The following is a 116,332-nucleotide window of genomic DNA, read 5'->3' on the forward strand; positions in this document are numbered from 1 at the left end:
CTCTCAGAATGCAGTGACCTCCTCTCCAGTGCTGGCAAGTGAAGAGCTCAGGTTTTTCTTGGAGAAATATAATTGAAGAGCACTTAATATTGTAGAATGATGAAGCACAGAGCAGGCAATTTGGCCCACATTTACCTTCTGGCACTCAATATGATCGATCCAACTCATCCCACTCCCCAGCACTTTCCCCATTGCCCTGTAAATCTCTCCGTTACAAGATTAATCTGGTTCTTGTTTGAAATTTACTAGTGAATCTGTTTCCACCATCTTTTTAGGCAGTGCACCCCAGATCATAGCAATTCACTGTGTCAAAAAAAATCAATCTAACTTTGTCTCTAGAATTTTTAATCTGCAACCACTGCCTACTGACCTTGCTACCAATGAAATAACTTTCACCTCCATACGCCATCAAATCTCTCATTCTGAATACAGATATTAAGTTTGCCCTTGGCCATCTTTGCTCCAGGAGCAACCATACCATTTTCTCTGGTCTCTCCATGGAACTGAAGTCATACAATCCTGACATCATTCTGGACTGTCCCCAAATTTTTATCCTGCTGGATTGTTGTGCCCATAATTGGACACTTCTAGGCAAAACATGGTTATATTCAGACACAACTTCTGAGGGAACAGAGATTATGGGACTTCCAAGACTAGCAAATAGAGAAGATCCCATTGCATCAGTACAGACTGCATTTCAGTTCACTTCCAGAGCAAATGAACTACATTACCTCCAGGGTTATCTTAAAACGTTACTTTTGTCTACTGACTGGTAGTTATTTTTTTGAATTTTTCCTAGACAACTAATGAATGACCCAAAGACACAAAGCTAAAATTGGCCAACATTAATGACAGATAATTGGAAAACCCTAAAGAAATTCAGGATCTCTGAACCTCCTTTATACAGAATGTTTCATGTGAATTACATTATACACTTCCAGCAAGTACCAAAGATTTAATTCACACATCATTTGCATTCTGTATAAATTATACTGCTTTCTAAAACATTGCCAGCGTTCTTCAGGGTGTGTGACAGGAAATAGCCAGGGTTTTTCCTGATAATGTTGAGAGGCTTTCTTCTCCCAGGCTCTGGACAGCTCATGTTATTGAGGTGCTTACTCTTTGTCTTCATGGAGCAAGCTGAATTAATCTATTTCCAGAGATAATAGGAACTGCAGATGCTGGCAAATCCGAGATAACAAGGTGTGGAGCTGGATGAACGCAGCAGGCCAAGCAGCATCTTAGGAGCAGGAAGGCTGACGTTTCGGGCCTAGACCCTAGAAACGTCAGCTTTCCTGCTCCTAAGATGCTGCTTGGCCCACTGTGTTCATCCAGCTCCACACCTCGTTATCTCTTAACCTATTTCCACCCTTGTTTCTATGCAAATCCATTGATGATGACAGTCTTCCTATGCTAACACTTTGTACAAACATTTACAACAGCATTTAAAGCATAGTGTCTGTTCACTTTGTTAAGAAACAGGAAAATTTGTCTTCTATTTTTCTGCCTCCATAGAATGTTTCAGTTGCCAGTAGTCTGAGAAATGTAGAAATGACTTGAGAACAAAAAAGTCCATCCGACACACTGATACAGCAATAGAGTTGCTGGATAATTAAAGCAACTAATTGTCACAGTCAGTTGTTCTGTGCTTGATTATGAGTGTCTGCTGACTGATCCACTGTGTTTGATTAGCAAAGGCTGGATGTAGATTCAGAGAATAGTAAATAAATGGTAAAAAGAACTAGCAGCCAGAGCTGATACATGGAACACACACTTTATTAATGGGTCTAAAACAGACCCAAACATAAGGCAAGAATAATCCCAAATGAGAAAGAACTTTATGAACTAAAGTACCTCAATTCTCTTAAGAATGCAACATTTATCATCTCAGATTACTCACATAGCGAATCTCAAAGTAACATCTTCTTGGAGTTCGTGTCATTTCATTGAAATATTTCTAATCACAATTCATTACTTTTGCACATCCCCTTAAGCAGCAAATAGCTTCAGGTCAGTTATAAAATAAATTGCATGAATGGACTTCCTTTAACGGTGATTTAAATGGGGAAACAATGATAGACTTGGTCCAACGGCCTCCATGTCCAAACTTGCAACATTCTCCCATCCCACCATGTTTAGCACCAAACTCACAAAGGACCCCATCCACTTTTCCAACCCCACACAACGCTCCCTATCCCCAGCTTGTACAGTCATTCCCTCTTCATCAAAAGGTTATTTTCGCTTTCTATTTCTCACACCAGCCATCTCCTGAGCATGAATGAATGATTTATTATCATATTTATTTTGAAAATGCAGTGAAAAGTGTTTTGTCGCCATAATCCAGTGCCATTTTGAGCTATGATAAAGTTAAAGATAAATTACTTAAATAAGAGTTCATCTTCTGTTCAAGTTGAGGTTTCAAGCACAGCTTCAGGGCTTCTGCAAGGTCTCTGAAAGGTGAGCCTCAAGGAGTCCCACTCCAGGAACAGCAACGACACTGATGTCCCAGGAGATCTTGGCTCTGCTGCCACCATATTTGCCAAGAGTCCAGGCTCCGGGCCTACCGTAACCAGGGGTCTTGACTCCGGGCCTACCATCACCAGGGATCTAGGCTCCAGGCCGACTGCTGCCATGAGTCCCTGAACTGGGCACCACTGCCACCAAGAGTCCAGGCTCTGGCCTTACCGCTGACAGAAGTCCCAATCCATGCCACCAACGCTGCAGCTAATGTCGCCCTGCTCGAGCCTCAAAGATGAAAAAGGAAGGAAGAAGAAAAAGAAGTACATGGAGAAAACAATGCTACCGGCCTGGAGCAGATGGGATCCAATAACTCCAAACAGCACCTACCGTGCCAGCGCCATATTGGCTGAGATGACGATTAACATCAGCACAAACTGATGCTTCGCATTTTCTGGGAGGCAATGGTGCAACTAGGGAAAGACCACCAGCTTCCCCATCACATCAGGCTACAGTACCCAGTGTTAAGAGGTTTTGCCCTAGAATCAGAACAAACACTTTGAGGCATTAAGCATAGAACACAGAACTGTACAGCACAGTACAGGCCCTTCACCTCTTACCCCTCAGAAATGAAAACGGTCAACATCAGCGAAAAACAAAGAAAGGATGTGAGAGTCTTTAAGACAGGGCTGAAGTTCTGAAGAAGGGTCACCGGACTCGAAACGTTAAATCTGCTATCTTTCCACAGACCTGCTGAGTTTCTCTAACAATTTCTGTTTGTTTCAGAGCTCAGAAATCAGCATCTCTTCGTTTGTGTTCAGTCCTAAATTGACCATATCCCATAAGATTGGCCATCTCTGAATCCTGGTGGTGTTCAGTGTTGGAAATGGTCCCAACCTGCAATTGTTGGCTGTGACAAGTGGATTTTGCCCTCTGTTTTCAATAAAGTGAATTCCCAATGTGGGAAGGACTGGGCAATGGTGGAAGAGGTGGGGGTGGGGTGTGGAGCAGGTCAAAGTGGGAGATCATGTGACAAACTTTCCAGCATTTGACCTTGAGCTGACAACATTCTAGCAATTACAACTGTTTCAATCGGTGACAAAATTGTAAGTTTATTAAGACAGTTATTCACTTAAACACGACAAAAAAAAATGATTGTAAACAATTAACTGCAGATTCATCAAATAAAATTTATTAAGTAAGTGACCTGAAATTTAGGAACTGTCTAAAACTTCAGTAGTACTTTCTTTATTGGTTCTGCATTGAAATGCAGCACAGGCAAAATCTACCCAAATTATTCTGGCTGAGCTCACCAGCAATTGCTATGTTAAAGATAGGGCCTGATTTAAACTCCTGTTAGTCCTAACTGTTACAGGGAAGATGGGGAGTGAAATGGTCTTGGATAATAGTGAGTTGCCTGTTGGTCATATATCTCAACCAGTTGGTGTAAGACCCTAAACTCTCAGAAAGTACCTGGATCTGCACCTTAAGGGGCGTAAAGCTGCAGGGCTATGTGAAGATGGAAGTAGAAAGGGAAGCTGTGTTTCTTTGGGTCAGCATGGAGAAATGGGCCAAATCGCTCCTGTCTGTGTTGTATCCCTTTCTATGGTTCGATCTCCTTTCCCACTGAAAGCAATCCTCATTGTGGCCCAGGGTTCAAGCTCTTCTGTCACTTGTACAGTGGAAAGTGGATAATGTCACCTTATTCCGGGATCATCTTGGATTACAAAATAACTTACTGAATAAAGTGTATTAATTGTAAAATACTGAATAAACTAATGCTAAATTATTATTTAGTAAAACTGAAACAGCTTCAAAAGTCCACCTTTCTCTCTCTGCAGCCTTCCCCCTTTCTGCTCCCACAGTCACCACCATCCGATACCGTCCCCAGAGTCCTGGCAATGTGCTCCTTTCGTGCCACCACCGGCCCATCATTTCCAAATCCACCACCTCTAATTGGGAGACAGTCGCACTGCACGGGTCCCACAGCTTCCTCCAACACTGCGTGTTGACCAAGGGGGTCCTGGCTTGTCTACCACTGCCAGCCGAGATGGAACGGGGATGGAGATACAGGGGGGACCCCGGCCTCCCATAGGAGGAGGCTCCAGGGCAGCCAAAACAAGGAAAAAGACGTGACAACAAAGTTGCGTAGATGCGGCAGAACACACCACTAGAGCCATGAGCAGCTGAGGCACTGCAGTCAGGAGCCAAACACTGCTGACCCTGCTGCCACCATCTTGGACATCAACCAGGGTTCCCTGAATGGCCCTTAGTACATAGGATACAGAGAGAAGAACTGGCCAGGATAATGGCTCCTGAAAGTTCAACAGGAACCAGCTCCAGGAAAATTGAGGGAATACATACTGGGAAGGTGGGGGGGAGCCTGCTGAGAGCTTACATCACCCATCCCCCTGTACAGCTCACTCATTGCCCTCCCACCACCACTCCCAAGCCTGGGATCCTGTTCAATCTGAGGCTCTAGTTGGGTGCAGTACCGGCAGTGGCCACTGCCTCCCTAGAGGGGCTACTGAGGGCCGAAGGCCACTGATTGGCTGATCTTGGCAGCCACAGCTTCTGCCCATGGGCACAAAAGCTGACGTTAAGATGCTGCTTGGCCTGCTGTGTTCATCAGCCCCACACTTTGTTATCTTCGATTCTCCAGCATCTACAGTTCCCATTATTTCTGCCCATGGGCTCCTTGATACCAGCTGCCAGCTTTGATTGAGGAACACAATTGTTCCATCGAACTGCTGGACATACTAAGAACAGCCACTTGGCTAAGAGTCCTGGCAGCCAATCAGCTTCCAGTGGATGAAGCAAAGAGAGAAATAAAACAATAGGATTGTATTTATAAAGCCCCTTAACACAGTGAAACATCCCAGAGAGATGCATTTCAAACAAATGATAACACTGAGCCTCATTAAGGTCAAAACTAATGCTCAGTTAAAAGTGTATTTTTGGTGAGTGCCTTGACTGAGGAGAGAGGAGGGAAGATGGAGAGATTTAGGTAGAGAATTTCAGAGTTTAGGACCTAGATAGCTCAATGTATAGCTATCAGTAGTGGGTTGAAAGGACTCATGAATGCATAAGAGGTCTGAGTTAGAGGAATAAAGAGTTCTCAGGCTGAGACGGGGTTGCCAAATCCTGCAGAGCAACATAGTGAGGCCCTGGGAGTTAAATAATAAGTGATCGCTTGGGAAGATGGTAAGGTTGGTTTTATGCTGAAGTGAATTCAACCTCGAACTGTGGTACCTTCTTTCCAAACGAAAAATGAGCAAATCTTACACAGTTAATGATGAAACCCACTGTTCGGGGTTTCTCCAATGCACTAAATTCAACTTCTTAAATGAGAAACAAATCAACCAATTATTTTTTTCTGAGGGTTACATTTTGAGAGTTCAGCCCTTCTATTCCCGTTGTATCTCATCTCACTAAGAGGTGCTTTTACTTCAATCTCACCACAACTTCCCAGGCCTCAGAAAGACTCAGCAGAAATAGGCAGCCAAGTCGAAGCCTGTTGCTTTGACCTTGTGGTTGATAAAGTGATTGGAAGTGGGAAGAGAGAAAAATTGGGTAATAGGTGAAAGGAGACAGTTTCGTACTAAACACCGTTGTGTTTGCAACATGAGGTAAACTGTAGATTGGACAAATGGCTTTTGATCCAAAGTACAGCTCCAAGAGACACGCTGTTATATTCTACGGCTTTTACTGATTTTTGCAATTCACTTTTAAATTGCTTCACTAATCGTACCAACTCAAGTACTGCATTTGAAAGATCAATGCTAATTTGCCTGGCAACAGGTGTACAGAGGCTGGGAGTTTCTTCGAAATCGCATGTCAATCAATGTCGGTGGGGGGGTGCGTGTTACGGTGCACTTGAGGCGATGTTACTGCAAGGAGCAGTTGCAAGGAAATTCCCAGTCATGTTAACAGTGTCGAACAAGATCACTCAGTCTGCAGCCTATGCCTCCTCTGAGAGCATCTTTTTACACATTTCTGAGTTGGCTCGATGCAACGGTAACTCCATGCCCTGAACTCGTAACGTTCTCGTCTTCCTGATGAGAAATGGATCCCCCTTTCGCAAGGACTGGTAGATCGTAACTGTCTCTCTGAAATCAGGAAGCAAGAGAGAATTTAGGGGTCAACTTTCTTTATATTTTGTGATGAAGAATAACTTTCAAAGCGCTTTTATTTATTCATTTATAGGATGTGGGTTTATTGCCCATTCCTAGTTGCCCTTGAGAAGTTGGGGGTGAGCTGCCATCTTTAACAGCTGCAGTCTCTTGCTGTGGGTTGACCCACGATGCCATTGGGGAGGGAATTCCAGGATTTTGACCCAGTGACAGTGAAGGAACAGCGATATATTTCCAAGTCAGGATAGTGAATGGTTTGGAGGGGATCTTGCAGGGGGTGGTGTTCCCATGTATCTGCTGCCCTTGTCCTTCTAGATGGAAGTGGTTGTGGGTTTGGAAGGTGCTGTCTGAAGATCTTAAGGTAGTTGAAGCAGATAGGTGCTAATCTCTTAAGAGGGTGAACAGGATCAACATCAATCTGTAGGTTGCTAGGCAGCAGTTAGTCAGGTGAGGGTGCATGAACCTCGGCTTCAGAAGCTTGTGCGTTCAGATTCTATTCAAAGACACTTGAGCCCATTATCCAGGCTGACAGTTCCGCGCAGTACTGTTGGAGTGCTGCACTGTCAACAGTGCTATCTTTGGAATGCAGTGTTCTGTCTGCCTGCTCAGCTGAACATACATATTTGAAAGTGGTCAGACCAGTTGTTCAGGTCAAACATTATCCCTGATTATGAGCCAAAAGGTGCGGGTCCCAATCCGAATGTCCTGGAGATATGTTGTAACATGTCTCGAAAGGTTAATTAAAAATGACCACAGTTTGCTGTGAGTCATGGCTTTGAAGCACTGGCTGTTTCTTTAGACAAGAAAAAGAACAGGTTAAAAATAAATGCAAGACGTTCTGGGAGTTTTTACTCAAAATGAAGAATCTGACAAAAAAAATCAACAGAAGCAAAACCTACAGGATCCATTGTTTCATAAATAGAGGTACTAAGTACAAAAGCAAAGAAGGTAAGCTGAATGTTTTAAAAGAAAACTGGTTAGGCCACAATTACCATCTTTGTTTATTCATTCATGGGATGTGGGCATTACTGGGTTGTCCAGCATTTAATTAGATCACAACAAGTCCACACTGACCCTCAAAGCATCCCACCCAGACCCATTCCCCTATAATACAACTAATCTACACACACCTGAACACGATGGGGCAATTTAGGATGGTTAATCCACCTAGCCTGCACATCTTTGTACTGTGGGAGGAAACCAGAGCACCCGGAGGAAACCCATGCAGACACAGGGACAACATGCAAACTCCACACAGACGGTCACCTGAGGGTGGAACTGAACCCAGGTCCCTGGCACTGTGAGGCAGCAGTGCGAAGCACTCAGCCACTGTGCCACCTCTCTATCTCTGTTGTCCTTGAGGTGGCGGTGCTGACCTGCCTTCTTGAACTGCTGCACTCCATTTCTTCTTGTTGACCCACAATGCCTTTATGGAGGGAATTTCAGGATTTTGACTCAGCAACAGTGAAGGAATGGCAACATACTTCCAAGTCAGGATGGTGAGTGGCTTAGAGGGGAAGTGGTGGTGTTCCTATGTATCTGTCTATGTATCCTGGTCCTTCCCCTGGTATCAAGGAGCCCATGGGCAGAAATAATGGGAACTGTAGATGCTGGAGAATCGAAGATAACAAAGTGTGGGGCTGATGAACACAGCAGGCCAAGCAGCATCTTAACGTCAGCTTTTGTGCCCATGGGCAGAAGCTGTGGCTGCCAAGATCAGCCGATCAGTGGCCTTCGGCCCTCAGTAGCTCCTCTAGGGAGGCAGTGGCCACTGCTGGTACTGCACCCAACTAGGGCCTCAGATTGAGCAGGATCCCAGGCTTGGGAGTGGTGGTGGGAGGGCAATGAGTGAGCTGTACAGGGGGATGGGTGATGTAAGCTCTCAGCAGGCTCCCCCTGCTTCCCAGTATGTATTCCCTCAGGCAGGCACTAAGTGTCTGTTGAATACAAGACCCTGCAGGCAAATATGCCAGGATTAGCTTGTCACATGCCCAGTTTAGGAGCCCCATGTCCAAAGCTGGGTTGATAATAATGGCAGAGGAATGTGGTCCCTGAAGGCCATTAATTACTTTAACTGAAGGCTACAGTTGGTGGTGAGGTGTCAAGGCCCATCTTAATCCAGGCAGGGGAATGAGGAAGTCAGGTTCCCTATGATGCACTCTCCCACCCAATGAAATGCCACCTCCCAACACACAGCATCAAACCTGCCATGGGAGGGGCCACTAAATTTAACTCCATGACTCCCACAAATTCAGCAAGGATAGCAGGTTATCACTGCATGTGCAATAACAAACATTGATGGTGTTTTACCTGTATGGGAACGGTTTCTTCAGCAACTGTAGACAGATCAGAATTGGGGATTCCAAAAATTTAACGGAACTCACAAAATCCAGAGAAGCTGCAGTTTCCAAACTGCAGTTCACTCCCACCTGCAGAAGGGGCGTATCCACCTTGGTTACTGAATTGATCACTAATGATCCCCTGCAGAACAATGGAAAAAGTATTTGTTACTTTTGTGACGTGGAGGTGCCGGTGTTGGACTGGGGTAGACAAAGTCAGGAATCAGGTCACCTGATGAAGGAGCAGCATTCGAAAGCTTGTGATTTCAAGCAAACCTGTTGGACTATAACCCAGTTGTATGTCTTCTGGCTTTGTTACATTTGGGCCGCGTAGCAGTACTGTCACTAGATGAGTAAGCCCAACGTCCCAGCTAATGTTCCATGGTCACAGGTTCAAATCTCACCACAGCAGATTTAAATTAAATCCAGCATTAAATGCTCGTCTTAAAATGGTGACTATGAAACTACCATTGATTGTTGTAAAAACTCATCTGGTTCACTGTTGTCCATTTTGGGAAGGAAATCAACTATCCCGGACTGGCCTGACTCCAGACCCACAGCAGAACCTTAACCATCCTCTGGGATATGCAAGTGAGCCTTTCAGTTCAAGGGCAATTCGTGATTAGGAACAAATCTTAGAATTACAGAATCCCTACACTGTGGAAACAGGCCATTCAGCCCATCAGGCTCTCTCCATCCCTCCAAAGAGTATCCCATCCAGACCCACCACACTACGCTATAATGCTGTATTTGCTGTGGCTAATCAACCTGACCTACACATCCCGCGACGCTACAGACAAAAACAAACACAGCATAATATAACCATATAAAAGGTAAAGTTGCCAAATTCCTGACAGACCGTACTACTGCTGCCTCATTACAAACAGTGAGAGAGAGAGAGAGAGACAACTCATGGTGGTTTAACCTGAGTGTAACCACATCTCAGGCAAAGGGAGAGTTTGAGTAAGCGAGTCCTTCAGAGTAACCTTCAGCTGGTGTATGAAATGAACCATGTTGTTGGCATCACTCTGCATCGCAAACCAGCCATCCAGCCAATAAATGCTGGCCTTGCCAATGATATCCACATCCCGAGGAAAAACAAAGAAAACAAATTCAACTCAAGAATCAGGAAAAAGCTAACCAGCCTCTTCAGCCTGGGTTCAGACTGTGACCTCTGACCCTCATTCCTGCCAACCCCTGATAACCTTTCACCCCTTTCTTAACAAGAGTTTGTTTCCACCAACATTTTCAGGAAGAAAGTTCCAGAGATTCTTGACTCTCTGACTGAAAAACAAAAGCCTCATCTGGGTCAAACAGGTGACCTGCGAATTTTAAACCGTGACCCCATGTTCTGGATTCTCTTACAACAGGACACATCCCATCCACATCCACTCTATCAACGTCTCACAGGATCTTCTATGTTTCAATCAGGTCTCTTCTGATTAGTCTAAACTCTAGCGGATACAAGTTTAACCTGTCAAACTCTTAATGGTAGAGCCTGGGAATGTTGTCGAACTAGGTGTGCAGGTTCCGTGAATATGGTGGCAGAGGTAGACATGGTGGTGAAGAAGGCATTTTGTATGCTTGGCTTTACAGGTCAGAGCACTGAGTATAACAGCTGGGGCATTATGTTAAGGCTGTACAGAGTTGGTGAGGCCACTTTTGCAGTTCCAGTTCTGCTATAGGAAGGATATTATTAAATTGGAAAGGATGCAGAGAAGATTTATTCGGATATTGCCGGGATCGGAGGGTTTGAGTTACAGGGCGAGGGTGGATAGGCTGGGACATTTTATGCTAGGCCGTTGGAGGTCAAGGTATAGAGGTTTATAAAATCACGTGGGTTATAGCTAAGGTGAAGAGCCAAGGTCTTTTTCCCTAAGGTAGGGAAGTTCAAAACTAGAGGGCGTAACTTTAAAGTGAGAAGAGAAAGATTTAAACGGAACCCAAGGGACAGCCTTTCACACACAAGTTGGTTTGTATGTGGCATGAGCTGCCAGAGGAAGTGGTAGAAGCAGGTACAGTTACAACACTTCGAAGACATTTGGACAGGTACATGAATAGGAAAGGTTTAGAAGGATATGGGTCAAATGCAGGCAAATGGAACGAGTTTAGTTTGGAAACCTGATCAGCATGGACAAGTTGGACCAAAGAGTTTGCTTCCTTGCTGTATGCCTCTGATGCTATGACTTTTCCTCATAAATCAACTCTCCCATTCCGCGTATTAGTCCAGCAAACCGTCTCTGAACGGCTTCCAATGCATTACACCTTTTCTTACATAAAGCGACCAATACTATGCACCATACTCCAGATGCTCTCCCAGCTGTGCCCTGTACAAGTGAAGCATAACTTTCCTACTTGTGTTTTCTATTCGTCTCGCACTAAATGATAACATTCTATGAGCTTTGCTAATTGTTTGCTACAGCTGCACACTAACCTTTTACAATTAATGCATTAGGGCATCCAGATCACACTGCCTCTCAGAGCTCTGCAATCTCTCACTGCTTAGAGAATACACTTCTTGGTTATTCTTCCTGCCAAATAAACCATTAATTTCCATTTGCGATGTCTTTGCACACTGATTTAACACAGCTGTTTTTTTTTGTAACTTCCTTGTGTCCTGTCTACAATTTATATTCCTACCTATCTTTGCATCATCAGCAACTTTGGCAACCACACCTTCTGTCCCACTTGTGTACATTGTAAGCCATTGAGGTGCCAGCACTGAACCCTTGCGCATCGCTGCACCTTGCTAACATGAAAAAGACCCATTTGTGTCTATTCTCAGCTGCCTGCTAACAAGCCAATCTTCCAGCCATGCCGATATGCTACCTCCTAAACTACACAGTCACTATTCCCCTTCATGGCAGCCCAACAAGGGAAGAGCAAGTGTGGAGGGAGGTCCCCTGGTATTTGCAGCAAGGACAGACAACTCAGGTCTCCCTGAGAGCAAGCTAAGCTGAGGACTCATCAAAGACGGTTGAACTTTGTTTTTCTACATTTTATAAATAAGGACTTTGATGTTAACTATTACCTTATTTTTCTGCTTATTCTATGAATGTAATGCCTAATTTTTTTAACTTTGTTTCTTTTGCTACTTTGTACCGAAGTTTTTTTGTACCTAGGAACCCTTTGTACCTGAGATGGCGCCGTGTGTAGTGACATTATACACTTTTCACTGTACTCTTGTACTTGACTACACGCGACAATAAAATCTAAATCTAAATTAAAATAAATACCTTCTGGAAATCTGTCCAGGATTTTGACCCAGCAACACTGAAGGAATGGCAATATATGTCTGGTGGGTGGCTTGGAGGGGAGCCTGCAGACGGTGGTGTTCCCATGTATCTGCTGCTCTTGTCCTTCTAGGTGGAAGTGGTCGTGGGTTTGGAAGGTGCTGTCTGAGGAACCTGGTGAATTTCTGCATTAGATAGTACATACTGCTGCTCCTGGTGGAGACAGTGGTTGCTTGTTGTCGTGGTGCCAGTCAGGTGTGCTACTTTGTCCTGAATAACGTCAAGCTTCTTGAGTGTTGTTGGAGGTGCAACCTACTATCACTGAATCCTCCACTGTCAACATCCTGAGGGTCCACATTGATCCGAAACTGAACTTTATTAACTGTATAAATACAGCTGCTACAAGATCGGATCAGATGCTAGAAATCCTGCAGCGGGTAACTCAGGTCCTGACTCCCAAGTACCTATTTACAAGGCAGAATTGAGGAGTGCAATAATGCCTTTGAATGTGAAGGGGCAATGGTTAGATGCTCTCTTACTGAAGATGGTCATTGCTTGGGTTATAAAGTAGAGGTTGACTCCCCTATGATAACTAAAACCGAAACACCTAGGGAGGCTTGCCCAACTCTATAATCTGTTCAAAGCATGAAACATGGTATAACCTGCCTCTCACCCTCAAACTGTTATAAAGAGGAAGTTAAATGAAATGAACTCCCGGCAGTGACTCTATCATCAACAGGTAAAAGTTTTCTTTTTATCAAACTCTGATAGTGAGCAAATTAACAGAACTACTAACAAACCAAACAATTTCTCTTCAACTACTAACTATTCCTAAATAAAACAAAATTCTAATGGTGAGCTGTTCTATGTCCCACTTATATAAACCAAAACAATTTTTTAAAAAATTAAAACTTAGTCTCTCGAAATTACAGCCAGGAAACATCTTCTGAAATGTTCTGGTCCTTCTCTACTGTTCTTCAGTCAGGGTCACCATCCTCTGTCAAATTCTTGTGTCAGGAATATTAGCTAAGAGTTCCGCTATACTTTTACTTAGATGATGGTTACTCTGAGAGCTTACAGAATTCTGTGAGATCAGTGATTTTCTCTTTAGAGATGATGGGTTATTAACTCTATTAGTTGGCAGTTGCTCTCACAGCAATTTTCAAATACCCTCTTCTTTCATAACTTTGATGACCTATCAATTTCTTACAGTAGGATTGGTCCTAGGTTGTCAAAACTATCAGATTTAAATTTAGAGATAATGGGAACTGCAGATGCTGGAGATTCCAAGATAATAAAATGTGAGGCTGGATGAACACAGCAGGCCAAGCAGCATCTCAGGAGCACAAAAGCTGACGTTTCGGGCCTAGACCCTTCATCAGAGAGGGGGATGGGGGGAGGGAACTGGAATAAATAGGGAGAGAGGGGGAGGCGGACCGAAGATGGAGAGTAAAGAAGATAGGTGGAGAGGGTGTAGGTGGGGAGGTAGGGAGGGGATAGGTCAGTCCAGGGAAGACGGACAGGTCAAGGAGGTGGGATGAGGTTAGTAGGTAGCTGGGGGTGCGGCTTGGGGTGGGAGGAAGGGATGGGTGAGAGGAAGAACCGGTTAGGGAGGCAGAGACAGGTTGGACTGGTTTTGGGATGCAGTGGGTGGGGGGGAAGAGCTGGGCTGGTTGTGTGGTGCAGTGGGGGGAGGGGATGAACTGGGCTGGTTGAGGGATGCAGTGGGGGAAGGGGAGATTTTGAAACTGGTGAAGTCCACATTGATACCATATGGCTGCAGGGTTCCCAGGCGGAATATGAGTTGCTGTTCCTGCAACCTTCGGGTGTAAATTTAATTGGTTTTAGGCGCTGAGTGCCTGGTTTAAATTAATTGGCTGATTCAAACTGGTTGCCTTACTAACAAAACAAGATTACTGCCTGGCTTGCTAACCATACAGCCTTTCAACACAAATTTTTCAATTTCAGGAACTCTCCGTGTATCTGCAGGCGTTTTTTTAAAATCTACAAGTCTAGAAAACGCATGTCATCTTTTAAAGGGACCATGCACCACCTCCCCTCCATCATTTTACAAACAAATTTTAATGTCCTGCCTTCCAATCCACAAGTATTCTACCCAACTTCGCAAACTTGGTACATGTGTGTTGCCAATGTTATTTGCAACTTGTCAGCCTAAGCATTTGCTTGACTGATTTGAAAAGTAAACTCTGGGTAGCAGAGACATCGACTATGTGATCTGTCCACTGTACATCTCTGATTGTTTTTGCTGTGCCGAAGGCCATTTGGCTGTTTTGTCTCAAAGTTCTGCAATTGCTTCCCTAAAATCTCTCCAACTTTATGTCTTTCTCTTACTTTAAATCTTATCTCTTTGACAATGTTTTTGGTCACCTATCCTAATAGCTGTTTATGTAGCTCTATAGTGAATTTTGTTTGATAGTAATTGTGAGCTGTGCTGCTCAGTTAAAGAGTCTGTATGAATGCAAGTGAGTGTTATTGTTGCTGTATGCAGTCCACTCCCTTGATGGAGTTTTGACAGTGGAGCATCATATGGCATTTGCAGTTAGTGAAAATGTATATTGGCACACTTCAGTTCAAAAGTATAGAAATAAATTATACAACTCGACCAACATCAACTGATTATCCACTCATTATTCAGTGCCTGTTTATGGGATCTTGCTGCGTGCGTGTGGACAGCTTGTTTAAGAATTTGAGGACTTTCAGACCATTTGGCTCGATGAGCCTGCTCCTCTATTCAACACTGATCTGCCTTGACTCCGCAAAATGGCAACACGGGTACAAAATGGTGACTGAGGACCATGGTGAGTCATTGTCTGGACAATTGCGTGCAGTTTTGCTCTTCCTAACCAAGGAAGGAAGTACCACAAAGACTCACTAGGCTGTTACTTAGAATGGCAGGACTGTTCCATGTGGTTGGTTCGGCAGGTCTGAATTCAGTAGTGTTCGGATGGATGAGCAGCAATTTGATTGAAACATTTAGAAGTCTACCAGGGCTGGGTGGACTTGATTTGGGAGGGTGTTTCTGCTGGATGTGGGGGCCATCTACAACAAAGGACATGTTCTCAAGATACGGGGTAGACCATTTTTAGCAAAGGTGAGGAAAAATCTCTTCACTCCAAAGGTAGGGTTTGCATTGCAGAATGACACCAACAGTGCGGGTTCAATTCCCATCACTGGCTAAGATTACAATGAAGGATTCTCCTTCTCAAACCCATCAGCTCGCCTCAGGTGTGGTGACCCTCAGGTTAAAATAAAGCACCACCAGTCATCTCTGTCTAATAAGAGGATAGCCTTACCATCTGGTCAAATATGAACCCATGGAATTCTCTACCACAGAAGGCAGTGGAGACCAAGTCTCTAAATATATTCAAGAAAGAGCTGATAAATGTTTAGATTTTGAGGGCATCAAGGAGTATGAGGAGAAAGTATGAATAAGGCATTGAGGCAGAGTGTCGACCATGCTTACTCTGAATTGTGGAGCAGGCTTGAAGGACTGAATGGCCTACACCTGCTAAAATGAAGGCCACTTCATAATCCACCTCCACAGCAGCACCTAGTGGTCAGAGTCCGAAGCTCCACTGTGACAGGTGACATTGAAGATTTGTAGTCAGTCCTCAGATGGGAGCGTAGATTGCCAGTGGCTCATTGGCTGTTCGGTAAACTTAGAAGACTCATGGGTGAGGCAACTAAACCAATGGAATGGAAATGGTGAATTCTGGGAAGGGCGGCTAATTGACTGTTAGATTATCAGGTGATAAAGACGAAAATCTATTTCTCAACAAGTAGGTGCAGGAATGAAAATATCTGGTTGCCTAAAGCACAAGCATTGGAGGAACCTGGCAAACAACTAATTCTCTCTCTAATACAGCAAACTGTGCCAAGGTGTGTTTCACCAAACAAAATGCGACATTGAGTCACAGAAAGAAAAGATTTTTCAAACCTTTTATTCTTTGGTGGGAATTGCGTGTTATTGATCACTTCTAACTGCCTCTGAAATGAATGGGATCCTGGGCCTTTTCCAACGGTCAACACATTGTGTGATACGTAGGCCACACCTGGTGAGAATGGCAGATTGCCTGCCCAAAAGGATGTGTTTTGATACCAACTGATGCTAGTCATCATGGTTACCATCACTGAGCCTGGCTTTCAATTCCATACTTTAGTCACATTTAAATTTCACCAGCTGCTATGGTGGGATTTGAACCCATGTCCTGGAGCATTAGCCGCCAATTCCACTGTTTCCCCCAGTGCGACGACCTGACCAACAGTGTGAGAGAATATGGGAACTGCAGATGCTGGAGAATCTGACACAACAACGTGTAGAGCTGGATGAACACAGCAGGGCAAGCAGCATCTCACGAGCACAACAGTGTGAATGTGAAGCACTGAATCTAATCAAAGACACACTAAACTGGTGCACTTGAGCAGCTTAGCTAAGGCTAAGTTTAATAATTGTCCACTGAATTATGTCAATGTTACTTCAAAGAAAATGACAATGAGATTTGGACTCCTCCACTGTCTTTAATATTTTAATTTACATACCGATTTCTGATGTTAGTTGTAGATTGTTGACTCCACAAGCTGAGTGCGATGGTGCCTGAAACATCAATCCCAAGCCCTCCTTGGAATTCAGTGCTTGCTTGAATCCCTGACTGCAGTTGGATTGCCTAAAGGGAGAGAGGAAATTGAATGTATTAGATCTCTGCAGCAATAATAAGTGTTTTCAATCTGTGTGGCGTGCACTGGGGAAATGCATGACCTCTATTACATTCAGTGCAGTTTAAAACTCCCCAGGCTTCCTGAATGAAAAGACACTAATCTGCAATGGCACAAAGAGAAAATTGACTTCTGCAATCTGCTCAATTTCAAACCACTTTTAAATTTTCACCTTTGACCCTTGCTTCCCATCTCTTTTTTATTTTCTCACACCTTGCATTTTCTCAGCAATTTATAGGCCCTTTGCTGTTCATTGTTATTTTAACATTATTTTATTCATGGTTCCTCTCTGTTTCATAGAGAACGTCACTGATTTTGATTTTTTCATGAGCATAGCAGTTCACCTCTTTCACTTTTGAATGTGGGGCTGCATCCCAAACATAAATCTGTCTGTTCTGTCCCAATATGCAGACTAACTGAGGTAGTCTTGCAACTCAATAGGTAGTGCGCTCAGATCTGGGTTCCAATCCCTTGTCAAGATTCAATGACTGTGGAAATCTGCCATAAAGCAGGTAAACCAGGAGGATTGTATAATTGTAATTCTTCCCTCTGCATCCACAGAGTTATACACACAGAAACAGACCCTTCTGTCCAACTCGTCCATGCCGACCAGATATCCTAAACTGATCTAGTCCCATTTGCCAGCATTTGGCCCATATCCCCCTAAATCCTTCATGTACCCATGCAGCTGCCTTCCAAAGCAGGTGGTAAGAGTGGGAGAGTTTCCAGGACAGTCAGAATAGTGTGGGAGCTACAAAAGAACAGCCACACTGCTTTAAATGACAGTTTAAAAGCAAGCTTCTGCCATGGGTGAGAGCACCTTCACTTTGAGGGACCAGCACGCAGACAGAATAACCTAATGTGTCTCTAAGCTCGTTTTGTTTTATCAATCCAGCCATTTGAATTCCCTGATAATATGATGCAAGTAGATAACAATTTCACATAGTTGAGTATGCACAATATTAAACAAACTTCTTAGCAAAAGATTGTAAATAGACTCATGTTCTCAGATTGGCCTGACTGTGTAATGAAAGAATATTATCAGATTTGCCAAAACTCAGGCATGATATAAATCTGCCTCCTCAGGCATATGTAGAAGATTCTCTAGGATGCTGGAAAAGGAGTAAAGAATTCTTTCACTGACTTGGCCAACATTCTTCCCTAAATTAATGCCTCTGAAACTATTCGTCCAGTTGCTATTGTTGTGTACAAATTGGCTCCCATATTTATCTTCAGATCTGTATTTCAATATAATTGAGGAATGAAGAGATTGTGGATGTTCTGTGAACTGAGGTGCATTATAGATAATTGTTTTTTCACCATCTTAAATCGGTGCTTTTCAGAGAAATTAAATGGTGATGCTTATTTAAAACAAGGAACTAAAGTTAAACCAGGATGAGGAATCTTTCAGAAAGTTATGTCACAACTTCAAACTTAAACTATATCAGTAATCTCATACTGAATGTCAATTATTTTGCCCATCTTTGCCATGTACAAAAACTATATTTTGATTTCATCTCATTTGATTTATTATTGTCATATCTACCCAAGAAGAGTGAAAAGCTTTGTTTTGCTTGCAGTAAAACACGCCTTTAAATGCAATTTTTTGTTCTGAGTGTTTATTATTTTGGCTTCTGTTGGTATTTTGTAACACACTGTTCCTATGTTATAATTTACATTACATTATTCATGCAAGATTGCACTGACTGGATAAGTAATAACTTTGATTTCAGCAATCTTGTTTGTTTGTCACTCTTGACATCTACAGATCAACGGAAATTTTTTTATGAGCTGTGTTCAAAAGTGTGCATTTTTTTTATCTACAACAACGAGATGTCCCCAAGCAATTTACGGCACTGAGAGATTTTTCTGAAATGTATCATTTGTTATGTTAAGCAGCACCAATCTTCACAAAGAAAGCTCCATGAACAGTAATGATCAAATAATTTATTTTTTGTGATGTTGACTGAAACATAACTATTAGCTACAATAATCAGGATATCACCCCTACTTTTATTCGAAAGCGGAACCTTTTGACTCAAAGCTAACAGTTCTACTATCTGAGCCACAGCTCACTGTGGTTTATAGCACTCTAGTTTGTAATAAGATGGTTGCATTGGGCTTTGTTACCTGTAGATGGTCAATAACTAAGATGGATCCTTTAATTATGCTTGTGGGTTCTTCAGTGAGGGACCAGAGCTTTTCCATTAAGTCGCTATATCCTTGGAAAAACACAACAGGAGGGAGCTGGACATCAAAGAGGATCACTGACATACTGGCCGTGGCTTCACCATCACCATCATCCTCAACTTCCTTCGAACTTTCCCTGAAAAATGAGTCGAGACCTTGGGCTACGATTGATACCTGTTCCAAATGTGAAGAGACGTAAGCAGTAAAAGAGACATAAACGGAGTGGCTGCATCTTCTCAAATTTAGGATGGAAGCAGATTAAATGGGAACAAAAAATGCTGGTGATCACAGTGGGTTAGGCAGCATCCACGGAGAGAGCACAATCTAACGTTTCAAGTCTACACGACTCAATATTCATTATTTCTTTGTTTTCAGTCAGATTCTAGCATCTGTAGCAATTTGCTCCTATTATGTAGCCAGATCAAGTCCCTGGAAAGCCAGACATGGCAAATATTTTTTAAAAATACATGCTAAACGCAATATGAAGCTGTTGCCTGTGAGCACTAAGTAAAATTGTTACTATTCGAGGCTCCTCTAAGCTTGTACAGACACAGTATGGCATAAACAGTGTACCACCACGTTAAGTTTATATTGTGGATAGTGGGTCTAAATGTTGGTGACATCATTGTGACAGCAGTGGTGAGTGTAATCTTTCAGCAGGGTCATTGCCAAGATGGGGTAGGTAATGGAGCATTAATCCCCGTGACATTCTCCCAATCAGCTGCTGCTGCTGCATCTTCCAAAATCCCACAAAGGCACCGCAGGTGGGATTTCTGTGAAAATATCTGACAAACACACCGGGGTTGTTGGGTTAACAACGGCAAACAGTTATAGTCACACACTGGATGGCCACAATTCTAACTGAGAGTCATCCTCATCAAATAAATGTTCTGTTGCAGAAAAGCCAAAACAGAAACTTATGAAAGTGGTCATAAATTACATATAATGTAAAAGAAATAATCTGACAGGTTTACTGGCTCAGAATAACCTCATAATGTTTGAGTAACTTAAACTGTCAAAACTTGCTCAGCAGGTGAACCAAGTATACCACAGCTATACCTGTGTAAAACACCAGGATTTACCCATGAAGTCATTACAACTCGAGCAGTGAGAAACAAAGAGAACACAGCGCTATCAACATCAATCAAGCATTCAGTATGCTTGCCTTATTTTGGTCAGTACATTGAGTATAGGAGTTTGGGAGATCAAGTTATGGCTGTACAGGACATTGGTTAGGTCACTTTTAGAATACTGCATGCAATTCCAGTCTCCCTGCTATAGAAAGGATGTTGCGAAACTTAAAAGAGTTCAGAAAAGGTTTGCAAGGATGTTGCCAGGGCTGGAGGATTTGAGTTATAGGGAGAGGCTGAATTGGCTGGGGCTATTTTCTCTGCAGTGTCACAGGCTGAGGGGTGACCTTATAGACGTTTATAAAGGGGCATGGATTGGGTAAATAGCGAAGGTCTTCTCCCCAGGTTCAAGGAGTCCAGAACTAGACGGCATAGGTTTAACATAAGAGGGGAAAGATTTAAAAGGGTCCAAAGGGGCAACTTTTTCACACAGAGGGTGGTGCACATATGCAATGAGCTGCCAAAGGAAGTGGTGGAGGCTGGTACAATTAAATCATTTAAAAGGCATCTGGATGGGTAAATGAATTGGAAAGGTGTGGAGAGATACAGGCTAAATGCTGGGAAATGGCACTACATTAATTTAGGATTTTAATTTAGGACAAGTTGGAATGAAGGGTCTGTTTCAGTGAGTTACATCTCTATGACTCTATAACATGTTCTCTTTTGTACTTCTCATCACACCTACTGACAGGCACTTTACTGACTCAAATTTCAACACAATTTTTCTTTGAACTGATGGATGCGCAAATAAGGCTAACGCCAATAAATTGAGTTACAATCTGCAGGCGCCTGGTACAAGAGGTGGAGGATTAGTGCCAAATAAACATGCGTTTGTATGTATGCGATATGATTCAGAGGCTGGAGGTTACCCTCAATGAGCTCACTAGTGTCAGAAATTGTATCAAACACTCACATGCTCCAAAGCCAAAAAAAACACCCACTGTCCTTTTTCACTCACGTTGACATTTTGGCTTTGTGTTTTCTAACACAATATTTGAATAATTAGACCATAACCTTAAATTGGCACTGTCAGAAGTCACACAATGCCTGGTTATAGTCCAACTGGTTTATTTGAAATCACAAGCTTTTGAAGCACTGATTTTCTATTCATTTTGTGGGATATGAGTGTCGCTGGCTGGGCCCAGCATTTCTTGCCCATCCCTAGTTGCCTTTGAGAAGGTGGTGGTGAGCTGCCTTCTGGAACCGCTGCAGTCCTCCTGCTGTGGGTTGACGCAAAATATTATTGGGGAGGGAATCCCAGCATTTTGACCCAGTGACAGTTAAGGAACAGCGACATATTTCCAAATCAGGATGGTGAGTGACTTAGAGGGGAACTTGGAGGTGGTGGTGTTTCCGTTTGTCTGCTGCCCTTGTCCTTCCAGGTGGAAGTGGTTGTGGGTTTGGAAGGTGCTGTCTGAGGATTTTTGGTGAATTTGTAGACAGTACTGCTACTGAGTGTTGGTGGTGGAGGGAGTGAGTGTTTGTGAATGTTGTGCCAATCAAATGGGCTGCTTTGTTCTGAATGATGTCAAGCTTCTTGAGTGTTGCGAGGGCTGCATTCATCCAGGCAAGTAGGGAGTAATTCATCACGCTCCTGTCTTGAGCCTTGTAGATGGTGGACACACTTTGAGGAGTCAGAAGATGAGTTATTTGCTGCATTTCCAGCTTCTGGCCTGCTCTTGCAGCCACTCTGTTAATGTGGTGAGTCCGGTTGAGTTTCTGGTCGATGGTAACCCCCAGGATGTTGATAGTGGGGGATTCAGTGATGGTAACACCATTGAATGTCAAGGGGTGGTGGTTAGATTGTCTCTTATTGGTGATAGCTTAGCATTTGTGTGGCGCGAATGTCACTTGCCACTTGTGAGGCCAAGCCTGGATATTGTCCAGATTTTGTTGCATGTGAACATGGACTGCTTCAGTATCTGAGGAGTCATGAATGGAGCTGAACTTTGTGCAATCATCGGCGACTATCCCCACTTCTGACCTTATGATGGAGGGAAGGTCATTGATGAAGCAGCTGAAGATGGTTGGGCCTAGTACACTACCCTGAGGCACCCCTGCAGTGATGTCCTGGGGCTGAGATGACTGACCTCTAACAACCACGACCATCTTCCAATGCGTCAGGTATGACTCTAAACACTGGAGAGTTTGCCCCCGATACCCATTGATACCAGTTTTGCTAGGGCTTCGAGATGTCACACTCGGTCAAATGAGCCTTGATATTAAGGGCTGTGACTCACACCTCATCTGTGGAATTCGGCTCTTTTACTCATGTTTGAACCAAGGCTGTAATGAGGTCAGGAGCGGAGTGGCTCTGGCAGAACCCAAACTGGGCATCACTGAGCAGGTTATTGCTGAGCAGGTGCTGCTTGATAGCTCTGTCACTGACACCTTCCATCACTTTACTAATGGTCGAGAGGAGACTGATGGGGTGGTAATTGGCCGGGTTGGATTTGTCCTGCTTTTTACATACAGGACATACTCTGGCAATTTTCCACATTGTTGGGTAGGTACCCGTGCTGTAATTGTACTGGAACAGCTGGGCTAAGGGAGCGGCAAGCTCTGGAGCACAAATCCTCAGTACTATTGCTGGAATGTTGTCAGGGCCCATCATCCACTCAGCACTTCCGGCTGAAGGTTGCTGCGAATGCTTCAGCCTTACGTTTTGCACTGATGTGCTGGGCTCTTCCATCATTGAGGATGGGGATATTTGTGGAGGCTCCTCCTCCTCCAGTGAGTTGTTTAATTGTCCACCACCATTCACCATGAATGTGGCAGGACTGCAGAGTTCAGATCTGATCCGTTGGTTGTGGGATCGCTTAGCTCTGTCTATCACTTGCTGCTTTTGCTGTTTGGCGTGCAAGTAGTCCTGTTTGGTGGCTTCACCAGGTTGATACCTGGTGCTGCTCCTGGCATGCCCACCTGCACTCTCCATTGAACCCAGGGTTGATCCCCTGGCTTGATGGTAATGGTTGAGTGGGGGATATGTCAGCCACGAGGTTACAGATTGTGCTGGAGTACAGTTCTGCTGCTGTTGATGAGCCACAGCACCTCGTGGATGCCCAGCCTTGAATTGCTAGATCTGTGCGAAGTCTGTCCCATATAGCACGGTGATAGTGCCACACAACATGATGGAGGGTGTTCTCAATGTGAAGGTGGGACTTGGTCTCCACAAGGACTGTGCGATGGTCACTCTTACCGATACTGTCATGGACAGATGCAACTGCAGCTGGCAGATTGGTGAGGATGAGATCAAGTATATTTTTCCCTCTTGTTGGTTCCCTCACCACCTGCCGCAGACCCAGTCTAGCAGCTATGTCCTTTAGGACCCGGCCAGCTCGATCAGTAATACTGCTGCCGAGCCACTCTTGGTGGTGGACATTGAAATCCCCCCCCCAGAGTATACCTTGTGCCCTTCGCATCCTCAGTGTTTCCTCTAAGTGTTGTTCAACATTGAGGAGAGACCGATTCATCAGCTGAGGGAGGACAGTACGTGGTAATCAGCAGGAGGTTTCCTTGCCCATGTTTAACTTGAAGCTATGAGACTTCACGAGGTCCAGAGTCAATATTGAGGACTGCTAGAGCAACTCCCTCCCAATTGTGTACCACTGTGCTGTCTCCTCTGCTGGGTCTGTCCTGCCGGTGGGACAGGGCACATCCAGGGGTGGTGATGGTGGTGTCTGGGACATTGTTCATAAGGTATGATTCTGTAAGTGTGCCAGTTCTGCGGAAAGGTCACCAGACCTGAAATGTTAACTCTGTTTTCTCCTTCATAGATGCTACCAGGCCTGCTGGACTTTTCCAGCAACTTTGTTTTTGTTCCTGATTTACAGCATCCGCAGTTCTTTCTGTTTTTATGTCACGCTGTTGCTTGACTAGTCTGTGAGACAGCTCTCCCAGTTCTGGCACTAGCCCCCAGATGTTAGTGAGGAGGACTCTGCAGGGTCGACTGGGCTGTTTCTGCTGCTGTCTTTTCCGGTGCCCAGGTCAATGCCAAGTGATCCGTCCGGTTTCATTTCTTTGAGTCTTTGTAGCAACTGGTACAAAGGAGTGACTTGCTTGGCCATTTCATGCGGTAAGTTGAAAGTCAACCATGTTGCCGAGGGTCTGGAGTCAGATGTAGGCCAGACCGGGTGAGGGTGGCAGATTTTCCTCCCCCTGAAGGGCATTCGTGAACCAGATGGGTTTTTCCAACATTCGGCAATGATTTCATAGTGATCAGTAGATTCTTAATTCTAGACTTGTTTTATGTATTCCAATTCCACCATCTGCCATGGTGGGATTTGAACCCAGGTCCCCAAAACATCAGCTGGGTTTCTGGATTAATAGTCTAACGATAATACCACTAGGCCATCATCTACCCTGTTCACCTGAAAAAGGAGCAGCGCTATGAAAGCTTGTGTCTTCAAATACACCTGTTGGACTATAACCTGATTTCATGTGACTTCTGACTTTGTCCACTCCAGCCTAACACCAGCACCTCAGCATCATGGGTAACCAGACATCAACTTAAATATAAAGCCAAGCAGATTGAGAAAGCAGGTGAACATACCTGGCTTGCGAGAAGTCTATTTTTCTCGGTAGATACTATGAAATCAGACTGACTCTGCTCCAAGATACCACTGTCTCCAAAGATTAAATCCATGTTGTATGAGGTCACCACGTCTTTAGTAACTTATAAAGAAAGAAATTACATGGAAACAATTATGTTGTATGCGGAAAAAATGGAAACTAATAACTCCACATTATATGTCAGTTGCCATCCTTTTACCTGCTAAATAGCCTGAGGAGGAGGATGAGCTCCCAGTTCTGGACAGTCGGTGGTAGTTATAGATCATTGTGTCTTTCAGGGCTTTGCGAATTAATTTGCTACAGAAAACAAAAGGGTTTTGGTCAAGGTCAAAGTTTCTCACACAATTTCCAGGAATGACTGTCATTATGAATGTAGGGAATGGAATTGCATTCGATTGAAACTATAACATAAAAGAATGGAACTATACAATTCCATCAGTCTATAACACAAATGAGGTGAATTATCTTTCTTTGTGGTCTTAAGTGGCAGTCAATGTACAACTGCTCACGTGTGAAAATCTCCAGGCAGTACACTTGACAGGTTTGAATAGAAGTTACAAGGACAGCTCATGTGGAAAGTGAACAATTCACATTGTTACAAACTTATTTCTTCCAAGTTTGACCTTGTGATTACATGTCAGGCCTTGTAGTGGATATGTTTTAGCTTCTGAAATCTGACAGATAGATCATATACACTGGCCAAAGACTTTTGTAGATACTTCTGGGGATACTAAACCCTGTTTCTTGACCATCTAACTACAGTGCTTCAAATTAATCCCCCTCATATTATGAGGCGAATGCAAAAATGCAGCTGCCCAGGGTCATGACAAGGAAATTATATCTATTTTAACTACAGCACAGGTTTGGATTCCATGAGGAACAGTTATTTTATTGTGTGATTTGCCTCTGCAATAGGGCAAAGATCTTTAGCAAGCACCTTCCAAATCCATCACCATTTCCATCTAGAGGGACAAGGGCAGCAGATACATGGGAACACCACCCCCTGCAAGTTCCCTGCCAAACCATTCACCATCTTGACGTGGAAATATATCGCTGTTTCTTCAGTGTCACTGGGTCAAAATCCTGGAATTCCCTCCCTCAGGGCATTGTAGATCAATCTACAGCACATGGATTGCAGTGGTTCAAGATGGCAGCTCACCACCTTCTCAAGGGCAACTAGGGACAGACAATAAATGCTAACCCATCTAGCTAAGCCCACATCTCATGAGTGAATATAAGAAACACATTGTTGGTTGAATCTTCTGCATCATCTCCGTTTTCCAAGTCAATGATAGAGGAGCATGTAACCACAATGCAGCTGTACACACATCAGGTCATTGCATTCCTGGACTATTAAACCAGCAGTCCCAGTGTCTGCTGTGTGCCTTTTGATTGCATCTAGTCTACAGCATAATTATCAAGAGAAATTAAGGGCTTGAAAATATCAACCAGGAATTAGGGCAACCCAATAATAAAGATCAATTCTTAATGCTTACCAAACGGCCTATGATTTTGACCTTTCAATGGTGCCCTAAAACAATGGGTGGAGCCTCATGGTGGTCAAAATGATGTGGGCTATAGTGGGCTGCCTGAGTGAAAATCTCTTCACGCTGCTTGTAAAAAGCATAAAAGATGGCACAAGTTTCTCCCGGCATAGATGGACCCTCTGCACTTGTCACTCGATTCTGTCATACATCTCACCAGGAGCCCACATTGCTCAAGGTCCTATCAGATTCCACCCATAGGTGCTTTGGTGATGGGACAAAAGGAATATTTCACAAAGGTGATAGGAGCTTTTAGGTTACACACGCCACAAAGACGTTGATCACTCTGGAATAGAGAAGCTGGGTGGGGGAAGGGCTGGTGGGCTGCTAAGATGTTTAAAGAATGCGTTTTTCGAAGGGATTTAAGTGGAGATTTGTTGAAGGAAGTTAGGGTATTCCAAACATCGGGACCCTAAATACAAGGAAAATCACCATTAATCTGTTTGGAAATTTAGGACAAACATCTGTTCTCACAGTGGGGCAAGACTTTGGACCTGGCTACCATGTGATGCGGTTGAGGTGATAAGGATAAGCTCAATAATGATGTAAGGTAGAACAAAATGGATGATTATTCCATGGAGTAAGACAAACTGGGTTAGGGAGCGTTGTGGGAACACAGACACAGTCACAGTTTGGCTGAATGGCCTGATTCTACATCTGGTGGGGAAGATGGTAGCCGAATGGTATTATCAGTGGCCTGTTAATCCAGAGATCCAGATAAGGTTTTGGGGACCTGGGTTCAAAACCACCGTGGCAGATGGTGGAATTTGAATTCAATAAATACCTAGATCTGAGGGTATAATGATGACCATCAATCCATTATTTATTGTTGGAAAAACCCATCTGGTTCAATACTGTCCTTTTGGAAGGGAAATTGTCATTCTCACCTCATCTGGTCTACATGTCAGTCCAGACCCACAGCAACGTGGTTGAGTCCTAACTGCCCTCTGGCCAATTAGGGATGGGCAAAAAATGCTGGCCGAACCAGCCATGCTTTCATCCTGTGAATGAATAAAATAAAATCTCTAGGCCCACATCAATGAGGTGTTCAACTGGGTCCTAAATCCTGGTCAGCTGATGCAATGGCCTATCGCAGATTTTCTGAAGAAGCGTCTACGCTCGAAATATCAGCTTTCCTGCTTCTCTGCTTGGCCTGCTGTGTTCATCCAGCTCTTGGGTAGTGTCCTTGCCTCTGAACCAGAAGCTTGGGATTCAAGCTGCACTCTAACCTTTGATGGACAAGAAAGATGCATTCATACCATGGCCAAGCAGGTTTGGTAGGCGGTAAATCTTTCCAACACATGCCAATGTCAGGGAAAGATTCCCAGTCAGCCACATGATAGGAAGATAACTGAAGCCTTGACCACTGCTATCTGGAGATCCCCAGGCTACATGTAAAAGCATATGTTCCCATTGTAACTCCATCTCTCTGGTTGGCTCAGAGAACTTGACAGCGATGTGGATTAGTTTGAATGGGATGGATCCCTATTCCAAATGGGATATATTTGGGACCTGCCTCCTTCCCCTACCAAATGGCAGTGCCAAGGCTCAAATCTTCCTTCAAACAGAGACTATAAGAGTTAGAAATTGCAGCCTCTGAACTGTTTTGGCACAGCCCTACCCATCAATAAGGTGCCTGCTGCTGGGGAGGGATTTCTAACACTTTAGCTGCCAGTCTGAAACCTTATGGTGTATACATCCACTGAAGAATTGGCTCTTAAAAGCTCTTAGCTTATGACTGTGAGAGAGGAACAGGAATTTCCAAGTGACTGTCTACTCAGCTCTCACCTTGATGGATGATAGTCAGAGCGTAGAATATTCTGTAGTTTTGCAACGATAAACTTAGATAGTTCTGATTCAATTTCTCTGATGGACAGCAAGATATTTTTCAACTCCATGGCTGAGGGATGGTTATTGAGAATCACATCGAACGCAGCAAGTCGCACAGTTCCCCCGTACTGATTCCTGCTCTGGTGAAAAATCATGTTCATCTGTTTCTTCACCTAATTGTAAATATAAGTCAAATCTTTATTCATCAAACAGGTCAGCAGCACCAGGCCACCAACATTTCCAAATGATTGTTTAGTGCTGACACTGAGCTTGCTGGGTCTCTCCCCTGCCCCTGAGTACATGCTCCTCTCCAAGGCACCACCAGTATTTTAATCTCCCAAACACCAGGGCCATCCTTCCTTCCATTTCCTGTTCCTGCTTTATTCTAGGTTTGGTCTGAGGGTGGGCAAGGCCTGTTCATTAGTATTCTTGCCTCAAAAGGTGGATACAGGGCAATCAGATTTGGTTTGTAAATATATAAATATTGTAAAGATGCAAATAGTTGGAGAGTGAATGTAATGTTTAGAGGAATCAGTATGTGAGTGGGCGCTCCAATATTGACACATATTCAGGGTGGCACACCTGTTTCACCCGATTCAGAGTAGGTGGCACTCCATGTGCCTCTCCCACTGGGTCACCCTTCCACTGGTGATCCTCCCCAGGGTTTAAACTGGATTGACAGGGGGATGGGATCCTAAACAGCAGGGAGGCAAATGCTAGGCTGGAAGGAGATACTGTTATTGGAACTAGCAAGTTGAAGAGGCAGGTCAGGCTGGAACAGGACAGGGAGCAAGGAACGGCTGTTCGATTAAATTGCATCTATTTCAATGCAAGACGGCTGACAGGTAAGGCTGATGAACTCAGGGTATGAATGGGCACATGGGACTGGGATATTACAGCCATTACAGAAACATGGCTAAGGGACGGACAGGGCTGGCAGCTTAATGTGCCAGGGTACAGTGCTTTGTGTGGGACCGAGGCAGAAGAAACAGGAGGGGGAGTTGCATTTTTGATTTAGGGGAGTATCACAGCAGTAGTCAGAGATGAAATAACTGAGGGATCATCCAGTAAGGCTTTGTAGGTGGAACTAAGAAATAAAAAGGGGATAGTGATGTTAATGGGACTGTACTATAGACCTTCAAATAGTCACCAGGAATTAGAGACATAAATATGCAGGGAGACTGGGGAGACTTGGAGGAGGAATAGAGTTGTCACAGTGGCGGATTTTAATTTTCTTAACACGGACTGTACTGCCATTGTGTTAAGGGCTTAGATGGGGCATCTTATAGAAGTGTGCAATATCATGAGTGACATGGATAAGGTGAACGCACTCAGTCATTTTCCCAGGGTTGGGGAATCAAAGACCAGATGGCATCTTGTAAGGTAAGAGGGGCAGGAAGATGTGGGAACATAAGGGGCAAACGTTTTTTACACGGAGGGTAGTACGCATATGGAATGAGCTGCCAGTGTAAGTGGTTGAGGTGGGTACATTAACAACATTTACAGGCATTTGGGCAAATACATGGATAGGAAAGGTTTAGAAGGATATGGGTCAAATGCAGGGAAATGGGGTTAAGCGTGGATGGGATATTTAGGTCAGCACGGACCGGTTTGGGCCGACGGGCTGATCGCTGTGCTGTAGGACTCTATGATTCTATGAGGGTAACACTCCCCAAGAATGTCACACTCTGTGGGTGCCTGTCCCCTTGGGCGACATTCCCTGTGAGTGACCCTTTCTGTACAAAATGAGAAATTTTCTTTTCACATGAGGTCCTCAAATTGTTGATTGAATGAACATGAGCTTCCCAACATGTTGCATACATCCTGGGTAAGTATAGTACAACCTCCCATCAGATGCCTAACCCCAGACCATATGGTGGCTACAAACACAGAAACAACAGCTTGCACTTTTGTAGCACCAGTAACACTGTAAAGTTATGCCAAGGCACACAGGAGCTCTATCAGGCAAACTCTGACGCTAAGAAACCCAAACGGATAATACAGAAAGTAGCAGAAAACTGGCCAAGGAAATAGGTTTCAAGATAATAAAATGTGAGGCTGGACGAACACAGCAGGCCAAGCAGCATCTCAGGAGCACAAAAGCTGACGTTTCGGGCCTAGACCCTTCATCAGAGAGGGGGATGGGGGGAGGGAACTGGAATAAATAGGGAGAGAGGGGGAGGCGGACCGAAGATGGAGAGTAAAAGAAATAGGTTTAGTGACTTACTTGAGGGAGGAGAGAGAAGTCATGGGGTGGAAAGGATGAGTAGGCTGGATGTATTCCAAAGTTTAGGTCTCTGGCTGATGGAGACGCAGCTGTCCAACTGGCGAAACCCCAGAATTAGAGAAAAGCAGACTTCCCAGAGGGGTGAAGGGCTTCAAAGATGAATGACAACACGGAAGGATATAAGGACAAGGATATGAATTTTTAATCTGGGACCAGGTGCCATGGCGAAAGGGACTTGGCATTTGATATGTTACAGGGAATAGTTTTGAATAAGGCGAAGCTTACAGGGGGTGAAGGATGGTGCTTGGAATCATAATACTAATTATAATGTCCATTTGCAACACATAAATAGAGAATATTAGATCTAACTGACATTTCATTTATTTGCTGTGAGGCTGGTGATAGCTTTGCTGCAATGGACCTGGGAATTAAATAGAAAATTGTATTATCAATGGCCTTTGATTTTTCGCTGTCTGAAAACCATTCAGCCTTTGCAAGCTTTCTTGGGATCATATAAAACATTTAATACGAAATATTAAAGTTATAAATTTGAGTATTGTGGCAGTAATCAAGAAGCGATTGTGTAGAAAACAGCCGATGAGTATCAAGGAGATGTGGGTGTTACATAGATCACAGAATCCGTACAGTGTGGAAACAGGCCATTCAGCCCAACAAGTCCACACCACCCCTCTGAAGAGCATTCCAGACCCATTCCCCTACCCCTGATTTCCCCAAGTCTAATCCACCTAATTTAAACATCCCTGGACACTACAGGCAATTTAGCATGGCCAATCCACCTAACCTGCACATCTTTGGGCTGTGGGAGGAAACCGGAGCACCCAGAGGAAACTCACGCAGACACGGGGAGAATGTGCAAACTCCACACAGTCGCCCAAGTGTGTAATTGAACCAGGGTCCCTGGGTCTGTGAGGCGGATGTGCTAACCACTGAGCCACTGTGCCACCCCAAGTTAAGAGAGTGGGTCAGGTCAGAGTGGGAGTTAGGAGAGGCAGTCTAAAACTGACAGTGGAGTTGACAGGATGCACAATAAAGCATTCCCTGGTCAAGTTTACCATCTGCCTACCAGATGTTGTATTTATGATTCCAGTGAACGACTAATAGAATAGGCAGCAATGTGTGAATTGAGGTCACAATCAGATTAGCCACGATCGTACTGAATGGCAGAACAAGCTCAAGGGGCTGAAAGGCGTGCTGCTGTTTGGTACAAACATTCATGTGCAACCCTATTTTTAAATGAGATGTTCTTTTCAACAATGCCATAGTAAGACACAATACTGTGAATCATCTGAACCACCTTCTTGGAAGATTTCATTCAATTTATTTTACAGTTTTTGCACATGAAATTTAAATTACACCCGATGGAAAACCAGGAAAATGCTTCAACTTCCCAAAAATGTTGCAACTGGGAGAAGTGCTTTTCTTTCATAGGTCAGTGAGATGCTTAGAAACCAGCCTTGAAGGCTCTTCGCTAATTAGGTAGCAAAAAATTCAATACGTTAGAGAGATTTGTCTGCGGATAAGCAATGCTTCCACGTTTCTTGACTCAGGGTTAATGCATGAAAATGCAATTGAACCATTTTTAAAACTAATTTGTATTTATTTAACAAAAGGGTAAATTGCCACTTTTGAGCCTTTCGGTTCATTCCTGTCAGCTGTTAATGATCTCAAAATGGAATCGAACACCCTGTTGCTATTAATTGTACAACCTGTTCTTATTTTGAAGAGAAGCTACTATCAGATACTCAGAATGTGAGAGTTTCTGACCTGCTCTTATTAAGGAATCCTGGGTCCTCTGAAGTAAATAAGGTGGCCATGTTATGAGAGACCTGGTCGATGCCTGCATAGTGAACACTCCCCATCAGTTCTACTGGTGATGCTGACACGAATAACTGCTGGGGAATACATTAAAAGAGTACAATGTTGGCATTGGGGATGATGGTGCTGCCAAACCTGTCATAGAAACAGAATACACAAGCAGGAGTAGGCCATTCAGCCCCTTGAGCCTGCTCCACCATGCATTATGATCATTGTGCTCAATACCCTAATTCTGTCCTCCCTCATATCCTTTGATTCCTTTAGCCACAAGAGCCAAATCTACATCCTTCTTGAAAAGCTCAGCCACTTTCTGTGGTAGTGAATTCCACTGGCTCAATACTCTCTGGGCGAAGAAACTTCCCCTCATCTCAGTCCTAAAATGTTTACCCCTTATCCTTAAGCTGCTTCTCAACTCCTCTACCATCAGGAACATTCTTCCTGCATCTAACCTGTCTAGTCCTGTTAGCATTTTATAGGTTTCTATGAGATTTCCCCTTCATTTTTCTAAGCTCCAGCGAATACAATCCTAACCAACTCAATCTCTCCTCATGTAACAGTCCTGCCATGCTAGGGACCAAAATGGTCAACCTCTATCAGAGAGAGCTGGCAGCCTGTCCGAGCGGGCATCCGCAAAACCAGAGGATCAAAATTAGGGGCTACGGCCCAGCAGTAGCCAATCCGGATCGTGGAAATCCCACTTCAAATACAGGACAGCCCTTAAAAATTCCGTGCAGAAGTTTTCTTCCAGCTCCATGCAAAGTATGTAGGCCCGTGCTGTCCTTGGGCTTTCGCCTACTGAGACTGTAAATAGCCCCTACCCTCAAAGGTTAGTCTTTGCCTGGAATAAAACAACCCTATGTGAAGCTTCAACAATGACAATTTTGTATTTATGTAGCATCTAGAATGCTGTAAAATATCTAATGACTCTTTTGTTCTTTTTGGTGCGGGGGGTGGGGGCAGCTGGTGAGACCAAACACAATTTGACACCAAGGCAGATGGACTTATTAGGATAGTGTTTTTTTAACTCATTCATAGGTTAAGGGTGTCACTGGCTAGGCCAGAATTTACTGCCCACGTGTAATAGCCCTGAGGGCAATTATGAGTCAACCACATTGGTGTGGGTCTGGAGTCACTAGGCCAGACTAGGTAAGGACAACAGTTTCCTTCCATAAAGGACATCAGCAAACCATGGGTTCTTCCCCAGCAATCGACCATCATCATTAGACTCTTACTTCCAGATTTTTTATTGATTTCAAATTCTACCATCTGCCGTGCTGGGATTTGAACCTGGGTCCCCAGAACATTGCTGGGTCTCTGGGTTAATAGTCTAGTGACTGGGCCATCACCTCCTCCAAAGTGACCAAAAGCTTGACTGAAGAGGTGGAATTTAAGGGGCAACTTATACAGATTGGGTATCTATTAACTGTACGTACAAAAACCAAAAACATGTAAAAAGCAAACGTCTTTTCAGGAGCAAGCCCAAACTCGGGCCTGTCACACAAATGAGTTCAGATGCTTTGAAAAAAACCTTTACTTGGCGTGAACAGATGCAAACCTAAAAGTGATGTCTTTCTCCCAGAATTCAGCGTGTTTTCAGGTCTGTTCAGGGCCCATTGGTTAAAAAAAAGCTTTGTTTTTAGGTCCATGAGGGTTCAGTCTAGATTTTTTCCAAAGGATTTGTACGGTCTACGGTGGGCCCAAAAGCTGAGGATATTATTTATCTGGAAACCAGCTGGTCCCAAGAACTTCAGACAAAAGATTCCCAACCTTCAGTTGGCAAGAGATGTACAGAAGGGAAAGAATTCCACAGCTTAGCCCTAAGCAACAGAATGTACGGACATTAGAGATGAAGTGATTAAAATTAGGTTGAGCCAGAGCTCAAATTGGAGAAAATCTAGGCAGAAATCAGGTAGAGCGATATGCCCAGAGGAAGCTTTGGAGATGGAGGAGCAAAAGCTTCAGGTGGATTTGGAAGCAAGGGTGAGAATTTTAAAATGCAGCAGGGACCAATGTGGGTGACCGAGCATGGGCGAATGGGGCTTGGTGCAGGGCAGCAGCATTTTCTTTTGGATCAACTCCAATCAATGGAGTGCAGCATGTGGAAAGCCAATGAACAGCCAAGTCTGAAACTAAACAAGGCATGGACGAGGTGGGTTCAATCTGGCGATCTGCATTGAGAGGCTGGGTGACAGACAATTAGTTGCCTAAAAGTTAAGGAAGAGCCCATTAGAGACAGTAGGAACCACAGATGTTGGAGTCTGAGACAACAAGGTATAGAGCTGGATGAACACAGCAGGCCAGGCAGCATCAGAGGAGCAGGAAAGTTGATGTTTCGGGTCTGGGCCCTTCTTCAGAAAATGCCATTATGTGTGACCTTACCTCCTGGGTGATATGGATGGTTGGGAATCTCTGTAGTATAGACACAGCAATAGCTGCCACCGAGCTCATCTTCCACTCTGCATATTTTAGCAGCAGTTGGATAGTTTCTGGCAGGAGTGCATTCTTAAGGGCCAGGAGGTACATTTTTATATCTGCCTCTTCCGTAGCTGCATTCAGCCTGTCCAAGATCGTTTTCTTTGCAGTCTCAACTTCCTGAGAACAGACAGCAACATTGAGGGAGTTATGGCGTGGTCTGATATTATAACTGCTTACCTCTAGCTTCATATTCTTTCTGCACCTCCCTCCCATTTCCGCCTGCCAGCTCCCACTCCAAAATAAGCCAGTTCCCTGAGAAGGGCCACCCGGCGGTGTCTTGCCCATGTGATCAGTCTTCCTAGACTGGGAATGTTGGCAGTTTAGTTAAATGGTGCAACATTAAGGCTGAGGTGTGTCTTTGAAGCTTCAAGTCACTACCTTTCTGCAGAAGTTAGTGATAGTGCTCAGGAATGGGATTATCATCATTATGGGGTATAATTTAGCGTTTCTTTTACCCTTTCTCTCTCTTTTCCCACTTTCCCAACTGTGATTAGGAACTCAGTAAGATCAGGATTCGGCTCTGGAGAGATCTAACACTTAGAGAAATCCATACTCTAAGGTATTTTGACAAGTCTGAACGAAGCTCATTGTATTCAGTATTTTGTTGCAAAATTTATTTTCCTTTACAGCGAGCAACCAGCTAATTAGTTACTAATTATACTGAGGTATTCTGAATGACACAAGGTCTAACATTTATATTAACAGTTTCTTGGAAATGCAGAAGTTGAATTTTGCTGAAAAGAGAGACATGTTACCAGGGACTTCTATCTGTTTTATCAATGTAGGACTCTTTAGCACCTCTCTATCTCCAGGACCCAACAACATTCCTCTAAACCCTGGGCGTGCCATCCTGCCCCTCCTACTGCAAGAAGGGCAAACACAAGAACGTCAAATTTCAAACCATCACTTCAAATTATACCTCAGAGAAATGGGCACATTCATTTTGTTTGGCCGAGGCATTGACATGGAGAACACAGCGGGTTATAAGAGGCCCCCCAAGGTCCACAGGATATCTTAGACCTTGAAAAAAACCCTTTGATTCTGGGATCCTCGCAACAATTTAACTGGTCTGTAGTCCTCACACTGGACTTACTAGTTCCATGATGACGTCAATGTTTGCAAACTGCTTTTAGCTCCTTTGATCAACATGAATAATTGAAACCAATTGCAAAGCATTTTCCAAGATGGTATCAGACAAATTGGCTCCTCCAGATAGATCCAATTAAAATCCTGGAAGGGAATATCTTTTCTAACCAGCCGAGCAATGAAATAAAACTTACCCTTTGAAATGTAATTGTCGAGGTCTGTCTGATTTATACCTGCTTCAGGTTTATTTACTAATATCCCAGATCAGGTGCTACCACGTACCTTCCTTTTTGTAACTTTGATCACAATGTAAAAGTTTTATTCTTACAATATATGAATCATGAAATGAGAGATTTTCATAATATTTGGTCAACATTTATGCTGCAAGAAAAAGACTCTAAGACAGATCAGATGGTCAGTTGTCATACTGTTGTTTAAGCAACCTGACTGTATACAAATTACCAATTAAACGTCTCCCTATGTTCGAAAATACTTCACTAGTTTCAAAGTCCTTTGGGATATCCTGTTGCATCATAAACACCGGGCATGCTTTTATTTCACCTTATGTTGCTCTCCAGTTAAACCTGGTCTGACTCTGCTAGCTTGTTTGCTTCTCCAAGGTTTGGGCCGGATTTTCTCAATTGTGGCAGTCACATGTGAAATGCTTTATTCAGATATAAATTAAAAACCTCCACATTCTGACAGGAGATTCCAAACGGGCACTCGTTCAGAAATGCAGAGCCACACTTCCGTTTTGACAGGTTCCCTGTTAGTGCACAACAACTAGGCGAAGGTAATCTGCAGAGATAATGGGAACTGCACTCCCTTTTCGTTCACAGTGGTCAGTCAGTGTATTCTGTAATTTAAAGGTTCAGCACCACAGAGAACCACTTTGACAATGACTGTCACTGTGTAAGTACATAAGGGAAAGGTGAGGTTTGGGTGCCAGTGAGGGTCAGGGGCCAGATATGTAGAGTGCCAGGTGGGTGAGATGCCAGGTAAGTGGGGTGCAGGGCAAGGAGGGCACAAACTGGCAAGGGAAGTGTAGGTGAGGACGAGAGGAGATGTGGTGACCAGCAGGGGAGGGGTAGTGTCAGTTGTCGGGGAGCAGGAGGATGGGGCATCAGGGCCAGAAGCAGGGGGAGGGAGGTGTTGGCTTCCAAAAGGTGGCATGGTCGGGTTCAGACAGTTTGGTTCTAGTAGTGAGATTGGGTCCTGCGAGCTGATGGTGGGGTGTAGATGGGGTTTGGGTCTAGTGGTGGGATTGGGTCCTGGGAAATGCTGTTGCGGGGGTGTGGTGGATGGTGTCCAGTGGTAGGATTCGGTCCTGGGAGGTGATGGTGGGTAGCGTTTGAGTCTAGTACTGGGATTGGATCCTGGGAGGTGACGGTGGCGGGGGTGGCGGGGTTGGCGGGGGGGGGGGGGGGTGCATGGGGGGATGGTCAGAGTGAGGGGGCATGGGGACCAGCAATGATATTGGGTTCTGGGAGGTAGGAGTGTGGGGATAGTGGCTAGTGTGTCGGGGAGGGGTGTTGCGTCAGAGGGAAGGGGGTCTGGTCTGGTCATAGGAGGGCCAGGGTGTCAGGCCCAGAGTTTAGTGGAGTGGTGTTGGGTCCCAGAATGAGAGAAGTGGTAGTGAAACAGGAAGTATTGAGTTCCAGGGTGACAGGAGCATTGTGTCTGGTGGTGGGTTTTGTCAGGTTCTGGGGGGTGGAAGGGGGCATGAAGGGGCTATCATGGCCCAGAGCAGAAGGATGGTATTGGCTCAGGGTGAGGGAGGCGGGTATTGGGTTAGAGTCTTGGGGTCGGGCAAGGTAATGTGTGAGGTAAGTTCTGGGGTCAGTTAAGTAGCTAGATTAAATATTTAAGACAGTTAACTTCCTGAGTAACTATTACTCAAATTCAATGGGATTCTCTGAATTCTCCGATTTAAATGGATACTTTTGGAGAATTCCGAGGGGAATTGATGAGCTGATTTTTCAATTTCATGGACAATTCTTTCGGAGAGTGCTATGATGGGGATTCCGCAGGGTCCCCATGCACAGCTCCCATCTACCCTGGAGTCACAACTTTCTCTGCATCAGGAAGTCTGCCCCAATATTTTTCAATTTGTACATCCAAGCCAATTTATGCTCAGCATCATAATGATTCAGAAGCGTCCTCAACCTGAAACCTCAACTGCACTGGGCAACTAATTTTAGCAATTCTCTCAGTTCGGCCAACATTTGTTCCTCAAAGCTGATCTACTTATTTTTGCATTGTTCTTGTGGGATCTTGCTGTGCAGATGTTAGCTGCTGTGTTTACTACAGCTCTCAGGGTACGTCATAGGCTGCCCTGGATCATAAAAGTTATGATAGAAAGATGGCGCAGTAGTTAGTTAGCACTGCAGCCTCACAGCACCAGGGTCCCAGGTTCAGTTCCAGCCTGGGGCAACTGTCTGTGCGGAGTTTGCACGTTCTCCCCGTGTCTGCATGGGATTCCTCCGGGTGCTCTGGTTCCCTCCCACAGTCCAAAGACATGCAGGTTCGGTGGACTGACCATGCTAAATTGTGTAGGCTCAGTGGGTTAACCATGGTAAAGGGCTTATGTGTCTGGGTGGGATGCTCTTTGTAGGATTAGTGTTATTTGATGGGCTGAATGGCCTCATTCTGCATAGCCAGGATTCTATTAAATGCTAGTCTTTCTTTCGACTAATTTAGTTTTTACATCTATTCAGTGGAACAAAGCTTGATTGTGAACGACAAATCTACCCATCAGCAACTGGTCAACTACCAACCTGGAGTCTGCACTGGTTCTGCTGGCACATCTTGCCAATCACTGCTCCAATCACCAAGACAATTGTCTCTTGGATTTCTCTGCTTGGTATCTTGTTCTGAAGCTTAGCCTGTAAGAGAAGTGCACCGATCAGATTAATGTTCCTTACGCTGATTAAATAACAAGCAGATGCTGTAAAGTAGCTGGAAAAGCTCAGCAGTTCTGGCAGCACCTGTGAAGAAAAAGATCAACAAATTCATGGCGAGTCTTAGACTCGCCCCAGCTCTGGTGTCTATTCAAATTGAAAGCTAATCTTCTGTCCATTACAGAAATTGATGAACTGCATGATTTTCACGACAGAGCTATTAGGTGGAATCTTCTTCTCCAGGAGGTGGCAAGTTTTGGGTGGAAAGGACACTTAATTAGTGTGATGATGTTGTGTCCACACCCCCCGAAAGATTGTATTCTGGATAGGCTAAGTACATGACCAGGAAAGATTTGGACTATTTGGACTAAAGAGGCCTTTTTCATTCTGTACAACTTTACTAAGACCCATTGACGATCCTGCCGATTGGCCGCCTATTGAGGTCTTTGACAAATGAACATAGAACTTAAGAGCAAAAAGGAGACCGTGCGATCCCTCGGACCTGGTCTGCCAATCAATGACATCATAATATCTGTCGATGTTTCAAAATATCCCATCTACCCTCGATTCCTCTGCCTGACAAGTATCTATCCACCCCTGCCTTAAAAATATCCTTCTGAAGAAGACAGTTCCAAAGTCACACAACCCTCTGAGAGAGAAAAGATTCTTCTTATCTCTCTTAAGTGGTTATAACTAATTTTAGAACAGTGCCCTCTAGCTCTGCACTCTCTCACAGGAGGAAACATACTTCCATGTCCTTTCCCCTTGTCAATGCCATTTGGCATCATAGACACTTCAATCGTATCACTCCATCTTCCTTTTATCCCTAGCATGCATAACCTTTCCTCATAAGCCAACCCACTGAGTCCAGATATCATCCCAGTAAACCTCTGAAGTGCTTCCAATACGTTTACATCCTGCCTTAAAGGAGGAGACCAAAACTGCATTGTATTTGAGACGTGACTTCAACAAAGCAGAGAATTCCATTCACCCTCTCCATCATTTTCCACATGAACACCTGGATCCTCCACATCTTCAGAATTCTGCAGTTACTCTACGCTTAAATTATATGCTGCCTTGTTATTCTTCCTGCCAAAGTCAACACTTTTGCATTTTTCTACATTGTGCTTCATCTACTATATTTGTGCCCGCTCACTCAACCTATTTCTATCTATCTGTGGCCAATTAAGGACGGCTTTAGTGCCTCTATCTGTGGCTCAAGGATTAACCCAGCAGCTGATACAAGCCAGTCTGTGGGCTAAAAGCGCTCAGTTTAGCCATCATCCAATCAGGTAGCTTGTCTTGTCATTTTGTTGAAGGAACATGATTTATTGGAAATGCTGTTTTGATTCAACGTTAAGAAGAGTTTCTGATCTTTTATAAAAGCCATTCACACAGAATGAGAAAATGAAAAACCACGAAACCTCTACTTTAGATCTCGTCACCAAATAATAAAATGTCAACATGATTACAACAGTCAGCGCACTTCAGAAATATTTTCATTTGTTGTGAAGCACTCTGATCAGTCCTTATGTTGTGTAAAGTTCTACAGGATAAATGCAAGGATTTCTTTATATATCCATTAAATTCATTGCACATTACTGATCAGGGGTCCATTAGCTTGGGGAGCTGGTTTGCAATGCAGACAGATGCCAACAGTATGGGTTCAATTCCTGCGATGGCTGAGATGACCATGAAGAATTTTCCTTCTCAACCCTTCCCCTCATCTGAGGTGTAATGACCCTCAGGTTAAACCATCACTAGTCATCTCTTTTGAATGAACATTCCTAAGGCCCGCCAGGTCTATGGCAACTTATATTATTGGTCCACTTCTAAAACAAATAGTGGGGCCAATAATATTCCATTGCTGTTTTATAAAACATGGAGCCCAATGGCTTCAAATATATCACAATGAGACCAGCCAATAAGAAATATCACTGTCATCCTACTGGCAAATCATCCATTGGGAATATTTCAATTTATAAATTACCATACAGACAAAGATTCCAGGAAATCTATTTTATCCAAAGATTGTTAGAATGTGGAACTTGCATTTAGGTGTAATGGAGGAAAATAATAAAATGAACCAGTTTAAGAAGGCAGCTTACAACAATCTTCTCAGGGGCAATTAGGGATGTGGAATAATAACACATCCCTTGAATGAATTTTTAAAAAATCCATATAAAGTGCTGTTGGATAAGCATGTGTGGGTGAAAGGGACAGAAGAGTACACTGATTAGGTCGGATGAAGAGAGCTGGGTGGAGTTTGTGTGTTGTACAAGCTCTGGAATGGAACCTTAGGGCTGAATGGCCTGTTATTGAATTGTGAATACTTTACTGTACAGGGACAGCGGCGGGGGCAACTCCACTATAATTAATGAAATCTTCTTCAGACATTGTTTAGGAAAAGCTGTTGGGTCTTTACTAGCAAGAAAGCAGTCACCTGTTGGCTGCTGGCATCCGCAGACAACCTGGTGGGTCCTTGGAGATGAAGGATTATTAAAATACACCAATCTTGTAGCATTAGGCAAAGTCAGCCATCTTGTGCTCAGGCTCACGATCTAAGTACCATCTAGGAAGCGGCATTGTGCCAGCGCTGACTGATCCTTCTTTATTTGTTAACGGGATGAGGGACATCGCTGGCTAGGGCAGCATTTATTGCCCATCCCTAATTGCCAGAGTGCAGTTCAGAGTCAACCGCATTGCTGTGTGACTGGAGTCACATATAGGCCAAACCAGGTAAGGATGGCAGTTTCCTTCCCTAAAGGACATTCGTGAAGTGGATGGGTTTTTCTGACAGTCGGCAATGGGTTCATGGTCATCATTAGGCTTTTAACTCCAGATATTTTTATTGAATTCAAATTCTACCATCTGCCGTGGTGGGATTTGAACCCAGGTCCCCAGATTATTACCTGGCTCTCTGGATTAACAGTCCAGCGACAATCTGGAAACATTTCAAATGTGGCACAGTGGTAATGACCCAATGGTTCACTTCAAGTCCCACCTCAGGATGTGACAGTCACAGAGGTGTGTCATAGTATTTCGAATATCGACATTTTTAAAAAATAAGCATTGTACTGCATAACTCATACATACCAGCAAGATGTGTAAAAGGTGTTTGGAGGGGTGTGAAGAGAAGGCACTGGCATACAAGAATGTCCGCAATTGAGGAATCTGGGCGTCCTTGGTGAAATCCAGGTATTCGGAAAGTGCACTCAGCGATGACTCTGTGTGTGCTGCTGTAGCCGAGTCTATCAAGAAGCAGCTAGAACGAGACACGACCAGTTAGAACCATTCAGTATGATCCCCAGTCTCAACAGGACCATGATTTATTAGTGAGCCTGCAAATTATTCAGGAGCCATTTCCAAAAGAGATGTATTGAGAAAGAAGTGAACCCAGCGTGTTTAGAAAAAGACAAACAAGGACGAAGAGTAGGCCGTTCAGCCCTTTGAGCTTGCACCACCTTTCAGTAAGATCTTGGCTGATCTGACTTAAACCGCAACTCCACATTCCTGCATTTCCCCGATAATCTTTCACCCTCTCGGCCCTCAAGAATCTGTCTACCTCTGCCTTAAAATATTTAAGGATTCTGAAACAAAAACAGAGACTGCAGGAAAAGCTTAGCAGGTCTGGCAGCATCAGTGGAGAGAAATCACAGCTAACATTTCAGGTTGAGTGGCCCTTCCTCTGGATTTAAACATTCTGTATTTGTTGCCTTTCGAGGGAGGGGTCTCTAAAGACACTTAACCCTCAGAGAAAAAAAATTCTCATCTCTGTTTTAAACAGTCACCTCCTTATTTTTAAACAATGACCCCTTGTTCTAGATTCTCCCACAAGAGGAAACATGCTTTCAACATCTACCCAATCAAGTTTCCTCAGGATCTTATGTTTCCACTAGGTCACATCAAACCTTTCTAAACTTCAGAGGATTCAGGCCCAGCCTCTCTAACCTTTCCTCATAAGACAATCTGCCCACTCCAGGTATTGGAAGGGTGAACCCTCACTGAACAACTTCCAATGTATTAACATCCTTTTGTAAGTACAGTGGCCAATACTGTACACAGTACTCAAAATGCACTCTCCATATAACTGAAGCATAATCTCCCTACCCTTGCATTCAATTCCCCTTGCAAGAAACCATAACGTTCTATTAACTTTTCTGATTAGTTGCTGTACCTGCATACAAAGCTTTTGTGGTAGATGCACTAGAACACCCAGATCTCTCTGCATTTCGGAGCTCTGCATCCTCTTACTGTTCAGATATTATGCCCTTTTTTTAATCCTTTCTGCCAAGATAGACAATTTCACACTTTCCCACCTGTATTCCATTTGCCAGATCTCTACCCACTCACTTAATCTATCTATATCCCTTTGTAGGTTCCCAAGGTCTACTTCACAACCCACTTTCCTACCTGCCTTTGCATTATCAAATTTAGCTACCATACCTTCGAACCCCTCATCCAAATCGTTTGTACAATCTGTAAAGAGCTGAGGCCCCAACCTGACCCCTGTGCACACCACTCGGGACATTCTGCCGGGCTGATAAAGACCCACATATAATTATTCTACTTCCTGTTAGTAAAACAATCTTTTAGTCATGTCAATATGTTACACTTACACCATAAGCTTTCATTTTCCACAGCTACCTTTGATATGGCATCTTATCAAATGCCTTGGGAAATCTAAATACAATACACTACTGATTCCCTTTTATTTCTAGCACAAGTTACTTCTTCAAAGAATTCCAATAAATTAGTTAACATGATATCCCTTTGACAAAACCATATCAACTGTGCCTGATTACCTTGAACTGATCCAAATGTCCTATTATGACATCTTTAATAATAGCTGCTAACATTTTCTCTATGATTGATGTTAAAATAATTGGCGTGTACTTTCGTGCTTTCTGCCTCCCTCCCTTTTTAAATAAAGGAGTCACATTAGCTATTTTCCAATCTAAAGGAACCTTCCATGAATCTAATGACTTTGGAAAATTAAAACCAATGCATCAACTATTTCGCTAGCTACTTCTTTTAAGACCCTAGGATGAAATCTATCGGGCCCTGCGGACTCCCATCAATTTATTTAGTATGACTTCCCTTGTGAAATAATTCCATAGAGGTTGGTATCCCGTCACCAAGTTACCTCTAAATTATAAATGAACAGTCCTTGACTACAGTACTGCGTCACTCAGAGTCAGGCACCAGAGGGTCTGTATCTCTGACAATCACGCAATGTCAGTCAGGGCTACTTAACTGGACCAGATTAACCTCCCCAATCAGGGAACTCATATTTTTGATTTGATTTATTAATTTGATTTGATTTAATATTGTCACATGTACCTACATATAGTGAAAAGTTTTGCTTCCCGGCAGTGCAGGCAGACCATACCATACAAAGTGCATTAAAGTAATAGAAGAGAGCGAGGAGTACAATGTTACGGCTGCAGAGAAGGTGCACAAAGAGCGAGATCAACATTAAATTTGAAATTTGACAGGTCCATTCAGAAGTCTAATAACAGCAGGGAATAAGCTGTTCTTGAATCTGTTTGTACCTGTATACAAACTTATATATCTTCTGCCTGACAGAAGAGAGGGGAAGAGAGTATAACCAGGGTTGGAAGGGTTCTTTGTTTATGTTGGTTGTTTTCCCAAGTGAGCAGGAAGTGTAGATGGAGTCAATGGATGGAAGTCTGGTTTGCATGATGGACTGGGCTGTGTTCATGACTCTCTTGTAGTTCCTTGCGATCTTGGGAACAGCAGTTGCCATATTATGCTGAGCTGCATCCTATAAGGTCCAACTGGCTGACCTTGTTACAATCACTACAGCACAGCAATTATTATTTCCTAGAATTCCTCCCATCCTTTTAATTCCTGTTATACAGCTATTTCAGGGATGCTATATTTATTCCCTCTAGAGAACACCAATGTGAAATATCTGTTCAATTTGTTTGCAATTTCTTTATCCTGTGTAACCAACTCCCCAGGCTTATTCTTTTCTTGGACTGACACTTACTTTGTTAACTTTTATTTAAAATATCTGAAGAAACATGTTCCCTGATTTTATAGTTTTGGCTATCTTTCAGTCATAAGAATGTTGTAAATTGTAACATCAACAGTGGAAGTTGTTGAGAAACTGCATTTCCTGTGCAGCCTATAATTCATCATCAATTAGAGGATAGTTAATGATCTGCAGCAGTGGCAGGAGGTCTGACTGGATAAAGGTGTCCAAGGAGACTTTGTTATATCGGTCAACAAACTCCAAAAAACACAGCCACTTTGTCAGATAAAACACAGCCATGAAATCTTTGTGACTAAAGATTACCATGTTGCTGTGAGCACTGACTAGGCCATTTCTCCCCCAAACCTGGTCAAAACCAAAAGACAAGATGTCTAGCTTCCTCACTGTTCATGAGCATCTAAACTTCCTTTTTCAAGCTCCAATCTTCTTTTTTAAACATTCATTCATGGGATGAAGGTGTCGCTGGGTGGACTAGCATTTATTGCCCATCGTGGATGGTATAATCACATTGTAAGAGTCAAATCACATTTAGTCCAGACCACTTAAGGATGGCAGTTTCCTTCCCTAAAAGAGAATCTACAATGGATTCATGGTCATTATTAGACTCTTAATTCCAGATTTTTATTGAATTCAGATTCCACCAACTGCCATAGAAAACACAGTAGGCCAGGCAGCACCAGTGGAGTAAGAAAGTTATCATTTTGGGTTGGGACCCCTCATGGCTTTGACAAGGTTTGAACTCATGTCCCCAACATATTTCCTGGGTCTCTGGATTAATACCCCAGCGATAATAGCACTAGGCCATTGCCTCCCCTTATACTGTATCCATAACCTTCCCCATATCAATGCCATAGGATATGGATATCTTGGAAGATTATTTATTATTTGTTATTAGTTATCTGAACTCTCCTCTCTCCCACCTGAGACTATCTCTTTGCTCTATTCTGATCCCAGGTCCCTTAAAATCTAGAATCTTCCAGTTCCGATGCAAGGTCATCAATCATGAACATTTGTGTTTCTCTCTGTGCAGATTGCTGCTTTGCCTCCTGTGTACCCCTGCATTTAAGGGTTTACAGGCTCTGCAGTGACATGCTTCATTAAAGGGACTGAAAGATTGCCACCCAGCTGCCACTGCTCTTTCTGCAGTGTCTCTACAATTTTATTTTTATTGTCACCTTTTCCTTATTTTATCCTGAGATGTGGGTGACGATGGCCAGCCCAGCATTTACTGTCCATGCCGAACTGCCCCTGAACTGAATGGTTTACTGAGCCATATTTGAGGGCAGTTAAGAGTTATGAGGGGCATGGAGGCTCAGTGGTTAGCACTGCTGCCTCAAAGGGCCAGGGACCCGGGTTCAATTTCAGCCTCGAGTGACTGTGTGGAGGTTGCACATTCTCCCCGTGTCTGCGTGGGTTTCCTCCGGGTGCCCTGGTTTCCTCCCATAGTCCAAAGATGTACAGGATAGGTAGATTGGCCATGCTAAATTGCCTGTAGTGTGCAGGGATGCACAGGCTAGGTGCGTTAGCCATGGGAAAGATAGGGTAGGGGGCTGGGTCTGGGTGGGATACCATTCGGTGGATTGGTATTGACTCAATGGGCTGAATTGCCAGCTTCCATGTTGTGGGAATGCTATGATTTGAAGGGTCACCACATTGCTGTTGGCCTGGAGTCACATGTTAGCCGATTGTGTAAAGACAACTGATTTCCTTCATGCAGGGGATTAATGAGTCAGACATGTTTTTATAACACTCGTGATAGTTTCACGATCACCATTAAGACTATAATCATATTTCAGAAGATTTTTTTTAAATCTGAAAGAATTTAAAAGAATTTAAACTCCTGTACTACAGTGGTGGGATATGAACACATTTTCCCAACATTAGCCTCAGCATTACTCATCCAGTGCTACCGACACTGTACCACCACCTCACTCCTGTCAAACTGCCAAGTGATCTCTAAGTGTGTGTTCATTTATAACGTGAACATTAACTCACATCTCAGTGTCTCCTGCTTTCTTCAGCAAGTTCAGAATTTCAATCTTCTTTGCCTCTCTCATTAGCTGAACAAAAGCCAGGAAAGTCTTTGCTGTGGATACCTTAGAAAGATCTTGCAGGGCAGTCTTTTTACTGAGGCTTTTCAAGTAATCATTTGCCTTAAAGAGAAACAGAGTAAACCTCTCATCACAGGGTTTTGACTGCCATATCTTATCAGTTCAACCTGAAGGAGTTCAGAAGTTTGGTCATCACACTGGCTCAGATACAGCTGTAGCTTTTTACATGGCGAGGTTGTGAACACTCCACCACACTCTTCAAGAATCACAGACTCCCTACAGCGTGGAAGCAGGCCATTCAGCCCATCCAGTCCACAATGATGCTCCAAAGAGCATCCCACCCACACCCATGCCCCTACCCTATCCCTGTAACTCTGCAGTTCCCCTGGCTAATCCGACCAGCCAGCACTTCCCTGGGGCAATTTAGCATGGTCAATCCACCCTAACCTACACATCTTTGGACTGTGGGAGGTACCAAAAAACCCACAAAGACAAGGGGAAAATACGCAAACTCCACACTGACAGTCACCTGAGGCTGGAATCGGGCCCCGGTGCCTGGCGCTGTGAGGCAGAAGTGCTAACCATTCAGCCACCGTGCTGCCCTAGTCCCACGTCTCAGTGATGTATTAGAAGGATTTACAGATTGATAGTTAAACTGTTTGACCATGTTATGGTTAAGATTTAGGAATCGCCCAGTCCTGAGATCAGGCTTGACCTCAAGGCATCTAGCCAGAGCAGGGACACTACCACCACACCTCTTCCAGTTTAGTAATAGCTACCAATGTAAAAGGCAACCATTAATGGCATGTGAAAATATACCAATAAGTAGTGCCCTCTCCAGTTTGGACAAAATAAGGCTCAAAGGATATCATGACACTGAAGAATATTTATCCCTCAATCAATGTCACAAAAAAAAAATCATCTGGACATTGCTGTTGATGCATGAATGAGCTACTTTCTTCGTTACAGTCAAAGACTTCTGAGGTGCTTCACTAGCTCTCGAGCGCTGTGGTGTGATCTTCGATCATAAAGAATGCTCCAAAAATATAAGTCAAAACTTATCTTTTATGTGACCATGAGCTTTAACGCCCAATTTGATCAATCTTCCATGACATTTACATAGTTATAGCCTTCACATAAATTACATTTAAAACATCAGATGGACAATAAGATCATGAGTTTAGCCATTTTAAAGTCAAACATTTTGTTCTTATTCTTCTAATATACTTTGATTTGATATTACTACTTATGGTTAGTTAGGGCAGCTTGGAAGTTGTGAGGAGCACAATTGGGAGTTGCACAGTTAAAGCACAGCTTGGTGGGAAAATGTAATTACAGCAGGCCCTATTCAAGCCTTTGCCAGCCCTAGATTTGACTGATGAGACACCCATCCTTAAACTTAATCTCATCAAAAACTCTCCAGGCCCATTCCTCCGTCACTTCCGTGCTTACTGGCCCGACATGGGGTTGACATGAGTAACAATGAAAGTTTAAAATTCTCAACTTTGTTTTCAAATCTCTCCAAGGCTTCACACCATCTGTGTCTTTGTAACCTCCTCCAGGTTATAATCTTCCAAGATATCCACATTATTCCAGCTCTGGCCTCTTTTAATCTCTCCACCCTCTTAGGTCCTAAATGCTGGAATTCCTCCAAAAAAATTCTCTGCAATCCTATATCTCCTTTAAGAGACTCTTTAAAGCCTTCCTCTGTGATCAAGCTTTTGGCAATTTTTCACATAACTCACAGTACAAAGTTCTGCTCCTTAAACACTTTTACTACACTAAAGATGTCACTAAAGCGGGTTGTGCCAGGTTTACATAGCAAGATTCCAGTGTGATAATGTTAACACATGAACAGATGGATGAGGAGCAGGAGTGAACCTAGAACAGTCAGAACAGTACAGCACATTACAGGCCCTTCGGCCCATGACGTTGTGCCAACCCTGTTATCCTACTCTAAAAGGAAAAGTAGGCTCCTCAACCACTTGAGGTTGCTCTGCTATTCGATAAGATCATATTGAATTGATTAGTTTTCATTCAGGCAACTCAGATAACCTTTTACCCTGTTATTTTTCGGGAATCTGTCATAAGATTAAAGAATTATCATGCAGGAGGCCATTTGGTGCATTGAGTATGCATAAGCTCTCTGACTGAGCTACATAACTTCGAGCCATTCTTGAGCTTCACCCCTCACCCACATAACCCAGCACATTGATTCTGAACAAATAATCAGATACTTCCCTCTTGAAAGTCTCGACTAAAGTTGGCTTCACTACATGTCTAGATTGTGCCTTCCAGACTCGGAGTACTCGCTGTATCAAGTTTTTGCTCTTATTGCAACAGCTCTGTGGATTGTTTTAAATCTGTAACAAAAACAGTAATTGCTGGAAAAGCTCAGCAGGTCTGGCAGCATCTGTGGAGAGAAATCAGAGTTAATCTTTCAGGCCCAATGACCCTTCCTCGGAACTGAGGAAGTGTCAGAACCGTTCCGAGGAAGGGTCACTAGACCTGAAAGGTAAACTTTGATTTCTCTCCACAGGTGCTGCCAGACCTGCTGAGCTTTTCCAGCAATTACTGTTTTTGTTACAGATTTCCAGCATCTGCAGTTCTTTCGGGTTTTACTTTAAATTTGTGCTCCCCCAGCCCCCTCCGATTCTTGTTCATTTAGTGAGTGGGAACTGTTTCTCCTTATCCAATCTGTCCAGACCCTTGTGATTTTGAAAACCTCTATCAAATCTCCTCTTAGTCTTCTTCAGTCCAGAAAGAGGCCATTAGCCCATCGACTCTGCAGGACCCTCTGAAGAGCACCCCAAACGGCCCTCAACTTTAATCCCGTATTTCCCATGGCTAAACCATCTGGCCTGTACATCCTTTGACACTACTGGAAATTTAGCATGGCAAATCCTTCTAAACTGCACATCTTTGGACTGTGGGAGGAAACTAGAGCGCCCAGAGGAAACCCACGCAGACAGGGGGAGAACATGCAGATAGTTACTTGAGAGTGGAATTGAACCTGGATCCCTGGTACTATGAGACAGCAGTGGTAATCTCTGAGCCACTGTGCCTATCATATTTGAAGTGTCTTATCTCTAGAACCGTTCTTGTAAACCTCGTTGTCCACAGTTCTCCCTGAAATATGGAGCCCACGACTGTGGACAATACTCCAAATGAGGTCTATTGAGTGTCTTATGCTGGTTCAGCATAATCTCCCTGCTCTCGTATTGTATTCCCCAACGATACCATATTCTTTATTAACTGCTGTCTCCACATTTAATGAATTATGTAATTATACATCCAGGATACTGCACACCTTTTAGATTACCACTCTTTATTTGATACTACAGATTTAAAACACAGATGAGGAGGAATTATTTTTCTCAACAGGTCATCAATCAGTGGCATTCACTAGCCTCCCCAGAAGGCAGTAGATACCAGAATACTGAATAAACTGTAGGAGGAGATAGACAGCTTTTTAATTAGCAATGGGTTGAAAGAGTATTTGGAGTGGGCAGGAAAGTGCAACGGGGGAGATCAGCCATGAATGCATTAAACAGTGAAGGAGGCTCAAGGGGTTGAGTTGCCTACTCTAGCTTCAAGTTCTTATGTTTTTATGACTCAGCTACCACTGAGTCTTGAAGAAGGTGGTTCCAAAGAGTCATGAGCCTTTGGAGGAAAATGATTCCCCTCATCTCTGCTTTAAATAGGCAATCACTTATTTTGAACCAGAGACCCTTAGTTTGAGATTTTCCCACAGGAGGAAACATCCTTTCCACATCCACCCAGTCATTAGCCCTCAGGACTTCTAATGACAAATTTACAATGGGAACATATATATCATTCCATCTCTGTGCTTTAATCCCTGTCATACCTATGTCTCCACTGCAGTCATGTCTCCCAACTCAATCTGTGTGACTCTCAGGCCTGGAATACCTTTGAAAGGTTTCAGTGCAATTATAGTGTAAGAGTGCAACTTTTTTTTTCTTCGACCACATAGGAAAAATCTGGATCATTTCCACTGAGATCTCTTTTGGCTATTCTAGATCACCCCACCCCATACCAATCCAACTCTTGCATTCATATGGAGCCCAGGTCTTCAGGTAGGACAGGCCCTCTTCCATTACTTCATAGCAATTGTGTTTGTTAATTCACTTATTTCTGTCCTGAGCTCTGTGCTATATCATCTATCATTAACCATTTTTTTTGATGTGACATCTGAATCTGTTACATCGAAAAGTGACAAGCTTCCACTACTGTACTGCTTATTATGCATACATGATGAGTTGAGGGCTTCAAAGATGAGATAGGCTTAATACTTACGAGTCTAGCTTGGTCTTGTTTCCACTGGAGTTTAGAAGAGTGACAGTCGGGGGAGGGGGAGTGATTTGATTGAAGTGTATCTGATCCTGAATGGTCTTGAGAAGATGGAGAGGGAAAGGAGGTTTCCTCTTACGGATGAGTCCAGAAATAAGGGGCGCTGTTTTAAAATTAGGGGTCACTCTTTTAGGACAGAAATGAGGAGGATTTTTTTTTGTTTTCAATGGTTTTACAACTTTAGAACTCACTGCCTCCGGAGGCAGTTGAATATTTTTAAGACGCAGGTATCTTCCTGGGTTTGGGTTGGGGGGGGGCACAGAATTCAAGCACAAACAGATCAGCCATCACCTCATTGAATGGTGGAGCAATCCTGAGGGGCTGAATGGTCTATTTTGTAGATTCAAGTAGTTGGTTTCCAGTTTCACAATTTCTTATGCACCAGGGTATATTAATTACTGTCAGTAAAGTTGCAAACAAGTTCCAGCTAACAAGTTAGATCATGCAGCGTTAGTACAATTTCTGCACACCACTTGGAAAAATCTGATGTCCTGTATTTATCCATTGTCCCAATCCTTATTATTCTCTATCCCCTCTCTATTGGTAACACCATACCCATCAATCTCTCTGTCCCTGACCCTTCCCTTTAAAAACATCAAATTCCATCTACTATCAAAATTGCACTTTACTGTCAATCAGAATTCTTTTTTCCCCATGTTGCATTGATAGACTTCTGAGTGCAGCTATATCTTAACTCATGATAGGGTCTTGTCCCATTGCACTCTGTTTGGAACCGCATAGCAGGTAGAGCTAAAAAGCCAGAAGGTTATGGCAGCACAGTAGCTCAATGGTTAACACTGCTGTCTCACAGCACCAGGAACCTGGGTTCAATTCCATCCTCGGGTGACTGTCTGTGTGGAGTTTGCACATTCTCCCAGTGTTTGCATGGGTTTGCTCCGGTTTCCTCCCAACCTGCGCAGGTTAGGGTGGGTTGGCAATGCTAAATTGCCTTTAGTGTTCAGGGATGTGTAGATCAGGTGGGTTATAGGGGAGTGAGTCCAGGTGGGATGCTCTGAGGGTCAGTATGGACTTGTTGGGCTGAAGGGCCTGTTTCCACACTGTCGGGAATCTATGAAAACAGGCAATGCTGGAAATGTGAAGTAGCTCAGTCAGCATCTGTGAAAGGTAGATTCTAACTTTTCAGGTGCATTCACTTAGGAAGGGTCAGGATCCAGAATGTACTGACCTCTCCGCTCCCTCCCCAGTTGCTGACTGACAGTCTGCATACTTTCAGAGGCTCCCACTTTAACAACTTTATATAAATTTATTTGAGGCTTTTATTAACTATTTGTTCATGGGATATCAGCAGTGCTGGCTGGTCCAGCATTTATTGCTTATTCCTACACATCGGCAGCCTTGCTGATTTTTACGGGGCTCTATTTTCTCCTTAGTTACTGTCTTGTCCTTGTATTTATAGAATCCCTTTGGATTCTCCTTAACCCCATCTGCCAAAGCTATCTCATGTCCCTCTTGGCCCTCCTGATTTCCCTTGAGTGTACTCCTACTGCCCCTACTCTCCTTTAGGGAGTCACCCAACAACAAGGAATGATCAGGGAGGCGATGGCCTAGTGGTTTGGTCACTGGACAGTTAATCCTGAGGCCTAGACAAAGTTCTGGGGACCTGAGTTTGAATCCTGTCACGGCAGACGGTGGAATCTGAATTTAATAAATATCTGGAATTAACAATCTAACGATGACCATGAATCCATTATTGATTGTTGGGAAAAACCTCATCTGGTTCACTAATGCTCTTTAGGGAAGGAAACTACCATCCTTACCCGGTCTGGCCTACATTTGACTCCAGATCTACAACAATGTGGTTGACTGTTAACTGCCCTCTGGGCAATTAGGGATGGGCAATAAATGCTGGCCTGGCCAGTAACACCCAGATCCCATGAACAAATAAAGGAAAAAAAATTTAGGGTATCTGGACCTAATAAACAAGTTGGACTGAAGAGTCTATTTCTGCGCTGTACATCTCTGTGACTCTAAGTTGGTGGCGACCTGCTTTCTTGAACTGTAGCAGTCCTTGGGGTGTCTCCACCCAGACAGCTGCAGAGCTTTTCAAAGTAAGATGCATCAATGGTGAAAAGTGAATGTAAAACTCAAACAACATACTGAGCTCCATTAAGTAAACGTGAACTTATTCTATACAGTTACTCTGAAGCGGTGACCTTGACCACAATCCAGAGTCAACACAGTGTGGAGCTGGAGGAACACAGCAGGTCAGGCAGCATCGCAGGAGCAGGAAGGTTGGCATTTTGGGTCGGGACCCTTCTTCAGGAATAGGGAGGGGGAAGAGAGCTGGGGAAAAAGTAGAGGGAGGAGGGGTGGGTCTGGGGAAGATGGGGGGGATGATAAAAGGCGAGTGCAGGTAGGGAGTGGTGGCGATTGGTCAGTGGGAAGGGTGGGGCAGATAGGAGGGAAAGAAGATGGACAGGTCAAGGAGGCGGGGATGAGAGGGAGGGTCGAACATGATATGAAGAGGGTTGGATATGGGGGCGAGGAGATTTTGAAACTGGTTAATTCTATGTTGAGGCCATCGGACTGAGGTGGAATGTGAGGAGGCCCAGGATGGACATGTCAACCAGGGAGGTGGGGGAGGTGGTGGTGGTGGGGGAGTTAAAATGGTTAGCAACCAGAAGGCTTTGCTGATTATAGCATAGAGTGCAAATGCTCCACAAATCAGTCACAGGAGGCCACATTGGGAGCAATGGATACAGTAGGCCATAGTCTCCCCCTCCCCCCTCAGGAGTTTAGAATTCATCAGTTTTAAAATCTCCCCTTCCCCAGGCTCATCCCATGTCCAAGGCTCCCTCTCATCCCCGCCTCCTTGACCTGACACAACCTGTCCAACATCTTTCCCACTGATCCACCCCTCCCTTCCCATTGGACAATCCCCACCACTTCCTACCTGCATCCATCCCACCTACCTTCCCCAGCCCCACACCTCCTCTCTCTATTTATTTCTGAGCTTCCTTCCCCCTCCCGATTTTTGAAGAAGGGTCCCGACCTAAACCTTCCTCATCCTCTGATGCTGCCTCGCCTCCAGCTCCACACTGTGTTGACTGTGACTCCGGCATCTGCAGTTCTTGCTATCTCCGGTTGACCACAACCCAACGTTTCAACTAACAGTTGCCTTTCTTCTTCAGTTGACAGATTTCTTCTTGTGCATCAAAGTGTATTCTCTATGAAATAACTGCACACAGGCTGGTCTCCAATCACCAGCGCAACTTTTATTTACACATGCACTGTACATGGATTCTGACCAGCTAGCCCTGAGACAGTCTACAGAGTGAAGAGAATCTGAACCTCCAGTTTATATCCATCAGGCAGGACTCCCTGATTGACTCAGGCTAACTGCAGCAATCACGGATCTCATCCTCATTGAGATCCACATGGTCCTCTTTCTAATCACTACACTCCAGTTCTGCAGACTGGCATGTTTGTTCTCCGAATGTATGTTCCATATTGAACTGCATTCATTGCCTATCTACTTATTCTAATGATGTCCTTTAGGAGTTCTGCAGCAAATTCCTCACAGTTTACAATGCTCCCGAGCCTCATACCATCAATAAATTTTGTAACTGTGCTCTGCACACTAAGGGCTAGGTGGCAGTGCTAGGGATCCAGGTTTGACTCCATCCTCGGGTGACTGTCTGTGTGGAGCTTGCACATTCTCCCTGTGTCTGCCTCGGTTTCCCCCACATGCTCCGATTTCCTCCCACAGTCCAAAGATGTGCAGGGAGGCGGATTGGCCATGCTAAATTGACCATAGTGTTCAGGGCTGTTTAGGTTAAGTGGGTTAGAATGCAAGGGTAGGGGAATGAGTCGGGGTGGGATGCTCTTCAGAGGGGCAGCGTGGACTAGTTGGGCCAAATGGCCTGTTTCCATACTGTAGGGCTTCTATGATACTATGCAATATCAACCTGCAAAACAGCCGAATGTAAAATGCAGCAAAATTCAGTAGATCTCAAAGGCAAAACCAAATCAAGGAAAGCATTGTAAAATGATTATTCATGATGTTTTAAGCAAAGGATGATTTGTTTTTATATGTCTTCCAAATCCTTCTATATCCCATTTTTTAAAAACTTTTGCTGTGTAATCAATGTTGTAATGTGGGAAAGTGCACAAAATAAATTCCCAAAGTAACAAGGTGTTCAGTTTCATGTTGCTGTTTGAGGGATAATCATTGGTCGAGACACCAGGAAAATCTCCCCTTCCCTTTTGTGAATAGAGCTATGGGCTCTTTCACATTCACCTGAGATGGCAGACTGGGCCTGGGTTTAGCTTTGTATCGGAAAGAGGACACTAAGCATACTGGTGTGGAGTCAGGGTAGATTGTGTGCTCAAAGCTCTGCAGTGGCTCTTGAACCCACAACCTTTTGACTCAGGTATTGGTACTCCTGGGTGAGCTAAGGCTGGGGCCATACCTAAACTTGCCAAGGCCTACCATTCAGCGTCAAATCTGACCATAACAGTTCTACGACGATATAGTGAAAGGTTCACAATGATCCTGAGAAAGTCAGTGTTCTGAAAAGTAGGGAAGAAATTATTCACATGGTATTTGCATTATGTGATAGCAGACGCTATGAGCATCATGAAAGGCTAATGCTTTGAATATCTTTAAGATTTAGTGCGTAGGAGTGTTACTGCAGGACTTTGTTTGGTTTCCTTTTGCACATTTATTCAGTTCAAAGTTTTGGTAATGCGTTTCAATTCCAATTTTGTTTTGACTTTATGTTGTGTGTTTGCATTGGGTTGGAGTTAAAGTCTAGAATCTTGTTTAATATTTTGGAGAGAGCTCCTTTATCCTTTATACAGGCAAGGCTGGAGCCTTGGCTATGTTACTCATTTCCCTTCACTTTGAAGCTATTTATTAAGTAATAAAAATAAGACCGAGGACCCAAGGTGCATGGGAATACCATTGCCTCCAAGTCACATTTCATCCCAACTTTGACACTTACTGCCATTTAATATCAATGCAAAATCCTGCTGCCCCTGGCTCTGGGGCAAGTCCCATCATCCCAGGAAGACTCATCACCATTTTCTCATGGGCAATGGGAGATGGGCAATAAAATGGCTTTTGTTCCAGTGAGAGCCATATATTAATCTTTTAGAAGTTATATTTGTTTAGCGTCTTACCCAATATCATACAATTTCATTCAAACACAGCTGAACCAGTCACTGAGAGGAGAAAAAGTCAATCCAATAACGGTCCAAATAATATCAGACCAGAGGTCCCTCTAGCATCCAGAAGGACAAGGGCAGCAGATATATGGGACATCACCAGTTGCAAGCTCTCCCCCAAGCCACTCACCATCTTTGGATTGTGGGAGGAAATCGGAGCACGTGGAGGAAACTGAGGCAGACACAGGGAGAATGTGCAAGCTCCACACAGACAGTCGCCCGACTTGAAAATATATCACTATTCCTTCAGCGTCGCTGGGTCAAAATCCTGGAACTCTCTCCCTGATAAGTACTGGGGGATTGCTCACACAAATGGCCTGCAGTACACCTCATCATTACCTTCTGAAGGGCAACCAGAGAGGGGCAATAAATGTTGGCCCAGACAGTGATGCTCACATCCCATGAACAAATAAGACAATGTCTCATTGCATGATGGTACTGCCCCTATCTCTGGCTAAGTAGCTCCAGTTCCAGGATCAACCTCAGGATCTGAATTTGAACTGTTTATTGTCACGTTAATATAAAATATAGAGAAAAGTTTAAACTGTCGCCATGCATTGGCGCTATTTTGAGTAGCTTAAAAGATTTAAGAAATAACAAAGAAGAAAAGATAACGTAAAATGAGTCCAATTTTCCACTGTCGTTGATAGCTGCATTCTTGATGCTGTCACTAGACCCACTCCAGGCCTCACCAGCCCTTGTCACACCACCACCACCACCATAGGCCCACACTGCTGCCATAGCCCCTCTCTGGGTTCACTAGCCACTGCCATGCCATCGTTAGGCTCCCGTGATGGCACAGAAGGAACTATATAATGTGAACAATCTGTTTGATTGTCAATCCAGACGTCCTTTTGCTTTGATAGTGGTGGGCAGACAGAGTGGCCAGAACTATGGAGCAGCTACAATACTGAGGCCTCGCCACATGGACCGAGAACATGAGCAAATTTCACCATCATCCTAAAGTAAAGGCAAAGTCTCCATTGGGAAGGCAATGGATACACAGCAGAAATGGTTTGAAGGATGAGGAACTTCAGTCATAAGAGATAGATCGGAGAAGTTTAAGCTTGCTTTCCTTGAACAGAAGGTGCAGAGGAGGTATTAAAAATCCTGAGGCTTCTGAACAGAGTAGATAGGGAGAAACTGCTCCAAATGGTGAAAGGATCGAGAATGAGAGGATACAGATTTAAAGTAATTGACAAGAGAAGTAAAAGTGATAGGAGATAAAAGTATTTTCACATAGTGAGTTGTTAAGGTCTGGTCTGAAATAATGGTAGAAATGAGTTCAATTGAAACATCCAACAGACAATTAGATGGTTATTTACAAAGAGCGTGCAGGGTTACTGTCACCTCTGGCTTCTACTAACGATTCCTGCTCTCAAATAATGTGGCTGTGAAGGACAAACCAATGGTTTGCAATATTTTTAAATGGTGCCATGTGAACAAAGCCATTAAAAACTCCACAGCAGCACATTCCTCTGAATGAGGACATTTCTCCTCACCTCAGACCGAAATGGCCAGCCCCTTATCCCGAGATTGTGTGCACAAGTTCTCAACTCTCTATCTGGCTAAACAGTCTCTCAGCATCTACCATGCCAATCCTCAAACAATTCTTTTGTATTCCAATTAGCTCACTGCTCATTCTTCAGAATTCCAGCAGATATAGACCCATCTTGTTCAATATTTCCTCATCAGACAATGTTTTGATCCTAGGAATTATTCTAGTGAGCCTTGTTTTCTCTAAGGAATTTATATCCTTTGAACAAAGAGACCAAAACTGAACATAGTATTGCATGCATAGTCTCATCAAAGCTGTATTTAATTAGTTAAACACCTTTACAGCAACTCCCCTGTAGAAAGGCTAATGTACCATTTACCTTTCTAACTGCTTGTTATGTTGGAATGTTAACTATCGATGAGTCATATCCAAGGGCAGTCAGGAAAGTTTGCTACTTTTTTCCAGCACTGTGGCTAATTATTTACATATTTCCCACATTACATTCTATTTGCTATTGACTTGCGCACTCAGCTAACCATCCCATACCTCTGCAGCTTCTTGGTATCCTTTTCACAGCTTTTACTTTCCCAATTAGCTCCTGGATACTTAACATTTAATCTCCTCTTATCTAAACCAATGATAGGGATTATAAACAGCCGAGGGCCCAACACTGATCCCTTTGACATCACTCTCATTCTAATTTACCAAAGTGAAAAACACCTGTCCATTCACCATGTGGAATTTTCCAGGTCTACTAGATGTTCTGGCATTTGCGGGGCTTTGAAGATGAGGTGATTTATTCTCTTCAACTCCACTTTAGACATCGTCCTCCAATGAGCAGATTGGGCCTGTACTCATTGGAATTTAGAAGAATGAGAGGTGACCTTACTGAAACAAGCAAGATTCTGTTGGGACTTGACAGGGCGGATTACAAGAAACTGTCTTGGGCAGTGCACTCCTGGTTTTAACTACACCAAAAAAGACAGAAATGATTCTCCTCACATCGCTTTTAATTCGTTTGCCAGTCATGTTAAGTTCTGAATGCTTTTGCCCACAAGTTGCTGCTTATCCACTCTGTCCAGATGCCTCATGGTTTTAAACAAAGCTGTTAATCTCCTCTTCTCTGAGGGCAGTAGAAACAACTTCAAGAATTGCTGCTGTCAAGTGGCAAAGGTCCACTTAATAAAAACTGCTGGCAATGGAAGGTCGGGGGGAAAATAAACAATCAAGCAGCAATTGCAGGTACCTCAGGAATGCTGAACTTACTTGAACCCTGTGGAAAAATGTTATTATCAGGAAGGTCGGAGCTGTAAGAGTTTATGTGTTTCATTTGTATTGAAGCTATTAATGGGAATACAACATGGCTACAAACAGACAGGACATCTTTTATGTTGTGGAGATTGTAACTCCGAAGAGATGTCCATAAATGATATATTAGTTGTCCTAAATCACAACGTGCCATCTTCATTTTCGGCCAAGTTAGATGTTTACCATTGTGAAGCCATTAGCAATGTGAAGATTCGAAGTCCAAACACTCAGTAAAAGCTGAATGCTCGTTCCTCTCTGATCCAAATATTCTGTAAATAATTGCACAGCGGCTATCCCTTTACTGCAGCTGGATGTACGGTTCAGTGATTAACTAGACATCATGTTGATTCCAAACTCAGAATTACAGGATTGTTGTGGTCACGGGAAACCATTCAGCCCATTGTGCCTGCACTGTTATTACCAATCTCCAGTCTCTTCCCCGTTTCCCACTCACCATTTCTATTCAAATAAACCATCCAATATCCTTCTTGAATGCCTCAATTGTACCTGCCTCCACCACATGTCCAGCCAGTGCATCTGAGACCCTAACTACTCGCTGAGTGAATCATAGTGTCAGAGTCATAGAGCTGTACAGCATGGAAACAGACCCTTTGGTCCAACTTGTCTATGCAGACCAGACAGTCTTAATTAATCTAGTCCCACTTACAACTGGCCCATATCTCTCCAAACCTTTCCTGTTCATGTACCCATTCAGATGCCTTTCAAAAGTTGTAATTGTACCAGCCTCCACCACTTCCTCTGACAGCTCCTTCCATGCACACACCACCCTCTGCATGAAAGCGTTGCCCCTTACATCCCTTTTAAATCTTTCTGCTCTCACCTTAAACCTATGCCCTTTAGTTTTGAACTCTACTACCCTGGGGAAAAGATTTTAGCTATTCACCCTATCCATGCCCCTCTTGATTTTATGAACATCTGTAAGGTTACTCCTTAGCCTCCAATGCTGCAGGGAAAATAGCCCCAATCTATTCAGCTTCCCCCTCCAGGTCAAACCCTCCAACCCTGGCAACATTCTTGTAAAATCTTTTCTGAACCCTTTCAAGTTTCACAACATCTTTCCTATAGCAGGGAGAAAAGAATTGCATGCGCTAATACAAAAGTGGCCCCAAGCAATCAACCAATGTTCTGTACAGCTGCAACACGACCTGCCAACTCCTATACCCAATGCACTGACCAATAAAGGCACACATACCAAATGCCTTCTTCACTACCCTGTCTACCTGTGACTCCACTTTCAAGGAACTATGAACCCATACTCCAAGGTGAGAAAGTTTTTTTCTCACATCACCCTTGCTTCATTTACACATCACTTTAAATCTGTGCCCTCTTGTTCCTTTTAAAAGTAGGAACAGCGTCTCCCTGTCTACTCTATCCAGCCCAGCCAACATTTTGGAAACCTCCATCAAATTTCAACTCAATTTTCTTCTCTCCAAGGAGAACAGTCCCAATTTCTTCAAATGATCCTCAACATTTCAGGGTGGCAGCCAGTGGATAGTGGAGTTCTGCAGGGTCGGGGTTGGATGACAATTACTCACGCTACACATTAACAACCAGGTCAAAGGAAATGAGGGCATTGTTGCTGAGTTTGCAGATGACACAAAGACATGTGGAGAAACAGGTCATGCTGAGATTGCAGCAGAACTTAGACAGGCTGGGAGAGCGGGCAAAGAAGTGACAGCTGGAATACAATGTGGGAAAGTGTGAGGTTATGCACTTTGATCGGAAGATTAGGGGCGTACACTGCTTTCTAAACAGGGAAGGGCATCAGAATTCTGAAGCACAAAGGGACTTGGGAGTCCTACTTCAGGATTCTCTTGACGTTACATGAAAGTTCAGTTGGCTGTTAGGATGGCAAACACAATGTTAGTATTCATCTTGAGAGGGCTAGAATACAAGAACAGAGATGTATTGCCGAGTCTGTGTCAGACTGTGGTGAGACCACATCAGGAATATTGTGACCAGTTTTGAGCCCCATTTCTAAGGAAAGGATGTGCTGGTGTTGGAGATATTCCAAAGGAAGTTTACGAGAATGATCCTGAGGATGAAGGGCTTGTCATATGAGGAGTGGTTGAGTACTCTGGGTCAGTATGTGACAGAGTCTAGAAGGATGTGGGTGGGATTGAAACTTATAGAATACTGAGAGGCCTGGATAGAATGGATTTGGAGAAGATGCCTCCAATAGTAGGAAAGACCAGGACCCAAAGGTAGAGTCTTAGAGTGAAAGGGCAACCCCTTAGAATGGAGATGAGGAGGAATTTCTTCAGCCAGAGGTTGGTGAATCTGTGGAAATCATTGCCAGAGAAGGCTACGGAGGCTAAGTCATTGAATATATTTAAGCAGAGATAGATAGCTTCCTGACTAGTAAGAGGACCAAAGGTTACAGGGAGAAGGTAACAGAATGGGGTTGGGAAATACTTTAGCTATAATCAAATGGCAGAGCAGATTTTATGCACTAATTCTGCTCCTATATGCTGTGATCTTACCGTCTTATACTCCCACATATACACTCATGAATTTTCACTCATGACCCTCTGGGGCCAAGCTTTGTTTTGCTCCTGCCATATGCCCCTGAATTCCGCTACAGAGAGCTGTGCTTGACTATGTATCCAAACCCGAAAAAGAAACAAGGGGGTGAGGAACAGCATCGACAAAGGGACAGCGGAGAGAAATGGATAAGAAACAGGAGCAGGAGCAAGCTGTATGGGGGTCCTCAAGCCTTTCAAAATGACCATGGGATCATCTGCCTCCATTACACTTTCCTGCCAATTCCTCACACCTCTCATCACGGTGCTGAATACAAAATCTCAGTCTTAAATATACTTGAGAATGTAATTCACTGGGAAATAAATTTCCAAAGATTCATAACTCTTTCAGGGAAGCAATTTTGCCTTATCTCAGGCTTAATGATCAGTCCTGTAGCCTGAGGTTTGTCCTCCATCTTCTAAACTTGCCAGTTTGGAATCATTCCCTCAGGGTCTACCCTGTCAAACCAATTCACTCACTCTCTCATTCTTCTAGATTCCAGAGATTGTAGGCCCAGTATAGTTAGCCTGTCATTGGTTTCTGGGTAAGAGGTCAGAGCTCAATCTGTTAAACATTTGCTGAACTGTCTGAAAAGCAAGTTCCTTGAGTATGTAGTAGCCCTACATTGTATGGGCAGGCCTACTGGCCCATTGAGTCCACACCAATCCTCTGAAGATCACCCCACCCAGACCCACCCTTCCCTATCCCTGCATTTCCCATGGCCAATGCACCTAGCCTGCACATCCCTGGTCACTATGGGGCAATTTAGTACGGCCAAAGCAATATAACTCTCACATCTTTGGACTGCAGGAGGAAACCGGAGCACCTGTAGAAAACCCGCGCAGACACAGGGAGAATGTGCAAACTCCGCACAGACAGTTGAGAGAGGGTGGATTCAAACCCAGGGCCCTGCCGCTGTGAGGCAGCTGTGCTAACCACTGCGCTACCATGTTGCCTCAGATAGCAAACGTTGAATGTTACATATTCCTGTGGAGTCTGCGCCTCCAGTTTTTGTTATTGGGGGGAGAATGTAGAGTGGAGACACATGAACTGGCCGCAGCAACTCACTCAATAGGCAATTCCGGATGAGCAATAAATGTTGGTCCAAACAAGGAATACAAGATATAGCAGCAGAATTAGGCCATTCAACCCATCAAGTCTGCTCTACCATTCAATTATGGCTAAAATGTTTCCCAAGTCTTGCCTTCTCCCAGAAACACTTGATCTCCTTACTAATCAAGAACCTGTCTATCTCTGTCTTAAATACACTCAATGACTTGGTCTCCACAACCTTCTGTGAACATCTCAAGATCAGGTGGTGAACCCAACATCTCTGACAGCTTATAACAAAAAAGTGGCCTCACAAGCTCAGAATCCAAACGGGTACCCCACCCCCACTGTTACCATGGTATCAAATGCAGTCTGAAAGAGTACCCACTCTCAATCTCACAGCTGGTCTGGGCATTTAGTGTCACAAAAAAACAGCCATCTTCCCAAAAATTCATGACAAGCTCCTGACCTTTGGTGGAAGAGGTTACACCATAAGACTCAGGAGTGGCCCGCTGTCCCTCTGAGTCTACTCCATCCAATCAATGATAGCATAGCTCATCATCCTTATGCTCCACTCCTGCCTTATTCCCATAATTCTATATTTCCTCACTGACTAAAAATCCGTCTGCCTATTTCAGACTTGAAAATATTGAATGACCCAGCCTTCACAGCTCTCTGTGGTAAAGTTTACAGCTTACAAGGGGCTGCCAAATGTCTAACTCCTGCTGAAACCAGCATTTCTAAGCAGCCTGTAGGCTTTCCTAAATTTGACATGAAACTGCAACAAAAACCAAACAGCACTCAATATCCTACACTCATTAAACCAGTATCTACTGAAGAAAGAATGTCAGGCCAATCATTGCAGATAACAGCTGCTGTTTGAGGTCAAGTAATGCTACATTAATGAACTGATTTTTTTGGTAATTGAACTGACAGTCATTAACAGGAAAACAAACTGAAATCTAAACTTTGACAGATACCAACCATTCACCTCAAAACCACAATCTAATCTTAAGGTTCAGATGAAAATTGTTAAAAAAAAAATTTAACGTCTCATATCATACAACGTCCTTGATCAGATTACTGTTTGAAATCTCTCCCAATGTTTCACATTTAGCGAATAAGTTGTGGGTCAGACCACCAACTTCATGAGAAAATTGATCTTGTGTGACCTCATTAAATATCAATCCGCTGAGGCTATTCTAGAATCTCAGGGAATTTTGGAAAATCATAACCAGTGACTTCCTCTCTCTACAACTATGTATTTAATGTCGAAGTTTGAGAGCCATCAAATCCTGCAATTGGTCCTCAGTTCCTTCATAGAAACACAAAATCCGCACAGTGCTAAAAGAGTTGACGCTGCACTGGCCTTCTGAAAAGCATTCCTGCCCAGACTTCACCCACCCTTCCCGCACCATAACCCTGTAACCCTGCATGGTTAATCCACCCAGCCTGCACATCCCTCAACACTACAGACAATTTAGCATGGCCAATCCATCTAACCTGCACATCTTTGGACTGTGGGAGGAAACCCACGCAGACATGGGGAGAATGTGCAAACTCCGCACAGACAGTTGCCCGAGGCAGGAATCAAACCCGGGTTGCTGGTGCTAAATCAATAGTTTGCTCTGTTATTAACAATTTCATGTTTCTCGCTCTTAGGTAACTCCTTTGTTGCTTTCTACTATGAAGTTTGCATAATTTGATGTGAACATAGACTTAACCTATTTGTTCAATATCTGTTTCATCAGTTTCTGATAAAGGGTCTAGGCCCGAAACATCAGCTTTCCTACTCCTATGATGCTGTTTGGCCTGTTGTGTTCATCCAGCTCTACACCTTGTTATCTCAGGTTCTCCAGCATCTGCAGTTCTTATTATCTCTGTTCAATATCTCTGCTTTTTCTCCATTTCTAAATTCCTCTGTCTCCAAGGGACTAAATTTCTCTTCAGCTCCTGACCTCTTTTTGTTTGGAAATACTTGGAAAATCTCTTAAAATTTGGTTTTATATTTCTAGGTGGTTCATATTCTGTACTCTCACATTGTATCCTTATAAATGTTTTGGTAGCCCTTTGCTGGTTTCTAATAGCCAATCCTCAATGCTGCTGCTAGTTTGAAACTTTACAAGACTCTTAACATAACATGATGAACATCATCTCACAAAACTGAAGTCAGTACTTGTTTTTGTTTTTCAGTGGAACGTATTCTGGTTGAATATTTTGATTTGTTTCTTTAAATGTTTTGTCCATCTATTAACCATCATTCCACATTTGCTAGAGGGTTGACAATTGCCACCCGAACTCAGAAGAGGTCAATAAGGGGTCACAAATCAAGGGCTTCTCACTCTCTGAGAAAGCCACCCTGAGAATAAGTAGGAAGGCCTCTGCAATTTGAAATTGCTTTTTCCAAGAATACAAGGGTTTTGTCTTTCCGAGCCCATCCCTGCCTCTAATACCAGATGAAGGACAGTTCTAAATCTCCCTCCCGACCTGCTTTAGTTCGAAGCCCTTTCCACATCTCTAGCTATACAACATACTGATTGCAAACAGCTTATGTGGAGTCTGTCTCAACAAGACAGATCCCTTTCTCCCCAGTTCTGGCTTCAGGGCTCAAGAACCCCTTCATCCCACATCTCATTTAGTCTCATACAGTTATCTTCTTGACTCTTTGACTGCATGCCATTTGGCTGGTGGCTCTTGGTAACAACTTGACAATATTACCTCAGAGGTGCTGTATTCCAATCTGAAACCTTAACTCTCAAACTCTTGAGTGGAATGTCTTACCTGGTTCTCCTGATGCAGTTGGTTCCTCGGTGGACCAAGACACCTAGATCCTCCCTTTCTCATTCTACAAGTGCCTTCCAGTATGATGAGGTGTCCTTAGCCCTGACACCAAGCTGCCACACAATCGTTGCTACTCATAGTCACAACTACAAAGAATAGTACGCATTCTCTTGATTATATTGGCCGCTTTCACTACTGCATTCCCTTCCACTATTCACCCACTTAAACAGATTCCTGCACCAATACAGTCAAGTTACTCATTGCTTGGTATTCCTCGTTTTTGTCCATGCAGGTAGTAAGTAGTTATTGCCTGTTGGTCAAAGCCAGGATCTCTCTCTCACAGGCAGCTATGGGAATCCAGGATGTTCTGATGGAGGAACATCAGGTCTTCACTCTGACAACAGGCGTGAGACACATATTGCCTGTATAGGGAACCAGCTAAGACTGTCGCCTTGAGATTCCGTACTTCAATTTGGGTCCTAACTCTCAAATGCTCCTGTCTTAGACCAAACTATCGAGGAAATTCTCCTAGTTCACAACATTTGCAGCTCAGACTCTAGCTTGAGTGCTCTGAGCCAATGTTTCTCAATTTTCTTGTGGATTTCACAGCATTGTGATATCATAGGAGGAGGCCATTTGACTCATCATGCCTGAAATGGTTCTATTACCTGGCGCTGATCTTCTGCCTTTTCTTCATCTCCCTGCCCACCATTCCTATCCTGATAATCATCCAGTGATCCTCTTAAATGCTTCAACTGAACCTGCAACCACCACATCTCCAGACAATGCATTCCAGACCCTAATACTCTCTTTGTGAAAATGTTTTTTCCTCAAATCATCCTTACTTCATTTGCTCATCGCTTCAAATCTATGCCCCTTTGTTTCTTTTACCCTTTTGAACAGGAATAGCTTCTCCCTATCTACTCTATCTAGCCCATGCATCATTTTGAAAATGTCTATCAAATCTCCTCTCAGCCTTCTTTCTTTCGAAGCAGAACAGACCCTACTTCACAGAATCCCTAGAGTGGAAACAGATCATTTGGCCCAACTAGTCCATACTGCCCCTCCAAAGGCCATCTCACCTAGGCCGATCCCCTACCCCATCACTGTAACCCTGCACTTCCCATGGCCAATCCACCTAGCCTGCGCACCCCTAGACACTATAGGCAGTTTAACAATGGCCAATCCACCTAGCCTGCGCATCTTTGGACTGTGGGAGGAAACCGGAGCACCTGGAGGAAATCCATGCAGACAAGGGGAGAACGTGCAAACTCCACACAGACAATCGCCTGAGGGTGGAATTGAACCCGGGTCCCTGGCGCTGTGAGGCAGCAGTGCAAACCGCTGAGCCATCTTGTTCAATCTATCCTCATCACTGAAGTTTCTCATCCCTGGAACCATTCTTATAAATTGTTTCTGCACTCTCGCCAATATATTGGTGTTTCCTAATAATGTAGCGTTCACAACTGTATACAATACTCCAGCTGAGGTCTAACAAGGATTTGTACAAGTTTAACATTACCTCCTTAATCTATGCCCCTATTTATAAAACCGGGAACATGGTATGTTTTCTTGGTTGCTCAGTCCGCCTATCCTGCCAACTTTGGTGATCTGAGCTTGTCTTCTGAGATCACAAGGCTTTTTATACACTCAGTAACAGTGCACTGACTGCTCTGTCATATCTACTTAAGCACTATTTGACTGGTTAATTAACTAGTTATTACTTTCATTAATTAGTAGCAAGTAACAGAATCCAATCCTAGAACAAAAAGGCAAATGATGAAAAATAAACAAATATAAAACATGAAGCAGCCACTGCAAGTAAAACAATAAGAATCTTAAAAATCAGCAGAGGAAATGAAATAAGGGAGAAAAATAGAAAAGGAGTGAGGATACGGAGGAGACTCAGCAGTGAAGGATGAAAAGAGAGACAGAAGGCAAGAAGCGGAAAGAGATCAGCAAACAATTTGGTAATGATGCTTGTTTGAAGAGCTGTCGTAGGTATGAAAAGGTCAAATGGCTTCCTTCCGTATTATGACAGGTCTGTGATTCAGTGACAAGAAAGAAAGCCTGGAGGAGGGAGAAGGGAGGAGAGAGTGGCAAGGAAGAGAGGGTAGCGACAGGTGGGGAGAGAGAGAGATGGGGACGGAGTGGACAAAGAGACGGAAGAGGGAAAGAAAGTGAGACGGAAAGAGGGACAAGGGGAAAGGGGTGGAAGAGCGAAGGGTGGGAAGAGGAAAGGGGGAGAACAAGCGGGGGGGGGAGAGAAAAACGGGTGGGAAGAAAAACAGAGATGGGAAGAGAAAAAGGGGGGAGACAAAACGGGGGAAAGAGAAAATGGGGGGGAAGAGGAAAGAGGGAGAACAAGAAGGGGGGAAGAGAAAGAGGGGGAAGAGAAAGAGGGGGAAGAGGAAAAGGGGGGGAAGAGGAAAAGGGGGAACGGGAAAAGGGGAAGTGCGAAAGGGTGGAGAGAAAGGGAGGGGAAAGACAAATGGGGGGGAGAGATACAGGGGGTGGAGAGACAGAGAGAGAGAGAGTGGGAGGAGGGGGCGGGGAGAGGGAGGTGGGGGAGACAGAGAGGGAGTGTGAAGAAAGAGAGGGAGCGTGAAGAAAGAGAGGGAAGGGGGAGAGAGGGAAGAGAAGGGGGGAGAGATGAGAAGAGGGGAGGGGAGAGGGGAGGAGGGGGAGGGCGGGGGAGAGAGGGGGGCAGGTGGGGGCGGAGAGGCAGGAGAGAGAGAGAGAGAGAGAGATGAAGGGTGGAGAAAGAGAGGGAGGGTGGAGAAAGAGAGGGAGAGGGGGAGAGAGGGAGGGGAGGACAGAAAGGAATGGGGGAGAGAGAGGGAGGGGATGCGAGAAAGGGAGGGGGTTTAGAGAGAGGGAGTGGGGTTAGAGAGAGAGGAGGGGTAGAGAGAGAAAGGTGGGAAGAGACAGAAGTGGGAGGAGAGAGAAATAGGCAGAAAGAAAAAACTCTTCATTTTTACTACTGGCATGTCTCCTTAATGTCATGAAGTCAATTTTCTGCTGATGTCCTGGAATTAGTTACAAGTTCATGGTTTGTGGTGAGGGATGGCCAATCATTGGCCACTGTCCAACTACGGGTCAAAGGAAGCCAGCAAGGCCTTGAGATCCTTGTCAGTGAAATTGGCAAAATATGATGGAGGCTTTCAAAATGTCCATAATCATGTACAGTTAGAGAAAACATGAGAAATATACAATTGCTTAGGCAGCAAATTAACTGCTGTTGTATCCACTGGGGAAGGACATTCATGGCAAATCAAAGCAAGTAACAGAATTAACTAAAGTTTAGTTATTGGTCATTACCGAGGGAACCTAAACTAAACTGTACTGTTGCAGGTACCATCCACTAACTTCAAGGCTATAACCTAATCTCAAGGTTCAGATGGAAATTGTAAAATAAAAGATCACTTAAACTTTGCTTTTGCATTTCATGCCATTGACTGTCCTTGGCAGTGATTGCTTCTTGAAATCTCTCCCACTGTTTTACATTCAGTGAATAACACATGGGCCATAGCCAAGGGAAGATAAAGCAGGAAGGAGAGATCCTTCTCATATTTTTGGAGGAGATGAAAGGCAAAAGAAAAAAGCAAGTTTATTCTTCCACTTGCTAATAATTTGTAGCTCGGCTGAGTATTGGTTTCTTTGCCAAAGTTTGCTGAATCAGGAAATCTGCTGATTTTATACAATGCTTAATAGGTTGAACAGTCCAACTCTCTTTTTGGTTAATTTCTAATGAGAGATGTCCCTGGTTGAGGCTGTGGAGCAATATTCCCTCCGAACTCCTCGAGAATTTTGCATAAATCAACATGCACTCAGGACAGGTTGCATTTAACTTCATGCAGGATGGTCTGCAGCTCTCTCCTTTCCTGGACAATGGTCCTGGAGTAATTATGCAACTTGATGGCTCAATATTAAACTGACCTTCCGATCAGCACCTTCAGGAGCAGGAAGCCTGAGCTAGAGTTCTCACAAGGGTTTACAGAAGTTAGTTATACAAGAGTCAGTCTATCCATAAATACCCCCATTTACACTGGAAGGATTTATTTCATGGAATCATAGAATCTCTACAGTCTGGAAGCAGGCCATTTGGTCCACTGAGTTTGCAACAACCCTCCAAAGAGCATCTCACCTAGACCCATCTCTACCCACCCCCTTACCCTATTCCTGTAACCCTGCATTTCCCATGGCTAATCCACTCAGCCTGCACATCCCTGGACACTACGGGCAATTTAGCATGGCCAATCTGCTCTAACCTGCGCATCTTTGGACTGTGGGGGTAACCTGTAGCACCCGGTGGAAACCCATGCAGACACAGGGAGAACGTGCAAACTCCACACAGACAGTCATCCGAGGGTGGAATTGAACCCGGGTCCCTGGCGCTGTGAGGCAGCAGTGTTTTTTTTTATTTTTAGAATCTCTACAGTGTGGAAACAGGCCCTTCGTCCCAACAAGTCCACACCGGTGCTAACCACAGAGCTACTGCACAGCCACAAATTATTTATTTATTTAGCCAGCTTAATGTCACAAAATTTCTCAAAGGACTTTGCAGGGGAGGTATTAGACACTGATCCACATTTGGAGTGTTTGTTAGAACAAATGAGCCAAAAGATTTGTCAATGAGGTAGGTTCTATACATTTTCTTACACTTCAGAGGGGGAATATAAATACCAGATTGTACGGCAGTGGAGGCTGAAGATATGGCTCCCCCTAAACCCTGTCTACCATCTACAAGGTGCAAGTCAGGAGCATATTGGAATTTTCCATTCCCTCTATCTCCAACACTCAGTATTGGCTGTGTGCTCTACCTACAACATACACTGAAGAAATTATACAGCACCTTCCAACTCACATTCTCTACCATCTAGAAGGACAAGGGCAGCAAATAGATGTGAACACCATCACCTGCAAGTTCCCTTCCAAGCCATTTAAAACCCAGAGCTAGAAACATATCACAATTCCTTCAGTGTCATTCGGATAAAATCCTAGAATTCCCTTCCTATGGGCGTTTTGGGTTTAGCTACAGCAGATGGACTGCGGCATTTCAGGAAGGCAGCTCACCTCCACCTTCTCAAGGGCAACTAGCGAAATAAATACTGGCCCAGCCAGCAACATCCATGTCCCAAGAGTGAATTTAAAAAAGTACCTTTCTGAAGTGTCAGTCTAAACATTGTGCTCTACCTGCAGGCATAGGAAGTGATATAGTTGGAAACAGCAGAGGCAGCATCTCATTATGTAGCGCAGTTTAAATGTTGGTTTTTAACGCTCACACAAAGTCCCTTGTGATGTCTTAATATGTTGAAGGTGGAACAAAGTACAAATCTTAGTAATTTGTTGAATAATCAAGTGGATATTACTTCTAACCCACATCACTCAGGGAGACATAGCTAACATGATTCAAAAAAGCCAATTGAAAGAAAGGTAAACTGGCTTTTTGAATTGAATTTGAAGGTAAACAATTAGTAAATTATATCCACTCATTACACTTGTGATTGTAGAACACAGTGTGGATACTTACAGGTGTGCACACTTTGCAGGGAGCCTTTTCAAGAGTACCAGTCAGAGGTAAGGGTGTATCGATTCGAAGGTTGTGCAATGTTTCCTGAAGACTTTTCCCATAATATTCTTCGGGCCTATGTTCTGAACTCAAGTAGCGAAGCTGCTGCCTGTTATGAGTAAATGGAGTCAAAGCTGTTCCATTTGTTTTGTAGGTGGAGAATTATACACATTTGGAATGGTACAGAAAAAAGCATCAAATGAAACAAACACTATCAGAAGTTCTGGTAGTGTAGTGGTTAACATACTTGACTGTGGGCCAGAAGCTCTGGATTGAGACAAGTTATACAGATCGGATTATAGGAGAGCCCAAGGTCAGTTGGAAAAGTGAGCTGAGAAGCCACTTAACTGTAGACGTGAAACAGGATTCACAAGAGGAGATCAAGAAGATCGAAATAGCCAATATTGCAGTGATCCAGTGGAAGAAAAAGAAGTAAAGAATCAGTAATACTTGGAAATGAATCATGGAATCCCTACAGTGTGGAAAGAGGTCATTTGGCCTATCGAGTCCACAATGACCCTCTGAACAGCATCCCATGCAGATCCACCCTTACCCTGTCCCTGTAATCCTGCATTTCCCACAGCTAACCCACCTAGCCTGCACATCCCTGAACACTATGGGCAATTTTAGCACAGGCAGTCCAGCTAACCTGCACATGTGGGAGGAATCTGAAGCACCCGAAGAAACACGTGCAGACATGGGAAGAATTTGCACACTCCACACAGACAGTCACCTGAGCGTGGAATCGAACGCAGATCCCTGGTGCTATAAATCAGCTGTGCTAACCATTGAGCCACCATGCCATCCATGAATGTACTGAAGTAAACTAGGTCAGTTGGGCCAGTAGGATTGTACTATCACTTGTACTCAAGTGCAGGGATTCAGTGAAAAGTTTACAAAGCCCCATTCCTGATGCTATCTTAGGCATAAGACACCTAGATACTAAATATTACATTAAAGACTAGAAAACTAAACGAACAAGTTAAAAGTTTAACATTACAGTTCATGTCAGTATAAAAGTAGGAGATAAATAATAAGTATGTGTCTTTCAGTAATTTTACTGATTTTAGTTTAGAACCCAACCCCCAAGTAAAATAGGAAAAGCAAGAAGGAAGGAGAAGATGATGACAAAGGAGAGAAGGCGACAAGGAAGGAGAGAAAGAAATAAAATTAGCCAGCTTCCCTTCTTAAATGCTAGATTAGCGCCTCCTGCTGGAGCGTGTTTGGTCACTTTGATTGAGCACTGTTGCAAAGTGCTGCCCAATGTAGTGCTGCACCTTCAGGAGAAAGGGTGAAAAGCCATAGAGAAGGGAAGACCAATCTGCTCATACTGAGCACACAGCCGCTGTGGCTGCTCGGTGTACAGGTTCTAGTCTCGATTTGCAACTCTCTCCTGAATAACCAGAGCAGGTGAAGTATCCAGGTTGTGGAAGTCCAAGAAAGGTCTCCCTGCTGGAAATTCAGGAGTGTCCAAGAGAAACAGAACCGGCCTTTCATTGCATCCATTTAGTTATAGTTATAGTGACCAGAAAAGGCTGTTCAGCCCGTCCCAAGAAATTTTGGTCATATGCCCACTGGGAATTTCAGGTGTGCATTTGAAATATGACCACTGCCCCCATCATGGTTGAAAGAAGGCGCAGTTAAAAGTGGCTAAACTAACAGCCTCTTGTAACATTCCAGAATCATGGTTCAACATTAAGTAAAGGAAAATTGAAGGACACGTAGTAAATACAAGTGGATTCAAGTCTTTGAATGGACCGTTTTCTTGACTCTTGAGGGCACTTACTTTGATGGTTACTCAAAACAGTTCGCATGATGAAAAAGACTCAGTCCTCGTAAGGTGGGATCAAAGGACAGAGGGAATACAGCACCATTTCAGTTGCCATGACATTGAGCAGAAGGCTGGTCTTCGATGCTGCTTATTTGGTACAAAAATAACTCATATTTGTAGCAACATCTAAAGCAACATTTCATGGATGACCTTCCAGAGGGTTTACAAAATCATGAGAGGTATAGTGAATGGCGGGTGCCTTTTCCCTCGGGTGAGGGGCATATTTTTAAGCAGAGAGGAGAAAGATTTAAAAAATACATGAGGGGTAATTCTTTTTTTAAAACACAGGGCGTGGCTCACGTGCGGAGTGAACTTCCAGAGGAAGTGGGGGATGCAAGTAGTTACAATGTTTAAAAGACATCTGGATAAGTATATGTATAATAAATGCTTGGAGGGATATGGTCCAAGTGCAGGCAGGTGGGACCACTTTAGTTTGAGGTTACGGCATGGACTGGTTGAGCCGAAGGGTCTGTTTCCATGCTGTCTGACTCTATAATTCAATATTTTAATTTCAACAACCTAGCTTTCAGGCAAACAGAATGTTGATTTCTAAAATCTGGCACCTTTTAAAGAAAGAACTAACATTCATATAGCACCATTTATGATGACCGAAAGCCCTTTGGACAATAAAGTGGTTTTAAAGTGGAGTCCCTGTTGGAATATGAGGTTACCTGGGAGTCATTTTGCATACACTAAGATTCTGAAGACAATGGACCAGGTGCTCTTTTTCCCTTCACTCCCATTTGTTGTGGGATAAACATTGGCCTGGAAACCAGGAGTACTCCCCTAATCGCTAAGCAATGCCAACTGATCATTTACACCTTGCAAGGTGTGTAGATGAGTCTTGGCTTGGGAACCGCACACAAACACAGCATTTTTTAAACCTTATCCTTCCATTCCAGAGCCATGTGCAAGAACAAGTTAAAAAAAACTGGCAAACCTTGAGATGATCTTCGCACCAACTGTCGATTGGAGATTGAGGCTGATCACGTGGCTCTCCTCACTGACAGCTGTTTTGATAATGCCGTTCTCCACAGAATAAAGGCCTTTACAGATGGGCTGCCACTGAACTCCCAGAACCTTGAATTAAAAGCCAACATTTTTATCAAACATCTGCTTTAAACTAACAGTAAATTGAAGGACTTCTGACCTTCTGAAATGCATAGCACATTGGATGATCTGATAGCCTTATGAATAAAGGCCATTGGATGGTGGCGGCGGGGGGTGGGGGGGGGGGGGGGGGGGGAGGTGACTGTGCTCAATTAAGAACGTAACAAGCAAAAGAAAAATGAATAGTCCATTTGGGCCCCCGAGACTGTTACTTAATAAGGGAGCTGATCTGATCCAGGTTTCAACTCCACGTCCCTGCCTGTTCCCTGAACTCTCAACACCACCGTGAAAATATTCAGTGACTTAGCATCCATAGTTCCCTACAGTCATGAATCACAAAGATAAAATAACCCTCTGAGTGACAAAATTTTTCCTCATCTCTGTTTTCAATAGGAGACCCCCGTTTTGAAACTATGTCCCCAGCCCAGTTTTTGATTACATCATGAGCAAAAACAAGTTTTTTTTTATTCACTCACAGTGCATGGGCATTGCTGGCTGACCTGCATTTATTGCCCATCCCTAGTTGACCTTCCTTCTTGAACCACTGCAGACCGTGCCCAGTAGCTAGGCCTACGATGCCATTAGGGAAGGGGTTCCAGGATTTTTATCCAGCAGCAGTCAGGGAATGGCAGTATATTTCCACGTCAGGATTGTGAGTGATTTGGAGGGAACCTGCAGATAGTGGTGTTCCCATGTATCTGCCGCCCTTGTCCTTCTAGATGGAAGTGGTCATGAGTTTGGAAGGCGCTGTCTGAGGACCTTTGGTGAATTTCTGCCGTGCATCTTGTGGATAGCACACACTGCTGCTACTGAGTATCGGAGGTGGAGGGAGTGGATTCTTGTGGATTTGGTGTCAATCAAGTGGGCTGCTTTGTTCGAGAGGAAACAGCCCAGTGGTATTAATCGTTGACTATTAATCGCAATGAATTAAAAACAAACCTGCAATTATGAAACAACTGATGACCATACAATTATTGTCGATTGTCAGAAAAACCCATCTAGTTCACTAATGTCCTTTAGGGGAGGATATCTGCCATCATCTGGTCTGGCGTACTTGTGACTCCAGGCCTACAGCAATGTGGTTGACTCTCAATGGCCCTCTGAATGGCCTAGAGAGACAATCTGTTGAATTAATCTCCTCAGCATTTGCCCTGTTAAGTCCCCTCAGAACCCACTATGTTTCAAAACATTACCCCTCATTCTTCTAAACTCCAATGAGTATGGGCATAATTTGCTCAATTTATCCCTCTGGAATATAACATTTACTTCAGTGATGCTGGTCATGAGAATGTTTACCAACTGTTACTAAAAACCCACCTGGCTCACTAATATCCTTCGCGGAAGGAAATCTGTCATCCTTACTGGTCTGGCCTACATGTGGCTCCAGACCCACAGTAATGTGATTGATTCTTAATCACCCTCTGAAACGGCCCAAATAAGCCACTCAATTCCATCCCATGAAAATACATCGGAAGAAAAAATCTTTAAAAGAGCAACAGTTTTATCCCGGGAATCAAATGAATAAACTTTTACCGCCTCTCATGCATGGATAACCCTCACTAATTAAGCAAAACAAAACTGTACCCAGTACTCTAAAGATGGTCTCACCAATGTTCTGTACAATGTTGGTAAAATTTCCCTACATTTATACTTCCTACTTCTTCTTTCAATGGCCAAAATTCCATTCACTTTTCCTAATTATATTGAAGTCCATTACAATGGAGGGCATTAGGGTCCAAAGCATGAGGCAATGTTATAGTTGAGTGAGGTTATTAAGAAAATGCCTACTTCTAATTTTTAACAAGCAAAATTAAGATGTAAATAAAGATTTAACTCATTCAGGAACTATGGGACCCTACAGCTGAATTTGAAGTATAGTGAACAGTGATCAAGATGGACTTCTATATTTGCTGTACAGAACAAGGGCTATTCAGCCAGGGAGTGGGGAGCCTGTGGAATTCTGAGTCACAGAAAGCGGTTGAGGCCAAAACACTGAATGTTTTCAACAAGGAGTTAGATGTAACTTTTAGGGATAAAGGAATCATGGGGAATAGGGGACTGAGTTGGATAATTAGCTGTGATCCTGCTGATTTGCAGGACAGGCTCAAAAGCCTAAACGCCCCTGTTTTCTAGGTGTCTCTATCCCTGTATGTGAACACAAAGAGAGTGGGTGATTCCTGTTCAGTTTGAGCTAGTTTTGGAGCCTGCTTTCCTAACCTGACCCCCTGAAAGTGGAAGACAAATGGTGAATCATCACAGATACTGCCAAGGAAGTAGCTCATGCTGGAGGATCAGTAGACAAAGAGCCAAGCACCAAAGTTTGCAGCAGGGTGCACATAATCATAAGCTGTGAGTTTCACTTATTAGAGAATGTCTTTGACCCCCAGGAACTGGGTCCAGAGGGAGCACGGATCAATATTGCGTCTGTAGTCTGAACACCGTTCATTATGGATATGTTTCTATGGTGCAGTGTGGACTCTGGGACAGTAACCATGGCAATCTCAGTCATAAGGGTGACTCGGCAAATGACTGGTCTAGGAACTGGAATAAAGCTAATTGGTATGGTAGATACTGTTTAGATAGCAACTTTCAAGCCTTGAGGTTATCCTAAAGTGCACTATAGCTGATGAAAATTGATTTGTAATATAGCCAATGATGTAATGAAGGAAATGGGCCCTGCACAGACTGGAGGTGCTTTGTCAGTGTGGTCTGGGCTGAAAGGGTCGGTGGTCTGAACTTTTCATTTATCTGCGTTCTAATTTATTTCTACAATCTGTAATGCAGGATTTTTTATTTCTTTGTTTTATTCCCCTAAGAACTTGAACTTGTGCCGTAAGAGGCGACTTGTAAACATTTTCACTGTACTCATTCGAACACGTGACAATGAAGCTAATTCAATATACAAAAAAAATCCAGCTTCCTTCATTTCAAGATCACTGATGTTACTATCTTGTAGTAAACTTGCATGTATACGAGCAAGAAAATAAACCTTTCAGAAGTTTACTGTACTTCCATCAGGTCTCTTTGGCTCTTCCAACATTAAGCTATGCTTCACAAGTTTAAATGTTCCTCTGAAGCCACATGTAACTTGTACAACAGCTGTTCCCTATAAGTGCGCAATGCAGCAGACGCTTCCCTGCTGCAATAAACACATGAATCCCCTTGAATTTCTATGCCATATCACATGACACTACTGAACGAAAATCAGGCGAGTTCACCCATGCCCCGTTCAATCTTTACTCTTTAACCAATGCCACAAAGTATCGCCGTGCCATGTACTTAATGGCTGCTGTGTTGGTGTACGTTACAACAATGATGACAATTCCCCAGCACGTCTAATGCTTTGGGCCACCCCAAGATGGCGAATGATGGTACAAAATGCAAATCTCTTGCTACCTTGAGCCATTTCACTAGTGAGGCAGTGAACATCAAAGGATGGTAATAATCATAGAATCATCATGGCTTAGAATGAGGCCATTCTGTCCATTGGGTCTGCACCAGCTTTCTGAATGAGCAACGTATGTAGGGTCACTCACCTGCCTTCTCCCAGTAGCCTGCATATTCTTCTATTTCAGATAACTATCTCATTCCCTCTTGAAAACCTCAATTAAAGCTGCTTCCATCGCACTCTCGGATGGTGCATTCCAGGCCCCTAACCATGTGTTATACAAAAAAGTTTCTTCTCCTGCCTCCATTGCTTCCTTGGCCAATGGTCTTAAATCTGTGCCTTTTTCTTGATCTTTGCACTTATAGGAACAGATTCGCTCTCCCTCTCCCTTGAATCCGCATAGACCCCTCATGATTTTGAGTACTTCTATCGATTCTCCTCACAATCCAGGGAGAACATGTCATGCCCTCCATAGCCCTAGCTCATTCCAAAGCACTTTAGAGACAATGGAGCACTTTTAAAAATGTCCCAGCATAGGAAGGTGAAGGTGTTAATGACAACAACAATGTGCAAATACACACGGAGCTACATACATTGAACAAATATTTGTGGGGATGTGGGCATTTCCATGGTAAGGCTGCCCATCCTAAGTGCCATTTGTAGGAATCCTTGGACACACTGTCCTTCCATCGTGTTCCACCCTGGGCCTGCCAGATGAACTTTCACTACCTTATTTCATGATGTTGCTCTTAAGTAATTCTTTCATATTTTTAAGAGATTTTTTTACCTTTCGTGCTTATACTTATTTGCTAATTTCGGCACATCCAGCACGGGATGTCAGACAAGCTGGACTGGATTAGGTTGTGCTGAGTTGGAGTTCAGTGTTCTCATCCGGAAGATGGCTTCACAATGGGATCAGCATACAAATGTAAAATAGGAGGAGCTGGGGCTGACCAGGACACATCCTCATGTGGTCACCAGATTTAACACAGCAGTAGTGGGAGGGGAAGCCATCAAAGGTGATCCATAGAGTCTGTAAAGAATCCATTTGGCTGTAAAGAATCCATTGAGTCTGCACCATCACTCCAAAGTGCATCCTACCCACCCCCAAACTAACCCTCATAACCTCACATTTACCCTGGCTAACCCACCAAACCTGCACGCTCCCTGGACACCACGGACAATTTCCCGTGGCCAACCTGCCCTAACCAGCACATCTCTGCACTGTGGGAGGAAACCCACGCAGACACAGGAAGAATGTACCAACTCCACGCAGACAGTCGCCCCAGGGTGGAATCAAACTCGGGTCCCTGGCGCTGTGACACTGCAGTGCTAAGCAATTAACCACCGTGCCGCATGCCCCCACCCAACCTATCCAACTGACCTCTCTCAGGGTGACCGTCACAGGTCAATTGGTTGTGTGGGAAGGAGGGGTCAGCAGTCATCTCAATGCAACTCAAAACATGCCCTGCCCATTACTCACACTTCCTGTGGACTTCCCTAAACAACTACCAGCAGGAGCTTGCACCACCCCCCAAAACGTCCAGCATTTCTCGAAACCCCAACTATTAAATAGCTAATTCTGAGAGGGGTCATACTGGATTTGAAACTGTGCTTCACCTCACGCGCTGCCAGACCTGCTGAGTTTCTCCAGTACAACTGGTTTTCGTTTCTAAATGTCCAGAATTGGCAACATTTTACTTTTAAATAATTTCACCGTCCAGGTGGGGATCAGAAACTTTTGCCAGATCAAAGCAAAATTGACAGAATGAAGCAGGTAATATCGTTGTGATTTTGGCATTGATTAGAAATAAAACTGGAAGAATAATTTGCAGGATGCCCACTTTAATTTTCTACCACAGAAACATAATGGTCACCATTAAATGTTATAGTGCACGCAAAGGAACTGGAAAGCTGGCGAAGAGGGAAAAATAATCAGTAACATTTAGACATGGAGGGACTGGAGCACTGTTCTGGTGGTATGGAAAACAATTTGGATCAATGTGTATCATTTTCCTTTTGGAATGTGGTGAAGCATGTAGACATAGAAATATTTCTATGTCATGTTACTCTACCTACTGTTCTCTTGGAGAACTGCATTTACCCTTCTGCCAAAGGGGAGACAAATGGCAGTCACCATGTGCTCAGATTAATACTTGAAGATTTCAGCACTAATGCCCAGCACGCCAACAGCATGCATTCAATATCCACACTGGCTAAGGTCACCACGAAGGCCCAACTTTCTTGATCTCACCTGATGTGTGGTGACCCTCAGGTTAAACCATCACTCGTGGCTTCTCTCTAATAAGAGAGCACCCCGATGGTCTGGTAAGATGATGGCAACTTTGGTGTTAATGTCAATGGTCTAGTAACCCAGACATCTCAACCTGCACGTTGGAGAAATTTAAATCCAGTTCATTCATGGTAACCATGAAATCATCAGTTTTGTTGGTCATCTGGTTCACTAATGCCCTTCAGTGGAGGAAATCAGCCATCCTTACCCAGTCTGGCCTACATGTGGCTCTGGACCCAGTGCAATGTGGTTCACTCTTAGCTGCCCTCAGAAATATCCGAACAAAACGCTCAGTTTGAATCAAAACATTCCAGATTTGGAGAACACTTGCTGACCTACACTAAGATATTGTTTCCCATGGTTGTGAAATCTAGACCCCAGTCTCAGGACATGGGGAATGCTATTTAGGACTGACATGAGGAGAAATATCTTCACTCAGAGGGCTGTGAATCTTTGGAATTCTCTGCCCCAGGGGGTTATGAATGTTCCATCATTGAATAAATTTAAGGTTGGGACTGACTGACTTTTAGACTCTTAGGGAATCAAGTGAAATAGAGGAGGGAGAGAGTGGATTTGAGGCATGAAAATTAACTGGGGTCATATTGAAGTTCAATGTGTCATATAACTCATTCCTGCACTCAGACCACACCTGGAACATTGTGTGCAGTTTTGGCCTCCTCTCTGTGGAAGGATGCTCTTGCTCTCAAGGGAGTGCGGCGAAGGTTTACCAGGCTGATTCCGGGGATGGCAGGTCTGACGTATGAGGAGAGGTTGACCAGGTTAGGACTGTTTTCACTGGAGTTCAGATGAACGAGGGGGGATCTCACAGAGATTTATAAAATTCTAACAGAACTGGACAGGGTAGATGCAGAGAGGATGTTCCCAATGGAGGGTGTGTCCAGAACCAGGGGTCACAGTCTGAGGATTTGTGGTAGAGGATTTAGAATGGAGATGAGGAGACAATTCTACACCCAAAGAATGGTGAGCCTGTGGAATTCATTCCCACAAGGAGTAGTTGACGCCAAAACATTGATTGTGTTCAAGAGGTGACTAAATATAGCACTTGGGGCAAATGGGGTCAAAGGTTATGGGGAGAAACAGGATTAGGCTATTAAGTTGGACGATCAGCTATGATTATGATTAATGGCGGGGCAGGCCCGAAGGGCCTCCTCCTGCTCCTATCTTCTATGTTTCTATGTTTATTTTGATGTTCTTATTTTGGGAAGTGCTCTTACATATTCAAACTGTAGTTTGTATTTGCACCAATAATGGTAACATTCAACACCCCATTTGTACACTCCAGATCCTCTGCAAAACTGCTGAGTGAGTGAAGTGGGGGAGGAGGGTTGCAAAGAGGTGTTGCTCATGAGTGAGTGAGTAAAGGGAATTGGGAAGAGGGGTTGCTGAATGGGTGAGTCAATAAGTGTGTGAGAGTGAATGAATGATTGAATGAGAAACCTGGAAAGAGGGTTTGTTGTGTGACTGAATCAACGAGTGAGCAATTGAGTGAGTCTATGTGAGTGAGCAATTGAGTGAGTCTACGTGAATGAGCCTATGTGAGTCAATGATTGAGTAAGTCTATGTGAGTGAGTAATTGAATGAGCCTATGTGAGTGATCCTATACGAGTGAGTGATAGAGTGAGCGACTGAGTGAGCCTATGTAAGTGAGCCTATTTGAGTGAGCGATTTAGTGAGTCTATGTGAGTGAGCAATTGAGTGACGGAGGAGGTTCAGAAAAGGGAATGCTGAGTGAGTGTGAATGAGTGAGCACAGTAAGGAAGGTGAGTTACTGAGTGAGTGAATGCATGAGTGGGTAGGGTTAGACAGAGGCATTGGTGAGTGAGGAAGGAGGATTCAGAAGACAGAATGTTGAGAGAGAATGGAGGAGTGAGTAAGGGATGGGAGTTGGGTGAGGGGTTGCTGAGTATTCCTGTAGAAAGGGGCAGGGACTTTATTAATATATCTATTAGTTAGCAAATATTTTCACAACATGCTCAATTTGTAATTGGCTTCTCTATTGTATTGATTTTAAAAAAAATTTCAAACCCACCAAGAATACCGAATGGCCTGGACAGAGTGGATGTTGGGAAGATTTTTCCATTGGTAGGAGAGACTAGGGCCTGAGGGCACAGCCTTAGAGTAAAGGGAGGACCTTTTAGAACGGAGATAAGGAGAAACTTCTTCAGCCAGAGAGTGGTGAATCTATGGAATTCACTGCCACAGGAGGCTGTGGAGGTCAGGTCATTGAGTACATTTAAGACAGAGATAGATTGGTTCTTGATTATCAAGGGGATCAATTGTTCAGGGAGATAGCGGGCAAATGGGGTTGAGGAACAAATCAGCCATGATTGAATGGCAGAGCAGACCCAATGGTCTGCAAGGTCTAATTTCTGCTCTTATGTCTTATGGTCTCATAAGAGTACAGCAAAGGCAGGAAAATTAATGTCCACTGTTTACATCCAATGATCACACAACACGACACCAAACCCCTGTTAGTGTACTTTTTGGTTGTAACATTTCCAGACTATGTGGTTAATTGAGGGGTAGTTCAAAATACAGAACAGTGCCTGCAGGTGTTAAAGGGAGTTGGTAAATCTGTGAGATTAATAAATATGGCAGACTTTCATTCCAGATCCCTTTTGTTGGACCCAAGTCCAAGTCAAAGAAATACCTGTTGTCCTGTCAAACAATCTCCCAACCAGGTTAATCTTTGCCTCAGTCCCCTGAGCATTAATTTTAGCTTACACTAATCTTTGTATTTCAGGAACTGCAGCAGAGACCGAGACTGACTCACACTGGCTGGTAGAACACTTGTGTTGCTTTATTTAGCGATACTGCAGCCAATCGGTGAAATGGAACATACCTGATTGGACAGTCCCAATCCGGATTCTGGCCTCTCACAGCTACGAAGGTCTTTGATCTTTGTCACCTGGTTACTGGCAGTTTCATAGGTGACTCTGCAGTTGCCAGATACATCAATCTAAAAAAGACATGTGGAATTGATAAACATATGAGAACTAGCTGTCATTGTTTAAAAATAAAGGTTTGCCTGTTTAGAAATAAAGGGTTGCGCATTTAAAGCAGAGATGAGGAAACATCTTTCCTCTCAGAAGGTTGTGAATTTTTGGAATTCCCTTCCTCAAAAGGCAGTAGATGCATAGCCTTTAAATATTTTTAATGCGGAGGTAGAGATTTTTGATTACCAAGAGGTTGAAAGATAATTGGCGTTATGAAGCAATATAGAATTGAGGTTAAAATCAGGTTGGCCAAGATCTTATGAAAGGTGGACCAGGCTCAAGGGCAGAAATAAACTTGTCTTGTTCGCATCTTCATTGTTGGTCAGCCCTTCATGAGCTAAAAGCAAAATTACCAGAAACCTGAAATGGGGAACAGAAAATGGCAGAAATATTCAGCAGCTCGGGTCAGCATCTCCAGAAAGAGGCACAGTTTACAGTTTGGATTGATGACCTTTCATTACATATTAGGAAGAAAGACAGAGCTTCCCCAGTACGGCTTTCTCAATTCGGAAATGAGGCCTTCAGGTCTACAGCAAGACCTGAGGAAGCAGAGAAGATTACAAAGAAATTCGATGGAGCTCTTACAAATCATGAAAAGTTTTACAATGGAGGGAAATGGTTTTCAGGGGGAGAAAGTGTTGATTACTAAAGGACTCAGATTGAAGATGAATGGACGAGAGTGGTGTGATGAGCTTTTGTCATCTTAGAATGCACCATCTGATAGGATGATGGATACAGACCCTATTATCATGATCAAAAAGCAGTCAGCTAAATCCTTGAAGTGGAAAAAGACTCCAGGGCTGAGGGGAAGGAGCAGGGAAATGGGACTAAGTGGGCAGCTCTTTTAGCCCAACAATGCACTGTACCATTTGATGTTTTGAACAGCATTGTGTATGACGTGAAAGCTCAAGTTTTACGGTGAGTGGATGCTGCACTGCATTAGAAGATGCATGAAGGCTGGTTCTTAAGTGCATGTTGTTTGTGGTCCTCCTTTCATCAACATTTTGATTTGATTTGATGAATTATTGTCACGTGTACCTAGGTACAGTGAAAAGGTTTGTTTTGCATGCAATATAGGTAGATCACACCCTACAAAGACCACAAGCTGATTGAACAGAGTGAGCAATACAATGTTACAGCTACAAAGAAGCTGCACAAGGAGCAGGATTGACATTAGATTTGAAATTGGAGAGGTCCATTCTGAAGTCTAACAGCGGGGAAGGAGTTATTCTTGAACATTTTGATACGTGTGTTTAAGCTTTTGTATCTTCTGCCCAATCGAAGAAGTTGGTAGAGATTATAACCAGGGTGGGAGGGGCTTTGATGATGTTGGCTACCTTGCCACATCAGCGAGATGGCATCAATGGATGGAAGGTTGGCTTGCGTGATGGACCGTGTTGTGTTCACAACTCTCTGAAGAAAGAAACAGATAGAAAGTTGATAATCATTGCAAAATTTATATAGTAAGTAGCAGTTCCCATCTTGTAAAGTGATGGTTTGTGCCCTGGTGGTCATTTCTGCTCCGGACATTATCCTGGAGTCCCACTCTGACGCCAGGGGACCATGACACAGGGGGTACATCAGGGTCCAAAGGTTCCAAGGAAGGGAAAAGGATTGTCCTTCTGATAAATGTGATCAACCCTTGCAGAAATTATTGGTTTAGCAATGAATGCATGCCAATGGTACAAGCAAGAACTTCTGAGTTGGTGCTCTGTTGAGAATTTCCACGGCAATGTACCTGATATTTTAAAAACAACAGGCCTGGATACATGCAAAAGTTCAGTGGGCACTGGAAATCCGAAATAAAAGTAGGAAATGCTGGTGAAAGCCAGCAAACCCTACAGCATCTGTGAGGACAGAAACTAAGTCAATATTTAAAGTCCAATATGGTTCCTCTTCAGCGACAAGAAAATGATAGCTTTTATCTTGCCGATAAAGGAAAAAATGGAACGAAACAGGAGGGTGCCCACAGCAAATAAATGAATGGCTGACTTATTTATTGTCACATCTATCTTGAAGATACAGTCAAAAGTGTTTTGTTGCCATTTTGAGGTTGAAAAGAAATTAGTTAACTAAGAGCTCATCAGCTGTTCAAATTGGGGTATTAAACACAGCTTCAGGGTTTCTGCAAGGTGGGCCTCAAGGTGTCCCACTCCGGGAACAGCAATGACTCTGATACCCCAGAGAACGCTGTTGTCGCCTCATCAACTCTGCCAAGAATCCAGGCTCCGGGCCTACTGCCACCAGGAGACCCTGCTCTGGGCATCACTGCTGCCAGAAGTCCAGGCTCTGGGCCTACCGTCATCAGGAGTCCCCAATCCCAGCACCACTGCCACCAGAAGTCCAGGCTCTGGGCCTACCACTGTTCACACCACTGACACTGCAGCCACCATCCTGCCGACACTGTTCCGGCCTCAAAGAACAAGGAAGGAAGAATAAAAGAAAAACAGATGAAAAATACAGATGAAAGAAATGATGCCACCAGCCTGGAGTGGACAGGCTCTGATGAGCTTGAACACTATCAACCATGCTGGAGCATCTTGAAGTAGCAAATGACAAAGGGGGCCCTTAGGGAAGCAAAGGGGAGATAGAGAAGAGAAACAGGTGTTAATGATCAGTATGAAAAGGAGAGAATGGGTCTGCAGTGCTGAAGGCAAAGCCAACAAGACAAGTACGAGGCAGGAGGTGGCAGGAGATGTTTTGTGGAATCAAAACGGGCAATGAGAAACAGCTCCATGCTCTGACATTGTTCAACTCAATGTTGAGTCCTGAAGGCCACAAAGTGCCCAAGCTGAAAATGAGGTGGTATTCAATCAGCTTGTGTTACATTCAATAGAACACCATAACAGTCCTCCTGCATGGTGAATTGGTCCGTGGGTCACAGCATCCTGGGCATTTCAACAAATGCCGCGAGCAATACATGATGGTGGTGATGGACACTGTCCCTGATGAAGGACGAGAGTGATCTCTCTGGAGGCTGTTTGCTTGGAAAGGTACTGAAAGGAGATGGAAATGTTAGCGTGAGAGCACAATGGTTTATTAAAATGGCAAGCAACTGGAAGGTTACAGTAATTCTTACAGAGAGAATAGAGGTATTCAAGAAAGCAATCATCCAGCCTGCATTTGTTCTTGCCAATGTAAAGGACACGTAGATATATGCAAGTACAGTTGCCACAGCAGTGACTATCCAATTACCCTGAAGCTAATGGAAAATGATCGCAATAAATTGAAACAATACCTCCAATGTCAACAGTAATGTATTTGACAAGTTGGTTTCCTTGAGTGTTAGTCCTGATGAGTGCAACAGGAACAGGTTTGATTTCACATCTCTTATAATAGAAATGTTTCAATTTATCTATATTTTTGCTTCAATTGCAGTAACAGCTCACAATTCACACTCCTTCGAGTAGATAAAACAACCCACAAGGAGGAGTCTAGCCGAATTGGAGAACAGGCAAACAGGAACACGAAGATCCTTGCTCAGAGCTCCTACTCCTGCAATGCCACATTGATTCATGTTGAGAACAGGAACACTAACTCACTGACCATCAAATTCTGTTTAATAAAGAAGCCAATACGCCTGCACTGTGATCCACAGAATCATAGAATCCCTATACTATGGAGCAGACCATTTGGCCCATCGAATCCACACTGATTCACCGAAGAGGACCCCACCCAGAGCCACCCTCTACGTTATCCACATAACTCTGATGTTCCCATGGCTGACCTACACATTCCTGGACACAATGGGCAATTTAGCATGGCCAAATCTCCTAACCTGCACCTCTTTAGACTGTGGTACGAAACTGGAGCACCCGGAGGCAATCCAAGCAGGCACGGGGAGAATGTGTAAACTCCACACAGACAGTTGCCCAAGGTGGAATCGAACCCGGATCCCTGGGTGCTGTGAGGCAGCTGTGCTAACCACTGAGCCACCATCCTGCCCAATGAGAGAACTGACGAGAACAGCATGGGAATGGAACCGCTCCCAAACCAAACCCGCAGCTTTGGCGTGGGTAAAACTGCTGGTATCTTAGTGCCCAATGAAACCCCAACAACGGGCATGTGCAAAACTCAATGCAAAATTTCAGGCCATTCAGCCCCTCAGTCCCTTCTGTATCTTTTTATTAACCAGCAAGGCTAGGACCAGAATGATGAAATATTCTAGACAATCAAGGGGAACATATAATCGATGTAAAAACACACACTGACTAATAGCAATGTAATGAAGCGAGTATACACATCACCATTATACTTTACTTACAGCATAAATCATCTAAATAATAATGCAACTTTGCCTTAAATAAAACTTAACAGCAGAGAGCCTTCTCACTCACACCATTTGGACATTGTGAGAATTGAGGAGAAATTAACTCAGAATTGAATCAACTGTTGATATTTTGTGTGGCCATTCAATTGAACAATAAGGATATTTACCTTGAGGTAAATAAATTTTTATAAACCATATTAATTGGACAGATTAACACTGCAAACTTTGCGGTATTTGAGCTATATGATTTTTGCTGGTTCGTGAGGTGCTGGTAAAAGTTTCCTTTTTTAACCGAGCATTTGCACCGACAGCAGCATGTGCCAGCACACACAGGACTGCAGAACAGCTGAGCAGCATGTGTTACCGACAACGGCAACGCAAGGTTGCATGCGTGTGTTTGTGTGTGCGCATACGCGAATATGCACTTAGGCACAAACATGTGCATCAGTGAGTTTACATGGACATGTATGTGGGTCTGCTTTACAAATACGTAAGACAGAAACTAAGAATGCAGAGAAACGAAAGTGTGAGTTTTGTTTCTGTAACGGATGCGAAGATAGAATCGTAATCACTTACAGTGTGGAAGCAGGCCATTCAGCTCATCGAGTCCATACCGCCCCACCCCTAAACAGCATCCCACCCAGACCCACTCCCTACACCCTATCCCCAAAACCCTGCATTTCCCATGGCTAACCTACACAACCCCGAACACTATGGGAAATTTTAGCTCCACCTAACCTGCACATCTTTGTACTGTGGGTGGAAACTGGCGTACTCAGAAGAAACCCATGCAGACATGGAGAATGTGCAAACTCCACACAGAGAGTCGCCCAAAGGTGGAATTGAACCAGGGACCCTGGCGCTGTGAGACAGCAGTGCTAACCATTGAGTCACCATGCCACCCCAATTATAGCAGCTATGAAGCACACAGCCATGTCTTTTTAGAATCAGACATTAGAAGAGAAAGCAAGGGCGGAAACCAAAATTTGTTCAACTGAAATAAGTGGGTTACCTCAGTGATGGTACCAGAATTCAGCTGGAGCTGGAAAAGACTGACCAGGCCTCGCTTTAGGTTTAAAATAAATCCTGTTTCATCAACAGAGCCGTACAGAGCCTTCAGCTGAAAGGAATATGAAACAGATTATCACTGCAAGACTTGAAATTTCCGAAATGCATTCATCCAGCATCACGCCAAATAAACAATGACAAACACAGTTCCGGAAAGCTCACAAATTAACACACTGGTAACCTTCAACAATCATCACAGTTCAAAAAAAGTTGGGGTTAAACTGTCAATAGTGTAGGACAATGGGAATGAAAATTTTAAATGGTATTGATATGGACGACAATGAGTTTAGACATCTGTCAGTACAGCAGGTTTAATGCTGATAACTGGGGATTAATTAGTTAATTTGAGGAAATATAAACAGGGGAACATTTAGGGCTGTTGTGGCAAAGTGGTATTGCCACTACCTCTGAGGCAGGAAGTCCAGGTTCAAATCAAAACTGCTCCACAGTGTTTGATTTCTGAACAGGTTGACTAGAAAAAGAAAATCTAAAGGAGGACCAGTTGATTGTGAGGGGGTGACATGAGCTGTGTGACTGAGAAGTCAATAAACCCCATCTGCAAGGAAACACTGGTCTGAGTTCCATTTTTCTAACAGCCTTAACTTCAACTTGACAACAACAATGAATCACATGCTACTGAGACTCTAAGAAAATAAGAATGGAAGAACTTTACCCGGGAGTTTTAACTCATATTCTGTGTAATGGAATGTAACTAAAGAGTTTATTGGAATTCCCGAGAGTCAGGCAGTTGTCACGTTTAGATAAGGTACAGATGGAGATGCAACAGACTCAAAGGAGGGCCAGTCTAGCTAAGTACAGACTTATCAATCTCCTGGTAGGCAGAAACAGTGAGTTTAGAAAAATGCAGGCTTGAGTCCATGAGACCTGTGCAGTCCATGGACACAGAAATCACATCACTGGGCAATAGATATAAAATTTCTCTTATAAAAATCATCTTAGATCTCATAAACATAGGAATGGTTAAAAGAAAACACAAGTGGGAGGATATCATTTGGCTCCTGAGCTTATTCTATTTCGCAACCTTCCTGCACTATCCCTATATCCCTTACTGGTTAGAAGCCTAAACCTGATCGACCATTCCTGCCACAGAAAATTCAAAAGATGTGCAGCCCTTAGAATGAAGGGATTGCTCTTTATCTCAGTGCTGAATGGCCAACCTGTTAGTCTGAGGCAGATTCTGAGTCCCAGACTCTCTGGCCAGAGGCAACTGTTCTTCCACAATCAATCAGATCAAGCCCCTAAAGAATTCTATATGGCTCAGTCAGATTATTTCTTGTTCTTCGAAGCTCTAGGATCAGAGGCAGATCTATTAACCCATCAATTGTTATTAAGCTAAGAAGTAATTTATAGGGTGCTGCTTACTTGGAACAACAGTGAAAAAGCACGATTCTTTCAAAAAAGGGAAAGAAAATCAGGCTGAAGGACAAAATCTGGATTTACCATTCTCCATTTCTGGTCATTGCCCAAGTTAAATATCATACCAAATCCACCTTTTATTTGAAGCTGGCTAAGTGAGAAAATGCTTTTCAAGTCACCAGATGCAATCCATAACACTAATTTGGAAAATGGAACTAAATGAAAGAAGTAAATACCTTTCCATTTTTCCAATGAAACATTACAGGCGCTTTCAATCCTTTTGTCACAGTAGGCAAAGACTCAGTGGGAATATCTTTAAAGATGCTTTGGTCGCCCATTCGTTCTGACACATTTAACAATTGTGCTTCTTCAATCTGTTGAGAAAGGCAGAGGTGGCCACAATGGAAAATGATGATTGCAATCAAACTGTCAAAGCATTTAGCACCTGTTGATTTGTTATGAGTGCTGCAGATGCAAGACTTCTTACTCTGTCCAAAATTACAGCTCATCACTTCCTAAGCAGATAATTGCATAGAAGCTCCGCATTACAAAGCTTAGAAGGAAATCACTTAGCACCTGTACTTTAGCTGGTTCTTTGTGAAATCAAATCAATTACTTACAATCTCCTGCTCTTTTTCCTTTTTAAAGTTTTTACTGAATCTGCCTCCAATTCTTTCATTTTAATTGAGGATAATTTGCTGCATCTTTTATCCTCTCTCATCCTTCCAGTTGTTTGGCCAGCTACCGTAAATATCCACATGCTGTGCTTAATGTTCTTTCACCGAAAACTGTTTCTCCACATTTACGCATTCGGAAGACTGCATTCAGTTCTGGCCTTCCTGCTCATGGAAAAATGTTGTGAAAGCTGAAAGGGTTCGGAAAAGGTTTACATGAATGTTGCCAGGGTCGGATGGTCTCAGTTATTGGGAAAGGCTGGACAGGCTGGGGCTCTTTTCCTGGAGTGTTGAAGGCTGACGGGTGAGCTTATAGAGGTTTATCAAATCATGAGGGGCATGGATAGCCAAGGTCTTTTCCCCTGGTTGGGGGAGTCCAAAACTAGATGGCATAAGTTTAAGGTGGGAGGGGAAAAGATTTAAAAGGGGCTTAAGCAGCGACTTTTTCATGCAGACAGTGGTGCATGTGTGGAATGAAAACTGCTAGAGGAGGTTGTGGAGGGGGTACATTTAGAACATTTAAAAGGCACCTGGACGGGTACATGAATAGGAAGGGTTTAGAGGCATACAGGCAAAATGCTGGCAAATGGGACTAGATTAATTTAGGATAATGTATTCTGCATGGACAAATTGGACTGAAGGGTCTGTTTATCGCAGGTTTGAACCTTTCCCTTAATCTTCTCCCTGCTCAAAGGAGAAGCATACCAGTTTCCCAGATTAAGTGGATGATTCTAACTAGAAAACTATTGAAGTGTCTAGCAATCATTGTAAAGCACTTTCAATTGAAATTAAATCTGTAATATAGTAACACTTCTGTACTGTTAGTAGCACTGGAACATTCATCGAATAAAACATTAAATCATTTATGCAACTGAGAATTCCAAAATTTGAAGCTTGGTATCTGAAAACACAGCTGTGCATGTTGGAGCAATGAAAATCTCAGAAATTAAGAAAGCCTGAATTGGGATAATGTGAAGTTCTTAAAAGTTTGTCGTGCTAGAGGGAGGGAGGGAGGCTATGGAAGAATTTAAGGCAGATTCCAGGCATTAAAATGGAGAAAGATAATGTACATACTTGCAACTGAACAAGCTGCTCATGTTGGTTGCTGCTGTGTTCCCAAACCACATGAAGGCCAACGACAGCTTCCACCCTGAATCCCGATGTTGCTGGACTGGATAATGTCTCCAATAACAAATCCACATTGTACTTATACGTAAACAATGCACCAGATTTGTATGCAAGACCAACAGCTTGTGCTAAGGGGGGAACAAGTACAAAGTGACTGTATTTTGTCTAAACAAACATTTGTTGCAAAAATTACTTCACTTACTTACATGAGTTCATGGCATTGATTCTAACCAAGGGTGTTATTTGTTTTAAACATGTTTTAAGATCTCTATTTTGTTCACATCTATTCAGTATTTGAATAACATAAAAACTCTTTCTCTGTGTTGGTCTAAAGTCCCAAGTTATGTTCGATGAGTCAAAAGTCACACAGCACCAGGTTATAGTCCATCAGATTTTATTTGCAAATCATAAGTTTTTGGAGTGCTGCTCCTTCATCTGTTGGATTATAATCTGGTATCATGTGATTTTTAAGTTTGCCCACGCCAGTCCAACACTGGCATCTCCACATCACGTTCTATTGATACATATGATGTGAATAAAATCATTAGCAATTCTTTGGACATTCACATCAGCCTCACAGAAAGGTGTCAGGATCTAGAGATCTCCATATATAGCCAGTTTCGGTGTTCTGTGGTGCAGAAGTAGTGTCCCTACCTCTGAGCCAGGAGGGTCATGTCGCACCTGCTCCAGAGGTATGTAATAACATCGAAGGGCAGGCCGATTAAAATGATTTTAGCCAACCTGGTTTCCAGAGGGGCAGTTACGTTAGACGAAGCTTATGTAGTTGAGAAGGACGGAACATGAGAGTTTAAAAAATTCTGTCAATGGGATGTGGATGTCTCTGGCTGTATCAGCATTTATTGCCCATTTCTAATTGTCCAGAGGCAGCTAAAAGTCACCCACAATGATGTGGGTCTGGAGTCACTGGCCAGATTAGGTAAGGACAGCTGTTTCCTTGCCTAAAGGACATTAGTGAACCAGACAGATTTTTTTCTCACAACTGACAATGGTTTCATGGTCAATGTTAGACTCCTAATTTCAGACTTCTTTCTCCCAAATTGAATTTGAGTTTGACCATCTACCATGGCAGGAGTCGAACCCAGGTCTCCAGAACACGAAAGGGGTTTCTGGTTAACGGCTAAACATTAGTACCATCGCAATACACTCCTGAAAATTGCTGACAGACTTGAGAGATAGCTTTGGGACTGGAAGTGGCCAACATTGGAGATGCTCTGGCTATGATTTGATCGTTAGAAGCAGAGCCAAACAGCAGCAAGTCACACAGTGAAGAATGGGTGTGGAAGAAGATGGAGTCAAAGGCTGAAAAACAATGAAAAGTTCATTGTTACGATGGTTACAGTCAGAAGAATATCCCTTGTGAGCTTGGCGAGAAGCACTTTGCAACTGTGGAAGGGGATGGAAAGCTAAAAGCGGTGGTCCTGAGGAAGATGTACGCTGATTTGGGAGACAGCAATGTTTTTCAAGTTATTTGGAGGGGAAACAGAGGCTAGAGACATAGAACAGTACAGCACAGAACAGGCCCTTCAGCCCACAATGTTGTGCCGACCATTGATCCTGACGAGGGTGAGAGTGCATCTGATCCAAAACAGGATTAACGGATGGGGAAAGGTTGCGACAAGGGTTTGAAAAGAGTTGAAAATCATTCATTTGCTCCATGAGTGTTGGACATTTCATAGGTGCAAGATAGAGGGGTGATGAATAGAGTATAAAGGGGATCCATGGATTGGGATGGTCAGGTATGCAGTAGGAGTTAGGCTTGTCATTGATTAAGGTCACAAGAGTAGACAGATCATGGGAATTGGCAAGGTTGAATGGATGGCTGGGAAATTAGGTTGCAGAGTTTACCAGGAAGGAGATTTCACAGGATGAGAACCAATACTAGGGCAGAATGATGGACAATGTCCCAACTGAATTATTAAAGACAGTCACAGTTACTTCACAGAGGAGAGGGAAGTGTAAAAGTTAATTTTAAATTAAACAATTCAATCTACTTATCTTTTACGTTTCCTGCTTATCTCTACATAAGTTGCTGACACCCTGTGCAGCCTTTAGCAGTGGAAGGGTTATGTCCTTAACCAAGTGAACACTGTGCTCTGTTTTATAAGACACAGGGTAATGTATTCAATGTCTTCAGTTAGCCTCATCCATTTACTTAATCATGCACTGTTACTCTATTTCATCCCTGACTGTAGTTTCAGGCATTATTCATTCTAAATCCGCTAATAACAATAATCCTAACAATAAATGCCTGCCATGATGTCCTATTTAACCTCTCAGACTCAGCTTGCTGAGGAATATTTTAAGTACAAATTGCAGGAAGCAAAAGGAACACTTTACATTTGATTGTATACTTTTTTTCTATTTTGCACTAAGTTCAAGGAAGAAAAATTCCTGAAAGATCAGATCTGATTGCGTTCATGTTTGTATTCTGAATTCCACATTCCCTCTGATTCCCCTACCTATCCATCTCTGCCTTAAAAATATTCAACACCTCCACTTCATCACTTCTGAGACACAGAGTTTCAAAGTCATTCAACTCCCTGAAGAGAAAACAGAATTCCTCATCTCTGCCTTAAAAGAAAGGGTGGTCATTAATTTTAAAACAGTATTGCCGAGTTCCGGGCTCACCTACAAAAAGAAAAGTCCTTTCCACATCTTGACTTTATTATCCAATATTAACTCCCTATTCTCAACCTTTTGAGGATCAACACTCACTTTACTTACTCTTTTTTCTTTTTAGGATCCCACAGAAATACTTACAACCTGTTTTTACATTTCTAGCTAGCTTCCTCTCATGTTCTAAGCTACTTGGCCTGATTAACCTTTTAGCAATTTCTGTTGTTCGCTATATTCTGACCAGCTATCTGACCTGCCACTCACCTTTGCGCAAGTATATGGATTTCCTGAAGTTTTACGTTTTCCTTAACATGTTTAGTTAATCACAGATGATGGATCATAGAGTCATACAGCAAGGAAACAGACCCTTTGGTCCAATTCATCCAAGCCAACCAAGTTTCCCAAACTAAACTGGACCCATTTGCTTGCATTTGGCCCATATTCTCCCTTTAGAACTTTTTTGTAGTATAATGTATTTATTCTGAGTATTCTGAAATATCCCCTTAAATGTCTGCCACAGCTTCTCTACTGATCCATTTCCCAGCCTCATATCCTGGCTCATTTCAGCTAGCTCAGCTTTCAAGTCCACATGGTTGCCCTTGTTTTAAGTTTTTGACCCATTCTGCTCCTTTTCAAATCAGATACTACGGTCACTGTTGCCTAAAGGTGCTTTTGCTCTAAGATCATTAATTAATCCTGTCATATTACATAGTAACAAAGTCAGTGTAACCGGCTGTCTGGTGACATGCTTCTCTGAGAAATTGCATTCTATGAAATCCTCACCAGGACTGTTTTTGCTAATATGTTTTTTCCAGTTTGCTTAGACGAGAAAAATAAAGACTGACTTTGAAACTTTTTCACAACGTGAAAACATCCAGGCGTTCTTTATAACCAGTTAAGAATTGCAGAATGCAGTCATTGGTAGAATCAGGCACATGCATCAAAATATTGCAAGCATATGCAAATGTATATACACAAATATTTCACACATTGAGACACGGAATTATAGATTTTGGGGTTTACAAAGTGAATGTGGTTAATCAAACTGCCAAAATGATTTTGCCACTTGCTAGTATTTTCTTCAATGTATCCGCTGGACTGTTGGGAATTTAGGAACTATCAGTTCCCTGTCCCTGCACCTCAATCTTCCCCACAGTTACACACACTGTGGTCCTGGAGATCAAGTTGTTTCCCGGGGTATTACTCGGGGGGAGGCAAAGTTACAATTCAGGAATTGGAAAGACATCAATAAAACTTTAAAGGCTATTACTTTGAACTCTGGCGCTCACTTGTACTCAGTGAGGACACACTCTCACCTTCAACAGGTCGTAGTGTGAAGATCGCGAACAACAGTATCCACATCTTCCAGGCTTCCGGAGTCCCCATGGTCTGGTTCCACAAGAGATTCACTTTGACACAAGAGCTGAACGCGGCACAAAGTTAAGCTGCAACGAGGAGTAGGTCTAGAACAGGCAGGGCAGCAAAGGGCTAGAATGTAGAGTCTGTGGAAATGGCAGAGGATTAAAGAGAGACTTGCGAAACTTGCCTAAAGTTGCAAAACTTGAAGTTTTGTAATTGAAGGAGAGGAGGCCCCGGGAGGTCAGTGACTCTGTAAAAGGGCCGGCAGCCTGTGGGTGTGGGTGTTTGTCTACATGTTTGTTATCTTCTCTGTGTTAGTTACTTTATCTGCAGTTACATAGGGTATATATCTGTGGATCATCTGCGAGTGTTTGTTAATCGGTCTGATTTTCTGGGAGTTTATTGTGTGGCAATACGTATAATTGTCTTTGGCTCACATTCTATTTAAGTGAATGTGTGCCTGCTGGTTCCTTCCCTGAAGAAAGACTAAAAACAGCCCTGCAGCTGGTGCAACACTTTCAAACTCCCCGGGAAACAATCTCATGGAGTTTAGTCTGATACTGTACTTGGTTTGGAAAGAGAAATGTGACAGCTAAGGAGGGGAAACAGACGACAAATTTGGCAACAGAAAAATAAATAAATTGAGATGGATCAGTATGAGGTAGAGACTTGGGAAGAAGACACTGAATACATTACAGGCTTTTTTTAAGAGATCAGATTGCAAAAAAAGGGATCAAAACTTATTTTAAAGGATCAACTGCTCAAGGAAATGTGAGCAGCTGATTTTACCTTATGTATTATGAAAAAAAATACTGCGGATGCCGGAAATCTGAAATAAAAATAGAAATTGCTGGAGAAATTCGGCAGGTTTGGCAGTATATATGGAGAGAGAAAAACAGTTTTTTTCGGTTTGGTATGATTTCTTAAAGAAATTCTTAAAGATTCTGAGGAAGGGATATTAGATTTGAAACATTAACTCCTCTCTATTGATGCTGCTGAACATGCTGATTTTCTTCAGCGCTTTCTGATGTAGTTAGATGCGTACATATCAATATATATTAAGTTGTTTTTAATTCTTCACAATTGGTTTTTAAAGTTTCTATATTATATATAAGAATTCTAATCACTGATGATTACAACCGGATTCTTCCACAGTGTTCAAGGATGATGCTGCACAGACAGACAATATCTCTGATGACTCAGATGATAACTGGTCACTTGGGGGAAGTTTCCACAGGATAAGAAACTTCCACACAGCGAGTCCCAGTATAAGTTACTACCTCCAGCAAAAAGGATGAAAGCAAGAAAAGAAAATAAAGGTGCGAAATTGTTCTGTATACACGTTTTCTCGCTTTCTCAGCTTCACCAATGACTAGGTGTTGCTAAAGGACTTCTTGATCACTATACATGAGACTGTTTGATGAGCTGCTTCTGCTGGGTTCCTCCCTTCCCCATATCCAAGGCAAGCTTCTCCCAATCCCCAATATTTCCACTTGCTCCTAACCCTGAACCCAATATCTTTCTCTAGTTTCTCGCCATCTCCCCTGATGCCTTCTCCGAGCTCATCTTGTCCATCGACATCGCTGCTGTGACCATATTCCCACTAAACTGATGATTATCGCTCCCCTTCCTGTCCCCCGTCACTAGCTGATATTATAAGAGTGCCTCACTTCAGGGCTCTCTTCTCCCCATTAACTCAGCTATTATCATCTATCTCAGAAAAGCTGCTGCATCATTTTACTGTTCTTTCATCACCAAGCAGCTTGAACATGTCCTCTTCCCAAAGCCATGACCATCCATTGGGCCCCTCCAATAGGGGTTTCCCTTTCCTACGGCCTTCAGAGACACAGTGTACATATCTTTTGACGGGGATCATGATGCATTATCCCACCCTATCATCTCTGCTGGCCTGCAACCTTTTATATGATCAACTGCACAATCCTGTTCCAAAATCTTTCCATGATAACAAAGTGAGGAGCTGAATGAAGACTGCAGGCCAAGCAGCATCTTAGGATCACAAAAGCTGACGTTTCGGGCCGAGACCCTTTTCTGATGAAGGGTCTTGGCCCAAAACATCAGCTTTTGTGCTCCTGAGATGCTGCTTGGCCTGCTGTGTTCATCCAGCTCCACACTTCGTAATCTCGGAATTTACAACATCTGCAGTTCCCATTGTCTCCAAAACCTTTCCATTTTGTTTTGTGGGCGGTTTCACTCTTATCTATTCAATCTTCAGTCATAGCCAGAGAATCTCCTGCAGTGACTTCTCTTCCTATGCCTGTAGTTTTGTCTCCAGGGTCCTGGTCTATCCTTGGCTCCTTGGTATCTTCATTTGAAGACGTGGCATCAGGTCCCATTGTGTGCCAGCAATGTTCACTTGAAAATCACTGCCACCGTGTTGCGCCTTTCACTGCGTTGGTGTTGTATTGTCACATGTTGCGAGGTTGCTTTTCCAATATTGGATTTCTGTTAGCTAAGCATTGAGAAGGCCAAAGCTGCAACTGAAAAGTCTGTTCTTTCCTCAGGAATTCCATCTCCAACTCCACCCGGGACAGCATGGCTGCCTCTCAGCGCCAGGGATCTGAGTTCAATTCCACCTGCGGCTGACTGTCTGTGTTGAGCACATTCTCCACATATCTGCAACGGTTTCCTCTGGGTGCACCAGTTTCCTCCCACAGCCCAACGATCTGCAGGTTAGGTGGATTGCCATGCTAAATTGCCCACAGTGTCTAGGGATAGGTAGGTTACATAGTAATGCAGGGTTAAAGGATAGGGGAGGGGATTTGGGTTTGGGTGTGATTCTGTTCAGAGGGTTGTGAGGACTCGATGGGCCAAATGGCCTCTTTCCACACTGTAGGGATTTTATGATTCTAATCCCTGATTCAAGCGGTAACTCCTATTTAATCCTGAGTTGAAGTTCCAACCTCATAACCCCTGCATCAGAAAGACTACCTTTACCAATGTTGTATTCTTATCTATCTCCAACTCTTCCTTGGGCCATCAGTTGTTAAAAACCTTTTCCATTGTTTGTTGCCTCCAGACTTGAATATTCTAGCACTTTCCAGGCTTTTCTCCCATCTTTCACAAATATACATTTGAGCTCAACCAAATCCCATTTGTCTATCTCCCCTATGCTCTATAACCTCTATTTTCTGCTGGACCACTAACACCTCTCACCTTTGTATCTGTACTCCCTATTTCTTGTGCTCCTCCAGTCCTACAACATTGCATTCCTGCAACTTGTTTAGTACACCCTTGTTTAAATTGGCAGCCACGCCTTCAGCTGTCTAGGCCGTAAATTCTGGAATTCCCTCTCCAAATGTTTCAATTTTCCTCTCTCTCTCTTCCTTTATGGTGTTGTTTGAAGGGTATTTTTCACATTTACTATCACGTCTCCTTGTCTCAGTGTGAAACATGTGACTGTCCTCTATATCTCAATGGGGCAAGGTGAGAAAACAGGGCCCAGGAGCTCCCTCAGTCAGCATGTGAATTGACTTTAAACAGAAATTGCTGGAAAACCTCAGCAGGTACGGCAGTATCAATGGAGAGAAAACAAGGTCAACTTTTCAGGTCCAGTGACTCTTCAGTGCACCCAGAGATCCAGGATTTTGATCCTGCAACATAGATGGAACAGCCATATAGTTCCAAGTTAGGATAGTAACTGGTTTGGATGGGAACTTTTTGGAGATGGTGTTCCCATATATCGACTGCCTTTGCCCTTCTAGATGTGGTTGTGGGTTTAGGAAATGCTATCTAAATGTCTTAGAGAATTTCTGCAGGACATCTTGTAGATTGTAAACAATACTAAGTACTGAGCATGAGTGGTAGAGGGAGGGAATGTTTGTGAATATGATGCTAATCAAGTGAGCTGCTTTACCCTGGATGTTTCAAGGTTCTTGAATGTTGTTGGAGCTGCACTCATTCCATCACACTCCTGACTTGTGCCTTGTAGATGGTGGTCAGACTTCGGGGAGTCAGGAGTTTCCACCCTCTGACTTGCCCTTTTGGCTCTGCAGTATTTATACATTTTCTTATTCATCATGGGATGAGAGCATCGCTGGATAGGTCAACATTTATTGCTCATTCCTAATTGTCCAGAGGACATTGCTTTAGGTCTGAGTCGCATGCAGGCCAGACCAGGTAAGGATGGCAGATTACTTCCCAAAAGGGCATTAGTGAACCTGATGGAGTTGGTCCTGTTAAGTTTCCAGTTAATGGCATCCCCCAAAGCGTCGATGGTGGGAGATTCAGCAGTGGTAATGTCATTGAATATCAAGGGGAGATTGTTAAGTCCTCGCTCGTTAAAGATGTTCTTTGCCTGATACTTCCTGACACAAATGTTACATGCCACAGCTGAATGTTGTCCAGGTCATGCTGTGTGTGAGAGTGGACAGCTTCATTTTCTGAAACGACTAAAGACTACAATTATTGCAATGTTGTCCTTATAATGAAGGGAAGGTCACTTCAAGTGTCATCAGAATGATGAATCCTCTGACAGTGTAAGACTCCCTTGATATGGCAGGAAAGGGTCACCTAGGTTATAGATTTGTTTTCCTATTCGTTTATGGAATATGGACATCGCTGGCTGGCCAGTATTTCTCGCCCATTCCTTGTTGCCCTTGAGAAAGAGGTGATGAGCTGCCTTCTTGAACTGCTGCAGTCCTCCTGCTGTAGGTTGACCAACAATGTCACTAGGGATGAAGTTCCAGGAATTTGATCCAGTGACAGTGAAGGAATTGTGATATATCTCCAAGTCAGGATGCGGAGTGGCTTGGAGGGGAACTTAGAGGTGGAGGTATATGCTTGATTTGTTTGCTCAGATATTCGAGTGAGTTGTGTGTTTGGATAGCTTGGTGAGTTAAAAAATAATAATTGATCTTCCTTATATTATGGGACAGGGGAATTTACAATTCTGATCTCTGTTCAGTTCTAATAGTGTCTTGTATTGTGGATCTTAAACCTTTGTCGAAATATAAAAACTGTTAGTTGTGGAAAGAGATTGCTCCAAGTATGAAATGTACATATCTAGATGCTAACTGCAATCTCTGTTATGCATTTACTTGAAAAGTTAAACTCAATCTCATCCACAAATTTTATATTAAAGGGAGAGTGACGCATCTTCTGTTTCCAATCTATGAAAAATGTAACTTTTTATCCAATAATGTAAAAACAGTATACTCTGAAAAACTTTGTCTCCGTCCATGTCATTTTATACGTACAAACAAATGAATCAGCAACAGGAGTAGGCCATTCAGCTCCTCGAGCCTGTTCCTCCATTCAATAAGATCCTGGTTGATCTGATTGTTACTGAAATACATATTCCCCCTACCTCTGCTAACAAATACCTCTCCACCTCTATCTTATAAATATTCGAGGACTTTACTTCCATACCTTTTCAGGAAAAAAGTTCCAAAGACACTTAATTCACACTTATAATGTTTAAAAGACATTTGGATAAGTAGATGAATAAGAAATGTTTTGAGGGATACAGGCTAAGCACAGGCGGGTGGGAGTAGTTCAGTTTGGGATTATGGTCAGCATGGACTGGTTGGATGGAAGGGCCTGTTTCCGTGCTGTATGACTCTATGACTCTAAGAGAACAAAATATGAATCTCTGTTTTAAATTAGCAAACCTGATTATTAAGCACTGATCCCTATTAGTAGATCCATCCATTAGTGGAAACCTCCACTCCACATCTGTTGTGTCAAGACCCTTAGGATCTTATACAATTCAATCAAGTCATTTTGAACTTTTCTAAACACTAGCACTCAATATGTGTAATCCTTTGCCACAGAAAAGATTGAATCTCTTTTGGTTTGAAATTCCATACAATCATTTAAATTTACAGTTAAACATATCATAAATATGATTATTTTTGCTCATGAAACAAAGTCCTAAATTAATCAATAAGAGTTTATGTAAAATCTTACCTCACATAAACTGTCCGTTCAGCCCAAAAGATCAACGCTGATGCAATTGTCTGACTTGAATTGCCCCCAGTTTTACCTCATTTCCCCATATCACCATGTCTTTCTGTTCCTTTCTCTCTCGGAAGGTGTAACTTAATGTTAGCTGTGGGAGCCTTGTATGCTGTCTGGAGAATTGACAGGAGTATCACTTTGCGCCTTTTGAGAAAGACCGTTTTGGATTAATTGCTCATCAGGAACTTAACTAACTAACATTGGGCATTCCCTGGTGTTTGGGAGCCCAAGGGGTAAGTCCCTCTTTCTGAGAGCTGCCAGTCAACTGGCATCAATAAGAAACCCAGGCTTCAAGTGAATGACGTCAGGGTTGGAGGTCATTAGTGAGGAAGGAGGGGCTTAATACAAAGGGTTGATGCGCTCTCAGCAGTGTCCTCCTTGGTGATTCCAGGTCCATCAACCTGCCAGTGAGTGCCAGTGAACAAGGGCAACCCAGCCTTGGGACACTGTTTGCTTTTTGAACTTTCCCTGTGGTGTCCCTTCCACCCACTGCTGGCTGATTGCCAGAAATGGTGGGATAAATGTACTTTAACAGATGCACTGCAGAAATTCATCAAAGTTCTTTCGAAAGCACCTCCTAAACCCATGACTACCACCATCTGGAGAGACACAGGCAGCACCTCCATGGGAACACCATCATCTGAACGTTCCCCTCCAAGCCACACAATATCCTGACTTGGAAACGTATTGCTGTACCTTCACTGTCACTGGCTCAAAATCCTAAAAATCACAGCCTAAGGGCATTGTGAGTTGACCTACATCAGATGGACTGCAGCGATTCAAGAACACAGTGCACTACCACCTTCTCAAGGGGCAACTAGAGATGGGCAATAAATGCTGGTCCAGCCAGTGATGCCCTTGTCCAACTAGAAAATTCAAATGAACTGCCCAATGAAGAGTTTCAGTTAACATCTGAGCAGGAAGGCCTCCCAATCTACTCCCTTAAACTGGGAGTGGCCCAAAGCAATTGAGAATGGGAGAAAATGAAACCATTTACAATGTGCAGCATAAAAAGGATCTGCATGGGCAAAAACATTTGCTATGTACCAGTTATCGCTCTGGTTTCAAGTGGAGTTGAGAACTGCATTCTGGTGAGCTGGTTTACCATGGTGACAGCGACCAGTGAAAGATTTCAATTCTCACAGGGCTGAAAGCCAACCAGTCCCATTGCTTGTAACAACTAGATTATATCTAATTAAGGAGGAAGCGATCTGGATACAAAAAGCATGATTTAATCGCAGCGTTAGATTGACAACCAGCCACTAATCGTGCAGCACTGTTGGAGGTCTTTTCTCATTGTCTGGAGTTTGAAGACTTAAATTTCAGACCCATTTCTTTATGCAGGTTAATTATAAACAATGTCAATGGTTTCCAGGCCCATGTATTGTATGCAGTATTTTTCTTTAACATGCACTTTTGAAAGATGTCGTGATAGCTCAGATGGATAGTATTCAACAATGATATTCCATTTACTAGCACCTGCCAAGAGTATTCTGACCCAGTGCTGCAAAGGCAAACAAAACACTTGAGCTTCACTCAACTTTCCAAGGATGAGGTTCCCAAAGCAGAGTCAGCATGTTTGCTGCACATTGAGCTTAAATTTTAAACTCTTTGGCAACCGCCGAAGAGTAATGTTATAACCTTGATAACAAAGTGTGGAGCTGGATGAACACAGCAGGCCAAGCAGCATCTTAGGAACACAAAAGCTGATGTTTCAGGCCTCGACCCTTCTTTAGAAAAGGGTCTTAGTGCTCCTAAGATGCTGCTTGGCCTGTTGTGTTCATCCAGCTCCACACTTTGTTATCTTGGATTCTCCAGCATCTGCAGTTTCCATTATCTCCGAATGTTATAACCTTTGCTCGTTTCGTTAATAGTGGAAAATATTGGCTTTCTGGTCAATGGAAGATTCGTCATTGTGTTGCTCAATGGTCACGTTGACCCAAAGGAGATTGCAGTTCCATTTCAAATTGTTGTCATTTCCACAAGACAGGATATTCTAATACAGAAATAACAAGACACCTGTTTGTACAGAGCATTTTTTTTAATTATTCCATCATGGGATAGCCCTTGAAGAGTTGATGGTGAGCTACAATCTTGAAACACTGTTGTCCTAGGTACACTTGCAATGTTAGGAAGGGAGTTACATTAGAAGGGATTTTGTTCATTGCTAGAAAAGTGTGTAGTTCGGGGGGATCTTGAAGGTGGTAGTGTTCACAAGACTGGGTTGCCCATGTCCATCTAGGTGCCAGGGGTACTGGAAGGGTTTTGTATGAGTAACTTGGCAGTGCATCTTGTGAATAGTTGATGTTGCTGCTGCAGTGCGTCAGGGTTGAAGGATCAAATGTTTAAAGTGGTCGATGAGATGCTGATCAAGAAGGCTACATTGTTCTGGATGATGTCAGTCTTCTTGAATATTTACCATTCTAGATGTGACGGTGGATCAGTCGTTAGCACTCGATCCCTCTCAGCAGCAGGGACCTGGGTTCAATTCCAGCCACAGGTAACTGTGTGGAGTTTGCACACTGTCCTTGTGTCTGCATGGATTTCCTCCAGGTGCTCTGGTTTCCTCTCACAGTCTAAAGATGGGTAGGTTAGGTGGATTGGCCATAGTAAACTGCCCATAGTGGATTAGCCATGGCAAATGCAGAGTTACATGGATAGGATAGGGGGATGAGTCTGGATGGGGTGCCCTTTGCAGGGGTAGTGTGGACTCAATAGGCTGAATGGTCTGCTTCCACACTGTGAGGATTCCATGATTCTATAAATTGTTCATAATGATACAAAGCAATAAAACTGGGACCACTACAATAAAGGAATGCAGCACCTAGAAGAAGAACCTGGAGTTAAAGTCAATAAAAAGACCTATTTCAAAATTAGGGATTTCTGAGTAATGTAAGCTTCTTGATTACCTACCTCATTAGTGATGGGATTGCTTAATCCAAAATGAATCAATCGATTCTGAGGCAATCTCTGAACAAAAGCCAAACCCAACTCTGCATATGCTTCAGAATTTGTTGGTTATTGATATTTTTGGAACACCAGAAAGTACACAAATTAGATTGAGTCAATGTTGTCACCATTGGCATATTTTCTCTGAGGCTGACAGGGTTTCAAAAAATTTGTAGTTGTTTTTTTTCAATTTTGATCTTTTAAGCAATGTTTTATTGAAAGGTTCGGGTGTAGTAACATGTACAATGTTGAGTTAGTGGATTCCGATCTGCTAAATGACCATCAATATGGTCTTGCCAAAGTTGGTTAAAGCCTTCCTGAGGGAGGAATTAAATTGGATTCTAGAACATAGAACATTACGGCACAGTACAGGCCCTTCGGCACTCGATGTTGTGCCGACCTGTCATACCGATCTCAAGCCCATCTAACCTACGCTATTCCATGTACGTCCATATGCTTATCCAATGACGACTTAAATGTACCTAAAGTTGGCGAATCTACTACCGTTGCAGGCAAAGCGTTCCATTCCCTTCCTACTCTCTGAGTAAAGAAACTACTTCTGACATCTGTCCTATATCTTTCACCCCTCAATTTAAAGCTATGGTCCCTTGTGCTCGCCATCACCATCCTAGGAAAAAGGCTCTCCCTATCCACCCTATCTAACCCTCTGATTATTTTATATATTTCAACTAAGTCACCTCTCAACCTTCTTCTCTCTAATGAAAACAGCCTCAAGTCCCTCAGCCTTTCCTCGTAAGACCTTCCCTCCATACCAGGCAACATCCTAGTAAATCTCCTCTGCACCCTTTCCAAAGCTTCCACATCCTTCTTATAATGCGGTGACCAGAACTGTAAGCAATACTCCAAGTGCAGCCGCACCAGAGTTTTGTACAGCTGCAGCATAACCTGTTGGTTCCGGAACTCGATCCCTCTATTAATAAAAGCTAAAACACTGTATGCCTTCTTAACAGCCCTGTCAACCTGGGTGGCAACTTTCAAGGATCTGTGTACATGGACACCGAGATCTCTCTGCCTATCTACACTGCTAAGAATCTTCTAATGCTGCTTTGAATTTTTAAGGCTATAGTAATAGAAACCATTCATCTAGTACCGAATCTTAGACAAAATCTCTGCAGAATTCTCTGGTAAACCACACAAAACTCTGGTGTATTCAGAAAAAATGTCCAAAAATTAGCAGCTTGTGCTTTGAGCCAGCACAGTTACCTGCACATTGATACACTGACCCAGAGTATCTTGGGTGTCTGCACATACACTATCCCTGAGCCTGCTTGCTTTTTATCATCACTACGCAAGGCTCATTAATTAGTTATATTCTGCAACTTTCCTTTGCTTACTGCTGTGCAAAGGTGAAATTGCTGTAGTCCCAGAGGACCTTAGAACTTCTCTTTCATTAGTGAGAGAGACAACTGCTGGTGAGTTTAATCTAAGGGTCACTTTGCCTTAGCAAGGGGTGAGGTTGAGAAGGTGGGACTTTCATGTTGACCTCAGCCCATGCGGGATTTGAACCTGTCTATCAGTGTAATTCTACATTACAAGCCAGTAATACAGCTAACTGACCCCCTACATCTATATAGAGAAGGTTATCAAATACAGCTCTCTAGTGCAGTGATGAAGACCGCTGTCTTCACATACACAATCTAGATTGATGCCTTCTCTCTTTTTAACGCAAGAATATTGTGGTCAGGATTTGCATCAATCTCATTATACCACAAGCACTGTCCCATTTTACTCAGAAATGCATAAAATAATGAGTTAAATTACCATTCAGAAGCCGGTAAGCGTAATAGCCATCTCACATATACGCATTCCACTAGCAGCAATGCAATGAACAAATTTTGGGTGATACAGTGGCTCAGTGGTTTGATTCTACCCTCACGTGACTGTCTGCATGGGTTTTCTCCGGGTGCTTCAGTCTCCTCCCACAGTCCAAAGATGTGCAGCCTCGGTGGATTGGCCGTGGTAAATTGCCCCATAGTATCCAGGCACGTGCAGGCTAGGTGGATTAACCATGAGAAATGCAGAATTATGGGGATAGGGTATGGGAGTGGGTGGGGGGAAGGGGTTTCTGGGTAGGATTCTCTTCGGAGGGTTGGTCTGGATTTGATGACCAAATGGCCTGCTTCCACACTATAGGGATTCTATGACTCTAAGTGCCCAGGCAAACAGTTTCATTGGCAGTGAGTGAAACTTTAACTACGTGATTGCAAGAGCTTCCTGTTTCAGTTTGAATATTGCCCTGGAATCATTAATGGCCAATCTTAACTAAATCATGCAAAGGAGCAGGAAAGTTTGAAGCCCTTTTGTGTGAGAATGTCAACTTAGATCATTGAATCAGAGAATCCTTACAGTGCAGAAAGCGGCTATTCGGACTATCAGTCATGAATTCAGACTGCTGGCTTGCAACCTGAATACACCTTTATATTCAGAGTCAAGGGTATGTCAGTCTGAACTAAGTTGATACACAGATTTTGAGCTAGAATCTTTGCCACATTAGCTTTTAAGTAAAGCTAGTGAAATGCAATCCTTCCCTTTCCAGATGTTGCTAAACAACACTCTCTGAGAAAGTGATACTGAATTTCCCTGAGAAAGGGAACTGCAGATGCTGGAGAATCCAAGATAATAAAGTGTGAAGCTGGATGAACACAGCAGGCCAAGCAGCATCTCAGGAGCACAAAAGCTGATGTTTCGGGCCTAGACCCTTCATCAGAGAGGGGAGTGGGGAGAGGGTTCTGAAAAAAATAGGGAGAGAGGGGGAGGCGGACCGGAGATGGATAGAGGAGAAGATAGGTTGAGAGGAGAATATAGGTGGGGAGGTAGGGAGGGGATAGGTCAGTCCAGGGAAGAAGGACAGGTCAAGGAGGCGGGATGAGGTGGTAGGTAGGAAATGGAGGTGCGGCTTAAGGTGGGAGGAAGGGATGGGTGAGAGGAAGAACAGGTTAGGGAAGCAGAGACAGGCTGGGCTGGTTTTGGGATGCAGTGGGTGGAGGGGAAGAGCTGGGCTGGTTGTGTGGTGCAGTGGGGAGAGGGGACGAGCTGAGCTGGTTTTGGGATGCATTAGGGGAAGGGAAGATTTTGAAGCTTGTGAAGTCCACATTGATACCATGGGGCTGCAGGGTTCCCAGGCGGAATATGAGTTGCTGTTCCTGCAACCTTCGGGTGGCATCATTGTGGCACTGCAGGAGGCCCATGATGGACATGTCGCCTGAGGAATGGGAAGGGGAGTTAAAATGGTTCGCGACTGGGAGGTGCAGTTTATTGTGAACCGAGCGGAGGTGTTCTGCAAAGCGGTCCCCAAGCCTCCGCTTGGTTTCCCCAATGTAAAGGAAGCCACACCGGGTGCAGTGGATACAATATACCACATTAATAATTATTTACCAAAATTCACCGGACTCTAGTGTGGTTCCTGCAGATTGGAAAACAGCCGATGTGATGCTACTGTTTAAAAAAGGAAGTAGACAAAAAGCAGGTAACTATAGGCTAGAGATAATGGGAACTGCAGAGGCTGATGAAGGGTCTAGGCCCGAAATGTCAGCTTTTGTGCTCCTGAGATGCGGATGGGCCTGCTGTGTTCATCCAGCTCCACACTCTGTTATCTATAGGCCAGTTAGCTTAACTTCGATAGTGGGGAACATGCTTGAATCTATCATGAGGGAAGAAATAGCAAGACATCTGGATATAAATTGTCCCATTCGGAACACCCAGCCTGGGTTCATGAAGGGTAGGTCACTTTTAGCTAATTTGGTGGAATTCTTTGAAGACATTACTTGCATGGTGGACAATGGGGAACCTGCGGATGTGGTGTATTTGGATTTCCAGAAGGCATTGACAAGGTGCCAAACCAAAGGCTGTTACACAAGTTAAAGCTCCACGGTATTGCAGGTAATGTATTGGCATGGATAGAGGATTGGTTGACCAGTAGAAAGCAAACAGTAGGGGTAAATGGGTGTTTTTCTGGTTGGCGGTCAGTGGCTAGTGGTGTGCCTCAGGGCTCAGTGTTGGGACTGTAATTGTTTACAATTTACATAGACAATTTGGAGTTGGGGACTAAGTGTAGCGTGTCAAAACTTGCAGATGACACTAATATGAGTGGTAGAGCAAAGTGTGCTGAAAGTCTGCAGAGGGGTATAGATAGTCTAAGTGAGTGGGCCAAGGTCTGGCAGATGGAGTACAATGTTGATAAGTGTGAGGTCATCCATTTTGGGAGGAAGAACAACAAAATGGACTATGTTTTAAATGGTAAAAAATTGCAGCTCGCTGCTGTCAGAGGGACTTGGGTGTCCTTGTGTATGAATCGCTGAAGGTGGGATTACAGATGCAGTAGGTAATTAAAAAGGCAAATGGAATTTTGTCTGCCATTGCTAGAGGGATGGAGTTTAAAAACAGGGAGGCTACGCTGCAGCTGTATAGGTCCTGGTGAGGCCACACCTGTAGTACGGTGTGCAGTTTTCATCTCCTTACTTGCAAAGGGATATACTAGCACTGGAGGGGGTGCAGAGGAGATTCACTCAGTTGATTCCAGAATTGAGAGGGTTGGATTATGAGGAGAGACTGAGTAGATTGGGATTATACTCATTGGAATTCAGAAGAATGAGGGGAGATCTTATAGAAACATAGAAGATTATGAAGGGAGTAGATAAGGTGGAGGCAGGGAGATTGTTTCCGCGTGCAGGTGAAACTAAGACTAGAGGGCATCACCTGCAAATAAAGGGAAGCAGATGTAGGACTGAGGTCAGGAGGAACTTCACCCAAAGTGTTGTGAATCTGTGGAATTTCCTGCCCAGGGAAGCGGCTGAAGCTACCTCGCTGAATGTGTTTAAGGCAGGGCTAGATAAATTTTTGAACAGTAAAGGAATTAATGGTTATGGTGAGTCGGCGGGTAAGTGGAGCTGAATCTCAAAAAGATCAGCCATGATATTATTAAATGGCGGGGCAGACCGAGGGACCGGATGGCCTACTCATGCTCCTAGTTCTTATGATCTTATGAGTTGAGGAAACACTCATCTTGAAGTTTAGACGTTGATAGGTTGCCCACTACTGACATGAAACAAACTGGTCCATGATTGACCAAATTCATCCTCCTTCGTGAACAAAGTTTTTTTACGTTGGCTATCTAATTAATGCCAAAGGTTGAAAAGGTGCTGGCAATACTCTTTTGTTCATAGAATTAAGAATATGATTGTGCAACATGACTCTTTAACATGTTGTGGCTCCCTGTGTTTCTTCAGCTCAGTAAGGAATGTTTGTATGTAGTTTATCTTCATTCAATAACCCATGACTGCTGGAAGCAATTATGATTTAATGAAATGCAAGTGGTATTGTATTCCATGGTTACAGATTTTTTGGCAAGATGTGCAGTGCTTGTTAATCACTGCAATAGGCCATGACGTTGGCATGAAGTTAAACCAGTTTTGATAGTTTTGTGAAGATAAGATGAAGCAGGAAATCACATCTAATGTTGAGAGACTTTAACCTGTGTTAAGTGCAACTTGAATGATAAGTTTGTTCCATCTGGTTAAAATAAGCAATGATTTTTTGCGTATCAGTGATTTGTAACATACCTTTTGTTTCGACACACAATGAATAAAACAGTCCTAACCTGTGTGGGTACTATTTCAGCCTATAGAATCATAATGGGTGAAATTATTCCATAACAGATTTCCAAATGCACATAGTGTCTTTCTGTGTGGGTTGTGAAGATCCCAGTTTAAGTTGAACAAATCAGAATAACCTGATATATAATATTTGATATTACCGCCAACCGAAAGCAAGACATAAATCACAAGTGCATTGTAATGTAGTATCAGTGATAATGGGAACTGCAGATGCTGGAGAATCCAAGATAATAAAATGTGAGGCTGGATGAACACAGCAGGCCCATCCGCATCTCAGGAGCACAAAAGCTGACGTTTCGGGCCTAGATGAAGGGTCTAGGCCCGAAAGGTCAGCTTTTGTGCTCCTGACATGCTGCTGGGCCTGCTGTGTTCATCCAGCCTCACATTTTATTATCTTGCATTGTAATATACATGGTTTCTATTGTAACTAATCTGTGAGAATTGTTGCAGTTATACAAAACACTGGTTAGACCCCATTTGGAGTGGTGCAAGCAGATCTGGGCACCACATCTCAGGAAGGATATATTGACCTTGGAAGGAGTACAACGTAAGCTTACAAGAATGACACCCGGACTTCAGGGGTTATGTTATGAGGAGAAATTACACAAATTAAGTCTCTTTTCTCCAGAATTTAGAAGGTGATGGGGTAATCTGATCAATGCCTTAAAGATATTAACAGGAAAAGACAGGGTAGATAAGGATCAACTATTTTCACTGGTTGGGGGACTCTGGAACTGGGGGGCATTGTCCGAGAATTAGGGCCGGACCGTTCAGGAGAGATGTTAGGAAGCACTTCTACACACAAAGGGTAGTAAAGGTTTGGAACTCTCTTCCACAAATGACAATAGATGCAGAATTGGTTTTAACTTTTAAATTGAGATAGTTAAATTTTTGTTCAGTAGAAGTATTAAGGGTGATGGGCCAAAGGCAGGTGTATGGAGTTGCTCCACAGATCAGCCATAGTCTCATTGAATAGGCTGAAGGGGCTCAATGGCCTGATCCTGATCCTATTTTCTCAGTGGATTTGCTACAATGGTACTGGGACCATCAACATAGATCATAGAATCCCTACAATACGGAAACAGGCCCTTTGGCCTAACAAGTCCATACTGACCCTCAGAACAACCCTCTCAGATCCATCCCCCTGTAACCCACCAAATTTACACATCTCTGAACACTACAGGCAATTTAACATGGCCAATCCACCTAGCCTGCACATCTTTGGACTGCGGGAGGAAACGGGAGCACCCGGAGGAAACCCGCACAGACACGAGGAGAATGTGCAAACTCCACACAGACAGTCGCCCGAGGCTGGAATCGAACCTGGGTCCCTGGCGCTGTGAGGCAGCAGTGCTAACCACTGAGCCACCGCACTGCCCATCGCTCTTTAATCAGGAGGCTAAGGAAATCTAGCATGTCCTCAATGACTCTTACAAATTTTTATAGATGCACCATAGAAAACAACCTATCTGAATGCATCACAGTGTAGTATGGCAACTGTTCTACCCAAGACCACAAGACATTACATAGAGTTTTAAATGCAGTCCAGACCATCACACAAACCAGCCTTCCATCCATTGACTCCATCTATTCTTCGCACTGCCTCGGAAAAGCAGACAATGTAATCAAAGACCCCACCCACCCCAGTTATACAGTCTTCCACCCTTTTCCATTGGACACTAGATACAAAAGCACCAATAGATTCATGAACAGTTTCTTCTCTGCTGTTGTCAGACTTTTGAATGGACCATGCATGTAATAAAGGTGATTTTTCTCTACTCCCTCTCTATAGCTGTAACACTATATTCTGCAATTTGTTCTATTACCCTGATGTAGTTATATAAGGAATGATTTGTCAGGTAAGCACACAAAACAATACATTTCACTGTATCTTGGTACATGGGACAATAATAAATCAAATCAAAGAGTCAGTCAGAGAGAGCACCAGGAGGCTGCCGGGATGGTAAGGCTTTTTTTCCCACTACTTTAAAAAGCTTACCTTGAGCGGGAGCAGTCTTCATTTTATTTGGGCAGCGGCTGAACCCGAGATACTTCACGTGTAGTGTCTCCCGCCCGCCCTCCTCCTCTAACCAAAAAAAAGACTCGGTGGTGTGTAGATAAGGTAAGGCTTTTTCTATTTCACGTTTCTTTATATATATCATGTGATTGCCAAAAATTTTTTTGGTTCCTTTTTCATTTATCTCAGTAAAGTTTAATAATGTCAGGAGATCTCACACCCGTGTTGTGCTCCTCTTGCTCAATGTGGGAGCTCAGGGACAGGGCTGTTGTCCCTGACTCCTTCACGTGCAGGAAGTGTGTCCAGCTGCAGCTCTTGTTAGACTGCATGACGGCTCTGGAGCTGTGGATGGACTCACTTTGGAGCGTACGCGATGCTGAGGGGGTTGTGGATAGCACATTTAGCAATTTGGTCACATAGCGATATGGGTGACCAAAAGGCAGAGGAAGAGCAGGAAGGCAGTGCAGGTGTTCCCTGTGGTCATCTCCCTCCAAAACAGGTATTCCGTTTTGGATACTGTTGGGGGAGATGGCTCATCAGGGGAAGGCAGCAGTAGCCAGGTTCATGGCACTGTGGCTGGCTCTGCTGTGCAGAAAGGTGGGATAATGAGTGGAAGGGCTATAGTCATTGGGGATTCAATTGTAAGAGGAGTAGTTAGGTGGTTCTGCGGTCGAAAACGGGACTCCCGAATGGTACGTTGCCTCCCAGGTGCACGGGTCAGGGATGTCTCCGATCGGCTGCAGAACATTCTGAAGGGGGAGGGTGAACAGCCAGTTGTTGTGGTGTGTATAGGCACCAATGATATAGGCAGGAAACGGGATGAGGTCCTACAAGCAGAATTTAGGGAGTTAGGAGCCAAGTTAAAAAGTAGGACCTCAAAGGTAGTAATCTCAGAATTGCTACCAGTGCCACGTGCAAGTCAGTGCAGAAATGAAAGAATAGCTAGGATGAATGCGTGGCTTGAGAGATGGTGTAGGAGGGAGGGGTTCAGATTTTTGGGACATTGGAACCGGTTCTGGGGAAGGTGGGACTATTACAAATTGGATGGTCTACACCTGGGCCAGACTGGAACCAATGTCCTTGGGGGTGCTTTTGCTAATGCTGTGGGGGACGGTTTAAACTAATGTGGCAGGGGGATGGGGACCAAATAGTAGTCAGGGAGCAGATGATGAACATAAAGGGACAGGTGGTCTGAGGTGCGTTTGTTTTAATGTGAGAAGTGTAGTAGATAAGGCAGATGAGCTTAGGGCTTGGATCGGTACCTGGAAGTATGATGTTATTGCTATTACTGAGACTTGGTTGAGGGAAGGGCATGACTGGCAACTAGTTGTCCCAGGATATCGATGCTTCAGGCGGAATAGAGAGGGAGGTAAAAGGGGTGGAGGAGTTGCAGTAATGGTCAAAGACGATATCACAGCTGTACTGAAGGAGGGCCCCATGGAGGACTCAAGCAGTGAGGCAATATGGGTAGAACTCAGAAATAGGAAGGATGCAGTAACGATGCTGGGGCTGTACTACAGGCCTCCCAACAGCGAGTGTGAGATAGAGGTACAAATATGTAAACAGATAATGGAAAGGTGTAGGAGAAACAGGGTGGTGGTGATGGGAGATTTTAATTTTCTGAATATTGACTGGGATTCATTCAGTGTTAGGGGTCAAGACGGAGCAGAATTTGTAATGTGTGTCCAGGAGGGTTTTCTAGAGCAGTATGAATGTAGTCCAACTCGGGAAGGGGCCATACTGGACCTGGTTTTGGGGAATGAACCCGGCCAGGTGTTTGATATTACAGTAGGGGACTACTTTGGAAATAGTGACCACAATTCCGTAAGTTTTACAATACTCATGGACAAGGATAGGAGTGGTCCTAAAGGAAGAGTACTAAACTGGGGGAAGGCCGACTATACCAAGATTCGGCAGGATCTGAGGAATGTAGATTGGGAGAAACTGTTTGAAGGTAAATCCACATTTGATATGTGGGAGGCTTTTAAGGAGAGGTTGATTAGTGTGCAGGAGAGACATGTTCCTGTGAAAATGAGGAATAGAAATGGAAAGATTAAGGAACCATGGATGACAGGTGAAATTGTGAGACTAGCCAAGAGGAAGAAGGAAGCATACATGAGATCTAGGCAACTGAAGACAGACGAAGCTTTGCAAGAATATTGGAAATGTAGAGTGAATCTGAAACAAGGGATTAAGAGGGCTAAGAGAGGACATGAGATATTGCTGGCAAACATGGTTAAGGAAAATCCCAAAACCTTTTATTCATATATAAAGAGCAAGAGGGTAACTAGAGAAAGGATTGGCCCACTTAAGGACAAAGAAGGAAAGTTATGCGCTGAGTCAGAGAAAACGGGTGACATTCTTAACGAGTACCTTGCATCGGTATTTACCAAGGAGAGGGACATGACAGATGTTGAGGTTAGGGATAGATGTTTGCTTACTCTAGGTCAAGTTGACATAAGGAAGGAGGAAGTGTTGGGTATCCTAAAAGACGTTAAGATGGACAAGCCCCCAGGTCTGGATGGGATCTATCCCAGGTTACTGAGGGAAGCGAGAGAGGAAATAGCAAGGGCCATAACAGATATGTTTGCAGCATCCTTAGACACAGGTGAGGTCCCAGAGGACTGGAGACTTGGTAATGTTGTCCCCTTGTTTAAGAAGGGCAGCAAGGATAATCCAGGTAATTATCGACCAGTGAGCCTGATGTCAGTGGTAGGGAAGCTACTAGAGAAGATACTGAGGGATAGGGTCTATTCCCATTTGGAAGAAAATGGGCTTATCAGTGATAGGCAACATGGTTTTGTGTAGGGAAGGTCATGTATTACCAACTTAATAGAATTCTTTGAGGACCTGACAAAGTTAGTTGATGAGGGAAAGGCTGTTGATGTCATATACATGGACTTCAGTAAGGCGTTTGATAAGGTTCCCCATGGCAGACTGATGGAGACAGTGAAGTCACATGGGGCCCAGGGTGTGCTAGCTGGATGGATAAAAAACTGGCTGGGCAACAGGAGTCAGAGAGTACTAGTAGAAGGGAGTTTCTCAAATTGGAGACCTGTGACCAGTGGTGTTCCACAGGGATCTGTGCTGGGACCACTGTTGTTTGTGATATATGTAAATGATTTGGAGGAAGGTGTAGGTGGTCTGATCAGCAAGTTTGCAGATGACACTAAGATTGGTGGAGTAGCAGATAGTGAAGGGGATTGTCAGAGATTACAGCAGAATATAGATAGACTGGAGAGTTGGGCAGATAAATGGCAGATGGAGTTCAATCTGGGCAAATGCGAGGTGATGCATTTTGGACGATCAAATTCAAGGGCGAACTATACAGTAAATGGAAAAGTCCTAGGGAAAACTGGTGAACAGAGAGATCTGGGTGTTCGGGCCCATTGTTCCCTGAAGGTGACAACGCAGGTCAATAGGGTGGTCAAAAAGGCATATGGCATGCTTTCCTTCATTGGACGGGGTATTGAGTACAAGAGTTGGCAGGTCATGTTGCAGTTGTATAGGACTTTGGTTTGGCCACATTTGGAGTACTGTGTACAGTTGTGGTCGCCACATTACCAAAAGGATGTGGATGCTTTGGAGAGGATGCAGAGGAGGTTCACCAGGATGTTGCCTGGTATGGAGGGTGCTAGCTATGAAGAAATGTTGAGTAGATTAGGATTATTTTCATTAGAAAGACGGAGATTGAGGGGGAACCTGATTGAGGTCTACAAAATCATGAGGGGTATAGACAGGGTGGATAGCAAAAAGCTTTTTCCCAGAGTGGGGGACTCAATTACTAGGGGTCATGAGTTCAAAGTGAGAGGAGGAATGTTTAAGGGAGAAATGCGTGGAAAGTTCTTTACGCACAGGGTGGTGGGTGCCTGGAACGCGTTGCCAGCGGAGGTGGTAGAAGCAGACATGTTAGCGTCTTTTAAGATATATTTGGACAGGTACATGGATGGGCAGGGAGCAAATGGACACAGACCGTTAGAAAATAGATGACAGGTTAGACAGAGGATCTTGATCGGCGCAGGCTTGGAGGGCCGAAGGGCCTGTTCCTGTGCTGTAATTTTCTTTGTTCTTTGTTCTTTTAAATCAAAATCTTCAGTTATGTGGAGAGGCAAGTGGTGGCTAGGATTGTCTGCCTTAAAGCAGAGAAGATTAAAGCAAGGTTTATTGGAGGAATTCAAAATTATGAGGGACTTAGATAGATTTCATAGGGAAAAATTATTTCCAGTAGAGTTGGTAACTAGAGAATTCAGATTTAAGGTCATTGGTAAGTGTTTCAGGGGAAATAAAATTTGCAACTTGTGCAAAATAATTATGATGACCTGGAATACCACTGGAGAAACTGATGGAAGTAGGTCTGAGAGAGAATTGGATAGGTAGCTGTTACCATCCATTCAGGGCTGGCAGGGCTGCCTGGCACCAAATGGAGCTGTAGATCATATTAGCTGTTAACTTAGAGATAATTGGGTGAACACTCGACTGGGTGTTTTATAGGGAACAGGTAGCCTGTGCATTGGAGTTTGTGGTATGAG

At 43.5% G+C, this 116,332-nt stretch overlaps 1 protein-coding gene and 1 long non-coding RNA gene across 3 annotated transcripts; one reads left to right on the top strand and one right to left on the bottom strand.

Moving 5' to 3' along the window:
* Positions 1-1,794: 1,794 nt before the first annotated feature.
* LOC125467540 (microsomal triglyceride transfer protein large subunit-like) lies at positions 1,795-95,735 on the bottom strand. Its single transcript, XM_048563548.2, has 18 exons — positions 95,183-95,735; positions 91,176-91,357; positions 89,664-89,801; positions 87,995-88,102; positions 82,559-82,675; positions 73,845-73,984; positions 71,035-71,182; positions 46,704-46,861; positions 41,783-41,951; positions 38,564-38,671; positions 34,605-34,817; positions 28,121-28,335; positions 24,988-25,085; positions 24,769-24,890; positions 19,027-19,260; positions 16,723-16,847; positions 8,901-9,071; positions 1,795-6,566 (listed from the first exon to the last, which is right to left on the bottom strand). The coding sequence occupies exons 1-18, from the start codon at positions 95,250-95,252 to the stop codon at positions 6,419-6,421; spliced, it is 2,664 nt and encodes an 887-aa protein (XP_048419505.1). The 5' UTR covers positions 95,253-95,735; the 3' UTR covers positions 1,795-6,418.
* Positions 95,034-101,626, top strand: LOC125467541 (uncharacterized). Of its 2 annotated transcripts, none has more exons than XR_007250656.2 (3): positions 95,034-95,996; positions 96,381-96,544; positions 97,748-101,626. It is a non-coding gene; the product is annotated as an uncharacterized LOC125467541 (long non-coding RNA). The 2 variants fall into 2 exon arrangements; XR_007250655.2 differs by having other exon boundaries at positions 95,034-95,465.
* Positions 101,627-116,332: the final 14,706 nt, after the last annotated feature.

Source organism: Stegostoma tigrinum, chromosome 37 (genome assembly GCF_030684315.1).
Source record: "Stegostoma tigrinum isolate sSteTig4 chromosome 37, sSteTig4.hap1, whole genome shotgun sequence".
NCBI lineage: Eukaryota > Metazoa > Chordata > Chondrichthyes > Orectolobiformes > Stegostomatidae > Stegostoma > Stegostoma tigrinum.

Coding starts and splice junctions, on each gene's coding strand:
- LOC125467540 (XM_048563548.2), bottom strand. CDS start 95,252: ATGGGGACTCCGGAAGCCTGGAAGATGTGGATACTGTTGTTCGCGATC. Junction 89,802..91,175: donor AGCAGCTTGTTCAGTTGCAA/GTATGTACATTA, acceptor CTTTCTCAACAG/ATTGAAGAAGCACAATTGTT. Junction 28,336..34,604: donor CCATCCATATCACCCAGGAG/GTAAGGTCACAC, acceptor ATTTACAATTAG/GTGAAGAAACAGATGAACAT.